Below are 126,480 nucleotides of genomic sequence, written 5' to 3' on the forward strand. Positions count from 1 at the left end.
TGATATTTACAGGCAGTGCTGCAAGCTATATGTGCAAGCAAACACCATTGCACGCACATTCAGCTGTTGTTCCACACCTGTTAAAGTGGCATTATTTAAAGCATACTGCACATCTGTGGTCATTCTATAAAAAGTCTAGCTTGCACAGGTTACAAGTGGCATACAATGATGCAACGAGAATCCTCCTCAAAACTCCCAGGGGAGGCAGTGCTAGTCAAACGTGTGTTTCTGTGAGCGTGTGCACATTTAAGGCACTTCTAAAAAATTTAATGTTCAAGTTTATGAGACGGCTGCAAGAGTCTTCCAATAGTATTATAGTCGCACTCTCAAATCCCACTGTGAGCTGATCTCGTTATATGTCTAGGCTGAGAATGCACTGGTTAAAATGTTTGGGTGGATTTATCTCAACTAGTTAGTTTTGTTGTCCCTTACCTCCACTGCAGTTATATCCTGTGATTTTATATAGGCTTTTATTGGTATTAATGTTAATTGGTATCCTTTCTTTTCTTGTGTTTTTCTTGTATATTTTTCTTTTATCTGTATGTTTCTTTTAAAATGGACTTTAAGTCTGGCAATAAACATATTATAAATCAGCTGCGTTCATGATTTAAAACATGCAGGAGATGTGATGGAAGCAGACTGCAGCTCCAGGTATGTCAGCTCAATATTTGTTTAAGTCCCAACAGAGCCAACTGCCAGTCTGGAGTTGAAAGTAGAACATTCTGGCCAAAGGGGTGCGATGTGTGCTGGGTGGCTGTTCATTAACCCTCTAAAACAGGAGTATTTGATTCCGGTCCTGGAGGGCCGGTATCCAGCAGGTTTTAGTGGTTTCTCTGCTCCAATATGCTTGATTCAGTGGTTTAATCACCTGTGCAGCAGTTCAGGCTCTGCAGAAGCTTAACCCCGTAAATTTCCAGCGCAATGGGGTTTTGTCCCTCGGGCGGGACGCTGGAATGCTAAGGAGTTAATCGCCTGCTGGTTGAAATCAGGTGTGTCGAAACGGAGTTAAAACTAAAACGTGCTTGATACCGGCCCTCCAGGCTGGGAACTTCATACCACTGCTGTTAACGGCCATTTTAGCACACACTGGCTCAAGAAAATTTTAAAATATAAAAATTTCATATCATGGCTTTAAAATGTGTGTAGGACTCCGACATAGGGTTCAGACGTTTTGCTGCAACTGTAAACACAATTTTCTGTAATTATTGAATTTGAAGTTGATTAAAGTACAGCTAATCACGACGTACTAGCGGCATGAGCTGCCCTGTCAGACATCTTTTTAGTGACGTATGACAAACAGCTCTTCACTGTTTAGAGGAATTTAGATTTTTATGATGATTTATGACAAAATTCCTTAAAATGAATAACTGAACCTAGTTTATCTTTATGTAGATGGTAAAGTGTAGTGAAACAGCGTTAGGCTCAGTCGGCATAAGCAGCAGGGCCCTGCAGGGAATCGAACCCCGTCTCATTACTGAGAGTTCCGTTACCAGAGCCTTTTGCTTTGGGCGACCGGAGACGGTAAAGCAAAACCTGCATCAACAAAGCATTTAATGTTGGAACATAAATTCTGTCTTGAAGCAGGAAAAAAGAAACCGTCAGACTAAAAAATTTTTTCTAATTAAATTCATTTTAGTATTTTATAAACGTTTTACAGATTTAGATCCTCCTTTGACTTTTATGCTTTTAGTTTACTTCTCGTTCTTTTACGATGTTTATCCGTTTTTTAGCCGCGGTCAAAAGCATCGTATTTTTGTTCTGCGGTGAATCTTAAAGTTATGTTGAATGTAAATAATCTGAGTCTTCATTGCTTTAATTCATTCACTGCCAATGACGACTAAAGTTGTCATTTGCATTTTTTTTTACTGTTTGAGCATCGGAACGAGTCCCCGCGCTGAGAGAACAAACATCTCAGCCCTGAAGTCGATCTTCATCTGCATATGTCACAGATCACATGATCAGGAAGCAACACATCCATGTGTTTGGAGATCGTTTTGGGCCGTTCCTGTAAAAAAAAGTGAGGCGCGAACCGGAAAAGCGTCTGCCGATCACAATTCGACAACGGATTATGAAAGAACGGATAACGCTCGAAACACGCAGCTTCTTCCTGATGTAAGAGGTGAGTCTCCTCTTTGTTTTGGTGTTTTTGGCGTCGACATCATGCTAGCGCGCAACGTTCTGTGACTCTTAAAAAAAACAGTAAAAACGGTGAGAAACGCTGGCAGCGAAGGCCGTTAGTGATCAGGAAACGGCTGGCAGTGAATGAGTTAATCATTTACATGTTTAGACTATATTTTATTAGCCTTTAATATTTTAGTATTTATTGTTTAACTTTTGTAAAAAGCTATTTTTAAACGCGTGCACATTTAAACACTAAAACCTTTGTTTGCTCCGTCTGTGTCAGAGCTCTGCTGTTCATCTCCTTCCTGGTTCCTGCAGGACCACAAAGCCCAGAGAAGCTCAGTCCAGCAGGACGTGAGGACACAAACAGACATGGAGAGCTCCTCCTAAACCTGGAATCAAACTTTTCTACAGATTATTTAGAACAGTTTCTTGTGACAGAACAGTTAGTGAAACAGAAAGGACCTGATGAAGATGATGTTATCGTCCTTGTCTTTCATACGGATCAAAGATCACCCCAGCTTATGCTCATGTCACCAAGTAGACGTCCCATTTCTCACTAAGACCTGCTCTATCTGCTCTACCAGATTATCAGGAGCATCACTGTAGTTGTAGTTTTGCCTCCATCTTCCTGCCCTCCTTGGTCTCTTGTTTATCTTCTACCACCTCTCACCATCCATCTCAGGTGGGATCTTGTTTGCTCCGATGGCCTCTTGTGTTCCAGGCTTACATCTTTTAGTGAACGTTAGAATATCATGTACTAATATATATGCATGTGTGTGTGTGTGTGTGTGTGTGTGTGTGTGTGTGTGTGTGTGTGTGTGTGTGTGTGTATGATGCTAAACCAGACTGCCTGCTCCATCAGATGAAAAGGAAATCCTCTCAGGACCCAAATAAAATAGAAGATTTAGCAACCAGACACAGAAGCCCAGGTGAAACCGTCCACATCAGCATCTCCAGTTCTACCAGCTCTAAAAACACACTTCTTAAATAATAAAACACTAAACTCAGCCAACGGATGAAGACGTCCTGGTGCCAGATGCTACCTAAGACATCACCAGTTCAGCTGACTTGATAAAACACTTGGTGACTAAAACAAACATCTGGTGACCTGGTAAAAAACAGTCCTGGTGCAACAAGCTACCTGAGACAAACCTTTCCAGTCGACCAGCTCAAGAAAGAAAGAAAGAAATAAATGATCTTCAGTGGTGCTGCACTGGAACAAAAAAATATCTCTAGTCCGAGTCGGAGTCGTCCCATCTTGGTCTCTTCGGTGGGATGTACGGGAAGCGCTCTCCAGTCCTCTTCTGGATGGATCCAAGGACCGAGGTAGAAGGAGTGGGTTCTTCTACATCCTGGACCTCTTCAGCGCTCCCGTGGGCAGGCCTGGGATCTTCTGGAAGCTCTTCCGGCGGGGCCGGAGGAGCTACCGCCAGCCAGAAGTCTTCTGGTGGTGGAAACTGCTGGTCTTCATCGCTATCCAGAACTGAGCTACCATAACCAGAGTCCACACTAGAAGCCATAAAATCTTCTAAAGCTGACCAATCTGAGCTACTGTCAGTCTCCTCCAACTCCTCATCTCTACGCAGACCCTCAAAAAAAGCAAACTCTACCTCCAACTCCTCATCACTACTCAGACCCTCAATAACAAACTCTACCACTTGTGAAGGAGCCTGTCTAAGATCCACAAACACCACATCATCATCAGGAATGTGAAGGGCTGGGTACCTACCTTCATCTTCATCGAGAATCCGGATGACGTCCTCAGGGACCCCTGCAGTCACGGGACGCTCCACGATGAAGATGCCTGTGAGGACAAAACAAGACACATTAAATCCACTTGTGTCGTAAAACAGTTATGAAAAAGCTACAATGACTTGTTTACAATACAAGAGATGTGTGTCTGCATCTGCATGTGTGCACAAGACACACTTTACTAATCTGGTTGTTTTTGGGGTTTAACAGGTTAAAACCGAGTTCTGCTTTTACTCAAAAAGTTTCCATTTTTAATTTATGTGATTGTTTATTATTTATGTTTCATGTTTATAGCTGATGTATTTCTAAAAGGATGTAATGTTTTACAGCTTGTAGACACAACACTGCTCAAATAAAGTTGTTTTAAAATGGGCTCTATAAAAATAAACAGAAGACTCATTAAACTGGTGAAAACTGTTTAAAATAGATTCAAACGGACAGAAATGCATTTATAAACCTGAGAACCAACTCAGAGAACACATCAAACTTTCTACTTGGATAAAACAGATGAAGTCCTTAAAGATCAAAGGTCTCTAGTTCACTCAGATTAATGGAAACAACTCATGTTCACCGAAGCTAACAGGCCGAAGCTAAAGCTAGCTGTACGTTCTAGCATGTTCTACGTCATGATGTTTCATACCTGGTTCATCGTTGCTATGGTCACGAAAAAAATTTTCAATGTAAAATTGAACTAAATGGATTTGCTGAAACCAAATTGGTAGTTTTCTTTTAACGGTCCTCTCTAGTATGATATAGTCATCCCACCGACCTGCTGGGACTCTCAAGATGCTGAGGCTGTGTGATGAGGTTGAGTCACAGGTCGGTGCTAATGTGAGAAACCTTTTGTCTCTATCCTGCTAAAAGAACCACATATTCAGCTTTTATTTTGCTTGCCCAGCTGACAAAAACCAACAAGCGCTCCTCGCGCTCACTCACCTCGCGGCTGTCCATCCTCTTTTATATCAATAATACAAAAGAAACCGACATGCCAGAACAAAACTAGTAAAAATATTTGATGTGTTCAAACTGTTCCAGGGGAATTTGAGCGTCACTTGTCCACAGAAAACATGTTTCACCTCCATAAAACACCAAATCTCGTCTCGTCTTCTTCCGCTATCGTGTCCAGGTCGCGGGGGCAGCATCCCAACTAGGGAGCTCCACACCGTCCACTCTCCGGCCACCTCCACCAGCTCCTCCGGCAGGACCCCAAGGCGTTCCTGGGCCAGTTCGGATATGTACTTTCTCCATCGTGTCCTGGGCCGTCCAGGGGGCCTCCTGCCAGCAGGACATGCCCAAAACACCTCACCAGGGAGGCGTTCAGGAGGCCTTCTAACAAGATGCCCAAACCACTTCAACTGACTCCTCGATATGGAGGAGCAGGCTCTATTCCGAGTCTCTACCGAATGTCCGAGCTCCGCACCCTATCCCTAAGGCTGACCCAGCCACCCCGCGGAGAAAACTCATTTCAGACGCTTGTATCCGCGATCGTGTCCTTTCGGTCATTACACAAAGCTCATGACCACAGGGGAGGACTGGGCGGTAGATTGACTGGTAAACCGAGAGCCTTGCTTTCCGGCTCAGCTCCTTCTTCCCCACAACTGACCGGTTCAGCGGCCGCATCACTGCAGACGCTGCCCCAATCCGCCTGTCGATCTCGCACCCTCATCTCTGCTTTATGCGGACGATGTGGTCCTCCCAGCTTCATCAGGCTCCGACCTACATCTCTTGCTGGGGAGGTTGCAGCCGAGTGTGAAGAGGCTGGGATGAGGATCAGCACCTCCAAGTCTGAGACCACGGTTCTCAATCGGAAAAGAGCGTTTGTCAACTCCAGGTCGGTGGAGAGGTCCTGCCTCAAGTGGAGGAGATCTCGGGGTCTTGTTCACGAGTAAAACACCAAATGTGATTTTAAAACACACATTCGGTCTCTCAAATACACAAATTTAACATTATAATAATGTTTCAGTAGTTTGTCCTTTAGGAAACATGAAATAAGTCAGATGGAGAATTTAACGGATGTTAGCTTACCGTGCTCCTCCCTGAAGACCAACATCGCTCTGGTAGGTTGGTTCTCGGGTCTTCTTCAGCTAGCCACAAACTTCTTCAGCGATTTCTGCTCTGCAGAGGTTCTCCAAGCTGTCCAAGGGCTACTTTTGAAGCAAATCTCAAGAGACTCTCTCGACCAAGTGCTGCCTGCTCTAGCGCAAGTTCGAAAGAAAGACTTTTAAAAATTCGATGAGCTTTTATAGTCGAGCAACGTTCTAATTCTATGACGTATACACGCACATGCTTGCAACAGATTCCTAACCCGTCTCTTTGCAGCAGGTGCACCCGAGAGGTCTCTCAGCCCTCTGGTGGACAGAAGCTATTACTGCAGCTGTTTTCGAACTGTCACTTAGCTAATTATGTAATAGCAGTGAGGACTTTTAGTGCCATTGTGCTTTTGTAATCTCCAGTTTGAATACATCAGATGTTTTGTATTCAAACAAAAACATGTTGTTTTCGTGACCATAGCAACGGACGAACCAGGTATGAAACATCATGACGTAGAACATGCTAGAACGTACAGCTAGCTTTAGCTTCAGCCTGTTAGCATCGGTGAACATGAGTTGTTTCCATTAATCTGAGTGAACTAGAGACCTTTGATCTTTAAGGACTTCATCTGTTTTATCCAAGTAGAAAGTTTGATGTGTTCTCTGAGTTGGTTCTCAGGTTTATAAATGCATTTCTGTCCGTTTGAATCTATTTTAAACAGTTTTCACCAGTTTAATGAGTCTTCTGTTTATTTTTATAGAGCCCATTTTAAAACAACTTTATTTGAGCAGTGTTGTGTCTACAAGCTGTAAAACATTACATCCTTTTAGAAATACATCAGCTATAAACATGAAACATAAATAATAAACAATCACATAAATTAAAAATGGAAACTTTTTGAGTAAAAGCAGAACTCGGTTTTAACCTGTTAAACCCCAAAAACAACCAGATTAGTAAAGTGTGTCTTGTGCACACATGCAGATGCAGACACACATCTCTTGTATTGTAAACACGTCATTGTAGCTTTTTCATAACTGTTTTATGACACAAGTGGATTTAATGTGTCTTGTTTTGTCCTCACAGGCATCTTCATCGTGGAGCATCCCGTGACTGCAGCGGCCCCTGAGGTCATCCGGATTCTCGATGAAGATGAAGGTAGGTACCCAGCCCTTCACATTCCTGATGATGATGTTGTGTTTGTGGGTCATGGTCAGGCTCCTCCAGTAGAGGCAGAGTTTGCTATTGAGGGTCTGAGTAGTGATGAGGAGTTGGAGGAGACTGACAGTAGCTCAGATTGGTCAGCTTTAGAAGGTTTTATGGCTTCTAGTGTGGACTCTGGTTATGGTAGCTCAGTTCTGGATAGCGATGAAGACCAGCAGCTTCCACCACCAGAAGACTTCTGGCTGGCGGTAGCTCCTCCGGCCCCACCGGAAGAGCTTCCAGAAGATCACAGGCCTGCCCACGGGAGCGCTGAAGAGGTCCAGGATGTAGAAGAACCCAGTCCTTCTACCTCAGTCCTTGGATCCAGCCAGAAGAGGACTGGAGAGCGCTTCCCGTACATCCCACCGAAGAGACCAAGATGGGACGACTCGGAGGACTCTGACTCGGACTAGACATATCTTTTTCTTCCAGTGCAGCACCACTGAAGATCATTTCTTTCTTTCTTGAACTGGTCGACTGGAAAGGTTTGTCTCAGGTAGCTTGTTGCACCAGGAATGTTTTTTACCAGGTCACCAGATGTTTGTTTTAGTCACCAAGTGTTTTATCAAGTCAGCTGAACTGGTGATGTCTTAGGTAGCATCTGGCACCAGGACGTCTTCATCCCTTGGCTGAGTTTAGTGTTTTATTATTTAAGAAGTGTGTTTTTAGAGCTGGTAGAACTGGAGATGCTGATGTGGACGGTTTCACCTGGGCTTCTGTGTCTGGTTGCTAAATCTTCTATTTTATTTGGGTCCTGAGAGGATTTCCTTTTCATCTGATGGAGCAGGCAGTCTGGTTTAGCATCATACACACACACACACACACACACACACACACACACACACACACACACACACACACACACACACACACACATGCATATATATATATTAGTACATGATATTCTAACGTTCACTAAAAGATGTAAGCCTGGAACACAAGAGGCCATCGGAGCAAACAAGATCCCACCTGAGATGGATGGTGAGAGGTGGTAGAAGATAAACAAGAGACCAAGGAGGGCAGGAAGATGGAGGCAAAACTACAACTACAGTGATGCTCCTGATAATCTGGTAGAGCAGATAGAGCAGGTCTTAGTGAGAAATGGGACGTTTACTTGGTGACATGAGCATAAGCTGGGGTGATCTTTGATCCGTATGAAAGACAAGGACGATAACATCATCTTCATCATGTCCTTTCTGTTTCACTAACTGTTCTGTCACAAGAAACTGTTCTAAATAATGTGTAGAAAAGTTTGATTCCAGGTTTAGGAGGAGCTCTCCGTGTCTGTTTGTGTCCTCACGTCCTGCTGGACTGAGCTTCTCTGGGCTTTGTGGTCCTGCAGGAACCAGGAAGGAGCTGAACATCAGAGCTCTGACACAGACGGAGCAAACAAAGGTTTTAGTGTTTAAATGTGCACGCGTTTAAAAATAGCTCTTTACAAAAGTTAAACAATAAATACTAAAATATTAAAGGCTAATAAAATATAGTCTAAACATGTAAATGATTAAAGCAATTAAGACTCAGATTATTTACATTCAACATAACTTTAAGATTCACCGCAGAACAAAAATACGATGCTTTTGACCGCGACTAAAGAACGGATAAACATCGTAAAAGAACGAGAAGTAAACGAAAAGCATAAAAGTCAAAGGAGGCTCTAAATCTGTAAAACGTTTATAAAATACTAAAATGAATTTAATTAGAAAAAATTTTTTAGTCTGACGGTTTCTTTTTTCCTGCTTCAAGACAGAATTTATGTTCCAACATTAAATGCTTTGTTGATGCAGGTTTTGCTTTACCGTCTCCGGTCGCCCAAAGCAAAAGGCTCTGGTAACGGAACTCTCAGTAATGAGACGGGGTTCGATTCCCTGCAGGGCCCTGCTGCTTATGCCGACTGAGACTAACGCTGTTTCACTACACTTTACCATCTACATAAAGATAAACTAGGTTCAGTTATTCATTTTAAGGAATTTTGTCATAAATCATCATAAAAATCTATATTCCTCTAAACAGTGAAGAGCTGTTTGTCATACGTCACTAAAAAGATGTCTTACAGGGCAGCTCATGCCGCTAGTACGTCGTGATTAGCTGTATTTTAATCAACTTCAAATTCAATAATTACAGAAAATTGTGTTTACAGTTGCAGCAAAATGTCTGAACCCTATGTCGGAGTCCTACACACATTTTAAAGCCATGATATGAAATTTTTATATTTTAAAATTTTCTTGAGCCAGTGTGTGCTAAAATGGCCGTTAACAGCAGTGGTATGAAGTTCCCAGCCTGGAGGGCCGGTATCAAGCACGTTTTAGTTTTAACTCCGTTTCGACACACCTGATTTCAACCAGCAGGCGATTAACTCCTTAGCATTCCAGCGTCCCGCCCGAGGGACAAAACCCCATTGCGCTGGAAATTTACGGGGTTAAGCTTCTGCAGAGCCTGAACTGCTGCACAGGTGATTAAACCACTGAATCAAGCATATTGGAGCAGAGAAACCACTAAAACCTGCTGGATACCGGCCCTCCAGGACCGGAATCGAATACTCCTGTTTTAGAGGGTTAATGAACAGCCACCCAGCACACATCGCACCCCTTTGGCCAGAATGTTCTACTTTCAACTCCAGACTGGCAGTTGGCTCTGTTGGGACTTAAACAAATATTGAGCTGACATACCTGGAGCTGCAGTCTGCTTCCAGCACATCTCCTGCATGTTTTAAATCATGAACGCAGCTGATTTATAATATGTTTATTGCCAGACTTAAAGTCCATTTTAAAAGAAACATACAGATAAAAGAAAAAGATACAAGAAAAACACAAGAAAAGAAAGCATACCAATTAACATTGATACCAATAAAAGCCTATATAAAATCACAGGATATAACTGCAGTGGAGGTAAGGGACAACAAAACTAACTAGTTGAGATAAATCCACCCAAACATTTTAACCAGTGCATTCTCAGCCTAGACATATAACGAGATCAGCTCACAGTGGGATTTGAGAGTGCAACTATATTGGAAGACTCTTCCAGCCGTCTCATAAACTTGAACATTAAATTTTTTAGAAGTGCCTTAAATGTGCACACGCTCACAGAAACAAACGTTTGACTAGCACTGCCTCCCCGAAGAGTTTTGAGGAGGATTCTCGTTGCATCATTGTATGCCACTTGTAACCTGTGCAAGCTAGACTTTTTATAGAATGACCACAGATGTGCAGTATAGAGTGGTGTGCAGTATGCTTTAAATAATGCCACTTTAACAGGTTTGGAACAACAGCTGAATGTCCGTGCAATGGTGTTTGCTTGCACATATAGCTTGCAGCACTGCCTGTAAATATCATCATCGTCGCTCATATTGGCTGTGATAAAGTGTCCAAGATATTTTATCTGTTCACAGACTGCAAGACTGTTGCTGGACAACTTAAACACAGGAAAATTAAGCCTTTTATCCTGGGTGGTTCTGTAGGTTAGAACAACACTTTTGCTCGAGTTATATTTTAAATCATATTCCATTCCATACCCAGTAGTAACATCTAGGAGCTGCTGCTGCTGATTTGTTCAATTTAGTGATGAATCACTCATGTAGACACTGAGGGTGGTTTCCCAGGAGCACTACTCAGCCTAAAACAGCTCTGTACAGCGTGGTTTGAGTCAGCCCATCTGAAAGCAGTTTTGTTCCCACGCCAGCTCCATGAAGCCCCTAGCCAATCAGCGGCCAGAATCACGATACCGGCCCAACTCAGCCTTGCCAGGTACCTCAATGGAGCAGGGACTAAAAATAGGGGAGAAAATACCAAAGCGTGCCCTTGGAAACCGTGGTCGGGCTGAACTGCATCGGTCCGAGTTGCCCTGAGTAGTGTTCCTGGAAAAGCACCTTAACCCCGGCTTTCCACAGGAGCCGTCAGCAGCACGTTACTGCAGCAGCACGTCATAGCTGCTGATAGGAGCCGCTGTGGTCAACAGAACCTTTTCCACTGGAGCCGTCAGCAGCCGTCAGCAGTGCGAGTCAGCCGCGTCTCAGGAGCAGCATGTCGCAGCCTTTACGCGCCGGTTCTATTTTCTACGTGCGACGCCTCTGAAACGGGTCAAGTTCAACATTTCTGGGGAAGGAAAGACAGGAAATCGGACGCGGAAATGGAGCGCAGCTCCCGAGATTTTCAGAATAAAGAAACGTACTGCCTTCCGGTTGCTTTACTTTTAAAAATAGTTACTAACTGTGCGGCCCCGTGAGAAGTTATCACCTAGCTAGCGGTCTCCTTTGTTTTTCAGGTCCGTATTGGCGATTATAAAACGGACAGAACATAAAACACAAACCTTTTGGAGCCATGTTGTAGGTTTCTCCTGCTTGTTGTTGTGTTTACTGACGAAGTCACTCGGGTGACTTCGCGCTCTGTCGGTGACAGCTGCTCCCCTGCTGCTTAGCGTCTCGTGGGAAGGGCCAGGCAGCAGTTTACGTGAGCAAGACGTGCTGCTGCAGTAACGTGCTGCTGATGGCTCCTGTGGAAACCCGGGGGTTAGGCTGCAGAACCAGGCATATCAGCTTTACTAACTCCAACAGACCTGACCGGCAATCTGAAGTTGCAAGTGTGGTATTCTGGCCACAGAGTGTTGAGGGTCTGAGTGACATCTCATTCACCATGTAAAGGGTCATTTTGGCACATGCTGGCTCAAGAAAATGAGTTCAAAATACGAAAAAGTTGTAAAGTATCACTTTAAGTTATCTTGGTGTCATGGTCTGGGGTGAGTCCTCCTCTCTCTGCTAAACCTTCTCTGAGCTTCTCCTGCAGGTGGGCGTGTCAAGGAGTGGACCAGCTGCAGCCCATCTGCTCATCAGTTGGCCAGGGACATATAAGCTGCTGGGAGACATCTTTATTCGCTGGATGATTAACTCAACTTTGGTATCTACGACTCCCGAGCCTGATTACTGAGTAATCCAAGTAGATATCGTCCAAGTCGTACTTCTAGCCAGATTGCTGGTTCCTGTGTGTTTTTCCAAGCTTGCCTGATTTTTGTAAGCTGCCTCTTCTCCAGATTTCCACCACCACCTTTCACACCGTCCTGCAACCTACCGGACCAGTCCCGCTGTCTCCCAGCCGCTCCCTGGCTGTCCGCTCCATACTGACCTTACCTTACCGGATCCTGCTCCCTATTCCGTGCTCAGCTCCTCCAGTCCTCCAGCAACCTGGAAACCCAGTCTCCTGTGATCCAGCAAGCGTGTATTCTTAAATGTACTGAAAATGTCAAAAAGAGCTGGTGAGATTGCTTAAAGGGGTTTTGTGCAAAAATCTTCATTTTCCTGTTTTGTATAGACCACAAAATTGTTCTAACTTTAAAAATATATTCGTAACACGTCCCCTTTAACATGTGCTTTTGTAGCAGGAAGCCCTTTACAGTTCTCCAATAAGCCCCAAGACAAAATGCACATTGCCGTACATGAAGCATTAAAAAGGCAAAGCGAGGTATAATTTATACATTTATTCTAATCACAACTGTACAGGAATGTATCGTCACAGCAGAAACGCAACCTAAACCTGACCGTGGAACAACAGCCGTCACAACACATCCAGAACTCCAACAGAAATGTACAGGCTCAGATCATTTCAACTCAACATTTAGATTCCTCTTGATTATCATCATAGTTATTATTATTCACATAGAACTATCTGTCTTTCAAATAGATCTTTGTTTTAAAGAGCATAAAAATACAAGTGGACTTTTCACTAGGATGAAAACTGGTGGCTGATCCACCGCCTTGGCTTATATGAAGGGAAAACACTGAAAACTGGGGGCGTCGGGAGGAGTGAAGCCAACTTATTACAGCTTACCAGATTTTTTTGTTATTTTATGTATTTATATTAGCTCATACAAGGCTTTGCAGTAGTTACAGAAGGTTGCAGACATTTGGGGGTTAACTTTTAGGGTTAAATCACTTGGACATCACTGACACAAAGGGGCGTTGTCAAAGAAATCATGAAGCTGTTAAACAAAAGGAATAGATAAATACGAAGGCACTGAGATTTGCAGAATAAACACCAAATTTAGAAATAATTGTGATAAAAGAGGAAGACGAGAAGGAGGTTAAGTTGATTAAAGGCAATTTTACTAACCAAACACTAGAGGGCGCTTTAGGAGCGCCTGTTTTAAACCTACCGTAAATCTTCTAATACAGGCCCGGGCCTGTATTTGACTCAAGCTCATCAAGCTCCAGGCCTTTATTGGAAGGAGGGCCAGTATTAGAGGCAGGCCTCAATTTCTATTTGAGTAAAATGAACTAATGGTTCGCTGGAGTTTTTGACAATTAAAATTGCGCCCACATTTTCAAAGTTAAACACATTTCTTTTAACAACAGTAGTTTCTGCTTCAGCCCTCTCCCCTCCCCCTGCGCAGTGGCCGCAAACTCACTGATGTGCCTGCAGCATCTCGGAGTTCCTGCTGCTCTAAACATTAAAATAATTATTTCATTTTCTGTTCCTCACATCTGATTACCTTCAATGGCGTCTGTTTGTTGCAACCACCAGGTACAAAAAATAACTTGTTTTTATTTGACTATTTTTCTGTCCTGTATCTGTTTATTATCTTCCTGCATCTCCTCTCAATCCTAAAGAAAAACTGCTACCTGGGTTCATATATATTCACCTTATGAGTTACCTTTGAACTGCAGTTCTAAAAGATCTACCGACCGCAAAAACAGCGGAGTGCTCGCCGGCCACATCAGTGAGGTGCGTCACCGAGGACAAAACAGGTGATTCGCCCTGATCCACAGCAGCGAAACGCATCAGGCACAAATAAAAGCATAAAAGACAGAAAACATAAAAGGAAATGAGCCGACATGAACGATCGCATGTTAAATTAGTTTTTGAGGTGGCGACACCTAATTTGATAATGTTACTGTGGCCGTGCTCAGGACGCAGATGTATGGAGCGCGTCAACAATCAGAGCTTTGCATGCACAAGCTGGTTAAGGTTAGGATGGGGGTGAGGGGAAGATTAAATTGCAAGAGGGTAAACGTCACAATTTGGTTAAATTACCGTTTTACGGCGGGTGTCAGTACCGACGCTCTGGCACAGCGCGTTGTCTCCAGACGTGCAGGAGCTCCTCACCTTCTGACAGCAGGCTGCTGTCTTTTCCGAGGACTGCATCTTGCCGGTCATTATCACATGACAGCGACTAGTTGATGACGGGCATAAAAAGTCACTATAGAGCGGTGAAGTCGACTAGTGACTAGTTCATACAACCCCTATTGCTCCCCAGAGTGTTCTGCAGCATAATCAGCACGTTCTCTTTGAACTTGATATCAAATTTTCGCCTCCTCTTTGTCTCCGCACCTGCCATGGTTAAAGTTACCCTCGCGGTCTATCACTGGCAAATCAAAAGTGAGACGGATGACACAACCGCCCCCCGTACTTGCTTGTTACCACATTCCACCTGGCCACAATAAAAAAAAACGGGCCATTATTCACCTCCGCCAACTCCGACACCGGCCAAACTGTGATACCTGGCAGTTAATTAAATACAGGCTATCATTAGAGGATTTACGGTATGTGTGAATGTTGATTGGATGGGCTATATAAAGCCTTGAAATGTAAAGAAATATATTTTTGAAATCACTGTTGTGCGCCTCACGTGTGCTTTTTGTCAGTGTTGGTCTCTTATTATCATCAAGCATAAAACCTTCATGTGTAGAGATGAACACCGGCGATCTGATTTATGTGCAAGTGTCTTAAGAATTCATAGCTGGTCTGATCCTTAGCGTAACTACGTACTGTACGAGCAGGAGGACACTGACATGAGCAAAAAGCAGGGACTACGCACACGCTCGAAACAACAACACCAACAATAACAGCAAGAGCACCAACAACAACGTGAGAAGAGACGACATGCGGGTCAGGAAGTCCAGCGAACCACTGGCCTCCACTCGTACAGAGGAGAAACGGAGGCTACGACGCATCTGGAAAAATGAATCCTTTTGATATTTTAGAGGAGAGACGGACTCAAAGAGAGCGGTCTGTGTTTCAGTGTGCTTTTAAAAATCCTCATCAGAGCGTGACGTGTTTGTTCATCTCTCCGTCTACTTGCCTTTGAGACAATTAGTGTGCTTAGTTTCTTCGTAAGACTGCACCCGAAAGTTTGTCTAAGCCAGCCTTTTTTGTGTAGAGATGAATTATTGTGCTTCTCGGTCCACGCAGCAGTCTGAGGCTGGGTGGAGGTAACGCGCTGGGCTGCAGAGGTCAGAGGTTGTGTGGGAGCAGCTTCCTCGCATCAGGAGAAGGAGCCAGAGCTACTGCACCAGATAAAGAGGACTCCCTCTTCAAGGCTACTCAGGAAGCACTTAACATGGGAGGGCCAGACGCTCAAACACGAGCTCCCCAAAGCGCCAGCATTTAGTCTTGGGAGCGCCGTCTTCTCACACACCTACATGTCATGAGGGATGGGTCAGGGGGAGGGGGGCTGGAGATCAGTCGAGCATTGCATCCAGTTGGTCTGCCAAGTCGTCAAACATGCTGCCGATGTCATCCAGGATAGATACGGTTCCTTTTTGGCTGGAAAATTTTGAAAAAGAAAAATGGAATAATTAGCTTTTATTGAGGCTTCGATAAACATGCTGACAGAATCAATGAGTCAAGTGTGGAGGTGAGTTCCTCCTCTGTTGGAAAGCAGCTTTAAGATTCAGTTTATGGGTGACATTCACTATATTCACACACACACACACACACACACACACACACACACACACACACACACACACACACACACACACACACACACACACACACACACACACACCTGACAAACTCAGAAACATACAATACAGTCGACTAATTGTAAAGATCAACAAAAAGTAATGATAAATCCCAAAATAATCATATAAATCATGATTTTTTAAATTGTTTATACTTAAAAAACTCATGTTTTACAATTGTTTTCATTTTATAGGAGAATGACGTTTTACAAAGACCAGTAAAGTACATGAGAAATCATGTTTTTATTAGGTGTCATGGCTGCCATGTAGCTTCATAAAGAAAGTAAAAATAGATTAGACCATCTGGACAATGACTGTTCTCTTCATTTGAGTTTTTTAGTTTTAGGTAATGGTAAAGGGGGAAACCTGGAAGTAAAGATGATTTACTATGGCTTTTGAATGACCAAAAAATGTCATGGATTTTATCAATATGTTTATCAATAACCCATTTCCTATAGTGAAGAGAGAAGGAGACAATGAGCAGACACGTCAAACAGTTATAACTGTGGCAAAATGCCCCAAACAACAGGTCACAGAGTTTATTTATACCAAGAGATAAAAGAGAGAGAGAGAGAGAGAGATTGTGTGTGTGTGTGTGTGTGTGTGTGTGTGTGTGTGTGTGTGTGTGTGTGTGTGTGTGTGTGTGTGTGTGTGTGTGTGTGTGTGTGTGTGATGCAAAGAGACATAGAACAATACATTTACATTCAGTTGATTGAGTCCATGATCAAGAATTAATTAACATAAAATTTCCCATAACACTTCCTCAAAAGAATGAAGCAGGACCAGCTGGCTGACCATCTGCAAACAGGTACAAAGATTAATCAAACAAGTTATTTGCAGAAGTATCAAGTTTCCCGTGTACTTACATAAAATACACCCTGACATACTTTATGTTGTGTTGCATTTAGTCAACGTAAACTTAAATCTGGCCTGAAGAAGAGGTTCCAGTGTGTGTTTGAGGGGATTGCTAAAGCAGGAAACCCAACACATCTGAATGAGATCTACACTGAGCTCTACATCACAGAGGGAGGGACTGGAGAGGTCAACAATGAACATGAGATCAGAGAGATTGAAGTGGCGTCCAGGAAACTAAAAAAACTAGAAACGACAATCAGACGAGACCTCTTCAAACTCCCACCTGGGAGAGACGAACTTGTTAGAACAGTGATCTCAAAGGGAGTGGCTAGTATTGGCAAAACGGTCTTAACTCAGAAGTTTACTCTGGACCGGGCTGAAGACAACGCCTACCAGAACATCCACTTCATGTTTCCGTTCTCCTTCAGAGAACTGAAAGTGCTAAAAGAAAAGAAGTTTAGTTTGGTGGAACTTGTTCATCACTTCTTCACTGAAACCAAAAATAACAGGAGCTTTGAAGAGTTCCAGGTCGTGTTCATCTCAGATGGTCTGGATGAGTGTCGACTTCCTCTGGACTTCCACCACAGTAAGATCCTGACTGATGTCACAGAGTCCTCCTCATTGGAAGTTCTACTAACAGACCTCATCAGGGGGAACCTGCTTCCTTCTGCTCGCCTCTGGATAACCACAAGACCCGCAGCAGCCAATCAGATCCCCTCTGAGTGTGGTGGCATTGTAACAGAGGTCAGAGGGTTCACTGACCCACAGAAGGAGGAGTACTTCAGGAAGAGATTCAGAGATGCGGAGCAGGCCATCAGGATTATCCTCCACATCAAGACATCACGAAGCCTTCACATCATGTGTCACATCCCAGTCTTCTGCTGGATCACTGCTACAGTTCTGGAGGAGGTGTTTAAAAACAAAGATGGGGGAAAGCTGCCCAAGACCCTGACTCAGATGTACATTCACTTCCTGGTTGTTCAGGCCAAAGTGAAGGTCAAGTATGATGGAGGAGCTGAGGCAGATCCACACTGGAGTCCAGAGAGCAGGAAGATGATTGAGTCTCTGGGAAAACTGGCTTTTGATCAGCTGCAGAAAGGAAACCTGATCTTCTATGAATCAGACCTGACAGTGTGGCATCGATATCAGAGCAGCCTCAGTGTACTCAGGAGTGTTCACACAGATCTTTGTAGAAGAGACAGGACTGTACCAGGTAAAGGTCTTCTGCTTCATCCACCTGAGTGTTCAGGAGTTTCTGGCTGCTCTGCATGTCGATATGACCTTCATCAGCTCTGGTGTCAATCTAATGGAAGACAAACAGCAACATTCTCTGTGGTCTAAACTTTTCAGCGGTCCAAATCTAAATGATCTCTATCAGAGTGCTGTGAACAAGGCCTTTGAGAGTCCAAATGGACACCTGGACGCTTTCTCCTTGGTCTGTCCCGGCCGGCCAATCAGACTCTCCTAAAAGACCTGCTGGGGAAGACAGGAAGCAGATCCAATCAGGAAACAGTTGATCACATCAACAAGAAGCTCAATGAGAGTCTGTCTGCGGAGACAAGCATCAACCTGCTCTACTGTCTGAATGAACTGAATCATCTTTGTCTGGTGGAGGAGATCCAACAGTCTCTGAGTTCAGGACGTCTCTCTACAGATACTGTCTCCTGCTCAGTGGTCAGCACTGGTCTTTATCCTACTGTCTTCAGAAAAAGATCTGGAGGTGTTTGACCTGAAGAAATGGTTGTGTCAGTTTTAGTGGGAGGACATAATTGAATCAGTTAATAAAAGTATAAAAACAATAATCTCAGATAAAAAAAACACAAATCTTCAGTCAAATCCAACTTATAAATGTATAACTAGATGTAATTTTTACCTGTAGAAGGTGGAGGGGCAACTGGGAGATTTGGAACTTTTAAAATCTTTATTTTCACCTCTTACATCCAAACTTTAAATGTTACTATTTTACATGTCAGACAATTGTTTGTATAAAACGCAAATAAACAGTTCACCACAATTGAATGTATCTAAGACTAATTGTTAAATCTGTGAAGATGGGGACATAAACACAGACATTTTTCCCTTATTTGTCAGATTTATTTGATTTGATGCTTTATAGATGTTACATTTCTAGTTATTAAGAATATTTAATGCTACAGTCGAAAGATGACAAGATTTTTAGGACAATAACATTTGATTTTTAACAATAAGATAAAAAATTAAATAACTTCATGAAGTTTTGCTTTTGCAAGTTGATTGAATAATTAGAAACGGACTGAGGGAAGTTATTCACTAGGTTATTAGAGATAGAAGTGTCATGTTCTGTGTCCCTTTGTTCCCCAGCTCCTCCAGTTCCCACTCCAGGTTCTCCTTTTGTGTTCTCTTAGCGCCCTCATGTGTCCTTTGTCTGCATCTCTGTTGTGTGTCTTAAGTTGTAGCCACAGCCTCTTGTATGTGTATGAGTTTGTGAGTGTCAGTATGTGTATGTGTTTGTGTGAGTCCTTCCCTTAGTCTTTAGGTTTAGTTTTGTGTTTTATATAGTGTTAGGTTTATCTGCCCTCCTCTGGTTCTCTTCCCCATCCAGATAATTGTTGTCACCTGCCTTCCTCCAGCCTCACTCCATACACCTGCTTCCTGTTTCCCTAATTGCTCCTCCCTGTCTAAATAAGCCCTCCTTGTCTCATTGTTCTTGTCGGTCCATTGTTGTTTTATGTCAGCGTTGTTTGTTGTCTCTCCCTCCTGGTCTCTGGTTCTCTGCTCATGAAGTGAGCTTTTGGATTTTTCCCTGCTTCATTTTGTTATTGGGTTTTTTGCCTCCTGCCCCTTTTGGATTTTTATTTTGTCATCCTAAATAAAGGATTCTTCTTTATTTAACATTCCTGCCTCGTGTCATCCTGGGTCTGCATCTTGGGTCCTAACCTCCTGCTCCTAAACGTGACAAGAAGTGTAGAAGAATTTCAAAGAATCATGAAGCGTTGTTATTAAGTAGCCTAATAACTCTAGGTTTGTGTTTTGAGTAGCTAAAAGTAACTCAGTGAAAATACATTTCAAGACCCTATATTGGTTTGAACTGAAGTCATAATTCAGATTCAATAAATAGGTAAATGTAATAATTTGTACAGACAGCAGACAAAGCTGTAGTGCTTGGTGTGGCGTGCTGATGTTAAAACAGTTCCTTTGGCTCTATTTTCTAATCGCTATGCTAATAATAATCTCACCTTGGGCCTAATGTCACTGAGGGCACAGGAAATGCACCTAATTATTTATCTGTAAGTAGCTGTATATATTTTATCATTTCAGGTGAATATTTCACACACGATAAACCGATAAACGATAAACGTTATTCCCGTGCTCACACGACTGCTGTTAGTACTGCTGAACTCTTGTTGATGCAAAAGTGAAATCAAATACAGCAGTTCTGAAGTTTCATAAACATTGCCACCACCATAAATGTGAGTGAAATATAGGAAAATCATAGTGACTCACTGACTGTTAAAGTGATGAAGGAAAGCAGCTGTTGGAAAGCATCAGGAGGGAAAGTCTGTACAGGCTGATTCCCATCAGGTCATGAGGAACAGATGCCCACTTAAATTCTCCCTGCAGGATCGTGGCGCCCCACGGGGGGTGGGGGGTGGGGGGGTGGGGGGGACGCTCTTGCGCACAAATGGCCAAGGTCTCTCCTTCATGCGTTCCCTCCAGAGGCCCCCATACCCCCCACTTTACCCAGGGTGAGGGAGCAGGGTCTGTCCATGATCCTAATAGCACCACGGTGGCCGGGGAAACATTGGTTGGTGAAGATCTCCCAACTCCTGTGAGGTTCCCCATGGCAACTGCTGCTCCTCAGGGACCTGTTGTCCCAGGCTCATGGGGAGATACACATCCCACTAACTTGGGTTGAGGCTGATGTTGGCTGAGCCGGCCATTTTGATGGAACATTTGTGGGGATGCATGCTGCTGTTTGAGTCAAATTACTAACTAACTAACTAACTAACTAACTAACTAACTAACTAACTAACTAACTAACTAACTAACTAACTAAATGATATACTAGCTAACTACATCTTGGGTTGAGGCTGATATTGTCTGAGTCAGTCATTTTGATGACATTTGTGGGGGTGCACTCAGCTTTTTGAGCCACATTACTAACTAACTAACTAACTAACTAACTAACTAACTAACTAACTAACTAACTAACTAACTAACTAACTAACTAACTGACTGACTGACTGACTGACTGACTGACTGACTGACTGACTGACTAACTAACTAACTAACTAACTAACTAACTAACTAACTAAGTAACTAACTAACTAACTAACTAACTAACTAACTGAGATACTAGCTAACTACATCTTGGGTTGAGGCTGATATTGTCTGAGTCAGTCATTTTGATGACATTTGTGGGGGTGCACTCAGCTTTTTGAGCCACATTACTAACTAACTAACTAACTAACTAACTAACTAACTAACTAACTAACTGAGATACTAGCTAACTACATCTTGGGTTGAGGCTGATATTGTCTGAGTCAGTCATTTTGATGACATTTGTGGGGGTGCACTCAGCTTTTTGAGCCACATTACTAACTAACTAACTAACTAACTAACTAACTAACTAACTAACTAACTAACTGACTGAGTGACTAACTGACTGACTAACTAACTAACTAACTAACTAACTAACTAACTAACTAACTAGCCATGCTAACTATCCCACGGTGGCCGGGGAAAATTTGATTGGTGGAAATCTCCCAACTCCTGTGAGGTTCCCCATGGCAACTGCCGCTTTGCAAGGACCTGTTGTCCCAGGCTCATGGGGAGACACACCACCCACATCCAGAAAGGCTGGCCCTGTGGGCGTGGCCCCTGAGAGGCAGACTCTTGCGTGAATGAGCTTTCAGCTGGTGTTAGAAAGAGCGGGTCATTTATCTTTTATCATCATTAACCTCTCAGGTTAACGAGTATTGCCTCTCCACTCTGGACAACATCTGTCCTTTCAGAACCAGATCAGTTCCTGCAGTATAAACTCCCAGGCTCAATTACAGCATTTGCAGCCTGTGTATGAAAACACGTCTCCCCGTCCACCTTCTGACATCCGTTAACTCTGTAGTCAGAGATGCGAGGGTTGTCTATTACTCCAACCTGGTGTCGCAGAGACAAAGTCAGTACGGTAAGATCTAGCATCTCTCTTTCAGCCTTATCTCTCCCAACCCCAACCCGACCCATGACCCTAGAAAGTTTAGCTCGTGTTTATTTGCCTGAGCTAGCATGCCCCTTCGACACTTTCCCCTCATCTGTGTTTAAAAATGACACCCCCACTGTGGGATTAACCCTCTTATTCCCGTAACCAACTCATTGGATCTCTAACTTTTTTCTTTACATCAGCCTCTTTTGGTTGAGAGATCGGTACCTCCCTGGGAAATAAATTCATTATTCTTCTCGTCTCTGGATTAAAAGATCTTAACACAAAAGCTTCTTCTCTTTCTTGTTTCAAATCATCTTCACTTTACTGCAGCCTTCTGATGTGCCTGAGTGCAGCCATTTTTTCATCTACCTTTAATAATTTCTCGTCTGTTTTCTTTAGTTCCCCTGTCATGTTTTCACAAAAACGCATCTTTTCTTGAATTAAAATATTATATCTAGCATTATCTTTTCCCAATGCAGCCGGTTTTACCTCATTACTTTGTGTTGAGGCGTCCTTCAAAGCTAGCTGACTCATTTTATGTAACTGGCTGATCTTCTTTTCTCTATTAGTCTCAGGTCTGTTCGGAGGTCGCTCAATCTTATTTGTGTCAAAATCGCGTTTTTCTTTTAATTTTCTGTAAACGCTCAGGTTGTCATTTTCCTTTCTGAGCGCTGCTATTCGACTGTCATTCTCTAAAACGAGTTTATTTAGAGTAGAAATCTTTTGATGGAGGATTTTCATTTCTGCATCATGTTTCAAGCCTCTCTGTTGCATATTTTCTGCATGTTTGGCTTCTCGTATTTTATACTCAAAAGCAGATTTTTCTCTAAATGCTGAAATTTCATCTTTCACTTTCTGAATTTCTCTCTCAGTTTGGCTTATTTTGTTTTTCAACTCCCAGTTGTATTCTTCTATATCGTATTGCATTTTAAAATCGCGTCGAGTGCTCTGACCAACAATGACTTGTAGTAAGAAATGATGTTCTCTGTATGACGTATCAAAGCTTATGATCACGTGCTTCTATGAAGCGTTCTGATCTGCCTTGCTGACGCTTGCTCAGAGGTTACTAGAGGTCGCAACGTTCTAATTTGCATATTCATGACGCAATTGCGTTGGTTACGTGACATTTGCGCCTGGTCACGTGAGTCGAGTATGAGGAAAATGAAAGTGTGATTATCGCACAAATCTTTCGGCAAACGTGTTCTGCTGGAAATACGCGGATTAATTGCTCGGGTTGCAGGCACGGATCCCCGTTTCTGTCAACTTTGATCTCAGCAGCTGGAGCGGGGATAAAGACGCGCTTCTTCAGATAAAAGTGGTAATTACGTCTAACTTTAATATTGTTAACAATAATTGCAGCAAAGCATCATTTACTGCAGTTAGTCACTAGTGAAGCATAACTTAACTTTCATGAGCAAAAAACCCACAAGAAGGATTCAATAAATCAGCAAAGCGGGAAGAAATGTTATTTTTGTTTTTACATTCTTACTTCATTTCAAACTATAGTGTTTTCCTATGGGGTGCCATTTGTAAAGTCAAACAGTCATAATCTAACAGCAATATTTTTGGTTATTTAGCATATCATAAGAGAAAAAATTGAGAGTTCACTTTTTCAAAGTCATATTTTCACCATGTTATTCATACATTTATAAATGTTAAAGTTTCCAAATAAATATTTAGTTAGCACGCTAAATATTTAATTTATAGTTAAATATTTATGTTGCAAACTAAATATTTAGGTCTGATCTAAATACTTAGTTTGTAAAATAAATATTTAATTCACTAACTAAATATTTAATTTACTAATTAAATATTTATTTTGGAAATAAATATTTAAAATTTAAATTAAATATTTAATTTGTAAATTAAATATTTTCCAAAGAAATATTTAGATCCCAGCTAAATATTTATTTTCCATGATGTTATTTAGCTCCACACTATAGTTTATATTTTTGGGTCAGACTTAAATATTTATTTCCCAAATACTGATTTTGCAAACTAAATGTTTAGCTCCAAAATAAATATTTAGCTGGGATCTAAATATTTATTTCGGAAAATAAATATTTAATTTACAAATTAAATATTTAGTTCCAAAATAAATATTTAATTAGTAAATTAAATATTTAGTTAGTGAATTAATGATATGTTAAATAACCAAAAATATTGCTGTTAGATTATGACTGTTTGACTTTACAAATGGCACCCCATATTTGTGATGTCCTTGTGTCAAACGAAAACAGCAGGCCAGTGGAAAGCACTAGTGACTTTGCCATTGAGGATGTTAATGATGAGCATTTGGATGACTTGGCTTTTCCTGAGGTAGACAGTGTTTGTGATACCAGGCAGTTAAGAGAGCAATTACACAAGAACTTGTCTTCATTGTTCCTGAAGATGGAAAGTATTCTTCATGTTTCTCAAATGGCATCTCAGGAAATAGTTGATACTCTGGCACAAATCATTTCATTGTCAAAGCCTCTCATTAAAAAGACTCTGCATGATGTATTACAAAGGCATCAGGTTACTCCTTCCAAGGCTATCCTTAATGATTTGCTGAATGCTGTAAATAATGCAAATATTTTTGCTTGTGCCACAGCTAAAGGGGAGGACTTTTGTTCAAATAAACATAGAAAAACGTTTATTGAAAAGAACTACCCTGTGGTAATGCCTGTTCAGTATGTATTGGAGCCTGGTTGTACAGCAATTCATGTCCCTATATTTGAGATGATCCAAAAAATGTTCCAACATACAGACATTCTTAAGAGAATTATGGAAACACATATCTCTTATGAGGGTCTTTACACAAGCCACAGAGATGGGTCATATTTCCAAGGAAATGAGTTGTTTTCTTCATCAGAGCTTTCACTGCCACTGATACTGTACATTGATGACCTTGAAATTGCCAATCCATTGGGCACTTCAAGGAAAATACACAAACTGTGTGCAGTATGCTGGATGTTTGCTGATTTGCCAAGTAAATATCGTTCAGGTCTGCATGTCATTCAGCTAGCAGCATTATGTAAGGTACCTGATCTCCACAGGTGTGGCTATGAAAAAGCATTTGGTCCTTTGCTACAAGATCTAAAAACTCTTGAGCAAGATGGTGTATTTATTGAGTGCCTCGGTAAATCTGTTAAAGGGACTATCATGTGCGTTGTAGCTGACAACCTGGCAGCCCACTCATTGGCTGGGTTTAGTCAGTGTTTCAGAACTGGATTTATTTGTAGGTTTTGCAATGCAACACGAGACCTAATTCAGTCTCATGATGTTGGAGATGGCAAGTTTAGCCTCAGAACAAAAGCCAGTTATGACCAAAATGTGCAGGAAGTTCTACATGGGGATGGTCATAGTCAGGCAGGTGTGCAACGGAACTGCATCCTGACTGAAAGTTTGCAGTATTTTCATACAACCACAGGCTTCCCTCCTGATGTCCTCCATGACCTTTTTGAGGGAATTGTACCAGTGGAGTTGGCCGTGTGTATTCAGGAGATGATCCGGCAGAAATACTTTACTCTGGAGCAGTTGAATAGAAAAATCTTGTCCTTTCCTTACCAACACTCCGATAAAGTTGACAAACCAAAGCCCATCTCAAAGAACTTCTCTACAAGGAGGACCATTGGTGGCAATGGTCATGAGAATATCACATTGCTGAGAGTACTGCCATTCATGAACGGTAATGTAGTCCCTGAGGAAGATGCTGCTTGGACAGTGTTAATGGATTTGAAAGAGGTTGTTGAGCTTATGCTGTGCCCAAGATTTGATGAAGAGTCCATACAGTATTTGCAATCAAAGATAGATGACCACAGAAAAGTGCTGCAGGACATGTTTCCTGAGTTAAGACTGCTTCCAAAACATCATTATATAGAGCACTACCCAGCTCTTATACGTGCTTTTGGGCCACTTGTTCACTTATGGACAATGAGGTTCGAGGGTAAGCATCGCTTTTTCAAGAGGGTAATACATGACACACAAAACTTTAAGAATGTGTTAAAAACATTAGCAACACGGCACCAACACATGGTGGCCTACTACCTCAGTGCACCTTCATTTTTTCAGCCGCATCAGCAGACGACACACGTTACTTCTGTCATGGTTTCAGATCTTCCTGAAGTTGCACAAGAATACATAAAGGATAAAACTGACAGCAGAATTATTTACAGCACATCAAAGATCATTGTTGATGTCACAACTTACAGCCCTGGAATGTTTGTGTCTGTGGGGGAGGATGGGGGACTGCCACAGTTTAGCGAGATCAAAAAAATCCTCCTTGTTAACAATGATGCTGCATTTCTTTGCAAAGAACACAGGTCAAACTACACTGAACATATGAGGTCATATGAACTCTACCCAAGTTGTATGGCTATCCACTGCATGTCAGAGTTTAATGACCGCTTACCCCTTTCTGCATACTACGTGGAAGGGAAACTTCTTTTGACACCAAAACGTTTTATACTTCTACACTGAAAGTGAATTTGCATTATGTGATTTACATATATTTTAAGATTTGTTCCACCCCAAAGTTTCAAAATGCAGATGCTATGTGTGTGTGCGTGGTGGTGGTGGTGGGGGGGTTAAGAGAGCAACATTAGACAGTAGTCTGTAAAAAGTAGTTTGCTACTAGAAGTTCTGTTTCCTTTTAGATGTATCTCACTGATTTAATATCACATGATGTGTTTTTCCAAATATTTCTCCTGCAGTTTGTCTCTGTTTTGTAAAATAATTGCTGTGTAAATTCTTATGTATTGTTTGTATGCCTGGTGAGAAAATGTAGATTATGATGTTGAAATAGGGTTAGTTTTTACCGTGACTAAATGAAATGATGGCCTGTGACCAAGGGCGTCAGTTTGTTTTCAGAATTGCTGGGGACAATAACCATACACTTGAGTGGGGTTTAAAAATTGCTGGGGACAATAAAGTAGACTAGCACAGGGGTCGGCAATCCGCGGATCTGGAGCCGCAAGCGGCTCCTCCATCCATCTGATGCGGCTCTCTGTACTTTTAAAATAATGAATGGATATTTAAATAAAATGCTTTATATTTTACTGCATTAATTTTACATCTGTATGCCAATTCTAAATGTAAAGATTGTCTGCGTAAACCTGAACAGGTCCAACCCGGTCTGACTGTGAGACCGGGTTGACGCATCACGCTTGTGCGTAATCATATGCGCTTCCTGAGCTGGAGGATGTCAGATTCTGGGCTTCTCCTCAGACGGCTCCTGGATGTGTCGCCACATTGGAGACAGGAACAAGCACTATTCAGCCAAAGTTTCATAATCAGGGAACATTTTCTAAGTGACAAGTCTCTGAGTGACCGGGTTTGGAAAACACTCGCTTCAGTGGGAGGAACTTTCCCGCATGCGCTCTGGTTCTGAGAGCCTGGATTTGTATTCTGAACAGTCTAAACATGTTTTAAAAAGAATCGCTTGACAAAAGTGGCACCTGCTCAGTAAAACCACCAACAGGGTGAAAAATATCTAAATATTGTAGGCAGAGACGGGCTACAACTTCTGGATCCACTTTATATAAATCGTTTTATTCATTATCGTCTTACGAAAGATAACTTTGACGTACACGAGCGACCAGGCGCGTTGCAAACTTTTCAAAAGTGTGGGGGATGTTGTCTGTGCCTAAAATAAGTTCATGCTATTCATCTTGTTATTTTAATTTCCATAATAGCGGAGCAGGTGCGAATTTTAGATGCGTCACGCATGTCTCCGCTTTAAACATGTTTAAACTGTTCAGAATACAAATCCAGGCTCTGTCTCGTTAGATTGGTGTAACTAAAGTTTGTACTGAATGAAACTTTACATTAAACCATGTTGAAAAGAAAAGGATCCCATTAAATCGTTTCCCCCTCATTTACAGTCATGACATACAGCGCAGTGCGCATGGCTCTGGGGTTAATCAAGTTTAGTTGTTTCTCTTTGCAACAATCTTCACAGGAAGGCAAAACAGTTAAATGACAGGTTACAGATATTTCCATTTGACTTTTATTTTGACGGATAAACTCAAGGATGTTCGTTGATTTCCTCCCACTGAAGAGGAAACCCGGTCTCTCTGAGGGATGTGTCACTTGGAAAATGTTATTTTTATGAAATTATGAAAGTTTGGCTGAACAGCGCTTGTTCCTGTCTCCAATATGGAGACGCATGACGCATCCAGTCGCCTCTTCAGCTCAGAAAGCTCCTGTAGAGACATTTGATCACGCACAAAGTTCATGTGGAGCAGAAGCGGTCGGGCCACGGCAGGTGAAACGTTCCTAGCCTACATGAAGTGAAACTGTTTAATTGTAACATTAATATGTTACTGGACACGCAGGTCTGGTTGGTTAGACCAGTGTTTGAAGTGGAACACACACACACACACACACACACCAATTAAAACAATGCTGATAGCATGGACTAGAAGACGGGTGATGGTTTACGTATTTAAATGATGATTAGGCTGCTGTAAAATGTAATCTCCATCCACATCCAGACACAATTATCCTCTATTCTTTCTCTATTTGCTCTGCTCTTGTCTGGGCTAGCGTAGCTGATGGTGCGCGCGGCACGCCTAACGGCTGATGCACATTTTACGCATTTGGAGAGATGGGCTGGATGCTTTGCGTTTACTGAAAGTTGGTCCACTTAACGCACGGGTGTAGACTAAATATTAATGACAAATGAATGAAAATTAAATTGGGAGTTTTTACTTCATATTTTATAAATAAAAAGGACGGGGGAACACATTTATGACGTCTTTTTAAACTAAATTTCCTAGCGCGACCTGCCTGCTTCACTAAGTCACTGCTTATTAAGGTCCAGAATTACCGTGGCCCACCCAAAAATGAAAACCTGGCACCGCGCCAGTTATAAACCTCTGCAAATTGTTGTTCTTCACTTTATCAAACTCAGACTTTGTACAGCTAATGTCAAGATGTAAAATTATTCAGTCGAGCTCTTCCGTCCCTCCCTCTCCTGCTCTCCTGGAAACCCGACATCGGCTGTCAGAAGCGGAGGTGAAGAAGGAGATGAGGCAAACAGAGTGAGTGTGACATAAAGAAACCAGACTGGTGTGGAGGTGAGCAAAACAGCTGGAAAAGTGTGGGTGTTGAATCCCCCACGGGTGCGACGCCCATGGTACCGGCTGCTGTCACCTGGTTGTGAGCAGCTCTCTGCTGTCTGAGGGTAGGCCCTGCCCACAACGATGCGACTGCTGCGGTGTTTTCTTTACTGTGGGAAATGGGTAATAATGGCTCTTTGATGGGAACAGGTTGCCGACCCCTGGTATAAGATCTGAGCTGGTAAAACAAAAATCCTCATCAGCAGGCTTTTTTGAAAGTGGGGGGGACACAGCTGCCAATTACAAATTTTGCCGGGGACATGTCCCCGGTGTCCCCGGTTAAACTGACGCCTATGCCTGTGACTATGTAACATGTAAAATACTTACCTTTGTTCTGGACTGTTGAAAGATTGGCCATAAAATGCTAGAATGCACCCAAAGTAACCAGCAAAAATAGTAAGTTTATTTTGTTATGAAATTTACAGTGTACTTTTTAAATTAAAATTGGAAAACAAGACTATAGTATATTTGACCCCCCATTTTTGACAGCTGTAATGATTGCTGAGTATACAATTATCAGACCTTGTAAAGGCTATGTGTATGCATTACCACAAGAGGTACTGCTCCACTTGTGACAGTAAATCTTTTGGGCTATTGCTTGGTACTCAGATGCCAATTCTGAGTACCACTCTGCCATAAAATGACTCATAAAAAAAGGTTAATGGTATGATGTTCATTGTTTTTATATGTGTTGAGACCATTGTAGTATTTTTTAATCATCTCCATTCCTTGCTTTATACACAGGATGATGGCAGCATCTCAGAAATTCCTGCTGAGAGTTTACAGCACTACAGATGTTGTTGTGAAGGTTTCTCTAACTAAGCGGCCTGAGTCAGTGGAAGAACTAATCACCATACTCCGGGAGAAGCTCAACCCAAGGCTGGACTTTGAGTTTACCTTACAATACGAAGACCCTGACTTTGATGGGCAACTTACCTGTCTACATGATATTCAAGAGCTACTAGAGAAGAGCACATTAAAAATAGTGCGATCCGAAAGTGATGCCAGTTCTTGTGCAAGTTCTGACACAGACATCCTTCCTCATGTGCCTTTAGCTCAGCGTCTGAAGTGTTGGCCTGACACTTTCCCAGTACCTACCTTTTCTTACGAAGTCGAACATGTCCTTGAGAAGGGAAATAAAGCCTACGAGATGTCTGGAAAGCAACTGAAATTGACACGAGCCCAAAAGCACAACATCTTGGAGACCATGGCTTCAGTGATGCACACCTTCAAAGCCTATCCGAGTGACAGAGATGTGTGTTTGGCAGCAAAAGCTCTTGTTACCACTCATCCATGTCTTAATGAGCCTGGAAGTTATGGTTGGAAGACCAGTTTAAAATTTAAGATGGGAAATTACCGCACCAAGCTAGCCAGAGCCGGATGCGCGGAGGTGTCCGTGAATGCTGGTAGAAGGAGTATCAACAACCCAGAAGGAGAGTATCCCCACTCCAACATAAAAAGAGCACGAAAAGCTGAGGTAAACTACCTCCCAAACTTTCCAAGAGGAGAAGATAAGGCCAGTCTGGAGGAATTGAGAGTCCAGATAAAAAATGAGGTTGAGAAGACCGAGCCCAACAAAGTAATGATTGAAAAACTGATGCAAACAACCTTTGCACTGCGTCGCCATGAGATCGTTCAAGAAAACCCAATGGTGAAGGACTTCTTAGAGAAATGGCCAGCTCTGCGATTTCACTCACAGGTTGGTGTTGCACTGATTTTTTTTTCTTATTCAATTTAACTTGAAACAATGCAAGTTCAGCAGATCTTCAGATTCAGATTTATTTATTTAACATGTTAAACAAAGTACTTCTTATAAACATTGTTCAAATAGGTAGAAAAAATATCTTAAAGCGCTACAACTAAGCACCCTATTAGTTGTGGTGCTTCAACATTAACTCATTCGCTGCCAGCCGTTTCCTGATCGGTAAATCCCTTTCGCTGCCAGTGTTTCTCACCAATTTTATAGTTTTTTTAAGAGTCACAGAACGTTGTGTGCTAGGATGTTGACGCCAAAACAACCAAAACAAAGTGGAGACTCACCTTAAATCATGAAGAATCTGCGCATTTCGAGCATTATCCGTTCTTTCATAATCCGTTGTTGAATTGTGATCGGCAGAAGCTTTTCCGGTTCGCACCTCACTGTTTTTTTACAGCAGCCACCCAAAACGATCTAACACATGGATTTTCTACTTCCTGATCACGTCATGTGTGATATATGCGGATGAAGATCGGCTTTAGAGGTGAGAGCTTCAGTCACGATGCGGGGGCTCATTCCAATGCCCACACAGTAAAAACATTCAAATGGCGACTTAAGTCTTCATTGGCAGTGAACGGTGGGATCTAAAATGACGACTTTAGTCATCAATGACAGTGAATGAGTTAAGCCGGGCGTACACTGTGCCACTTTTTCACTCGTAGCACTCAGCTTCAGCTCAAACTGTACGACTTCCTCGCAGGGCAGATCTCACGAGTCATGTGCTCACACTGCACGACCCAGTTCTTGGATGCGACCTGACTGCTCACACTGCACGCCTGGTAGCAACACGTCGGCCCTAAAATATGCTAAAAATAGCAGTTTTTACTCAACATGTGAGACTTTTTTGTCTTGTTTTGCCTGTTGTCCTTCGGGAGTGCTGCAGGACACACAGGGATTTATGGGGGCTGGATGAGTAAAATGAAATAAAGAAAGTAAATCTGTGTTTTGTGATCAGTTTAATTTGACATGAACACGACAAACACTCTTTCTTGACAGTCTTTGTGAGTAAAAAACGTGTAGAAATTAAAATGAACAAAGTGTGTTATTAGGGAAATAGCGGGCGAGCGGTGTTGATGCAGGATTGCGTATGCGTCGTGAGCGGTTCTGATACTTTTTGCGTCGCAGCTGCTCGCAGCGCCGCTTCAAAAGTGCGATACCCTCACGAGGGACGAGCAAAATATTAAACACGCCAGAAGTTTGTGCGAGCTCTCGATAGCTGGTCATGTGGTGTTAATTGCCTCTTGTAACCCCCTGTATACTACACGACACTCGGCGCAAAACTCACCCCGATCTTGTGGATTGTCGCACGAGTGGAAAATCAGCTCAAAAAAGTGAAAAAGTCGCACAGTGTACGCCCGGCTTTAAGTAGACAGGCAACCACAGATAAAACTTGCTGAGTCTATAATGTAGGAACTGATGTTCTCTTGAATTAAAGAGAAGTTTTCTTACATTCATTAGGCTCATGATGCCAAAAAATTTATTTCAGATTTGTGATACAGTTGTGTTGGAAAGGTTAAGTTCAAATTGAAAAACAAATGTTAAAATGACAGCATTAAGATAAAACTGGGCACAAATTTGGAAATCCCTCTTTAAATATAAGATTTCTCAATTTGGCCAGTAATTTTGCTTTATATTGGATGTTTTCATGTTCCTGTATTTTTAGGTTTGTGCGGAGTTCCACCGAGTCACAAACATCAACCTGCAGAAACAGTTCTATGCTGAACTTGACAGACACACACCACGACTTATGGCTCTATACAGACAGAAGGCCACATGCACTGGCAAGATATCGGAGGCTCTGCGAAACATTCTGAATCATTATGATCATCAGGTGAATATTGATAAAGATATAATTGCTACCACAAATGTAAAAAGTTTCTATGTTAATCACTCAATTTTGCTTGTTTTTAGACTGCCTATGGGCTACTGTTAATTGCTGGGAACATCTGTTTTCTATATACACCAAAGACAAATATAAATGCAACACTTTTGTTTTTGCTCCCATTATTCATGAGCTGAACTCAAACATCTGAAACTTTGTCCACATTCACAAAACACCCATGACTTTCAAATACTGTTCTGAAATCTGTCTACATGTGTGTTAGTGAGCACTTATCCTTTACCAAGATAAACCATCCCACCTCACAGGTGTGGTATATCAGGGGGCTGATTAGACAGCATGAATAATGTACAGGTGTGCCTTAGACTGCCCACAATAAAAGGCCACCCTAAAATGTGCAGTTTGATCAAACAGCACAATGCCACAGATGTTGCAACCTTTGAGGGAGCGTGCAATTGGCATGCTGACTGCAGGAATGTCTACCAGAGCTGTTGCCCATGAAAGGAATGTTCATCTCTCTACCATAAGCCGTCTTTAAAGGCGTTTCAGAGAACTTGGCAGTATATCCAACAGGCCTAAAAAATGGGAGCAAAAACAAAAGTGTTAGTCTAGATAACCCTGAAAAAAAATGTTTAGGATTTTTGTCAAATGAGTAAGAAACAAGCTCTTTGTCATGAGAGACAGGTTGTGTCTCAAAATAAATGTCTCCAAAATTATGCAGAGCCTAATGTGTCATAAACATGTATTATTCCCAGGCAATGACACCTGTAAACTTAGTGTTAAATTAACTCTTATTTTCTTTTCCCTTTATAGGAAGCACCTGATGTCGATGTGAAACGGACTGCAGTGCTACGTGCCCTTCCAGTATACCTGCGGGAGGAAGACCCAGAATTCTTTAAGACATGTGATGTAAGTGTCTCTTGCATTACTTAAATTCTACCAGTGAGATAACATACTGTAACCGGATTACAGGATACAATAAGATAATTAAAAGAAAAAATAAACAAATGGGCCAATAATTAGGTTCGGGGAGAATTGGAGGTTGTTTAAGAATGACTGGAGTCACGGGTATAGCATGAAACGGTTTATATACTAAATTTTAATAATAATGGGAAATATAACACATAAAGATAACACACAAAAACAGATGAAAACAATCGACAATAGTAAAATGCTCGGTATGAGATTTGATCATATGAGTCACAAGTCAGCCGGCGTCAAGTCAAATCCCCACGCTTGGGGTGAAAGTCAGAGTCCGGTGGTGCGATTTTTTCCTACCACACCGTTGAGATTGTTCACAGAAGAGAGCAGTCTGCTCTTCAGTTACTTGAGATGTCCTGGTTCGTTCAGTGGTTAAGGCTCGCCATCTCCCTCGTCAGGAAGAAATCCAGTTCTCGTTCCAAGTGAGTGATCATAGGAGTCGGGATCAAACCCAAGGAAAAAAAAAAAAACCCAGCCTGTAAACAACAGGACTGTTAGCGAGTTGGCATCGACCCTTCTCGTCACATCACAGCATAAAGTCTTACAGACTTAAACAAATGCTTCACTCTATTGGCATAGCCAATCATGTTTGGGTTCACAGTTCAACTAACATAACATCAATTTGATTGTCTATTAAAATAATTCTCAGTAGCTCTGGAAATATAATTACATATGACAACAATTGTTCAGCTCAATAGGCTCAGTTAGATTCTATTACTCTACACTATTCAACAAGAAATACATTCATGACAACAAGGATACATTTAGTTGTGTTTCTATACAGCATTGTGACACCTTGTATATCTGTAACACAATAAATAAATAAATAAATAAATAAAATGTTCTATAACAAAATTCAACAAAATATAAATTCTGGTCCTTTGGTCCACCTTTGTAAAATAATTCCTCCCTAATCAGTTAGCTTTTATTTATTTTTATTTATCTATTTTTTTTATTATTAAATGTTTGGTTAAGGGACGCATTGCTAATTCTATGGCGTTAGCTATAACGCCCCTGAGGACCTTGTACATCTAGGCCGTACCACCGTTAACTGGCGGTTTGAGCCGTTAACTCCTGGGAATCCCATATGCCGTACCGCCGTTAACTGGCGGTTTGAGCCGTTAACTCCTATATGCCCTACCACCGTTAACTGGTAGTTTGAGATGTTAACTCCTGGGATCTAACGTCTAGCAGCCCACTGCTGTCACCTCGGTTGCTGTAATTAGCTTTTTGAATTTAATAATTTACTGAATTTAATCTCATTCACTCACCAACGCGCTCCAACGGTTCCCTCCTACAGAGGATTGGTTCACTCTGTCGTCTCCACACAAATCTATAAGAATGGAATTAATTTGATAAGCTATTTAAGTTTCCCTTTTTTTTTTAAGTTGCATCGTTAGCTTTTTCTCTTCTTTTTTCTTTACTCACCGCGTTGGTTCCAAGTTCCTAGCTCTTATTAGAAGGAGTCAAGTCCGCCTCTCCCTCTATCTATGCGGCACCCAAATCAGGGTTCTTCACGGCCTCGACCGTTGTTTTTTTTTTCTCTCTCTCTCTCTCTAACCGCTCAGTCTTTGCTTTCTGTATCTGCGTGCTGCACAGCCGTTTGTCTCTCCTCTCGCTCAGCTGCGTCGCACGGTTTTATTTCGCGGAGGCGGGACTTATTTCTCTCAGCCAATGAAATTTCAGATTCCCACCTGGACCAATAGTATACAGCTTTCCTCTTCTGTTTCTGTTAGTGATGTTCAAGATTCTTGTTTTAACCGATGTTTAATATTAAACTCGTTATTTTAGTTATTCACCCTTCCAATAATTCATTATGAAATTATCTATTAGTTAATTAGATATCTATTAATTAGTATTGTTAATTTCCTTAATTTATATTTTATATTTTATCTAAATTGAGGATGGATCATATTAGTAAGCCAATTAGTTAATACCTCATTAAGGTTCTAGCTTCTGGGTTACATCCTCCCCCATTAAATATCATGCACGTCCCTGTGCATTGTTTCTACGGGGTACACAACTTCTTGAGTAAGAGAGAAAATAAAAGCTTTATTAAGTCCTTGGAAAAGGGACCTAACTACGGTCACTAGTGGATTGCCCAATTGAGAGTAAGTTAGTCTTTGAGGAGGCTGACTACTTCGTTCAGATCTCCTGACATACATCTCTGGTTGCACAGTATCATGCTCATCCGTTTCGGTTTGATTCTCAACTGAGACAGGACGAAGTGAGCTCTCTGTTTCCGACAGAGCTGATGAGCTATTCTCTAAGACTTTGGTCTTTTCAGATGTATGTGTCTGATCGTGTATGATGGGTTCAAAACTTACATCACGTTGCTGCGACTTTAGGACACCATCCAATTGAGGTAGGTTTGTGTTAGTTTCATCCCCCGTTTCTACGTCAGGTAAGTATACTTCGTTTTTTTTCGTTTTTTCAGGTAAGTATGTTGCTGCTTCTTTCACTCTTTCAGGTAAGAATGTCGCAGTTTCACTCATTCTGTCAGGTAAGAATGTTTCGGTGTTGATGCCTTTGTCAAGTAAGGACAATTCAGCATTTTCATTACCAGCTAAGGTTGGTTCCTTGCGATCCCCTGTGTGTAAGGATAGTGTGTTTTGTTGTTGAATATTATTTACCGGTCCTGAATCTGCTATGAGTTCCCTATTTGGCAAGGTGACCGCTATTTGATAGGATGGTCGGTTTAGCACTTGTGGAAGATCAGAGTAATAAAACTCATCTACCTCTTCGTCAAGTGGCTCATCTGGGTCAGGTTCTAAGGCTGAACTCTGTCTTGTATGAGGTCTGCTAGGTTTCGTAACGCGTTCTGTTTCATTTTCTAATGAAGAGAGAAAACCACAAGGCAGTAAAAGATCTCTGTGGAGTGTTCTGTTGGGTCCTTCTCCGTTCTCTGGTTTTACAGTGTATACTGGCAAGTTTTCCATCTGTTTGAGAACTATATACACTGTTTGCTCCCATTTGTCTGCTAATTTATGCTTTTCTCTTAAGCGAAGATTTCGGACTAAAACACGATCTCCCACACCTAGTGTGGACTCACGAATGTTTCTGTCGAACCGTTCTTTGTTCTTCCTCGCTGTTTTTTGAGAGTTTTTTATGACAATGTCATAACTCTGTTCCAGATGACTCTTCAGTTCTTTAACATACTGAGAATGAGTTATAGAGGGCTTGTTCAAATGCGGTAACCCAAAGGCAATATCTATAGGCAACCGAGGCTGCCTACCGAACATTAGCTCGTAGGGAGAGTATCCCGTCACGTCATTTTTTGTACAATTGTACGAGTGAGTAAGTGGTTTTACAAAATCGCGCCAGTGATGTTTCTCAGTGGCTTGTGAAGTTCCCAACATGCTGAGTAATGTACGATTGTACCGTTCAACGGGGTTGCCACGAGGGTGATAAGGGCTCGTTCTGACTTTACGGATACCAAGTAAAGAACAAAGTTCCTTGATTGTACGTGATTCGAAATCCCGTCCCTGATCACTATGAAGACGCTCAGGAAACCCGTAGTGGACTAAAAAATGTTCCCACAGGTTCTTCGCGACGGTGGTGGCTTTCTGATCTTTGGTTGGGATGGACACTGCATACTTTGTAAAATGGTCTGTAATCACTAAGACATCTTTAGTGTTCTTACTGTCTGGTTCTATGGAGAGAAAATCCATGCAAACTAACTCCATAGGTCTGGTGGTGGTAATACTCACCATTGGAGCAGCTTTGTCAGGGAGGGCCTTCCGACGGATACATCTTTCGCAAGTTTTAACTTTGATTTCGATATCACTAGCCATTCTTGGCCAGTAAAAACGGGACCGAATGAGATCTGTCGTACGTTCAACCCCAAGATGCCCCATATCATCATGTAGGCTTTGCATGACTGTTGAACGTAATGAATCAGGCAAGACTAACTGCAATGATGTCTCTGGTCCTAATTGGCGTCTCCGGTACAGTAAATCATTTTGAAACTCAAACCGTTTCCACTCTCTCAAAAGGTTAAGAACCACCGGGGGTTCTGCAATAGTATCAGTTGGCGGTTTATTGTCAGTCATAAGCAGCTGAATGACTCGGCCAATGGTTGGATCTTTCCTCTGCAAGGAGACAAGGTCAGCATGGTTATACTTGGGCACAGCAAAGAAACTGTCACTATTGTCTTCCAACTGGAATAGGTCTGGAATGGCCGCTGCAGACATGGCAAGTGACTGAACTAAACCACAAGGAGAATCAGTCTCATCCAAGACCATGTGCTTTTGGCATGTTGCCTTCACTGCTTCGGCTTGAAGTTGAAGCTCGACTTCTTTGACAGAGGATAAAAGATGAGATCGGAACTCATCTAGTCGTTGGCATTCCTCAGTGAATTTTGAGTTGTCTTCAGGTTTATCATGCAGCCTCCTAGACAGGCCATCCGCGTCAACGTTCTGTGTACCTGCACGGTATCTGATGTCAAAATTATAGGTGGACAACGCAGCTAGCCAACGATAGCTCGTTGCATCGAGTTTTGCCGTTGTTAAGAGGTAAGTTAACGGATTATTATCAGTAATGACAGTGAATGTGTTCCCATACAAATAGTCATGAAACTTATCTGTTATGGCCCACTTTAAGGCTAGAAACTCCAACTTGTGCGCAGGGTACCTAGTTTCACTAGAGCTTAAACCGCGACTTGCATAAGCGATTACCTGTGTGACACCGTTTTGCACTTGGTATAGCGCTGCACCGAGTCCGGTCGTACTAGCATCTGTGTGTACTAGATATGGGAGTTTTGCGTCAGCGTAGCCAAGAACTGGCGAAGTGGTAAGTTTTTCAATAATAGTTTGAAAGGACTTCTCACAGTCTTGGCTCCAACGATTCCCAAAGGGTTCTTTGGGGTTCAAGTACTTTGATCTACATGGTGGTGTTTTAAAGTTTTTCCGTTTGGGTGGATAACCAGCTGTGAGAGATGTTAGTGGCTTGACAATATTTGAGTAATCTTTAACGAAGCGTCGGTAATAACCGGTAAATCCTAAGAAAGATTGGAGTTCCTTCAAAGTCTGAGGCTTCGACCATGTTTTGAGTGCTTCCACCTTATCTGGATCGGTTTTTATGCCATCTCGAGATACTATATGTCCAAGATAACGCACAGATGTCTGGAAAAAACGACACTTATCTGGTGATAGCTTGAGTCCGTATTCTCTAAGCCGTTCAAGAACGTGAGAAAGTCTGGTTTCGTGTTCTTCCAAGGAGTTGGAAAAGACGATCAAGTCGTCTAGGAAAACTAACACTTCCTTCAGATTAATGTCCTTCATACACTTTTCCATAACCCGTTGGAAAGTGCTTGGAGCATTTGTTATTCCTTGTGGCATACGGTTAAATTCATAAAACCCAAACGGGCAAACAAAAGCAGTTTTAGGTTTATCCTTTTCACACATCTCTATTTGATAGTAACCTGACTTGAGGTCCATCACAGAAAACCACTGTGATCCAGCGAGAGCAGAAAAGGACTCCTCCAAGTTAGGCAGGGCATATGCGTCGCGAATGGTTTGCAGATTAAGCTTTCTATAGTCTATACATAGACGTACCTCACCATTCTTTTTCCGAACTACCACTATTGGTGAGGCAAATGGAGACTCCGACTCTCTTATTATACCGGTTTCCAAGAGGGCTTCCAAATGTTTTCTCACGGCTTCATAATCATGTGGATGGATCGGCCGAGATTTCTGTTTGAATGGGGTCTCGTCTTTTAAGTTGATGTGATGTCTTATCTGTTGTGTATGACCAAAATCAAGATCGTGGTGCGAAAACACATCGGAGTAAGTGTTAAGTTTGTTGGTGATCCTCCCTTTCCATTCTTCGGACAAGGGCGAAGTACCGAAGTCAAAACTGAGAGGAGGGTTTGAAGGTGAAGTCTGTTGCTGCGAACTACACGCCGCAAGTACTTTCTGATCACTTTTGTCAGGTTCTGGATATGGCATAACACGATCGGCTTTAACTAACTCAGCGATCACACAGTTAGTGGGTAATGTGATGTCATGGTTAGTTTCGTTTCTTAGTACAACAGGTACTTTGTATGGACCATGTGAAGGTAAGGAAATGAGGCAACAGTCTACAATTATACCCCCTGGTAGAGAACCATTGGTGGGTTGTTCAATGAGTGCATAAGGCTCATGCTTGTTTTGGCTGGGTTGCATAAACCCTTCTAGTAACAGTTTTTTATTTGCAGGGAGAACTTCTTGGGTTCTCCCTCGAAGCTTCACCACACCAACTCGTCCATCTTTGCTTTGTTTTTTTCTGACTGCTAAGGCTTTTAGCACGTGTTGGTACCCATAAGAGAGTGCCTTGGAATCAGGTAAGTTATTGGCAGACAATTGCTCATACAAAGGATCGAGTGTGTTTGTGCCAATGAGTAGTGGTGTATCAGAGTTTGAGCTTATATCCGGAACCACTAACGCAAGGGTAGGTAACTCAAGTCCAGACTGATCGAGCTCTTTTGGAAATGTGACACTTATCTCTATGTATCCTAAATAAGGAACTGCTTGACCGTTTGCGCCCTCGACTTCTAACAGATTACTGATGGGTTTAATTGAGAGGTCAGGTAAGTGTTCTTGGTAAAAAGAATTGGCAATGGTGGTTACCTGGGACCCTGAATCCAGTAAACAATTACATTCAACACTGTTAACTGAGACTGTAGCTGTGCATCGCCCACCCACTAATCTTTTGGGAAGTTTTGGCACTGAATGAGCATGAACTGGCTTGCAAAAAAGTCTCTCTGTCCTTTCCTTAGAGGGACTTGGTTCTACTTTAGCACCTATCTGTCCCACGATAGGAGCTTCTACCGGTTTAAAGGAGGAGACTGAGCAATTGGCTTTGACATCTCCCACTCGCGCTGCTTCTGTCTAAGAGCAAGTCTTTTAGTTGCAACTAGTGCTGGATTTGGCTCGTTGCTACAGCTAGAAGCTATGTGCCCATCTTCTCCGCACTTAAAACAGTATCCAGGCTTTGGTCTGGGCACCACTGCTGTTATCTGCTGAATCTGTTTGGGCTCATCTGGAATTTTAGTCCCCACACGGGGTTTTGACTCTTTTTGAGTTTTCTTTGCCTTTTTATCTGTGTTGTTAACCTTAAGCCGTGCAATTTGGCTCCTGAGCTCAGCGATTTGTTTGCGTAAGTCATCACAGTTATCATCTATTTCCAGTTCACAAGTGTTTTTACTCTGAGAGCATGTTGTTTGCACATTTGAATACACTCTAGTTCGTTGTGCCCCTAAGTGTTGTTTCATGCGTGCTGCTTTAGTAGCCTGTTTGTCTTCTTCAGTGCGCAGTTTGAGGAGAAGTGCTGTAAAATGAGGCGGGTTGTCTTTCTTTTGTTCGAGTTGCAGGTTTGAAATCAGCGAGCTGTCCCAACAGCCTCTGCAAAACTGCTTGAGCAGCTGCTGGTCGGCGTCACTGGAGGAAATTCCATTCCTCTGAATAACTAGGTTTAACAAGGTGTATAACCTCTGAAAGTAATCGGAAGGTTTTTCACCACTGTCCTGGTTTGTGTTTAAGAAGCGAGCAAAGAGCTCGTCGCCGTCTTCGACAGCTGCGTAAGCTGAATCGAGATGTTCAAGGTACGTTTCCGGGTCGGATTTTGGACTAAGAGCTTTAACGATGCTCGCTGCTGGGGCTGACAGACTCTCCACGATTCTTCGTACAATTTGGGACTTGGTGAGTGAAGGATCATTTATGCATAACACTACACTACTACGCCAAGTATCATAGTCAGTTTCAAAAGAAGGGTGTGGAACTCGCCCTGAGAACGGTTTTAGTCTGTATTGTGAAGTAGGCGGAGGGATAACCTCACTGCTTTTAACAATGTGTTCCACAATAACTCGCTGAACCTCAGGTGTGTTTAAAAGATTTGGTGGAATGCAAGGGTTTTGTTTTCCAGTCTCTGTAGGTGGACAATTGTCCTTTGAGTTGTTCATATAGTTAACTTCTGGTGTTAAAGGCAGGGAATATGTAACTTGGTCACTATGGAGCATTGGCTCTGGTTCAGTGACTGGTTCAGATGCATGGGTATCCCTTCCTAAAGATTCCCCAATTTTTGCCAGTTCCTCCATTAGAAGGTCTTTAAATGATTGATTGCTACGCGCAGCTATGTCCCTGAGCTCTGACAGATAGGCATCAGTGGCAGATGTGCTAGTTTCTAGACTGTACGCGCTGGCTAGGTCTTGAATATGGAAGAAAACATCTGGGTTCCTAGTACAAGGTTTGTCATAGGGTAAACATTGTTTCTTTAATTCCTTAACAGTGGCTTCATGTTGAAACTCCACAATAATCTGATCACAGTTTGGTAACTTAATGCGCCTGTTAACTGGTCCGAATCCTTCCATAAACCCAAAGACTTCGTTATCAAGGTCTGTATCAGTTAACCCACTGATTAAAACAGCATTTGAAACTTTGACCTTTTCTGTTTTCACAACCTCCATTTTAAAACACTCAAAAGTACCAATAATGCCAAAATGGCAAACCACTGTGATCTCCAGGCACTCTTATGATGTCAGTCAATGGTTAGCTAAGGTAACAACTCTACAATTCTCCTGGCTGGCTCGCCAAGTTTTATGTAACCGGATTACAGGATACAATAAGATAATTAAAAGAAAAAATAAACAAATGGGCCAATAATTAGGTTCGGGGAGAATTGGAGGTTGTTTAAGAATGACTGGAGTCACGGGTATAGCATGAAACGGTTTATATACTAAATTTTAATAATAATGGGAAATATAACACATAAAGATAACACACAAAAACAGATGAAAACAATCGACAATAGTAAAATGCTCGGTATGAGATTTGATCATATGAGTCACAAGTCAGCCGGCGTCAAGTCAAATCCCCACGCTTGGGGTGAAAGTCAGAGTCCGGTGGTGCGATTTTTTCCTACCACACCGTTGAGATTGTTCACAGAAGAGAGCAGTCTGCTCTTCAGTTACTTGAGATGTCCTGGTTCGTTCAGTGGTTAAGGCTCGCCATCTCCCTCGTCAGGAAGAAATCCAGTTCTCGTTCCAAGTGAGTGATCATAGGAGTCGGGATCAAACCCAAGGAAAAAAAAAAAAACCCAGCCTGTAAACAACAGGACTGTTAGCGAGTTGGCATCGACCCTTCTCGTCACATCACAGCATAAAGTCTTACAGACTTAAACAAATGCTTCACTCTATTGGCATAGCCAATCATGTTTGGGTTCACAGTTCAACTAACATAACATCAATTTGATTGTCTATTAAAATAATTCTCAGTAGCTCTGGAAATATAATTACATATGACAACAATTGTTCAGCTCAATAGGCTCAGTTAGATTCTATTACTCTACACTATTCAACAAGAAATACATTCATGACAACAAGGATACATTTAGTTGTGTTTCTATACAGCATTGTGACACCTTGTATATCTGTAACACAATAAATAAATAAATAAATAAATAAATAAATAAAATGTTCTATAACAAAATTCAACAAAATATAAATTCTGGTCCTTTGGTCCACCTTTGTAAAATAATTCCTCCCTAATCAGTTAGCTTTTATTTATTTTTATTTATCTATTTTTTTTATTATTAAATGTTTGGTTAAGGGACGCATTGCTAATTCTATGGCGTTAGCTATAACGCCCCTGAGGACCTTGTACATCTAGGCCGTACCACCGTTAACTGGCGGTTTGAGCCGTTAACTCCTATATGCCCTACCACCGTTAACTGGTAGTTTGAGATGTTAACTCCTGGGATCTAACGTCTAGCAGCCCACTGCTGTCACCTCGGTTGCTGTAATTAGCTTTTTGAATTTAATAATTTACTGAATTTAATCTCATTCACTCACCAACGCGCTCCAACGGTTCCCTCCTACAGAGGATTGGTTCACTCTGTCGTCTCCACACAAATCTATAAGAATGGAATTAATTTGATAAGCTATTTAAGTTTCCCTTTTTTTTTTAAGTTGCATCGTTAGCTTTTTCTCTTCTTTTTTCTTTACTCACCGCGTTGGTTCCAAGTTCCTAGCTCTTATTAGAAGGAGTCAAGTCCGCCTCTCCCTCTATCTATGCGGCACCCAAATCAGGGTTCTTCACGGCCTCGACCGTTGTTTTTTTTTTCTCTCTCTCTCTCTCTAACCGCTCAGTCTTTGCTTTCTGTATCTGCGTGCTGCACAGCCGTTTGTCTCTCCTCTCGCTCAGCTGCGTCGCACGGTTTTATTTCGCGGAGGCGGGACTTATTTCTCTCAGCCAATGAAATTTCAGATTCCCACCTGGACCAATAGTATACAGCTTTCCTCTTCTGTTTCTGTTAGTGATGTTCAAGATTCTTGTTTTAACCGATGTTTAATATTAAACTCGTTATTTTAGTTATTCACCCTTCCAATAATTCATTATGAAATTATCTATTAGTTAATTAGATATCTATTAATTAGTATTGTTAATTTCCTTAATTTATATTTTATATTTTATCTAAATTGAGGATGGATCATATTAGTAAGCCAATTAGTTAATACCTCATTAAGGTTCTAGCTTCTGGGTTACAATACCATGGATTATTTTATATGGTTTTATTACAAAGCAGCTTCACAATTGCTTTAACAAACATTGCATTAGACTTGTGTGTTGGGGGGGATCAAACCTGGGCTCAAATTAGGGTGTGTGTGTCACAAATGGGGGTGGGAGGAGGCAAACCCAAATAGATTGCGCACACACAGAAACCCTGATTTCGCTATTGACCCTTTGCACGAGACTGCCCCGTTCTCCATGATGGTCGGCAAAAAGACCGTTTACACGTCAAAATTCCAGTGAAGCTAGTCAAAACAAGCCCGTTGTAGCCCTTTATCGCTTTTATTTACTTGGTTTCACAGTAAAATGGTAACAACTTGCTACGTGGCCAGCTGCACTAACAGAAGGATGTAAAGTCAACTCATTTCTTTATTTTTTTTTCAAATAACGTTGATTGAGACTGAGGACGGAGATGAACTACAGCTATCAATCAAACGGACTAGCAACCCTCAGGTTTACAGCGAATGTGTTTTTACCTGGTAAAATTAACGTTTATTTAATTCAAGACGAGGACAGGGACAAATGTGATGCGTTCTTCTGATGGATATTTCACCATGGAAGACGCACGCATACCGCGGTACCGTCCACTGTAGTGAACATGCATATTACACCAGAATTCCGTCGCCCCGTTTTTTTAAGATGGCGACTGTACGTCTTATGTTTATAAATGTTCTTCTGTAGCTGACAAGCAGAGCTAAAACACGTTGTTTTACAGGTATTATTCTCATGTCATGATGTGTTTTCATATATTTATATTTTAAACACTTGTCCATGAAAAGTTCATCAACTCTGCATCAGCCAGGTACTTCCTTAAATTTGAAGCAAGAACGCGGTAGTCTAAACGCTACTCGTTAATTCTGGTCGGCGCTCATTTTCCTATTTCGCGGGGCAGGGGCACAAACTTTCTGCTTCCTGTTTTGTTGCTCTCCTGTGTCTTCGTTTTGTTTCTTTCTCACATTCTTTTTGATGTTCTCTTTTTCATGTGATGAGTTGGCATCCTGTTTCTCCGACTTATGTTTTACTGCAGTTTTGCGTTAACGCACCAACAAAACCATACCTGTTGGTAGATTTGTAGCAAAGCGTTGATGACGTCGACGGCTTGATTCTAAAAATTCGTTGACGTCAGATCCAGTAGTCGACGCACCATGCCCACTTGTTGCATCCCCAGGAGTTTGTAAATAGAGGAGGAATCTGCCTGTTTTTCCTCTAGTTCGCCCTCTTCTCCGCCTTCACTAACATCTCCGCCAATTACCGAAGACCCGGAACAATGTCCGTCCGCTACTAGATTCCTTTCCTGTTTTGCCCGCCTTCGTCTCCCGCTCGATACCCAACCCTAGTTGCTATAAACACACAAATCTAATTAATTAATTTACACATTTTCTAAAAGAATAGTAAATAGAGGACTCTTGATGTGTCACTAACGTGTTACCCACAAGACTGCAGAATATTTTGCTAGATTACAAATAATGCTTGTCACGGCCCTTCAAGTCAACCTTACTTATTGATACTGTGTTTATTCCAGGCGGGCACGCTGGATGAGACGAACCTGACTGACACTCCAGTTGCCCTTCTCACAGTGGTTGCTGACGGCTCTGCTGAGACCAGTCCAGTCCATTTCAGTCCTTCAAGCATGGCTGTTGTGGTGGAAGGCGACTTGGTGATCCGTGATATTGCCAGATTTGCTGATGCATATGCCTTATTGTTTGGCTTGATCTATGCTCTGCATTTGGACTACCCCAGGAAACTAGTTCACACATTCACCTTTGTCCAGAAAGTCTTCATGGGGCTTGATGATGGCAAACCACTGAAACCCAGCCTTCATGCTCTTAGAAATGATTTGTTACAGAGTGAGTAGTTATGAAAGATATGCAAGGCAACTGGTTGTTAGGACAGGCACACTGTTACTGAGCACCTTCTTTGAAGTATTTTATTTAAAGCACTTTTAAGTTTTCTACAGGCTTTGGGTGGATGTAATTCCCATCAGTTTACCTCATTTTTTTATACAAGGTTATTTGGGTGCCGAAAAACATTATTTGAACCTGTTAAAAAATATTTATTTTATTTAATTTTTGTTTATTTAAAAAATCTCTTTTGTGTTTGACCTTTTGTTTTTCATTTTTATATATTAGAAGAAAGATGACTTTTAGGACTGATGTTCTTTTATGATTTTATAAAAATGTTATTAAATGTTATTAGCAGCATTTTGTACGCTCACTTGTGCTCCAGTCCATGTCAGTGGTTCCATGTTGATGGTTTTATAAAAAAAACATTTATGTGATGTTTTTCACAAGTCCATAAAAATGTTAATAAACAAAATGTTAAGTGAATCGCCATATACTTTTTTTGAGTGGTCCACACACAATTAAAAAAGAAAGGTAATTTAATTAGTTAATAATCATATTACTTGAGTTTAGGTTGTAATATAATTACATTCTGTTGCATCAAATAATTTAACTACAAGTAACACAAAAATGTTAAAATTAAAATATATAAGTTTTAAGTTTATCTTAATTATTTAAATATAGAATATTATCTGAAAATTTTAAGTTAACAATAAATACAAATTTTGAGTACAACCATAAAATATATGGTTTGTCTACTTAAAACTTTTGTGGAAACTGATTACCTCAAAAATTTTAAGTTCAGTCAACTTATTCGGGTTTACAGTGATAAGGTGAAAAAGTAAGAATCCAGGCAGCAGTTTTTCTGGAGAGTTTAGAGGAGATGCAGGAAGATGAGAGACAGACAGGACAGGAAAATAGTTCAATAAAAACAAGAAAACAAAACAAAAAGTAAAATGTAGGTAGATTTATCTCCACTACACGTTTTTACCTGTATAAAGCAATAAGTTATACACATGTCACATTTATACATCTGATACAGCTCAGATCACCTTCAAAACTCAGTCACACACCCAGGGCTGTTTCAAGACATTTTGGGGGCCAAGGCAAAATGACCCCCCCCCCCCCCCCACCACCCCCCAATAAATGGGCTCCCCAGAAGCCTCTGTAATTCATACCCTCTCCAGGAGTATTAGTTATACAGTGTTTGTAAAAGCTCCTCAGACATCACTGACATGTTCTAATATCATCAGATGAAAAACGTTGGTTACGTATTGTAACCCCAGATTCTATGAGTCTAGTCGCAGCCCTTAAGCGAGCTGCTATTGGAAGGGTGATCTCAGCATCAGCCAATCATGAAGAGCTTAAATGTACGCCCACCACGTGGGCACCCCTTGTGGGTTATATAAGTGGAACGACCCCACTGTTTGCCTCCGATGGCTCTTAGTCCTAACAGAACCAGTGGGGCCAGTGGCTTAAGGGCTGCAACTAGACTCATAGAATCTGGGGTTACAATACGTAACCAATGTTCTATTTCGTCTAGTCTTAGCCCTTAAGCGAGCTGCTATTGGAATAATGCGCAGCTGGATGGGTTTACGCCACACTGGTTAGCTCAACCAATGGACACACCCAACAAGTCTCCTTTTAGTGAGGGTCGCTCAGCCTCAGCCCAGGGCTTAAAAGGCTGACGCAGCCAGAGATAAAAGTGAGGCCCCCACTAAAAAATATCATCCACAAGAGGATGAAATTCATTCAAGTAAGGCTGATGTGGTGCCATAATGCATTCACTCAGCCTGCTGAGGTCCAAGCACTGAACGAGTGATGGATCCTGAAGACACATCTCATAAATAATAACAAGTAAAGGAACAGGGTGAAGCCCATGAAGCAGCCTGACAAATGACTTCCATTGACACACCACTGTGGGGCGCCATAGAAGAGGAAATCCCTCTGGCTGAGTGAGCCCTGAGTGTCTCAGGGGGATCCCGCCCTGCTGATGTGTAAGCGTGAAATGGCGTCACATAGTCAGAGTCAAAGGCACTGGGCCAACAGCGCGTGCCCAAGGGAAGACTCCCTGTAGTGCACAAACATGCTTTGTGAGCGGCGAATCCCTGAAGTGCGTGACACATATCGTGCGAGCGCGTGCACCGGGCAGAGAAGATGGGAAGTCGCCTCCTCATCAGAATTATGGGGAGGAGGAAAAAGTTCAGCCAATGAAAATTGACCTGGATTTGAAGGAAGTATTAATGTTTTTGGGCACAAAGGCTGGGGCATAAAACAGCAGACCCTCCATCTTCCCGGATTCTGAGGCATGCGGGAGCCACTGAGAGGGCGAGTTAGGTCGCTCGCTCTCTTGACTGATGCCAGTGCCAGCAGCAAGGCAGTTGTGACAGGAACTTGAGTGAGACCTGGTCCAAGGGTTCAAATGGGGCTTCAAATAAGCCACGCAGAACCACCGTTAGATCCCACTGGGGAACTAGCGGGCGGGACACAGGCCTGTTCCTTCTGACACCTTTTAGAAAACGTTTTGTGAGGGGATGACTGAAAACAGACCCATCACCAAAATCCTGGTGACAGGATGAGATAGCTGCAGCATGTTTTAATAGTGCTGAATGCGAGGCCCCTGTCCATCAGTATCTGTAGAAACGATAGGACATCCGCCAGCTGGCAGGAGGGCGCTTGAAAATTCCGCTCTGTGCACCATTTCTGGAAAGCTGCCCATTTAGCAGCATAAGATGTGATGGTGCACCCGCGCACTCTGAATCGTGGTGACCACATCATGCGGCAGCCCAGAAACAAACCCCTAAGCGTGACCGCTCAGCGGCCAGACTTACAGCCGTTGGCCTATTTCTGGAGGATGTTTGATTATCCCATCCGCCTGGGGAGGGGCGTCCTCCCTTCACGGGAGTCTCCACGGGGAGCCGGACAGTAGCGCTTGCAGGTCCGGAAACCATGACGCAGACAGGCGTCTGGGAGCCACCAGAATTACCGAGAGCTGTTCTGACCAAACTCGGTCCAGGAGACGGGGAATCAGAGGAACTGGTGGAAACGCATACAGGAGCGTTCGAGGCCAGGGCTGGTGTGAGAAGGCGTTCGCCCCAAACGGGGGTTGGTCCCGGGGACTCAGGGAAAACCACAGGCGACACTGAGCGTTTTCGCGAGCCGTGAACAGCTCCACAGACAGTTCCCCGAACTTTATCCAGATGTGCGGAATGCAGACGCCAGTCGGAGTCGCGGGGACCCCTCTCGACAGGATGTCTGCCGCTACATTCAGGATCCCCAGAATGTAGGTGGCACAGCAGGTGGACATGTGCCCAACACAGTAAACCTGTGGCTACGCGCAATAGTGGGAGGGATCGAACTCCCCTTTGGCGATGTATGTAGGCTGTCGCCACCTGGCTGTCTGTGTGAACTTCGACATGACGGCCATCGAGAAGGGCAGCAAAGTGTCTGAGTGTATTCCTCACTGTCATAAGCTCCAACACATTTATGTGCTCGTGCGTGTGGGAGGGCCAGCGATCTGCCGCCGTATGGGACAAGCACGTGCCCCCCACCCCAGACAGTGACGCATCCGTAAACACAGATACGTGTGACGTAGGACTTCCGATGGGGACCCCGTGTGAGAGGATGCAGGGGTTCCCCCAGTGAGCGAGGCCCCCGCCCACTGAGGGGGGAACCCTCAACATACGTCTCTTCTGACGTATCGGGTGTACCCGGAGGCGGATAAGCTTTGCAGGCGCCTCGAGCGCAACAACCCTAGTAGCACCGCCGAGTGGGCTGCAGCCATCATGCCCAGAAGTCTCATGACTAACAGGGCTCTCACGATCTTGCGGGGTTGCACGCGGGAGATCACCGTGGTGAGATCTGCCGCTCTCACGGGCGACAAACGTGCTCTCATTAGGGAGGCGTTCAGCTCCACCCCGAGAAACACAATCGACTGGGATGGAAGGATGGAGTTCTTCCCCCAGTTTATAGAAAACCTCAGGGTTGACAGATGCTCTGTTAATTTCCTGGTTTGCTCTGACGCCTCGTCCTCGGACCAGGCGCATCGGAGCAGATCGTCCCGGTAAAATAAAACCCTCGTTCCCGCCGTGCGCAGTGGCTGCAGCGCGGTCTCCAGACATTTGGAGAAAGTGCGCTGGGCTAGCGAGTAGCCGAAAGGGAGGCATTCGTGCGCGCGTTTCGACAGCGGACGTGTGCTCGAGGTCACGTGAGGATTGGGTTCGCGCCCTTACCGCCGTCGCTTGTACCAGAGAACTGGGAGCGACCCATGGAGGGCTGTGCTCGAAAGGGCGAGTGTGAAACAGCTGGAAGAGGCTGATCCGCACCGCAGAGCGTGGAGTCCAAGGATGAAGGACGAGTGGGAGCCGGGCCCGTGCATGGGAACGACAAAGTGCCAGCGGATGGAGCCGCGCAACATGCGCGCTTTGCGCCTGGTCGCGACAGCACCATGACATCCCGTCCCACCCAACGCTGTGGGGGAAGCGGGATGAGTCGGGCCCGGCCGTAGGCTGGGGCCGTTGCGCAAATGGAGCGCACCCTTACAGCAAGCCGTGTAACATGACCGAGTCCGACTGTGTGAACATGCAGATGTGCTGCAGTGCTTGGTGCGGGGAACATCATGTGTGAGGATTCGGCAGAGGGTTCTGCAGAGGACTGTAGGACTGTGCTCTCGATGTGACGTTTTTTGGGTTTTATTTCAAAACCAAAATCATTCACAGAGTTAACATTAGTCATAAATACACACATTCCTCCAACGAGTCATTTTCGTGGTTGTTTTCGGCGAGATTCCTGTGACTGAGACTGCCAAGGCTGTGTCTGCTGGCTCATTCGGAACCATTGGCCGCCAACTCCCTGGTCCCGCCTCAGTGGGAGGCCGGCTCTGCGGGGCTGGCCATGCAGCTGGGCGCCTGGAGTTTCCTCGCCGTTCGTCCCATCCTCTGGGGGAACGGCCGGAGTGCGAGGCTGACCGAGAGTGGACCAGGTCTCGCACCGTGGCTGAAAGTTCAGCCGCCGTCTGAGCCCTCTCGATGGCGCTCGTAAGATGGGGACCAAACAGAACGTCAGAGGTGATGGGGCCTTCCAGCATCTCCCTGTGCAGGTGTTCAGGAATGGAGGGCAGGGCCTTGAGCCACAAGGCCCGCTGGATAAGGGTCTGCCAGGCAGCAATGCGAGCAGAACCGGTGAGTACAGCCACGCACAGATTGAGGATGGCATCAGCAGTTTTAGTAATGATGGTTTCTGACTCGACAGGAGCGTCAACCTCCTCCACCATTTTGGGAACGCCAAAGGCGAGAAGGCGATGTTATTTCCTGCAGCGCCGGTCTGGAAGGCGCACTGGTGTGTGCGATCGGCGAGCTGCCTCAGCAGCTGGTCATGCTTAGAAGAGGGAACTGCTCGCGGTCCAACAAGGTGGTTCTTGGCCTCGACGCCACACAGCGAAGCCAAGTCCGGCTCCAGTGAGGGAACGGATGGCCAGCCCAGGTCGGAGAAGCCCTCAACCTTGGTAATGGGCACATATGTGGAAATTGGCGCCTTGAACCCGGCAGGCTCGGAGAAGGCGGCGGACCAGCAGCTCATGGCAGCGGGGAAGCGTGGCCAGACGGGGTCTGGACAGCGCGTCTGCGTCGCCCCAAAAATTCCCGTCAATTCATCTGCCTCAGGCGGAGCCGGTTCTGGAACGGCTAGCCCCTTGCGGGCCGCAGCCGCGGAGATGATGGTGGGCAGCTCCTGGAGCAGTGCTCTAACTGCTGGCAGGGAGGAGCGAGAAGCCACTGGGGCAGAAGGACCCGCTGAGCGAGGCTTGTCGACCTCCGTGTTGTACAGGAGGGAAAAGGGGCTACGGCAGCCAAGCTCGTCGTGCTCCTCACGAGGCTCGTCGACCTCCTTGTTGTACAGGAGGGAATAATGGCTGCGGCAGCCAGCCTCGTCGTACTCCTCACGAGGCTCGTCGACCTCCGTGTTGTACAGGAAGGAAGAAGGGCTATGGCAGCCAGCCTCGTGGTCGACCTCCGTGTTGTACAGGAGGGAAGAAGGGCTATGGCAGCCAGCCTCGCGGTCGACCTCCGTGTTGTACAGGAGGGAAGAAGAGCTATGGCAGCCAGCCTTGCGGTCGACCTCCGTGTCGTACCAGAGGGAAAAAGGGCTATGGCAGCCAGCTTCGTCGTACTCCTTGCTGTCGATGACATCGTCCAGTCGGTAGGAGCCAGCCGGCTCCTGGCCAACGTTGAAGAACTGTAACGCTTTGTCCAGCGAGTACATGCCAGCCACCGGAATTTCCTCGTCGGTGGTGGGGGTGAAGTACTCGACCCGGCGGACCTTTTCAGCCACGGGCAGAGCGGTACAAAACGGGCACGAGGCCTGGGGGTCAAGGCCAGGCCAGCGTGGTGAGCCCCGAGACAGACCTTACACTTGGCGTGCAGGTCGCAGCTGGAGATGGAGCCCGTCTGGCAGGCCGGGCAGATCCTGGCGTCGCTGGACATGGTCGGTGAGTAGATTTTTCTTGTATAATTGCTCTTAAAGGAAGCTCTTAAGCTTGGCGTGAAGAGAAAACGGAGGCGAACAGTGGGGTCGTTCCACTTATATAACCCACAAGGGGTGCCCACGTGGTGGGCGTACATTTAAGCTCTTCATGATTGGCTGATGCTGAGATCACCCTTCCAATAGCAGCTCGCTTAAGGGCTAAGACTAGACGAAATAGAACTAAATTATCAGACATGATGTCTCATCTGCTGCTTTTCTAAACTTGCAAAAAGTAACAAAACCATTTGAAAGCCACTATTTGTGGATTCTCTGAAAGTTTCCATGGAGTGTGTGACAACTTATTTTTTCATTGATCCTATCGTCTAATCTCACAGCTGAAACAAGCATCCTTAATAATCTGTGCACAGGAAGCTTACCGATGCTGTAGTAAAACAAAAGGTATAATAATTTCTTATTAATAAAACCTTTTTGCAGCACTACAGCAGAAAATGACATTTTGTAATAAATATGCTAAATATTTACACATGAATTGTTTTAGAGCCCTTTTATTGGCAGAATCTGATATTAATTTAGTTCTTACAAAAAATGGGTCCCAACATGGTTTGTGTGGCGTTGCCATAGTGTGACGTCATAGGCACAGATCCCCTGTCCTCTTTTTTGGAAATGGAAATATGGTCACCCTATAATAAACAAACTGTCCACCCGAGCTTTTGCACTGCACAGAGACACTTCGCTGCCTACGACTTTGAACGTCAGTTGAGAGCGGTTGAGAGTCAATCTCATGCAGACTGACCAATGAAGAGAGGGCCTCAAGTTAAGAACCTCTCCTCATTGGTCAATCCACACGAGGTGGGTCAAAGGTTGGGCTGTATGGTGGCGCAGTTGTTAGCACTGTTGCCTTGCAGCACGGAGGTCGCAGGTTCGAAACTCGGCTGTGGCCTTTCTGCATGGAGTTGCGTGTTCTCCCCATGCATGCGTGGGTTTCCTCCGGGTACTCCGGTTTCTCCCACAGATCACAACATGCCCTATAGGTTATAAATTGTAAGTCGCTTTGGATAAAAGCATCTGCTAAGTAAATAAGCATAAACATAAACATACCCTGAGCGGGTTATGTGATGTCAGGCATTCAAGTATTGAGTATATTTACTGCATATTACAGTAAAATATTCTGTATGTGACCATATTATGGTGATCCTTGGGTCGTGATGATGGGGCCCTTTAATATTGTTGCCCAGGGTACAACAAAGTGTTAATCTGGCCCTACCTATAACCCAGTTGGTTTTGTTTTAATTCAATTCAAAATATTTTCTGCCATTTTCTCTGTCTAGAGCCAAAGCGCGTTCCTCCTCCAGTATCACCGAAGCCTCGCGGGCCTCCGACAGCTCCCAAACCCGGCAAAGCTGTAGCGTCTCCAGTTACCATGAGCCCGGCTGCAGCCAGTCCCACCTCGGCCCCTAAGCCTTCCTCTGTAGCCCCTCTTCCAGCTCTTGACACCCCCTCCGGCCCCTGTCTGTCTCCGGGACTCCCTCCTACTTCCCCGTCTCCAGCTCAGAGTCCCTCCACTCCGTCGCCTCACCCCGTCAAACCTCCTCGCTCCTCCATCGCTGGCCTCACTATTGACCTCCTGGCAGGAAGGGAGGTGGAGGAGGAAGAGGAGGAGGGGAGGAGAGAGAAGGAGGCAGAACCCGAGGAAGCCTTTAAGGAGGGATGGAGCGAAGGAGGAGATGGTGGGTCACGTGGAGGAAGGGGAGAAAGAGGGAGAGATTCAGAATCGTTTGGAGGAGACCAGCGCCTCCTTGGCTGCAGCTCTGCAGGCTGTAGAGCACAAAATAAAGGAGGAGGACAAGCCAAATGAGTGAGTATGAAGTCATGCTAGAGAGTAGAATCAAATAGAATCCTCTACATAGGATGTCCAGGTAAATAAAACACATCACATTATCTTTTTGTTTTCTGAAATAAACAAGTCTAATATGAAATTTCAGAAATTAGGTCTGGATGAGGGGCAAAAATCTAGAAAATCATCTTTACTTCCAGATTTCCCCCTTTACATTACCTAACACTAAAAAACTCAAATGAAGAAAACAGTCATTGTCCAGATAGTCTAATCGATTTTTACTTTCTTTATGAAGCTCCATGGCAGCCATGACACCTAATAAAAACATGATTTCTCATGTACTTTACTGGTCTTTGTAAAACGTCATTCTCCTATAAAATGAAAACAATTGTAAAACATGAGTTTTTTAAGTATAAACAATAAACAAAAATCATGATTTATATTATTATTTTGGGATTTATCATTACTTTTTGTTGATCTTTACAATTAGTCGACTCTATTGTATGTTTCTGAGTTTGTCAGGTGTGTGTGTGTGTGTGTGAAAATAGTGAATGTCACCCATAAACTGAATCTTAAAGATGCTTTCCATCAGTGGAGGAACTCACCTCCACACTTGACTCATTGATTCTGTCAGCATGTTTATCGAAGCCTCAATAAAAGCTAATTATTCCATTTTTCTTTTTCAAAATTTTCCAGCCAAAAAGGAACCGTCTCTATCCTGGATGACATCGGCAGCATGTTTGACGACTTGGCAGACAAACTGGATGCAATGCTCGACTGATCTCCAGCCCCCCTCCCCCTGACCCATCCCTCATGACATGTAGGTGTGTGAGAAGACGGCGCTCCCAAGACTAAATGCTGGCGCTTTGGGGAGCTCGTGTTTGAGTGTCTGGCCCTCCCATGTTAAGTGCTTCCTGAGTAGCCTTGAAGAGGGAGTCCTCTTTATCTGGTGCAGTAGCTCTGGCTCCTTCTCCTGATGCGAGGAAGCTGCTCCCACACAACCTCTGACCTCTGCAGCCCAGCGCGTTACCTCCACCCAGGCTCAGACTGCTGCGTGGACCGAGAAGCACAATAATTCATCTCAACACAAAAAAGGCTGGCTTAGACAAACTTTCGGGTGCAGTCTTAAGAAACTAAGCACACTAATTGTCTCAAAGGCAAGTAGACGGAGAGATGAACAAACACGACACGCTCTGATGAGGATTTTTAAAAGCACACTGAAACACAGACCGCTCTCTTTGCGTCCGTCTCTCCTCTAAAATATCAAAAGGATTCATTTTTCCAGATGCGTCGTAGCCTCCGTTTCTCCTCTGTACGAGTGGAGGCCAGTGGTTCGCTGGACTTCCTGACCCGCGTGTCGTCTCTTCTCACGTTGTTGTTGGTGCTCTTGCTGTTATTGTTGGTGTTGTTGTTTCGAGCGTGTGCGTAGTCCCTGCTTTTTGCTCATGTCAGTGTCCTCCTGCTCGTACAGTACGTAGTTACGCTAAGGATCAGACCAGCTATGAATTCTTAAGACACTTGCACATAAATCAGATCGCCGGTGTTCATCTCTACACATGAAGGTTTTATGCTTGATAATAATAATAAGAGACCAACACACGTGAGGTACAACCAGTGGCGGTTCTACATGGAATTACTCCCCGTGCGAGGCCCCCTTTGAACCCCCCCCCCCCTCTCCAATAGATCTTTATCATGATCCATTATATTTTAGAATTACCTCTGTAATTGTAATTTAAACTGACAAAAAAAACTGTAGACTACCAAAAATGCCAAACTTTTACAGAACAAATCATGTAAAAATAATCAGTGCGGCCATCTGCAATAAATAAACAGGATAGTTAGTGGTGACTGGGGAGTTTTCTTCTATTCAATTCAAGTTTATTTATATAGCGCCAAATCATGACAAGAGTCGTCTCAAGGCATTTCACATAATAAACATTCCAATTCAGGTCAGTTCATTGAGCCAATCAGAAAAAATGTTTCCTATATAAGGAACCCAGCAAATTGCATCAAGTCACTGACTAGTGTCAATGACTTTACAGCAATCCTCATACTAAGCAAGCATAAAGCGACAGTGGAGAGGAAAACTCCCTTTTAACAGGAAGAAACCTCCAGAGAATCCTGGCTCAGTATAAGCAGCCATCCTCCACGACTCACTGGGATCGAGAACACACACACACACACACACACACACACACACACACACACACACACACACACACACACACACACACACACACACACACACACACACACACACACACACACACACACACACACACACACACAAAGACAAAGTAATGTGTCTATAGTTATATTGTGATTTCTTAGTAAATATTCAATTTGGTGAGAGATAAACTTTATTATATTTATCCTAGTGGATCTATAATTAAACAGATAAACTAGTAGTAGCACATCCACTGTCAAGGAAAGCAAAAAGTTATTATCAGGAGAGGGAGAAAGTTTAAGTGGTTAGCAGCAGTGTGCTAGACAATAGCCCCCTCCATGAGGCCACCACAGCTCAGCAGAACATTGTTGTAGCTTCTTCTGGGGAGAAAAACAGAGAGAAAATAAAGTTAACAGCTGAAATTGCAGAAAATAATACAGTTAAAGAGCAGATTGTGGAAGAAAGCAGTAGAATGTGAAAAGTGGTCAGTGTATCTTCCAGCAGTCTAAAGCCTGGTTTATGCTTCTCCGTCAGCTCCGCAAGGGACAGATACGCACGGATTGACGGAAGCGTTTTGCTCTCGTGCTTCTCCGTCTCCTGGAGAGTGTTGCAAAGCAATTGCCGGGCAGGACAACAGAGGGTGCAGCGCTGTTCTGTGGTATCCTGTCATGTATCGGTCCAAGATCGTGTGTTTATATTGTGTTTTTGGGTATATAAGAGACTTTTAACACGGACATATTTGTCTCTCATTCTCCCACCTCTTCATGCGCTCCCCACCTCTAAACCCACGTTTCCTGTCATTTCCGTCCACAAATAAAACGCTTACTGCGCATCTTTTCACTCCTCCAGTCACGGGATTTAAACGTTCATATTTTTAGAGTTTTTTCGCGAGGTATTCTTCAAGCTTCTCCATGTCTGCCGCTAGTTAAACTCGGCTCTCTTTGCAATGGCGGCGCTGTAAACAACAGCTGCGTCCTGACCAATCACAAGCTTGCGTAATCCGTCTCGTTCGACGGATGTTTAAAAAAGTGGGCTCGACTCCGTACGTACTTGCGTGCCTGCCGAAGCCCTACGCAAGGACAGATAATGGCGTTGCGTGTCTCCGCACTGACGCAGACGGAGAAGCATAAATCAGGCTTAAGTCTATAGCAGCATAACTACAGAGATAACTCATGATAATCTATCCTATTTAGATGGAGGCATGTTGGAGTCAGGACAAGGGAGAGCCGTCTTTACCGACTGTACACTCCACCTCCCTCTACTCCCCCACTTGTCCAGATTTAGGCTAACATCAGATTTTAACCATAGGCCCTATCAAATAAAAATGTTTTAAGCCTATTCTTAAAAGTAGACAAAGTGTCTGCCTCATGGACTAAGGCTGGGAGCTGGTTCCACAGGAGAGGAGCCTGATAACTAAAAGATCTGCCTCCCATCCTAATTTTAGATATTCTGGGAACCACCAGTAGACCTGCAGTCTGAGAGCGAAATGCTCGGTTAGGAACGTATGGAACAATCAGATCACTGATGTATGATGGAGCTTGATTATTAAGAGCTTTTTATGTGAGAAGAAGGATCTTAAAATCTATTCTGAATTTAACAGGTAGCCAGTGTAGGGAAGCTAAGACAGGAGAGATATAATCTCTCTTTTTAATTCTCATCAGAACTCTAGCTGCAGCATTTTGGACAAGCTGAAGACTTTTAACTACATTCTGTGGACTTCCTGAGAGTAATGAATTACAGTAATCCAGTCTTGATGTAATAAATGCATGAACTAGTTTTTCAGCATCACTCCTGGAAAGGATGCTTCTAATCTTAGCAATATTCCGAAGGTGCATGGAAAAAGGAAATCCTACAAACCTGTTTAACCTGGGATTTGAATGTCATGGTCAAAGATAACACCAAGGTTCCTTACTTTGTTCTCGGAGATTAATGTAATGCCATTCAGGTCAGGTGATTGGCTAAGCAATTCCCTTTTCTGGATTTATGGTCCAAAGATGAGAACTTCCGTCTTGTCTTGATTTAAAAGCAAAAAGTTTAGAGTCATCCAATTTTTTATGTCCTCAAGACAAGCCTGTAATCTACCCAACCGATTAGGTTCATCAGGGTTAATGGATAAATATAACTGAGTATCGTCAGCATAACAGTGGACGTTTATCCCATGCTGTCTAATGATTTTACCAATTGGGAGCATATATATAGTAAAAAGAATTGGTCCAAGCACTGAACCCTGTGGTACTCCACAAGTAACCCTGGAGTATGAAGACGATTTGTCATGTACATTTACAAAATGAAATCTGTCAGACAGGTAGGATTTAAACCAGCCTAGCGCTGTTCCTTTGATCCCTACAACATGTTCAAGTCTTTCTAAAAGAACATTGTGATCAACTGTGTCAAAGGTAGCACTGAGATCTAACAAGACTAGAACAGATACAAGATTCTTATCCGAGGCCATGAGAATATCATTTGTAACTCTCACTAATGCAGTTTCAGTGCTGTGATACTCTCTAAAACCAGACTGAAATTCCTCAAACAGAGCATTAGTGTTTAAATGCTCACATACTTGGATGGCCACTATTTTGTCCAGGACTATGGATAAAAATGGAAGGTTAGATATTGATCTATAATTCATTGGGTCATCTGGATCCAGAGAAGGCTTCTTAAGTGAAGGTTTGATTACAGCAACCTTAAAATCTTGTGGTACATATCCATTTACTAAGGATAGATTTATTATATGTAGAATGGGGGCAGTAACCAAAGGAAATGCTTCTTTAAATAATTTGGTTGGGATTGGATCCAAAACGCAAGTTGAAGGTTTCTTAAAATAAGCTAAAAAATAGTTGAATTTAGTCTAAATGACCTTAAATTAAGTGAAATAATCTGCCAGTGCAGCAAGATAATTGCACTTGGTAAGACTTCTTGAAATAAGAAAAAATATCTACACTTTAGACAAGTGACAGATTTCTTAATACAAGTAGTGAAACACTAATTTCAAGTGCAAAATTAAATAAAATTAACTCAAAACTAGCCTGTTGGTGCTTTTTTCAGTTTTTTATCCCTCTCATGTTGAGATGAACAATCTTGGAACAAGCAACTGTACAAGATTAATCTTCTGCAATCAAGAATCATTAATAGGTTTTGTTTTAAATCAAGACAAAGAATTTATAATAAAAGAAATTAGGCACAGGGTGTAATAAACAACCTTTATTTGAAATTTCTTTTCAAATGTCAAAAATTTTTCCAAACATCGCACAGATCAACGACTTTCTTAACAAATCTTAATTTTAAGCGTATTGTTTTGTATTCCTCTAACACATGAAGAACCTCAACATTTCATATACTAAAACTTTGTTTTAAGATGAACATTTTAGACACAGATTTTTTTTTGGTAACGTATACAGTGTCAGGAAGAATCTAACAAAAAAAAAATTAAGAATGTAGTTGTAAATGTCTACATCACAACCTCTAAATGTTGGGTAAGAACTTTTCTGAACAAACATGACAGTCTAGCTTGGACAGTGCTACTTCTAACAAAAACTTTTCCACTCTGCCATGGCTTTTTTGTATGAGCCTGTGGTGTCTTGCTCATGGATATTGTCCTTTAAAACTTCAGTCTGAATGACAGACAGAAGGGTTGCCACACACTTTGGATAAGTGAGATGCAGGGTGTAGCAGTATGCCATTAGATACAGCAAACCTTGACCGAGGTCTTCTTTTGCAAATGTGGTGATGGGAGTGGTTTCCAGTGCCACAAGACAGGATGACCCATCAAACAGCAAAACCGGGCCCAAGAGGGATCTCTTCTGGAGGTACATGGCTGGATCTTCTGTTGGCTAAAGAAAAAGGACAAATTATTTCTTCATGGTAGAACAGAGAATCTGAAATGTTACTGGTGCAGTCCAACTACTTGAGACACAATTGCTGTCCCCACATGACTGACCATTTAATTTTAATTACTTAGAGACTCTGTCTAATACTAATTTTAATTACATTACATTATGAGAGAGAGAGAGAGAGAGAGAAAGATGAAAAGTCCCCAAGAGAGAGAGAGAGAGAGAGAAAGATGAAAAGTCCCCAAGAGAGAGAGAGAGAGAGAGAGATGAAAAATCCTCGAGAGAGAGAGAGAGAGAGAGAGAGAGAGAGAGAAAGATGAAAAGTCCTCGAGAGAGAGAGAGAGAGAGAGAGAGAGAGAGAGAGAGAGAGAGAGAGAGAGAGAGAGAGAGAGAGAGAGAGAGAGAGAGAGATGAAAAGTCCCCACCATCCTGTTTATTCTGCATCCTGCAGCACTACGGATCAGAACCGCTGCAGATACGAGTCACATTACTGCTACAAGTCTGCTCCACACACAGGAGCAGGAAGTACAGCAAGCCGTTGTAGTGAACAGTGGCGGTTCTACATGGAATTACTCCCTGGGCGAGGCCCCCTTTGAGCGCCCCCCCCCCCCCCCCCACCTGCACGCACACACGCATGTTTTCTACAAACAGGCATGTTTTGTTAGAACTACTATTGAACACTCATTTTTCTAAGTTGCACATATTTACATTAAAGAGCAAGTCACTCCAAATCAACATTTTTTTCCTGATAAACTATATAAATGAGTGTCTGATCGTGCTGCAGACATGTGTAGTCAATAATTCGGCACTTTAGTGCATCTTAAATGTTCTGCCTAAAACTGTCAGTGTTGCACCGTCGTCAGGTAAAAACTCAGCACTGCATTTGAATTTAAATCTGCCGTCGCTATTGGCTAAGAGGCACACTATGATGTTAGATGGTACATTATGATGTTACAATGTCGTGAGTGTGTGTATTTGTTAGTGGCTCCACCCTCTCGGTCTGCTATACAGCATTTGTTGCATTTTTCAAACAGGAAGTGGGAGTTGAGTAAGAATCTGGTAGGGGGTGACTTGCTATGAAGCTGTCAGAATGTAAAAAAAAAACAATAACTAAAAATTAAGAATATATGAACATAATATATAATAAATATTCTAAATAGCAAAAATATTTCACACATAACAAACTAAAGATAATCACTACAGCATTGCACTTAGAACAGAAAACACAAACTAAAATTAAAACCTAACCTTGATGCAACGTCATCAATAATGTCATCACATGAAATCTGCTCCCCTACTGAGTGATTGATACTAATCAGAGCCAGGTTAGTGAGCCGCCCCTGAAACATAGGTGACCTCAGGTATGACTTGATCAAGTTTTGAAAAGCTCCTCAGCTTGAGCCACAGTGACTAGGATAGATCTCCAATAGATCTTTATCATGATCCATAATATTTTAGAATTGCCTCTGAAATTGTAATTTAAACTGACATAAACCTGTAGACTACCAAAAATGCCAACTTTTACAGAACAAATCATGTAAAAAATAATCAGTGCAGCCATCTGCAATAAATAAACAGGAGAGTTAGTGGTGACTGGGGAGTTTTCTTCTGCTTGTAGAGTTGTTTTATTTATTATTATGTAAACATGATCAACATGTGTTTGTTGTTGTTCAGGCAGGCCACAGGCTGCAGCGAGCATTTAACAAATCCTAGTTTGAATCAGTAAAAAATTATTGAAGGAATTTTTTTGAACCATTTGAATATTCGTTTCAATATTTCAGCCCTATTAGCTCTGTTAGCAATTAGTTGACCGAATTTAACCGTTAAAATCCCAGTTAACTGGTTAAAAATGTAAAACATGCATCATGAGAGCGTACATACCTTTATCTTTCTCCTCTTTTTTCTTTATTATTCCTGAATGGGGCACCTGGTGGTTTTAGCCTTTTTATGTTCATCTCTTCTGTTTGGCTCCTGACTCAATAAGTTTCCTTTAGTCAGGACTAAACAATTAGACCTTGATGGGGGGGTGACCACAAAATCGTTTTGTTTTTCCTTTTTTTATTTGGTCATTTCAGACAATTCAGAAAAACCTGAAAGAATGATAGGCCTGTGTTTATGATATTATGACTGAAATGTGCGTTAACTGGAAGAACATCAAGATGTGATTGACTTTAGCCATGTTAACACAGTTGATTCAGCCCCTACCCACTCATTTGATTTGGACCCACCCAGAGGTGAATTCCCCCGCCGCACCCCTCCCCTTCCTCTTCTTCATACACACACACGGTGCACGTGAACGTTCTCAGTCAGCAGGAGCGCCTGCAGCAGCAGGGGGCGCCAACTTGCTGTTTCCCAGCCAGACACTGTGATATGACAGATGAGTAGAAAACCTCGGTGCGGCGCAGATTTCTTTCTTTTTTATTTTTTTACTCAGCGCTTGTGCGCCCCTTTTGTGTCATGAAAAAATGCCGCCCCGGGCAACTGCCCTGTCTGCCCGTGCCTAAAACCGCTACTGGTAGTGAACATAATTTAAACTGTATTATTGCCAACCCGTACATAATAGACATGCCATCATTGCATTGTTAGCAGCAGAAATTAAATGTTGTTACCATTTCCAATACAAATGCATGTTAATGAAATACATTATATTTTACTGCATATATTTATGTGTCATTTAGACTAAGATGAGTGTTATTAATACAAACCTAAAACGTTACTGAAATGTGGGTCAAATATATAAAAATATTTTAACTATAAATATCAGATGGTAAAAAGGAAATAAACACTAATCTAATGCATATTATTGAGCCTTTCATAATAAGAGTCTGTTATTTCAGCCTGATCATTTTGATGTTTTATTTCATATTTTTTAGCAGCAAACCAGTTTTGTTTCACTTGAAACGTTGTCAAATGAAATATTCAATTAATCCACAGAAGCTTAGATTCAAACACTTAACGATAACATATTTGGCTTTTAAAAAATTGAGGCAGTTGAATGCACAGAGTATGTGGTGGGGCATGGTCAGGATGGTACCACCTCTGCCTCAATTTGAGTCAGGAAAAACCCTGCATGTACAAAATAAAACCACTTGCAGACATTCAACAGATATGAGAAAACTAACCTGAAGGACATGAATTAATGCCTCACTGGCATGTCCCAGCTTCTTGGGGGGTACAGCTGGTGATGGGAAGAGCATGGGGAGTGCCCTGAACAGGGCTATGTTGTGTTTCACTGGAACACAGTAAATCAACTTTTAGTTCAACATTACTCTGCCTAAATCTGATTGACAGCTTCATCTTGAGTTCACAAATAATCCCGTGCCACCATTAACAGTCCTGTATTTTTCTAAATACCAGAAAGCATTATTTTGTACACTCATTTGACAAAAATTGTTCATCTTATATTATAGGTCTAGACATTCAAGAGTCAATCACAAGAGCATCGACTCCGCAGCTGACTGGATCTCAAGCCAGTCGGCACTTGCTTACTGCCTGAATTAAATAAAAGATTGTTTCTATGTTATTATTAAGGATTTGAGCATGCTCTCGTGTCCTTGAATGCACTGGCAGGAGATCCATCTGGAGCTATGCTGTGATTTGGGATCCATTGTGGAGCGACAGATGAACCGCACAAATCCGAATCCAGTCCATATTCTATTTTACAACTAGAACCCTCCAGAACCTCCTCTGCTCCCCAATCACACGCTTCAAGGTAACCAGACTGAATGACAGCTCAGAAGAGGCTGCACTCTCAGACATTTCCAAATAAAACAAACACCAGGCAGATCGACTTCTTAAATGTAAATAACAACTCGTTACTCTACGAGCTATTCAATTCTATTTTTAATTTATTCCCGACAGGAACCTCTCCTCTGTCCCGACTGTGTTCATAACCTCTGCAACTAGCTTGGTTCTTTTGCACTTTGGCAGCCAGTGTCTCGATCTCGCAAGTTTTCTTTTTTCTGGGTAGAACACAGGAATCCCTTAATGTGCTGAGGACGTAGCGTGACCAAATATGGTTAATTGAGGGTGTTTCTGTATATAAATGACTGAACAGACATGAGCACCTGGGTATGCATGTGTGATTTTTAATCAGACGAGTATAGAGGAACGTGCGTACGAGAGGCCACCGCATGTTTCATAAATCAGGATTTTGACTGTTTGTACGAACAATCTAAATTTCTTTCATAGGAACAAATTTAGGAATATTTCTACAAAGTTTTGGTGAATGAGGCCCCAGAATCCTAGCAGTCACAAAGAGCAATATAAATAAAATTATAAATAAATTTAAACACTGTAGACTATTTTTATGGTTTGTTGTGTTTAATTTTAAATGTAGTTGATGTAATGTACAGAAAGGTCAAGCTTCTTGTCCTTGTTGCCCCTCGAACTTATCAATGTTCAAGGACACACAGTGCACTGTCACATCCACTCTTGCCGGATCCACTCCCAGCAGAACCAACCGGACTCCACCTCCTATCAGGCCTCGTGCCTCCGGCACTCGCCAACGTTCCCTACGCCACTCATAAAAGCCGGAAGCATTCTTCCAGATGCCGTCAGTCATCGAGGGTTCTTCAAGCTCAAGACTAGAGCCTCTTTTACCTTAACAGACTCTAAACTCCTTGCTCCGATCCGGAGCCGAACCTCCTGCTCCTCTCTGGAGCACACTCCACACACACCTGGAGCAGCCAGCTTCTTCCTGCCTCCCGCTCCATCGACTCCAGCCGTGGGGTAAGTCACCATCCGTGACAGGGCTCAGTCATGCTGTCACAGACGGTGAATTACCCCACGGCTGGAGTTGGAGCGGGAGGCAGGAAAAAGCCAGCTGCTCCAGGTGTGTGCTTCCGAGAGGAGCGGGAAATTTGGCTTCTGACGGGAGCAGTAGGTTCGACTCCTGGCCTGATGGGAGGTGGAGTCCGGTTGGTTCCGGCAGGAGTGGATGTGACAGTGCACCCCAGCTATCATCTTTTTCTCTGAGAAAGTTTGGTCTCCTCAGCTTAAGAAATATTTAACTATATACTTTATTAAAGAGGGGTCATCTGACATTCTAACCAATATGGTACAATTATTCCAGTTTCATCAGTGTTAACAATATACATAACGATAATCATACTTATATCTGTAGCAACAGTTACATGGTGTGTGGATGACAGCACAATGACTAACCTTCATCCAGGTTCATGGGTGGCTTCAACACCTTCTTCCAAACACCGTAAAACTGAACCGTGGAGCAGAAGTCATCCCATCGCTTCTTTAATTCTGTCAGGAATGTGCAGTTGCCTTTATCCAGGATGCGCCTCAGCTCGTCCATCACCTATAGTGAAAGAAACAAAAAAATATATGCTTGCTTTATGGGGAAGAAACAATAAAAAATAAGCCACTTACATTGTGAAGCTCCTTGAAACATGGGTATGCCTCGAGAATCTTTCCGGCTCTTTCCTCTTCTTTCAGAACATCACTGTCAATGAAGGCTCGTCTTGATTGAAACTCAAGGTCAAGGATTTGCCGGACAGCGTCTTGGTTGGGCTTTGGCTTCTTATACATTGCCTGCAGAGTCTTGTAATGCCTGGCCTGCGTTACTCGACTATCCTTGTCAGCTAAAAAAACATAACAAACATTTAAAAAACATAGGAGAATCTCCAATCTCAGAATCTATGTGAATAAGGATTACAGAACATAGTTAAATTAAACAACTGTGAGCATAAACAATCCAGTTACTCAGCAGTTTACACAGATGAATATATTTTGAAACACAAGGTTGACATACCATTTAGAATCGATACTGTAAAATCATCCAATCCATCCATGATTTCCTTGTGTTCCTTTCAACTGTGCCTTTACCTGGAGGACAGAAACAACCATCATGCTGTGCCATGCAGATAAAAACGGAAACTGCTCTAGACTGGTTTTAAAAGTCTAGTGACCACCTGTCATGGATCCAAAGTTTAGCACCAAAAGCATCAAACATCTCTTATGTTTTTTATTGGGGTTGAACTGTATTTTGATCATGTGTTTCAAATAATATTAGTAATATCAATTTCACAAGAATGACTGAAAAAAACCTGTTGTTTTTATTCTTAAAAACAATTATGAACTGTTGATTTTCCAAATTCTTTCATTCATGATTTTTTTTTCACCAACTCAAAATAGTTCACTGAAAGCTCCATACACCTTACACTCGTGTGTAATCTTTCCGGCAGGATGAGTGACTTTCTTTATCCAGGGTTTCTGCAGAAATCAGCAAAACAAATTTAATGCTTTTTAATGCCATTTTAATGCCATTTTTAACCATTTTAATGCCATAAAGAAACACACATGAGAATCCACGGATATATATGTACATAAAAAATCCTCTGAGAATTCAATGTATTATAATGTACCCTGAGATAAACAACAAAAAAATGTATGCCTGGAACATAGCAAATACATAGTTGCATGGAAAGTTACATGTTATTGAACATGCTACAGCATTTTTTTCACACACAACAGGATTAATGCATGTGCCTTAGCTCACTAGTTTTTGATTCCAGCTCTGACTCAACATCTGTCAGTTCACTGCATTTGTCCCTGTATCTCTTCCTTAGAGTATTATTTTGTTATCATTTGAGCCATGAGCGTGCTCGGTTTATTTTCTGCCTGTTCAGCTAGTTGATCAGCATCTTTCTGAAGGCTGACACACACCACCCATAATATCTCTTTTTCAGCTGTTCTAGATGAATGGAGCGCTCCACATGCACTCTCAGACATGTTATGGCTCTGTTTCTATAACTTCACATGCAGACATTTGAGGTTTGCCAGAAAGGAAAGCTGGCCTGTACACTTTGCAGGGCACAATGTCATCAATGAAGAAACCCCTGTCTACCATGATGACCATCTCTAGTTGTAGCATTTTCAACACACCAGATTCCCAGGTTAGTCCTTTCCTTTCTGGCAAAACTCAAATGTCTGCATGTGAAGTTATAGAAACAGAAGCCATAACATGTCTGAGAGTGCATGTGGAGCACTCCATTCATCTGGTCCAAGAACACAAGCTTTTTGATTGTTATTCCCCTCCTTGCATTTGTAAACAATCAGCTATATGCTGTGGTTTTTCTCCTTACCAACTTTTAAAATAGCCCACTAGTGAAGGCCTGGGCAAAGACGCCTGATGTCTGAGAACCTCAACATATGTACGGCAACCACACTGTATATTTACACACTTTCATAAAGAAGCTGCATATCAAGCTTTCATTCAGATGACCTTCAACAGTGCTGCACCCTGCTGAGGGACATCCGAGTAAAACCTTGAGATGGCCATTTTCTGTTCACTAACTTGCTTTAGTAAATCCTTACTTTGGTTAAATAAATCAGTTGTTGAACCCCCCACTCCTCTGTTTGGTCTCCTTTCTTATTACAGCCCACCACTTCCAGTCTGGGTTGTAACCGCTGACGTCGTTAGGTCCGTTTTAGGGGGGCTTCAGCCCCCCTAAAATAATCACAAGCCCCCCCTATCATTTTGAGTTTTTTTAGGGCTGGGACTTTAACGCGTTAATTATGATTAATTATAAAAAAACGACACGTTAAAAAAAATCCACGCATTTAATCGCAGCTTGCATTTCGAGCACGGCGGAACCTTTGTCACTGCACGACTTCCTCGTAGACTGAATATCACTGACGCACACAACAATGCACAGTGCTAATGGCTACTAACGGAATAAAAACGGAAAGAAGTTGCCTTGCTTGGACTGATGCAGGATTTAGGAAACCCGTCCGCCTCTTTTCTTAACTTGAAAAAAAAAACTTCCAGACAACAACGGAGTCCGTGTCACGGACATTTTTCAGAAATCGTTACTGCTGCAGCTGTCCGGTGGCACAAGAAACTTTACAAAAGTTGCGGTAAGCTATATTTTTAACATTTACGTAACATCTGTGCAGCGCTGAAAGCACCAGACAGAATAATTCTGTGCCCTAACAGTAGTTTATGAAAGTAGTCAGACAAACGAGAGGCACCTGGCTGCCGCTGGGAGAACGCTCCGTGTTTTCACTGCTCTGTAAACAATCACAAACAACGTGTCTTAAAGTTGAAAACAGAAGTTTAAGTTAAAACAGAAACACTCTGAAACTTTTCTGATGATTTTCTAAACAATTCTGTCGGGGAGTCATACGTTTCTGAGACGAGTCTCTGTCTAAACATCACATGCATTACTATCATTAAGCAGCAGGTGTGTTGAAGCTGTCATCAGCTAAGGGGCGGATGCTTACGTGCATCAGGGGCAGCGAGGAACGAGGAAGTTGTGATCAGGCTGGAGATCACACCAGATTCGCTGCTGCAGGCGTGAATCTGCGGGTCTGCAGCATCCCTGAGACAGCAGGACTTCCCATGTAAGGAAGGTCCGCTCACCTGTTCGTCAGATCATTATTTCCTCGCCATGATCTTTTATCTTCCCATCATCCTCCAGTCATCCAACTGGAACCAGTTAGTGTTCCTGACCATTCTCAGAATATGCCATGCCTGCTCTGGTGTTAAAAGTTAGTACATTTAAGTCCTAGATCATATTTGTGCCTGTTCTACTGTCATTTTGAAGGATTATTATTTATATGTGTGTTTTTACTACATTATGAGCAGAAATGCTAATAAAAACTCCCAATTATACAAACAAGTGAAACTGGAAAAATTAGAATCTGGTGCAAAGTCAAATTTATTTCAGTCATTCAACTAGACAGACTATTTAAAGGCTCAGGAACCCTTTGCAGGCATTTTCTATTTGTAATAATAAATTTTAGTTGATTTGGGTCTTGTTTCAAATCACACAGTGACATTTGATTAATTAAAATGCATTTTTTTATTAAAATCTTTAGTTTTACAGTAATACAGTTGTGGTCAGAAGTTTACATACACTAGTAAAAAATATAATATAATGGCTCTACTGAGTGTCCCGTTATTTCTAAAACTCTGATTTTTCTCTGATAGAGTGATTGGAACAGATACTTCTTTGTCACAAAAAACATTCATGAAGTTTGGTTCTTTGTGCTTTATTATGGGTTAACAGAGAAAAGTGATCACATTTGCTGGGTCACAAATATACATACAGCAACATGAACTAGCAATTTTGGTGACTTAGAAACGTGTCAGTGAACTGAGCTTCATAGCATGGCCTCTTAACTTCTTGTGAGTGATTATGAGTGACTATGTTAACCCATAATAAAGACATTAAAGAACCAAACTTCATGAATGTTTTTTGTGACAAAGAAGTATCTGTTCCAATCACTCTATCAGAGAAAAATCAGAGTTTTAGAAATAACGGGACACTCAGTAGAGCCATTATATTATATTTTTTACAAGTGTATGTAAACTTCTGACCACAACTGTAACTATGTCTAATGTTTAATTCTCTGTCTCATAATTTTAATTAAGTTTTGCTTTGAGAGCACATTTTCCTGAACGATTACAATGCGATTAATTTAGATTAATAAATTACAAAGCCTCTAATTAATTAGATTAAAAATTTTAATCAAGTCCCAGCCCTAATTTATATATATATTGTTATTTTGTCTTGTAATTGTTAATTACATACTCCTTTATTCCATATCATATCAGTGTTATTCATATGTTAAAACTGTCAACTGCACACTCATTTGGCAGAATACAAGTTTGACAATTATTCATTTGTTCTTTGTCAAATTTCAGTAACATTTATAACTAAGCAAGTTGTAATTAAACAAATGACTGCAACATTTCCCCATGTTAAGTGCAGTAAACTGAAATGAATAGCTTTATTTGGAAATATAACATATCTAATTTTTAATGGACTTATATAAAATCTTTCTTCAACATAGACCCGACCAATGAACTGATTAAGCGTTATTATTTATAAAAAGAAGAGAGAAAATGCACAAAGGTAGGAAAGGAAAAGAAAGTGATGAAATAATAGGTTTTGTTAAATGTTCTTCAGATAATGAATTAATTGACAAAGTTTTTGCAGGGTGTGAAAAAAATGTTCAAGGTCAAGCTCCTGGGGCTAAGCCCCCCCTATTTCTCAATCCTAGTGACGTCCATGGTTGTAACAATCTGCAGACAGATTTCTGAGTATCTCCTCCTTTGGTATACAGATCCTCACTGAGCCAAGTACTGTGAACAAATAGTTTCTCCATGATATTATCCAGCAAGGTCCCGTTTTTGTCAAAACAAGGGTGAGGTAATGAAAAAATAGAAATATTTCATTAAATTAACATTTAAATTATTTATATGAATCATTAAAATAAATAAAAAAACATGTTTTGAAATATATAAAGTGCACCAAACTTGACTCAGTCCATTCAACAATTCTAAATGGACAATTATGTAACTCATCAATTAATTATTTGAAAGGATAATTTGTCAATTAAATGCTGAAAAAAATAAACAATACATTAATGAAGCAAGAACTTTTTAAACTTGAACATACCTACACCCACAAGTCTATTTTTACCTGGAGTCTCCTCTCAAGAGTGGCTGAAGTAATATTACTACTTTGACAGAATACAAATTCTCTCTCTTTCTCTCTGGAAGCCCCACTCTAAGGGCCTTTGCAGTGTATTAGTGAGTCATATATTATACAACCACAGTCATAAAGTTTTCAATCAGTAGTTTTATTTCAGTATGTATTTTTCCAGTATCACAAAAAATATTAATTTTATATGGTTAAAATCATCTAGCTTATGTGCACTTTTTAAAACACTGCCCAGCAAACATTCGGACGTTTAATGACAGTTGAACGGTCACAACTGTAAAATAATATCACAGGAATTAGGAAAAAATTACACAACATCTACTCTATTTGCCTTGCCCATACTCGAACCTGGATCCTCTGGGGGGAGAGTCACCAGCTCTACCAGCTGAGCTATGACAACAACTACTGAATATCAGATTTCTTTATATAGATAGGTAGAGGGTAAAGTGCGGGGTAAACTAACCAATCAGAGGACAGAGAAGATCTGCCACAGGCCACGCCTCCAGAGTGCCAAAACCCCTTACAGCCGAGCGAGCAGAGTCAGAAACCGAGCACGCAGAGAGGCTGCCGAGCGCGCAGAGAGGCTGCCGCGCGCGCACGTTTTCCTCTGCCGTGTGCTCGTTGGCAACGCGCGCACTCAGGTTTGTCACTTGTGCACATCCTTGTGCGCTCACAGACACAGTTTGCTCCCTCTCAGTGCACAAATGACCTCTCGCTATGTATATTTTCACTCACGAGTCCCGTTCACACGCGCGATGTGGACCCAATCCGCGTGCACGTGTTGTGGCACGCCTCTGACGCCATACCTGTCTGTTTTGTGTCCTGTGTGGAGTCATTGTTTCATTGTCAGCGTGCGTCCTAATAAACCTGTGAAGTTAATTCTACCTGTCTGCCTGCCTGCTTCCTCCCCGGTCTGGATCCTCGCCTTATCTCCGCTCCACTCCGCAGTACGTCGTGACAGAATGACTCCACCCGAACCCGTTGATGGATCCAGCCGGGAGATCCTGCCTTGGGAGAATCTGCTCCAGTGGCTTACCCCGACCCACCAGCCGGCTTCTCCGTCTCCAGGCCCAGCTCCGCCTCGCTGCCGCCGCCGGCATCGCCGACCTTCGGCCGCGGCGTTCCTCCCTGTCCTCCCGGAACCGGAGGCATGTTTGGACTGGGAGCCGCTGCCAGATCGCTCCAGCTATGGGGGCACGAGGCTGGCGATCTGTACCCCCGGAGTCGGTCCACGGCGTGGGGAGAGACGCCGGAAGCCACCGCAGCCCTGCGCTTCTGGACGGAGCTTCGAGCCCGCCGCTGGCCGTGCCCGGCGTGGCAGTTCGGACACGCCCCCGGCCAGACCACCAGTCCCGTCTCCTGCCGAACCGGAGCCTCCGTCGGTTGCAGAGGAAGGAGCAGCAATCGCAGCCCGGCTGATAGAACAACAGGCGGAGCTCGACCGGTTCCGCGAGCTCCTCAGCCGCCAGGAGTCTCACCTGGATGCTCTATCCTCCTCGTCTCTGGGCCAGAGGAGCGAGCGCGGGATTCACCCAGCAGATCTCGCTGGTCAGCGGACTGAGCTGGCCCAGCTCCATTGGGCGCTCAGCGTCAGGGAGCTAGAGTTGGACAAGCTGACCTCCCGCCTCTCCTCATCGCTCCAAGCTCTCCTAGCAGCGGCCCTGCTACCGACCCAAAAGCAGACGGTACCGGATCCGGACCAAAACTCGGCGGTTCAGAAGTCGAGGGACCAGAAGCTGACTCCTCCGGGCCCGAAGTAGACGGTTCCGGTTCCGGTCCAGAGGTCGACCGTCCGAAAACCGAAGGACCAGAAGTCGACGCCCCCGGACCCGAAGCCGACGCCCTCGGACAAGAAGTCAAGGGAAGTCGACGCCCGTTCCTGTTCTGAAGTCGACACCCGTTCCTGTTCTGAAGTCGACGTGTCCGAAGGCGCCTGTTCTGAAGTCGACGTGTCCGAAGGCGCCTCCTCTGAAGTCGACGTGTCCGAAGGCGTGTCCTCCGAAGTCGGCCTGTCTGATGACGTGGCCTCCTCCTCTGATGACGTGGCCTCCTCCTCTGATGACGTCGCCTCCTCCTCTGAAGTCGGCTCGTCTGATGACGTGGCCTCCTCCTCTGATGACGTCGCCTCCTCCTCTGAAGTCGGCTCCTCTGATGACGTCGCCTCCTCCTCTGAAGTCGGCTCGTCTGATGACGTTGCCTCCTCCTCTGAAGTCGGCTCGTCTGATGACGTCGCCTCTGAAGTCGGCTCGTCTGATGACGTCGCCTCTGAAGTCGGCTCGTCTGATGTGGCCTCCTCCTCCGAATTCGGCCCGTCTGATGACGTGGCCTCCTCCTCTGATGACATCGCCTCCTCTTCTGAAGTCGGCTCGTCTGATGACGTCGTCGCCTCTGAAGTCGGCTCGTCTGATGACGTCGCCGTCTCTGAAGTCGGCTCGTCTGATGACGTTGCCTCGTCTGAAGTCGGCTCGTCTGACGACGTCGCCTCGTCTGAAGTCGCCTTGTCTGACGATGTCGCCTCGTCTGAAGTCGCCTCATCTGGGGATGCTCTCTGCACTCAAGAGGTCGACACTCCGTCCAGCCGGGCGTCTCCACGGTTTCCGGTTCCGATGGTGGTTTTGAGGGCCGCTCCGGCCCAGCCTGCAGAGACTTTGTCACCGGCCCAGCCTGCAGAGACTTTGTCACCGGCCCAGCCTGCAGAGCTCCTCTATCGTGGACGCAGACCCTCAAGGGTCCGTCCTCGTCTCCTCCTCTGCCGCTGGCGCCGGCCTCCAAGGGCCCATCGCCTCCTCTTCTGCCGCAGGCGCCAGCCTCCAAGGGCCCGTCGCCTCCTCTTCTGCCGCAGGCGCCGGCCTCCAGGGGCCCGTCGCCTCCTCATCTGCCGCAGGCACCGGCCTCCATGGGCCCGTCGCCTCCTCTTCTGCCGCAGGCGCCGGCCTCCAAGCGCCCGTCGCCTCCTCATTTGCCGCAGGCCCCCGGACTCTGCTGTTCCCTGCCGCCTCTCCATCGGTCCCTCGGTTCCTCTGGGCCCTCCCTCCGGGTCCCCCTCCTCCCGCCCTGCTCCTTGTTCCTGTGGGTGTCTGGGATCCGCCCTTTGGGGGGGGGGGGGGGGGGGGGTACTGTCACACCCTGTCCTGTCTCCCTGTTTAGTTCAGCTCTGTCTCGTTAATTACCCCCACCTGCCTCTTGTTTCCCAATCACCTTAGCTCCCGGTCCTCCTGTATTTAAACCCTGTCTGTTTTGTGTCCTGTGTGGAGTCATTGTTTCATTGTCAGCGTGCGTCCTAATAAACCTGTGAAGTTTTTTTCTACCTGTCTGCCTGCTTCCTCCCCGGTCTGGATCCTCGCCTTATCTCCGCTCCACTCCGCAGCACGTCGTGACACCCTCCCAGAGACAGCACTGTCCTCAATGTTAACCACCAGTCTCATAAAAGTGTTCCTTCCTTTCCCCTCTAGAGAAGACGACTATTGATAAAATAGAACCGGAAAAAGGGTTTAATAAAAGAGCTGGAAAAGGTTTAATAAAAAGAACTGGAAAAACAGTAGCAGGCTAAGATCTGTGAACAAAACACGCATTGTTAGTCCTATTCTAACGAAGCACAAAAAATGCTATGAATGTTGTAAACCAGTACCTCATCGGCCGACCGCTTGCCAATGTAAATTCCCGGTTGTTCACCCCTCAGTCCTGCTCACATTTCATAAAGAGAAACCGATTAAGGAAAAAACCTTTAAACTAAAGCAAAGCCAGATCACTCACCACTTAGCTACACCCACGTCTGCACCCAAAGCGAGGCTTTCGACTTTTGCGGCTAGACCCCAGCTGCCCTAATTATAGCAGCCCTCTAACTACACACCTGGCCTCTCCTGTGTCAGCGGCATGACACGTACAACCAGAATTACTTCCGGGAACTAAGGTGACCCGGTTACACTGGGCAAACAACACTAAGATTAATAAACAAAGAGGTCATCCAACACGTGGGTAAATAACAATAAACAACTAAACACAAAGCGCCGGGACTAAACCGGGTAAAAGGAAGGAATTTGGAGGAACACCAAAAACTCCACCAAAAGGGTGAGCTGAACTCTTTTACGAGTATGCTAGTGAAACACAACCAAGCTTGATATTTCGAGGAAGGATAATCTAACCACATAGGTATCAAACGAGACTTTAACGTCAGGTTTTCTAGGAAGGAAAAAGAGGAACACTCGCTCTAACACCAGGCCTCTTCTAAGCTTCCCTCCTCGAATGTCAGAAGGAGCTGCCTTTTAACAGGGAGCGCACTGATTGAAATGAGCTGCACCTGGCTCCGTTAGAGCCAGGAGAGCAAGATGTAGCGATGAGGCCACCTTGTGGCCACCAAAATAGACAGCGTCTGTTACACCCCACTACAATGACCTTATCAGTATGTAGCACCAAATCAGATAAAAAATCAGAGATCTGATCCAAAAACTCAGAGTAAGGGCCTGGTGGACGATATAAAACTACAAACAAGAGTGGTTTTACAGTTTTGCAATCTGGATTAGGAAAACTAAGAATAAGATGTTCGAACGAACTGTAGCTATTAATTGGTAAGGGACTGATTAATAAGTCCGAATGAAAACTGGTTGCTACCCCTCCTCCTCGCCCTGTACTTCGAGCAATATGATGATTTAAATAATTTGAAGGAGTCAACTCGTTTAAGCTAACATAGTCCTCTTGCTGCAGCCAGGATTCTGTGAGAGAGAGCAAAGAGATCTGATTATCACAAATCAAGTCATTAACTAACAAAGTCTTAGAAAAAATGGATCTAATGTTCAACAACCCACATTTAATTTTTCTAGTTTTCTGCTCGGTTGAATTTGTTCTAATATTTATGAGATTTCCATGATTTGCTTTATTAAGCCTGATATTCAATCTGTGTGATTTTGGCCATGGGCAGGACACTGTCTCTATGGGGTAGTGGGTGGGTAACAGTACAGAAGCTGCAGAGGGGTGGGTTAAATTACGACTCTGCTTCCTGGTCTGGACCCTGGGTAGTCATGGAGGACTAATAAAACTGGCCATGTTCCTAGAAAGAAGAGCTGCTCCATCGAAAGAGGGATGGATGCCGTCTCCCCGCATCAGACCAGGTTTTCCCCAAAAAGTTTTCCAATTATCAATGTAGCCCACGTTGTTTTCAGGACACCACCTAGACAGCCAGCGGTTGAAGGACAGCGTGCGGCTAAACATGACGTCACTGGTCCGATCAGGCAGGGGGCCAGAGAAAATTACGAAGTCCGACATTGTTTTGGCAAACTTGCACACCGAAGCAACATTAATTTTACTGACCTCCGATTGGCGTAACCGGGTGTCGTTACCGCCAGCGTGGATAACAATCTTACTGTATTTACGCATATCCTTAGTCAGCAGTTTCAGATAAGATTTAATGTCGCCCGCTCTGGCCCCAGGTAAACATTTAACTATGGTTGCTGGAGTCTCTAATGCCACGTTTCTGACTATGGAGCTGCCAATGATCAGAGTCGGCTTGTCAGTGGGTGCGTCACTGAGCGGGGAAAATCTTTTAGAAACGTGGACGGGTTGGTGGTGGCCCACAGGCTGAGTTCTATGCTTCCTGCGTACCGTCACCCAGCCGGCCTGAGGTCCCGGCTGCTTGGGTTCTGCTGGAGGGTAGCTACGGGATGGTTCTGAGCTAGTTAGCCCCGCGCTAGCTAAGTAGCTACGGCTGTTTACGGGCTTTTCAACAGCGCAGAGCCGGGACTCCAATTCCGACACCCTCGCCTCCAAAGCTACAAAAATGCTACATTTATTACACGTACCATTATCGCTAAAGGAGGCAGAGGAGTAACTAAAAATCTGACACAGAGAGGAAGAGATAGGAGACGGAGAAGCAGAGACAGAAGTAGCTTTGTTTGCTTGTAGAGTTGTTTTATTTATTATTATGTGAACATGATCAACATGTGTTTGTTGTTGTTCAGGCAGGCCACAGGCCACAGCAAGCATTTAACAAATCCTAGTTTGAATCAGTAAAAAACGATTCAAGGAATTTTTTCAAACCATTTGAATATTCGTTTCAATATTTCAGCCCTATTAGCTCTGTTAGCAAATAGTTGACCGAATTTAACTGTTAAAACCCCAGTTAACTGGTTTAAAAAATTGAAAACATGCATCATGAGAGCGTACATACCTTTATCTTTATCACTTTATGTGACCACAAAATCATTGTTTTTCCTTTTTTATTTGGTCATTTCACACAATTCAGAAAAACCTGAAAGAATGATAGGCCTGTGTTTATGATATTATGAATGAAATGTGCGTTAAATAGAAGAACATCAAGATGTGATTGACTATAGCCATGTTACAGTTGATTCAGCCTCTACCTGCTCATTTCATTTGGGAAAGACCCAGAGGTGAATTCCCCCGCCGCACCCCTCCCCTTCCTCTTCTTCATACACGCACGGTACACGTGAACATTCTCAGTCAGCAGGAGCGCCTGCAGCTGCAGGGGGCGCCAACTTGCCGTTTCCAATCCAGACACTGTGATATGACAGATAATAGAACACCTCGGTGCGGCGCAGATTTCTTTTTTTATTTTTTACTCAGCGCTTGTGCGCCCCTTTTGTGTCATGAAAAAATGCCGCCCCGGGCAACTGTCCTGTCTGCCCGTGCCTAAAACCGCTACTGGGCACAACAGTGATTTCAAAAATATATTTCTTCACATTTCAAGGCTTTATATAGCCCATCCAATCAACATTAAAACAGGCGCTCCTAAAGCGCCCTCTAGTGTTTGGTTAGTAAAATTGCCTTTAATCAACTTAACCTCCTTCTCGTCTTCCTCTTTTATCACCATTATTTCTAAATTTGGTGTTTATTCTGCAAATCTCCGTGCCTTCGTATTTATCTATTCCTGTTGTTTAACAGCTTCATGATTTCTTTGTCAACACCCCTTTGTGTCAGTGATGTCCGAGTGATTTAACCCTAAAAGTTAACCCCCAAATGTCTGCAACCTTCTGTAACTACTGCAAAGCCTTGTATGAGCTAATATAAATACATAAAATAACAGAAAAATCTGATAAGCTGTAATAAGTTGGCTTCACTCCTCCCGACGCCCCCAGTTTTCAGTGTTTTCCCTTCATATAAGCCAAGACGGTGGATCAGCCACCGTCTTTGTTTTATGCTCTTTAAAACAAAGATATTTGAAAGACAGATAGTTCTATGTGAATAATAATAACTATGATGATAATCAAGAGGAATCTAAATGTTGAGTTGAAATGATCTGAGCCTGTACATTTCTGTTGGAGTTCTGGATGTGTTGTGACGGCTGTTGTTCCACGGTCAGGTTTAGGTTGCGTTTCTGCTGTGACGATACATTCCTGTACAGTTGTGATTAGAATAAATGTATAAATTAAACCTCGCTTTGCCTTTTTAATGCTTCATGTACGGCAATGTGCATTTTGTCTTGGGGCTGATTGGAGAACTGTAAAGGACTTCCTGCTACAAAAGCACATGTTAAAGGGGACGTGTTACGAATATATATTTAAAGTTAGAAAAATTTTGTGGTCTATACAAAACAGGAAAATGCAATCTCACCAGCTCTTTGACATTTTCAGTACCTTTCCGAATGAGTCGTTTCATTGGGGGCTCGTTAAAGTTGCTGCTAGACACGCCCACCCATCCCCTGATTGGCTCAGCTTTTATCGCAGTAAAAACTGAGAATTACTGATCACATTTCTGCTTTGTCTGCCAACAGCGTTATAGTTAAATCAGTGTATCACATCCAAATGATTCAAATCCAGAAAAGACTTTGGGTGTGTCCTATATGCACCCATATATTTATTCACTTACAGAATAAAGCTTGTTGAGATAAAACATCCTCCTACTAAAGCTAAGTAGTTGAGAGAATTGAGAACAAAATGAAAACAATGTATAAATATAAACAAAAACTTGTCCAACCAAGTGTCATGTTAGGGGGGAAGGTGTCTGACCCACCACATGCAGAATCATTCACAGAGTCTGAGTATGGTATAAAAAAGAAAGTTTATAAAACGTGAACTAAAAGCGCAACAGGAAAATCCAGCTGGGGCTCCGGGGGGTTATCTAGAGACGGGGGAAGAGTTAGTGGATGTTGAGGATCCGGACAAATGAGGTACAGGTCGAGACTTACAGTTTGTGATCCAGGGGAAACCAGAGAAGAGTTGTTCTGGGGGGGTAGTCCGTGAGGAGTGGGAGACAGAGACACACGCTGGATCACAGGAGACTGGGTTTCCAGGTTGCTGGAGGACTGGAGGAGCTGAGCACAGAATAGGGAGCAGGATCCGGTAAGGTAAGGTCAGTATGGAGCGGACAGCCAGGGAGCAGCTGGGAGACAGCGGGACTGGTCCGGTAGGTTGCAGGACGGTGTGAAAGGTGGTGGTGGAAATCTGGAGAAGAGGCAGCTTACAAAAATCAGGCAAGCTTGGAAAAACACACAGGAACCAGCAATCTGGCTAGAAGTACGACTTGGACGATATCTATTCGGATTACTCAGTAATCAGGCTCGGGAGTCATAGATACCGAAGTTGAGTTAATCATCCAGCGAATAAAGATGTCTCCCAGCAGCTTATATGTCCCTGGCCAACTGATGAGCAGATGGGCTGCAGCTGGTCCACTCCTTGACACGCCCACCTGCAGGAGAAGCTCAGAGAAGGTTTAGCAGAGAGAGGAGGACTCACCCCAGACCATGACACCAAGATAACTTAAAGTGATACTTTACAATTTTTTCGTATTTTGAACTCATTTTCTTGAGCCAGTATGTGCCAAAATGACCCTTTACATGGTGAATGAAATGTCACTCAGACCCTCACCGCTCTGTGGCCAGAATACCACACTTGCAACTTCAGATTGCCGGTCAGGTCTGTTGGAGTTAGTAGAGCTGATATGCCTGGTTCTGCAGCCTTAAGGTGCTTTTCCAGGAACACTACTCAGGGCAACTCGGACCGATGCAGTTCAGCCCGACCACGGTTTCCAAGGGCACGCTTTGGTATTTTCTCCCCTATTTTTAGTCCCTGCTCAATTGAGGTACCTGGCAAGGCTGAGTTGGGCCGGTATCGTGATTCTGGCCGCTGATTGGCTAGGGGCTTCATGGAGCTGGCGTGGGAACAAAACTGCTTTCAGATGGGCTGACTCAAACCACGCTGTACAGAGCTGTTTTAGGCTGAGTAGTGCTCCTGGGAAACCACCCTCAGTGTCTACATGAGTGATTCTAGAGCTGAAACGATTCCTCGAGTACCTCGAATAATTCGAGTACAAAAAATCCTCGAGTCAAATTCTCTGCCTCGAGGATTCGTTTAATTCATATTTAATTAATTCATGGCTTTGCAATCGCCCGGGGTCACGTTTCACCCGGACCGAAATAAGTGACGCACATGCCCACTGGACTGAATGCACACGCGAGTAGCGAATATAACTTAACTTTCTCTTAAGCCATGTCGGACAACGTAGACCCCGGTGGAGGGCGAAAAAGACAGAAAATGTCAAAGATATGGAACCATTTTTCACGTCGTAAGGTGGAAAACGTAGTCCAGTATAAATACAGTAAAATGGATTTAGCCTAGCACAACACCACATCCTCCATGCTGCAGCACCTGTAAATGTCACTTCTGCAAGCGGACTCGGAGCCTCTACAAGATAATGCTTTTTAGCCTGTTTTTCTATATATTCTGCGGACTCTGCGACTTTTTCGTTTGTAGCACTCAGTTTCAGCTCACACCTTACATCTGGTAGCAACACGTCGGACTTAAAATGTGCTAAAAATAGCAGTTTTTACACAACACGTCGGACTTTTTATTGTGTTATCGATGTCTGTTGTCCCTCGGGGTTTCTGCAGGAGGACACGGGTATTTATGAGTGGCGGAGGAAAACGAAAGAAAGTAAATAAATGTTTTGTGATAAGTATAATTTGACAAAACCACAGCAAACATGCTTTTGGCAATCCTTGTTAGTGTGAGAAAAAAAGTGTGTAAATTAAAACGGACGTGTGTTAATAGGGAAACAGCCGGCGAGCTGTTTGCGCCGTGAGCGGTTCTGGTTCTGTTTGGGCCGCAGCCGCTTGCAGCGTTATCCTCCTAGTTTTTGTCTGACTTGCAGGCTAGCAGATTCTCACACGAGGGGAAAATCGGCTCAGGTTGTTTACTTATTTTTTGCACAGGCATTTGTTTACTGTGAAGTAAAGTTGAAGTGCTGAAGTTTTGCAAACTAATTTTGAATAAAACTTGAAGAATAACTGGCAATTGCTTGCTCATTTTAAGAGGTCTTTCATAATTATAACATGCTATTTGATATCATCACTTTTATTGTCACGTCACATGTGCAGGTACACTGGTACAGTACATGCGAGTGAAATTCTTGTGTGCGAGCTTCACAGCAACAGAGTTGTGCAAAAATACAGTAATGTAAAAACAAGTAAAATATAAAAATGGCTAATCTAAGTATACAAATGAATAAAGTAAACAATAAGATAAGAGATATAAAATGTACAGAGGTTGGTATGTGCAAAACAGTGGCATTAATGTACAGTATGGAGTGTGTAATGTTGGAACTTGGTGGAGCTCGCGACGAGGCAGCCATACTCGACGCCATCTTGGCTCATCAATATATGATATAAAGGTTTACAAACACAAAAGGGTAATTTATTAGAGTACTCGATTAATCGAAAAAAAGATTCGATAGAGTACTCGATTACAAAAATATTCGATAGCTGCAGCCCTAAGTGATTCATCACTAAATTGAACAAATCAGCAGCAGCAGCTCCTAGATGTTACTACTGGGTATGGAATGGAATATGATTTAAAATATAACTCGAGCAAAAGTGTTGTTCTAACCTACAGAACCACCCAGGATAAAAGGCTTAATTTTCCTGTGTTTAAGTTGTCCAGCAACAGTCTTGCAGTCTGTGAACAGATAAAATATCTTGGACACTTTATCACAGCCAATATGAGCGACGATGATGATATCTACAGGCAGTGCTGCAAGCTATATGTGCAAGCAAACACCATTGCACGCACATTCAGCTGTTGTTCCACACCTGTTAAAGTGGCATTATTTAAAGCATACTGCACACCACTCTATACTGCACATCTGTGGTCATTCTATAAAAAGTCTAGCTTGCACAGGTTACAAGTGGCATACAATGATGCAACGAGAATCCTCCTCAAAATTCCCAGGGGAGGCAGTGCTAGTCAAACGTGTGTTTCTGTGAGCGTGTGCACATTTAAGGCACTTCTAAGAAATTTAATGTTCAAGTTTATGAGACGGCTGCAAGAGTCTTCCAATAGTATTATAGTCGCACTCTCAAATCCCACTGTGAGCTGCTCTCGTTATATGTCTAGGCTGAGAATGCACTGGTTAAAATGTTTGGGTGGATTTATCTCAACTAGTTAGTTTTGTTGTCCCTTACCTCCACTGCAGTTATATCCTGTGATTTTATATAGGCTTTTATTGGTATCAATGTTAATTGGTATCCTTTCTTTTCTTGTGTTTTTCTTGTATCTTTTTCTTTTATCTGTATGTTTCTTTTAAAATGGACTTTAAGTCTGGCAATAAACATATTATAAATCAGCTGCGTTCATGATTTAAAACATGCAGGAGATGTGCTGGAAGCAGACTGCAGCTCCAGGTATGTCAGCTCAATATTTGTTTAAGTCCCAACAGAGCCAACTGCCAGTCTGGAGTTGAAAGTAGAACATTCTGGCCAAAGGGGTGCGATGTGTGCTGGGTGGCTGTTCATTAACCCTCTAAAACAGGAGTATTTGATTCCGGTCCTGGAGGGCCGGTATCCAGCAGGTTTTAGTGGTTTCTCTGCTCATATATGCTTGATTCAGTGGTTTAATCACCTGTGCAGCAGTTCAGGCTCTGCAGAAGCTTAACCCCGTAAATTTCCAGCGCAATGGGGTTTTGTCCCTCGGGCGGGACGCTGGAATGCTAAGGAGTTAATCGCCTGCTGGTTGAAATCAGGTGTGTCGAAACGGAGTTAAAACTAAAACGTGCTTGATACCGGCCCTCCAGGCTGGGAACTTCATACCACTGCTGTTAACGGCCATTTTAGCACACACTGGTTCAAGAAAATTTTAAATATAAAAATTTCATATCATGGCTTTAAAATGTGTGTAGGACTCCGACATAGGGTTCAGACGTTTTGCTGCAACTGTAAACACAATTTTCTGTAATTATTGAATTTGAAGTTGATTAAAATACAGCTAATCACGACGTACTAGCGGCATGAGCTGCCCTGTAAGACATCTTTTTAGTGACGTATGACAAACAGCTCTTCACCATTTAGAGGAATTTAGATTTTTATGATGATTTATGACAAAATTCCTTAAAATGAATAACTGAACCTAGTTTATCTTTATGTAGATGGTAAAGTGTAGTGAAACAGCGTTAGTCTCAGTCGGCATAAGCAGCAGGGCCCTGCAGGGAATCGAACCCCGTCTCATTACTGAGAGTTCCGTTACCAGAGCCTTTTGCTTTGGGCGACCGGAGACGGTAAAGCAAAACCTGCATCAACAAAGCATTTAATGTTGGAACATAAATTCTGTCTTGAAGCAGGAAAAAAGAAACCGTCAGACTAAAAAATTTTTTCTAATTAAATTCATTTTAGTATTTTATAAACGTTTTACAGATTTAGAGCCTCCTTTGACTTTTATGCTTTTAGTTAACTTCTCGTTCTTTTACGATGTTTATCCGTTCTTTAGTCGCGGTCAAAAGCATCGTATTTTTGTTCTGCGGTGAATCTTAAAGTTATGTTGAATGTAAATAATCTGAGTCGTTATTGCTTTAATCATTTACATGTTTAGACTATATTTTATTAGCCTTTAATATTTTAGTATTTATTGTTTAACTTTTGTAAAGAGCTATTTTTAAACGCGTGCACATTTAAACACTAAAACCTTTGTTTGCTCCGTCTGTGTCAGAGCTCTGCTGTTCAGCTCCTTCCTGGTTCCTGCAGGACCACAAAGCCCAGAGAAGCTAAGTCCAGCAGGACGTGAGGACACAAACAGACACGGAGAGCTCCTCCTAAACCTGGAATCAAACTTTTCTACAGATTATTTAGAACAGTTTCTTGTGACAGAACAGTTAGTGAAACAGAAAGGACCTGATGAAGATGATGTTATCGTCCTTGTCTTTCATACGGATCAAAGATCACCCCAGCTTATGCTCATGTCACCAAGTAGACGTCCCATTTCTCACTAAGACCTGCTCTATCTGCTCTACCAGATTATCAGGAGCATCACTGTAGTTGTAGTTTTGCCTCCATCTTCCTGCCCTCCTTGGTCTCTTGTTTATCTTCTACCACATCTCACCATCCATCTCAGGTGGGATCTTGGTTGCTCCAATGGCCTCTTGTGTTCCAGGCTTACATCTTTTAGTGAACGTTAGAATATCATGTACTAATATATATGCATGTGTGTGTGTGTGTGTGTGTGTGTGTGTGTGTGTGTGTGTGTGTGTGTATGATGCTAAACCAGACTGCCTGCTCCATCAGATGAAAAGGAAATCCTCTCAGAACCCAAATAAAATAGAAGATTTAGCAACCAGACACAGAAGCCCAGGTGAAACCGTCCACATCAGCATCTCCAGTTCTACCAGCTCTAAAAACACACTTCTTAAATAATAAAACACTAAACTCAGCCAAGGGATGAAGACGTCCTGGTGCCAGATGCTACCTAAGACATCACCAGTTCAGCTGACTTGATAAAACACTTGGTGACTAAAACAAACATCTGGTGACCTGGTAAAAAACAGTCCTGGTGCAACAAGCTACCTGAGACAAACCTTTCCAGTCGACCAGTTCAAGAAAGAAAGAAATGATCTTCAGTGGCGCTGCACTGGAAGAAAAAGATATGTCTAGTCCGAGTCAGAGTCCTCCGAGTCGTCCCATCTTGGTCTCTTCGGTGGGATGTACGGGAAGCGCTCTCCAGTCCTCTTCTGGCTGGATCCAAGGACTGAGGTAGAAGGACTGGGTTCTTCTACATCCTGGACCTCTTCAGCGCTCCCGTGGGCAGGCCTGGGATCTTCTGGAAGCTCTTCCGGTGGGGCCGGAGGAGCTACCGCCAACCAGAAGTCTTCTGGTGGTGGAAACTGCTGGTCTTCATCGCTATCCAGAACTGAGCTACCATAACCAGAGTCCACACTAGAAGCCATAAAACCTTCTAAAGCTGACCAATCTGAGCTACTGTCAGTCTCCTCCAACTCCTCATCACTACTCAGACCCTCAATAGCAAACTCTGCCTCTACTGGAGGAGCTGAGCACGGAATAGGGAGCAGGATCCGGTAAGGTAAGGTCAATATGGAGCGGACAGCCAGGGAGCGGCTGGGAGACAGCGGGACTGGTCCGGTAGGTTGCAGGACGGTGTGAAAGGTGGTGGTGGAAATCTGGAGAAGAGGCAGCTTACAAAAATCAGGCAAGCTTGGAAAAACACACAGGAACCAGCAATCTGGCTAGAAGTACGACTTGGACGATATCTATTCGGATTACTCAGTAATCAGGCTCGGGAGTCATAGATACCGAAGTTGAGTTAATCATCCAGCGAATAAAGACGTCTCCCAGCAGCTTATATGTCCCTGGCCAACTGATGAGCAGATGGGCTGCAGCTGGTCCACTCCTTGACACGCCCACCTGGAGGAGAAGCTCAGAGAAGGTTTAGCAGAGAGAAGAGGACTCACCCCAGACCATGACACCAAGATAACTTAAAGTGATACTTTACAACTTTTTCGTATTTTGAACTCATTTTCTTGAGCCAGCATGTGCCAAAATGACCCTTTACATGGTGAATGAAATGTCACTCAGACCCTCAACACTCTGTGGCCAGAATACCACACTTGCAACTTCAGATTGCCGGTCAGGTCTGTTGGAGTTACTAAAGCTGATATGCCTGGTTCTGCAGCCTAACCCCCGGGTTTCCACAGGAGCCATCAGCAGCACGTTACTGCAGCAGCACGTCTTGCTCACGTAAACTGCTGCCTGGCCCTTCCCACGAGACGCTAAGCAGCAGGGGAGCAGCTGTCACCGACAGAGCGCGAAGTCACACGAGTGACTTCGTCAGTAAACACAACAACAAGCAGGAGAAAACTACAACATGGCTCCAAAAGGTTTGTGTTTTATGTTCTGTCCGTTTTATAATTGCCAATACGGACCTGAGAAACAAAGGAGACCGCTAGCTAGGTGATAACTTCTCACGGGGCCGCACAGTTAGTAACTATTTTTAAAAGTAAAGCAACCGGAAGGCAGTACGTTTCTTTATTCTGAAAATCTCGGGAGCTTCGCTCCATTTCCGCGTCCGATTTCCTGTCTTTCCTTCCCCAAAAATGTTGAACTTGACCCGTTTCAGAGGCGTCGCACGTAGAAAATAGAACCGGCGCGTAAAGGCTGCGACATGCTGCTCCTGAGACGCGGCTGACTCGCACTGCTGACGGCTGCTGACGGCTCCAGTGGAAAAGGTTCTGTTGACCACAGCGGCTCCTATCAGCAGCTATGACGTGCTGCTGCAGTAACGTGCTGCTGACGGCTCCTGTGGAAAGCCGGGGTTAAGGTGCTTTTCCAGGAACACTACTCAGGGCAACTCGGACCGATGCAGTTCAGCCCGACCACGGTTTCCAAGGGCACGCTTTGGTATTTTCTCCCCTATTTTTAGTCCCTGCTCCATTGAGGTACCTGGCAAGGCTGAGTTGGGCCGGTATCGTGATTCTGGCCGCTGATTGGCTAGGGGCTTCATGGAGCTGGCGTGGGAACAAAACTGCTTTCAGATGGGCTGACTCAAACCACGCTGTACAGAGCTGTTTTAGGCTGAGTAGTGCTCCTGGGAAACCACCCTCAGTGTCTACATGAGTGATTCATCACTAAATTGAACAAATCAGCAGCAGCAGCTCCTAGATGTTACTACTGGGTATGGAATGGAATATGATTTAAAATATAACTCGAGCAAAAGTGTTGTTCTAACCTACAGAACCACCCAGGATAAAAGGCTTAATTTTCCTGTGTTTAAGTTGTCCAGCAACAGTCTTGCAGTCTGTGAACAGATAAAATATCTTGGACACTTTATCACAGCCAATATGAGCGACGATGATGATATTTACAGGCAGTGCTGCAAGCTATATGTGCAAGCAAACACCATTGCACGCACATTCAGCTGTTGTTCCAAACCTGTTAAAGTGGCATTATTTAAAGCATACTGCACACCACTCTATACTGCACATCTGTGGTCATTCTATAAAAAGTCTAGCTTGCACAGGTTACAAGTGGCATACAATGATGCAACGTGAATCCTCCTCAAAACTCCCAGGGGAGGCAGTGCTAGTCAAACGTTTGTTTCTGTGAGCGTGTGCACATTTAAGGCACTTCTAAGAAATTTAATGTTCAAGTTTATGAGACGGCTGCAAGAGTCTTCCAATATAGTTGCACTCTCAAATCCCACTGTGAGCTGATCTCGTTATATGTCTAGGCTGAGAATGCACTGGTTAAAATGTTTGGGTGGATTTATCTCAACTAGTTAGTTTTGTTGTCCCTTACCTCCACTGCAGTTATATCCTGTGATTTTATATAGGCTTTTATTGGTATCAATGTTAATTGGTATCCTTTCTTTTCTTGTGTTTTTCTTGTATCTTTTTCTTTTATCTGTATGTTTCTTTTAAAATGGACTTTAAGTCTGGCAATAAACATATTATAAATCAGCTGCGTTCATGATTTAAAACATGCAGGAGATGTGCTGGAAGCAGACTGCAGCTCCAGGTATGTCAGCTCAATATTTGTTTAAGTCCCAACAGAGCCAAATGCCAGTCTGGAGTTGAAAGTAGAACATTCTGGCCAAAGGGGTGCGATGTGTGCTGGGTGGCTGTTCATTAACCCTCTAAAACAGGAGTATTTGATTCCGGTCCTGGAGGGCCGGTATCCAGCAGGTTTTAGTGGTTTCTCTGCTCCAATATGCTTGATTCAGTGGTTTAATCACCTGTGCAGCAGTTCAGGCTCTGCAGAAGCTTAACCCCGTAAATTTCCAGCGCAATGGGGTTTTGTCCCTCGGGCGGGACGCTGGAATGCTAAGGAGTTAATCGTCTGCTGGTTGAAATCAGGTGTGTCGAAACGGAGTTAAAACTAAAACGTGCTTGATACCGGCCCTCCAGGCTGGGAACTTCATACCACTGCTGTTAACGGCCATTTTAGCACACACTGGCTCAAGAAAATTTTTAAATATAAAAATTTCATATCATGGCTTTAAAATGTGTGTAGGACTCCGACATAGGGTTCAGACGTTTTGCTGCAACTGTAAACACAATTTTCTGTAATTATTGAATTTGAAGCTGATTAAAATACAGCTAATCACGACGTACTAGCGGCATGAGCTGCCCTGTAAGACATCTTTTTAGTGACGTATGACAAACAGCTCTTCACTGTTTAGAAGAATTTAGATTTTTATGATGATTTATGACAAAATTCCTTAAAATGAATAACTGAACCTAGTTTATCTTTATGTAGATGGTAAAGTGTAGTGAAACAGCGTTAGTCTCAGTCGGCATAAGCAGCAGGGCCCTGCAGGGAATCGAACCCCGTCTCATTACTGAGAGTTCCGTTACCAGAGCCTTTTGCTTTGGGCGACCGGAGACGGTAAAGCAAAACCTGCATCAACAAAGCATTTAATGTTGGAACATAAATTCTGTCTTGAAGCAGGAAAAAAGAAACCGTCAGACTAAAAAATTTTTTCTAATTAAATTCATTTTAGTATTTTATAAACGTTTTACAGATTTAGAGCCTCCTTTGACTTTTATGCTTTTAGTTAACTTCTCGTTCTTTTACGATGTTTATCCGTTCTTTAGTCGCGGTCAAACGCATCGTATTTTTGTTCTGCGGTGAATCTTAAAGAGCAAGTCACCCCCAAATCAACAATTTTTTTCTGATAAACTATATAAATGCGTGTCTAATCATGCTGCAGACACGTGTAGTCAATAGTTTAGCACTTTAGTGCATTTTAGTTAAAATTTAAATTTTCTGCCTGAAACTGGCAGTGTTGTGCCGTTGTCAGGTAAAAACTCTGCACTGCATTTGAATTTAAATCTGCCATCGCTATTGGCTAAGAGGTATGCTATGATGTAAACTGGTACATTATGATGTCACAATGTCGTGAGTGTGTGTATTTGTTAGTGGCTCCACCCTCTCGATCTGCTAGGCAACAGCATTTGTTGCATTTTTCAAACATGAAGTGGGAGTGAAGTCCGCTTCTTGTATTTTTTTTTTTTTTTTTTTTTTTTTTTTTTTTTTTTTTTTTTTTTTTTTTTTTTTTTTAACGTGTCCTGTCTGGCTGTGAAGCAAGCAGAATTGATGTCTGAATGCTGGTAACAAGCCTTACAGTTTTACTCTCAGGTGGAGCATCAGAGCATCTGCTTTTAATGTCTCAGGTGGAGCATCAAAGAGTCTGCTTTTAATGTCGCACCTGATATTTAAAACTTTATTGTTATTGTTTTTGAATGCTTTGTAATTTCGACCAGACACGGAGACAGAGGTGAAAGAGAAAGGAAAAGAGAAAAGGTGGGGAGAGAGGGGGTTAGGTGGGGGGGGGATTCAACAAAAATAAACAATAATGAACAAGAGTCTGCTTCTAGACCTGCAAAATGAGACGAGAAAAAAGCAAAACATAACAAAAAAATGGGACACAACACCAATATAACAAAATCAAGCTATCACTGCATCAACTTGATGAAGAAATATATAATCAATCATTGTTTAACTAAACAGTCACACGATAATATACCACAGTGCATTGAGTGCCCACCATAGTCTTAAGACATGTGTTGAACGTGCCCAAGCCCATACTTATGAGAGCACCATGTGAGCACCTGTGTGTGTACATGCGCTTGTTTATGTAAGGTTTATCTATAGGAGCGTCCAATAGAGAGTGTGAGGGACCACAGATCCGCCCCCCAAAGACGCGTAGGAGACGGGGGGGGGAGCTCCAAGTCCCAGAGATCCAGGCGCTGCCCCAGAACACAGGAACCCCAAGGAGCCCGCAACCAGAAAGGCCCCCGCCCCCCTCGAGAGGCACAGAGGATCGCCCCGGGAGGCCACAACCAGCAGCCGGCAGAGCCCCGGGAGATATCAGCGGCAAGTCCTCAGGCCTGCCCGCAGCCTCCCACCCCCTAGCCGGCCGAGTCCGGGACCCAGCGACCCGGGACCCAAGGGCGACCACCCCCGCCGGGGACCCAGCAGAGCCCAGGGACCCAGACCCCCCCAGGCCGCCACCGGGATTGATCAGGCAGATGCCAAAAATCTTAAACTCCCTGACCCGGGAGCCACGAACACTCAGGCAGACCAAGGCATCACACCCACACCAGGTGTGACAGGGGGGAGGGGAGACGAAGATCTATATCATCAAAGGAGGTCCCAGGAGAAGGGAGGAGTCAAAGGCCCCACCTGACATATACAGTCATACACAAACACAGTCACACACTCCCTCCCTCATGCTCACACATGCACATACAACCAAAGACTTACAAAAATACACGCCGGACACCCATTCATGCTCCCCATACACACCCTATTCACTCTGGTCCCGGTAATGCTGCACATGGGGTACAACCACCACCGGTTACCAGAGTTTGACCCTTTCTGCTGGGGTGCTGATGAGCAGGCTCCCCCGCCCACCGCCGAGCACAGCAACCCACCACCCCAGACCCCAACCAGACGGCCAGATCTCCCTCCTAGTCTCCAGCCCCAGGCAGCCAAGCAACAACAGAGGTGTGCTAAGACCCCCTGGTCTCCCTCCACCTGCTCCAACATAGTGTTGTGTGTTAATGAGGTGTATTCTATTGCTGTGGTGAGCGGGCAGTGCGGGCATTTTCTGGCCTATGCCAGCTGATGCCACTGCACCACCCTACTTGCACCCACAGCCCTTGGTGTCTAAATGCAGTTTAAAATTCGAAGTGGGCACCGGCACTCGGGAGGAGGCTGAGAACTCCCCCTGCCAAGTGCCGTTGAATGTGCTCACTCCCAAGGCCCTAAGTGTATGTTTGCGTGGAATGTCGTCGGTGGAAGTGCATAAGGTGCAAATAAAATTGGGGGGCAGGAAGCCACAGGAATGCGGAAATGGGGTCCATACCCGCACTCCTCGACTTGTCCACCCCCCAAGGTCCTATGTGCATGTTTGTGTGATGATGTGAGGGAGCAGGAGGAGAGAAATAAACGGGGATGGGGAGGAATGGCTGGTAGGGCTTAGCCCTCCAGGGAGCCAGCTCCCCCACTGACCCCAATAGGCACCTCCGTTGTCATACCGCCGCCCAGGGCATGGAGACCCCAGCCCATCCTGCCAGGGCCCAAAGCAGCAGCATCACAGAGCCCCACAGAGCCCGAGGGAGCCGACCCAGCCCCACCCCAGCAGAATATCTATGCCCATCCCTGCATTTGCACAACTTCCAGAATATATAAGACATAAGACATCCAGGTAAGGTTGGGTCCTCCCCCTCCTGGACCTCCCCCTCCCCTGTGATGGGACAACAGAGGAGCCAGGGCCTGCCCTACGCCCCTGAACCCGGGCCAGGTACTTCTGCGTATTCCTGCCTTCTTCCCGGCAGCGTACATGTAGGGACCCGACCCCCAAGGCCCAGCCCAGATCCCCACACGGGGCCGGCCACCCCAACACCCCGAGCCCCCAGGCCCCCACCCAGACCCACCCAGGGGCAATGCAGCCGCCAGGCAGTGACCCATGGCCGCCGCCAAGACCTCCAAGGGGCTCCACTCACAACCGCCAGCAGTACACCCCCCGAGGCAACCCAAGCACCTCCAGAGGGGGGGAACGGCCCCCCAGTGCCAGACATCCCCAGTGAACCCATCCCCAGGGAACATCCAGATACTCCAAACTCAGACCCTCCACCCCCCCACCCACATCATCCCGCAGGACATCATCAACGGCCCCCCATCACCGCCATGTGATGGAACCGATCAAAGGAGCCCAGAGAGATTTATTTGAAGTGGAAGCAGAGGCTAAATCAAGTGCAATATGATCTAACAAAAGATTTCTATACTGGTTAATGCAGAGATTTTCTCTATTTTTCCAATTCAAGAGGATAGTTTTCTTAGCGATGCATATGGCAGTCAGAACCACGTGAACCAAAGATTTTTCAATCGGGACATCATCCAGGTTTCCCAGTAAACAAAGAGAGGGGGTGATTGGGATATGACATTTCAGAGACTTTGACAGGTCTTCACATACTCTACCCCAAAATTCCTGGACAGGTGGACAGGACCACAGTGCATGAACGTAATTGTCAGGAATGTTGTTTGTGCAGTGTGTACAGATGTCAGACGACACAAACCCCATCCTGAACATCCGATGACCTGTATAGTGTACTCTGTGTAGAACTTTGTACTGAATTAATTGTAAATTGGGGTGTCTGATCATTTTAAAAGTTTTTAAACAAGTTTGGGACCAGAAGTTCTGGTCAAAGCTGACTGATAGATCCACCTCCCATTTTTCAATAGGGATTGCTATTCTATCGTCTATTTTGGACAGTGTCTTATATACTTTAGACAGTAGTTTAGGGGGTTTGAGATTGCAGAAGTCTAAAACCCTTGGCGGGGTTTGTAATTCTATTTTATTGAGCTTAAATTTTTGTTTGACTACAGATTTGATTTGGTGGTATTCTAAAAAGCTATTCTTTTCTATTCCAAATTGGGAGACTATTCTATTAAATGGGATGAAGTCCAATCCTTCATATATGTTTTCCAGGTATAGGATTCCTTTATTTTTCCAGTCCAGAAGGTTCATCATTTTATTATTTTGCAAAATATCAGGATTATTCCAGATAGGTGTGCGTCTGCATGGTACTAGTGAAGACTCTGTCATTTTAAGATACTCCCACCATGCTGTCAGAGAAGTGCTGATACTAATACTTTTGAAGCCTTCATGTTTTCTTACGCTTGAGCTAATAAATGGTAAGTCTGAAAGCTCTATCGTATTGCAAAGTGTCTGTTCTATATCTAACCAGGACTCGTCTAATGGGTTATCTTGCAACCATCTTGGTATATATTGCAGCCTGTTGGCTAAAAAATAATAATAAAAGTTGGGTAGATCCAGTCCTCCTCTGTCTTTGCTCTTCTGAAGCGTTTTTAAGCTAATTCGTGGAGGTTTATCCTGCCAGAGGAATTTGGTAATTGAGGAGTCCAGAGATCTAAACCAGTCAGCTGGTGGTTTGTTTGGGATCATTGAAAATAAGTAATTTATTCTGGGTAAGACCATCATTTTAATTGTAGCAACTCTTCCCATCAGTGATATTGGTAAGGATTTCCATCTAGCAAGATCATCCTCCACTTTCTTTAAAAGTGGGATGTAGTTTAATTTGGTTAGATCTGCTAACTTGGGAGAGACATTAATTCCCAGGTATGTGATATTACCTGACTCCAGTTGAGTATTAAGTAAATTGACAAAAGAGAAATTAATTGGTAGAACTGTTGATTTTAACCAGTTTATAGAGTAATCTGAAACTTTTGAAAAAGAGTTTATCAGTTCTATTGAATGAGACAGAGACGATTGAGAATTCTGGAGGAAGAGTAAAACATCATCTGCATAAAGACTGATCTTATGTTCTATTTTATTACACTTTATCCCTTTAATACCTGTTGTTTGCCTAATTGCTGCTGCTAGTGGTTCGATAAAGATAGCAAACAGTGAGGGGGAGAGTGGGCATCCCTGCCTGGTCCCCCTCTGAAGACAGAAGCTAGCTGATATTTGGTCGTTCGTCCTAACACGTGCAATTGGCGAACTGTATAATGTTTGTAGCCAGTTTATGAAGAAGTTCCCAAAACCAAATTTATGTAAAGTTGCAAATAAGAACTTCCAGTTAACTCTATCAAAAGCCTTTTCTGCATCTAGAGATAATATACTAGTTTCTATATTTCTACTGTAAGAGAAATCTATCAAATTAAGTAATCTACGCGAATTAGTGGACGACTGTCTACCCTTTATGAAACCAGTTTGGTCAGGGTGTATTAAGAAGGGGGTTACCTTCTCTAATCTTTTTGCCAGGGCTTTACAAATTATTTTGAGATCAACATTAATAAGAGAAATTGGGCGATAGCTGGTTGGAAATGCTGGGTCTTTGCCTGGTTTTAACAAGAGACTAATATTGGCTGAGTTCATGTTTGGCTGTAATCTGCCGCTCTCTTCGATTTCCCTCACCATTCTGAAAAATGTTGGAGCCAAAATGGTCCAGAATTCTTTGTAGAACTCTGCTGGGAACCCGTCTGGACCTGGAGCTTTCCCATTAGTCATGGATTTAAGGGCTTCTTGGAGCTCTGCTGATGTTAGTGGCGAGTCCAGGACTGCAACTTGGCTGTCTGTTAATTTAGGAAGTGTTAACCTATCAAGGAACTCATCGATCTCGTCATCTGATGGGTTTATCTGTGGTGAGTACAAAGTTTGGTAAAAGTCTCTGAAAGTGTTGTTTATTCTTTCAGGGTCATAAACTATATTCCCAGTTGAGTCTTTAACAGCAGATATGGTAGTTTTCTCTTTATTAATTTTTAATTGGCTGGCCAGAAATTTACCGGATTTATTACTATGTTCAAAGTTTTCTATTCGTAGTCTTTGTGCTAAAAATTGTGTTTTTTTGTCAATAATTCCATGAAGTTCTAATTTAGCTTTACGTAATTTGCTCAGTAACTCTTCTTCTGTGGATGTCTCTAAAGACTTAATGATTTCTTCTAACTCCTGGATACGTTTATTTTCTGTTTTTTTCTTATGTGATGAGAAAGAGATTATTTTACCTCTCATCACTGCCTTTCCTGCCTCCCAGAGAATAGATGCTGATGTTCCAGGCAGGTCATTATGTTCTAAATATAAAGCCCACTCCTTTTTAAAAAATTCTATAAAACCTTCATCTTTAAGCAGTGATGTATTAAACCTCCAGTTTTTGCTTGGTGGGATTGCTTTCTTGTTTACTAGAGTTAAAGAAACCGGAGCATGGTCGCTGACAACAATAGGGTGTATCTCAGTGTCTGAAATGTCAGCCAGCAATGAGCTGCTGACTAGAAAATAATCCAAACGTGAATGAGAGTGATGGACGTGTGAGAAAAAAGTATACTCTCTACGGTTAGGATGAAGAGATCGCCATGCATCACAAAGCCCATAATCACTCATGTACTGTTTAACTATATAAGTGGATTGCCAATTGCGCCGAGTCCCAGCTGTACTGAGCCTGTCTAAGGAATGCATCCAAAGATTAAAATCACCTCCAAGTATAAGTGGACAGTCCAAGTGTTCGGAGAGTACAGAGAAAAAATTATGAAAGAATGGAGGGTCATCAATATTTGGACAGTATATGCTCACAATACATAAGCGTTGGTTCTGTATAGTTATTTTTAACATTATAAATCTACCTTCTGGATCAGAAACTGTGTCCAGTACTGTGAAATTGATGTTTTTGTGTATTAAAATAGCTACCCCTCTTTGCCTAGAGTTATAGCAGGCAGAGAACATGCTGGGAAACTCAGGTGTTTTAAGTTCATCTGCCGATGTGGCAGATCTATGAGTCTCCTGTAATAATATTACGTCTGCTTGCATTCTTTTTAACTGATCAAAAATCTTTAATCTTTTATCTCTTGAGCCAGTTCCATGTACGTTCCATGAGACAAATCTTAGTGCACCCATAGATGTGTGTGTGAGTAGCTAAAATATGACGCCTTCATGTGAATAAGATGGAATAAGTATCTAAATGTATAAAATAGTATGTTAATAAATAACAGAAAAGTAAATAATAATAAGGATTCAACAGTGTTTGTGGTTGTATTATTTGACGCATAAATTATGATATTGTGTTGTGACTTAAATATATCCATGTGTGTGTGTGTGTGTGTGTGTGTGTATGTGTGTGTGTGTGTGTGTGTGTGTGTGTGTGTGTGTGTGTGCGTGTTCCTGTGTGTGTGTGTGTGTGGGTCTGTGTGTGCATGTGTGTGTCTGTGTGTGTGCGTGCGTGTGCGTGTGTGTGTGTGTGTGTGTGGAGTCTGACGCAGTGTTGGAAAGTTGTGTGGTTGTGCCATACAGGTGTAAAGAAGCAGATAAAAAGAGGAAAGGAAAATACAGAAACAGGTTAAAAAAGAAGAAAGAACTAAAAAGAAAAGGTGATGGGGTGTGAGGTGATGATGAACAGGTGAACTCATCATCTAAAACACGGATCTAGCAGCTGTTTATTACTGACGTGCTCAAACCCAGTGAATCTGATAAGAAAAATAAAGGTCTGACCTGATGTTGGGCTAATACAGCCAGTCTGTCACTCCTCGCTCCTTGTAAAGTTTATTATCCACATAAAGCTTATCCACTGAGATGACAGCTCTCTTCCCATCTTGGATAAACTTTTTACGCAGCGGAAAGAGAACTCTGCGCCGATCCAGGATTTCCTTAGGAAACTGGTCATTAACGCTGAAGTCTTTGCCTTTGAGCTCTCTTCCGTGACTTTTAACCAGATCCTTCTGCTTAAAATGTTCAAATTTAGCCACGATGGGACGAGGTCGTCTGCTGTCCCCTCTTTTAGCTCCAAGGCGATGTACTCGGTCGAAGGTGATGTTTTTTACCGTTTCTTCGGGTATCTTCATTTGGGTCTGGAGAAAGTGTTTAACAGTGCGTTCGCAGTCCTCGGCCCCTCCCACCTCCTCCGACAGACCTGCAAACACCAAATTATCCCTCATGCTACGGGCCTGAAGGTCCAAAACCGTCTCCTTCAGAGTTTTGTTGTCCTGGGTGATCCGCGTCATTCCCTCCTCCAGGGAAGAAACGGACTCCCGCAGAGACGTGTTCTCAGCAGCGAGCCGCTCCACCTGCTCCTGGCTGAATTCCAGGGACTGGCGGAGGTTCTGAAACTCCTGGTGCAGAACCTCAAGCAGATGAAGACGCCCCTCAAATCCCACAAGCCGTTTATCTATGGATTCTAATAATTCCAATATGTCCTTCCGGGGAGATGAGGCCTCAGGCGAGTCCTGAGGGCGGCTCCGCTTCGTCCCAGGTGTTTCAGGTTCACCCGCTGATTTCTTCGGACCCATAACAAATAACTCGAAAACTCCGTCAATAAAGTTCTGTAAACTTTCTAAATTTTCTTCACTTACCTCCAGATTGAGCGAGTTATACTTACCAGATTATTTTTTTGCGTTGTCAGTTTTTAAATTAGGCAAAAATGCATCTGAATTGTTTGTGAATGTTTGCTAACGAGCTGCCATCAGCTTCAAACGCTGCTGTGTCCGGTAATCGGCCGTCAGCGCATGCGCATCTCTCGTCCCTGATTTCACCGTCCTTTTCTGTCAGTCCACAGAGAAATAAAGCTGCCGTCAAGTCCGCTTCTTGTAAGGGGTGACTTGCTCTTTAAAGTTATGTTGAATGTAAATAATCTGAGTCTTTATTGCTTTAATCATTTACATGTTTAGACTATATTTTATTAGCCTTTAATATTTTAGTATTTATTGTTTAACTTTTGTAAAGAGCTATTTTTAAACGCGTGCACATTTAAACACTAAAACCTTTGTTTGCTCCGTCTGTGTCAGAGCTCTGCTGTTCAGCTCCTTCCTGGTTCCTGCAGGACCACAAAGCCCAGAGAAGCTAAGTCCAGCAGGACGTGAGGACACAAACAGACACGGAGAGCTCCTCCTAAACCTGGAATCAAACTTTTCTACAGATTATTTAGAACAGTTTCTTGTGACAGAACAGTTAGTGAAACAGAAAGGACCTGATGAAGATGATGTTATCGTCCTTGTCTTTCATACGGATCAAAGATCACCCCAGCTTATGCTCATGTCACCAAGTAAACGTCCCATTTCTCACTAAGACCTGCTCTATCTGCTCTACCAGATTATCAGGAGCATCACTGTAGTTGTAGTTTTGCCTCCATCTTCCTGCCCTCCTTGGTCTCTTGTTTATCTTCTACCACCTCTCACCATCCATCTCAGGTGGGATCTTGTTTGCTCCAATGGCCTCTTGTGTTCCAGGCTTACATCTTTTAGTGAACGTTAGAATATCATGTACTAATATATATGCATGTGTGTGTGTGTGTGTGTGTGTGTGTGTGTGTGTATGATGCTAAACCAGACTGCCTGCTCCATCAGATGAAAAGGAAATCCTCTCAGAACCCAAATAAAATAGAAGATTTAGCAACCAGACACAGAAGCCCAGGTGAAACCGTCCACATCAGCATCTCCAGTTCTACCAGCTCTAAAAACACACTTCTTAAATAATAAAACACTAAACTCAGCCAAGGGATGAAGACGTCCTGGTGCCAGATGCTACCTAAGACATCACCAGTTCAGCTGACTTGATAAAACACTTGGTGACTAAAACAAACATCTGGTGACCTGGTAAAAAACAGTCCTGGTGCAACAAGCTACCTGAGACAAACCTTTCCAGTCGACCAGTTCAAGAAAGAAAGAAATGATCTTCAGTGGCGCTGCACTGGAAGAAAAAGATATGTCTAGTCCGAGTCAGAGTCCTCCGAGTCGTCCCATCTTGGTCTCTTCGGTGGGATGTACGGGAAGCGCTCTCCAGTCCTCTTCTGGCTGGATCCAAGGACTGAGGTAGAAGGACTGGGTTCTTCTACATCCTGGACCTCTTCAGCGCTCCCGTGGGCAGGCCTGGGATCTTCTGGAAGCTCTTCCGGTGGGGCCGGAGGAGCTACCGCCAGCCAGAAGTCTTCTGGTGGTGGAAACTGCTGGTCTTCATCGCTATCCAGAACTGAGCTACCATAACCAGAGTCCACACTAGAAGCCATAAAACCTTCTAAAGCTGACCAATCTGAGCTACTGTCAGTCTCCTCCAACTCCTCATCACTACTCAGACCCTCAATAGCAAACTCTGCCTCTACTGGAGGAGCCTGACCATGACCCACAAACACAACATCATCATCAGGAATGTGAAGGGCTGGGTACCTACCTTCATCTTCATCGAGAATCCGGATGACCTCAGGGGCCGCTGCAGTCACGGGATGCTCCACGATGAAGATGCCTGTGAGGACAAAACAAGACACATTAAATCCACTTGTGTCATAAAACAGTTATGAAAAAGCTACAATGACGTGTTTACAATACAAGAGATGTGTGTCTGCATCTGCATGTGTGCACAAGACACACTTTACTAATCTGGTTGTTTTGGGGGTTTAACAGGTTAAAACCGAGTTCTGCTTTTACTCAAAAAGTTTCCATTTTTAATTTATGTGATTGTTTATTATTTATGTTTCATGTTTATAGCTGATGTATTTCTAAAAAGATGTAATGTTTTACAGCTTGTAGACACAACACTGCTCAAATAAAGTTGTTTTAAAATGGGCTCTATAAAAATAAACAGAAGACCGGTGAAAACTGTTTAAAATAGATTCAAACGGACAGAAATGCATTTATAAACCTGAGAACCAACTCAGAGAACACATCAAACTTTCTACTTGGATAAAACAGATGAAGTCCTTAAAGATCAAAGGTCTCTAGTTCACTCAGATTAATGGAAACAACTCATGTTCACCGATGCTAAAAGGCTGAAGCTAAAGCTAGCTGTACGTTCTAGCATGTTCTACGTCATGATGTTTCATACCTGGTTCATCCGTTGCTATGGTCACGAAAACAACATGTTTTTGTTTGAATACAAAACATCTGATTATTCAAACTGGAGATTACAAAAGCACAACGGCACTAAAAGTCCTCACTGCTATTACATAATTAGCTAAGTGACAGTTCGAAAACAGCTGCAGTAATAGATTCTGTCCACCAGAGGGCTGAGAGACCTCTCGGGTGCACCTGCTGCAAAGAGACGGGTTAGGAATCTGTTGCACGCATGTGCGTGTATACGTCATAGAATTAGAACGTTGCTCGGCTATAAAAGCTCATCGAATTTTTAAAAGTCTTTCTTTCGAACTTGCGCTAGAGCAGGCAGCACTTGGTCGAGAGAGTCTCTGGAGATTTGCTTCAAAAGTAGCCCTTGGACGAGCTTGGAGAACCTCTGCAGAGCAGAAATCGCTGAAGAAGTTTGTGGCTAGCTGAAGAAGACCCGAGAACCAACCTACCAGAGCGATGTTGGTCTTCAGGGAGGAGCACGGTAAGCTAACATCCGTTAAATTCTCCATCTGACTTATTTCATGTTTCCTAAAGGACAAACTACTGAAACATTATTATAATGTTAAATTTGTGTATTTGAGAGACCGAATGTGTGTTTTAAAATCACATTTGGTGTTTTACTCGTGAACAAGACCCCGAGATCTCCTCCACTTGAGGCAGGACCTCTCCACCGACCTGGAGTTGACAAACGCTCTTTTCCGATTGAGAACCGTGGTCTCAGACTTGGAGGTGCTGATCCTCATCCCAGCCTCTTCACACTCGGCTGCAACCTCCCCAGCAAGAGCTGTAGGTCGGAGCCTGATGAAGCTGGGAGGACCACATCGTCCGCATAAAGCAGAGATGAGGGTGCGAGATCGACAGGCGGATTGGGGCAGCGTCTGCAGTGATGCGGCCGCTGAACCGGTCAGTTGTGGGGAAGAAGGAGCTGAGCCGGAAAGCAAGGCTCTCGGTTTACCAGTCAATCTACCGCCCAGTCCTCCCCTGTGGTCATGAGCTTTGTGTAATGACCGAAAGGACACGATCGCGGATACAAGCGTCTGAAATGAGTTTTCTCCGCGGAGTGGCTGGGTCAGCCTTAGGGATAGGGTGCGGAGCTCGGACATTCGGTAGAGACTCGGAATAGAGCCGCTGCTCCTCCATATCGAGGAGTCAGTTGAGGTGGTTTGGGCATCTTGTTAGAAGGCCTCCTGAACGCCTCCCTGGTGAGGTGTTTTGGGCATGTCCTGCTGGCAGGAGGCCCCCTGGACGGCACAGGACACGATGGAGAAAGTACATATCCGAACTGGCCCAGGACGCCTTGGGGTCCAGCCGGAGGAGCTGGTGGAGGTGGCCGGAGAGAGGACGGTGTGGAGCTCCCTAGTTGGGATGCTGCCCTCGCGACCCGGACACGGATAGCGGAAGAAGACGAGAGGAGATTTGGTGTTTTATGGAGGTGAAACATGTTTTCTGTGGACAAGTGACGCTCAAATTCCCCTGGAACAGTTTGAACACATCAAATATTTTTACTAGTTTTGTTCTGGCATGTCGGTTTCTTTTGTATTATTGATATAAAAGAGGATGGACAGCCGCGAGGTGAGTGAGCGCGAGGAGCGCTTGTTGGTTTTTGTCAGCTGGGCAAGCAAAATAAAAGCTGAATATGTGGTTCTTTTAGCAGGATAGAGACAAAAGGTTTCTCACATTAGCACCGACCTGTGACTCAACCTCATCACACAGCCTCAGCATCTTGAGAGTCCCAGCAGGTCGGTGGGATGACTATATCATACTAGAGAGGACCGTTAAAAGAAAACTACCAATTTGGTTTCAGCAAATCCATTTAGTTCAATTTTACATTGAAAATTTTTTTCGTGACCATAGCAACGATGAACCAGGTATGAAACGTCATGACGTAGAACATGCTAGAACATACAGCTAGCTTTAGCTTCAGCCTGTTAGCTTCGGTGAACATGAGTTGTTTCCATTAATCTGAGTGAACTAGAGACCGTTGATCTTTAAGGACTTCATCTGTTTTATCCAAGTAGAAAGTTTGATGTGTTCTCTGAGTTGGTTCTCAGGTTTATAAATGCATTTCTGTCCGTTTGAATCTATTTTAAACAGTTTTCACCAGTTTAATGAGTCTTCTGTTTATTTTTATAGAGCCCATTTTAAAACAACTTTATTTGAGCAGTGTTGTGTCTACAAGCTGTAAAACATTACATCCTTTTAGAAATACATCAGCTATAAACATGAAACATAAATAATAAACAATCACATAAATTAAAAATGGAAACTTTTTGAGTAAAAGCAGAACTCGGTTTTAACCTGTTAAACCCCAAAAACAACCAGATTAGTAAAGTGTGTCTTGTGCACACATGCAGATGCAGACACACATCTCTTGTATTGTAAACAAGTCATTGTAGCTTTTTCATAACTGTTTTATGACACAAGTGGATTTAATGTGTCTTGTTATGTCCTCACAGGCATCTTCATCGTGGAGCGTCCCGTGACTGCAGGGGTCCCTGAGGACGTCATCCGGATTCTCGATGAAGATGAAGGTAGGTACCCAGCCCTTCACATTCCTGATGATGACGTGGTGTTTGTGGATCTTAGACAGGCTCCTTCACAAGTGGTAGAGTTTGTTATTGAGGGTCTGAGTAGTGATGAGGAGTTGGAGGTAGAGTTTGCTTTTTTTGAGGGTCTGCGTAGAGATGAGGAGTCGGAGGAGACTGACAGTAGCTCAGATTGGTCAGCTTTAGAAGATTTTATGGCTTCTAGTGTGGACTCTGGTTATGGTAGCTCAGTTCTGGATAGCGATGAAGACCAGCAGTTTCCACCACCAGAAGACTTCTGGCTGGCGGTAGCTCCTCCGGCCCCGCCGGAAGAGCTTCCAGAAGATCCCAGGCCTGCCCACGGGAGCGCTGAAGAGGTCCAGGATGTAGAAGAACCCACTCCTTCTACCTCGGTCCTTGGATCCATCCAGAAGAGGACTGGAGAGCGCTTCCCATACATCCCACCGAAGAGACCAAGATGGGACGACTCCGACTCGGACTAGAGATATTTTTTTGTTCCAGTGCAGCACCACTGAAGATCATTTATTTCTTTCTTTCTTTCTTGAGCTGGTCGACTGGAAAGGTTTGTCTCAGGTAGCTTGTTGCACCAGGACTGTTTTTTACCAGGTCACCAGATGTTTGTTTTAGTCACCAAGTGTTTTATCAAGTCAGCTGAACTGGTGATGTCTTAGGTAGCATCTGGCACCAGGACGTCTTCATCCGTTGGCTGAGTTTAGTGTTTTATTATTTAAGAAGTGTGTTTTTAGAGCTGGTAGAACTGGAGATGCTGATGTGGACGGTTTCACCTGGGCTTCTGTGTCTGGTTGCTAAATCTTCTATTTTATTTGGGTTCTGAGAGGATTTCCTTTTCATCTGATGGAGCAGGCAGTCTGGTTTAGCATCATACACACACACACACACACACACATGCATATATATTAGTACATGATATTCTAACGTTCACTAAAAGATGTAAGCCTGGAACACAAGAGGCCATTGGAGCAAACAAGATCCCACCTGAGATGGATGGTGAGAGGTGGTAGAAGATAAACAAGAGACCAAGGAGGGCAGGAAGATGGAGGCAAAACTACAACTACAGTGATGCTCCTGATAATCTGGTAGAGCAGATAGAGCAGGTCTTAGTGAGAAATGGGACGTCTACTTGGTGACATGAGCATAAGCTGGGGTGATCTTTGATCCGTATGAAAGACAAGGACGATAACATCATCTTCATCAGGTCCTTTCTGTTTCACTAACTGTTCTGTCACAAGAAACTGTTCTAAATAATCTGTAGAAAAGTTTGATTCCAGGTTTAGGAGGAGCTCTCCATGTCTGTTTGTGTCCTCACGTCCTGCTGGACTGAGCTTCTCTGGGCTTTGTGGTCCTGCAGGAACCAGGAAGGAGCTGAACAGCAGAGCTCTGACACAGACGGAGCAAACAAAGGTTTTAGTGTTTAAATGTGCACGCGTTTAAAAATAGCTCTTTACAAAAGTTAAACAATAAATACTAAAATATTAAAGGCTAATAAAATATAGTCTAAACATGTAAATGATTAACTCATTCACTGCCAGCCGTTTCCTGATCACTAACGGCCTTCGCTGCCAGCGTTTCTCACCGTTTTTACTGTTTTTTTTAAGAGTCACAGAACGTTGCGCGCTAGCATGATGTCGACGCCAAAAACACCAAAACAAAGAGGAGACTCACCTCTTACATCAGGAAGAAGCTGCGTGTTTCGAGCGTTATCCGTTCTTTCATAATCCGTTGTCGAATTGTGATCGACAGACGCTTTTCCGGTTCGCGCCTCACTTTTTTTTACAGGAACGGCCCAAAACGATCTCCAAACACATGGATGTGTTGCTTCCTGATCATGTGATCTGTGACATATGCGGATGAAGATCGACTTCAGGGCTGAGATGTTTGTTCTCTCAGCGCGGCGACTCGTTCCGATGCTCAAACAGTAAAAAAAAATGCAAATGACAACTTTAGTCGTCATTGGCAGTGAATGAATTAAAGCAATAAAGACTCAGATTATTAACATTCAACATAACTTTAAGATTCACCGCAGAACAAAAATACGATGCTTTTGACCGCGGCTAAAAAACGGATAAACATCGTAAAAGAACGAGAAGTAAACGAAAAGCATAAAAGTCAAAGGAGGCTCTAAATCTGTAAAACGTTTATAAAATACTAAAATGAATTTAATTAGAAATAATTTTTTAGTCTGACGGTTTCTTTTTTCCTGCTTCAAGACAGAATTTATGTTCCAACATTAAATGCTTTGTTGATGCAGGTTTTGCTTTACCGTCTCCGGTCGCCCAAAGCAAAAGGCTCTGGTAACGGAACTCTCAGTAATGAGACGGGGTTCGATTCCCTGCAGGGCCCTGCTGCTTATGCCGACTGAGACTAACGCTGTTTCACTACACTTTACCATCTACATAAAGATAAACTAGGTTCAGTTATTCATTTTAAGGAATTTTGTCATAAATCATCATAAAAATCTAAATTCTTCTAAACAGTGAAGAGCTGTTTGTCATACGTCACTAAAAAGATGTCTTACAGGGCAGCTCATGCCGCTAGTACGTCGTGATTAGCTGTATTTTAATCAACTTCATATTCAATAATTACAGAAAATTGTGTTTACAGTTGCAGCAAAACGTCTGAACCCTATGTCGGAGTCCTACACACATTTTAAAGCCATGATATGAAATTTTTATATTTTAAAATTTTCTTGAGCCAGTGTGTGCTAAAATGGCCGTTAACAGCAGTGGTATGAAGTTCCCAGCCTGGAGGGCCGGTATCAAGCACGTTTTAGTTTTAACTCCGTTTCGACACACCTGATTTCAACCAGCAGGCGATTAACTCCTTAGCATTCCAGCGTCCCGCCCGAGGGACAAAACTCCATTGCGCTGGAAATTTACGGGGTTAAGCTTCTGCAGAGCCTGAACTGCTGCACAGGTGATTAAACCACTGAATCAAGCATATTGGAGCAGAGAAACCACTAAAACCTGCTGGATAGCGGCCCTCCAGGACCGGAATCGAATACTCCTGTTTTAGAGGGTTAATGAACAGCCACCCAGCACACATCGCACCCCTTTGGCCAGAATGTTCTACTTTCAACTCCAGACTGGCATTTGGCTCTGTTGGGACTTAAGCAAATATTGAGCTGACATACCTGGAGCTGCAGTCTGCTTCCAGCACATCTCCTGCATGTTTTAAATCATGAACGCAGCTGATTTATAATATGTTTATTGCCAGACTTAAAGTCCATTTTAAAAGAAACATACAGATAAAAGAAAAAGATACAAGAAAAACACAAGAAAAGAAAGGATACCAATTAACATTGATACCAATAAAAGCCTATATAAAATCACAGGATATAACTGCAGTGGAGGTAAGGGACAACAAAACTAACTAGTTGAGATAAATCCACCCAAACATTTTAACCAGTGCATTCTCAGCCTAGACATATAACGAGATCAGCTCACAGTGGGATTTGAGAGTGCGACTATAATACTATTGGAAGACTCTTGCAGCCGTCTCATAAACTTGAACATTAAATTTCTTAGAAGTGCCTTAAATGTGCACACGCTCACAGAAACACACGTTTGACTAGCACTGCCTCCCCTGGGAATTTTGAGGAGGATTCTCGTTGCATCATTGTATGCCACTTGTAACCTGTGCAAGCTAGACTTTTTATAGAATGACCACAGATGTGCAGTATAGAGTGGTGTGCAGTATGCTTTAAATAATGCCACTTTAACAGGTTTGGAACAACAGCTGAATGTCCGTGCAATGGTGTTTGCTTGCACATATAGCTTGCAGCACTGCCTGTAAATATCATCATCATCGCTCATATTGGCTGTGATAAAGTGTCCAAGATATTTTATCTGTTCACAGACTGCAAGACTGTTGCTGGACAACTTAAACACAGGAAAATTAAACCTTTTATCCTGGGTGGTTCTGTAGGTTAGAACAACACTTTTGCTCGAGTTATATTTTAAATCATATTCCATTCCATACCCAGTAGTAACATCTAGGAGCTGCTGCTGCTGATTTGTTCAATTTAGTGATGAATCACTCATGTAGACACTGAGGGTGGTTTCCCAGGAGCACTACTCAGCCTAAAACAGCTCTGTACAGCGTGGTTTGAGTCAGCCCATCTGAAAGCAGTTTTGTTCCCACGCCAGCTCCATGAAGCCCCTAGCCAATCAGCGGCCAGAATCACGATACCGGCCCAACTCAGCCTTGCCAGGTACCTCAATGGAGCAGGGACTAAAAATAGGGGAGAAAATACCAAAGCGTGCCCTTGGAAATCGTGGTCGGGCTGAACTGCATCGGTCCGAGTTGCCCTGAGTAGTGTTCCTGGAAAAGCACCTTAAGGCTGCAGAACCAGGCATATCAGCTCTACTAACTCCAACAGACCTGACCGGCAATCTGAAGTTGCAAGTGTGGTATTCTGGCCACAGAGTGTTGAGGGTCTGAGTGACATTTCATTCACCATGTAAAGGGTCATTTTGGCACATACTGGCTCAAGAAAATGAGTTCAAAATACAAAAAAGTTGTAAAGTATCACTTTAAGTTATCTTGGTGTCATGGTCTGGGGTGAGTCCTCCTCTCTCTGCTAAACCTTCTCTGAGCTTCTCCTGCAGGTGGGCGTGTCAAGGAGTGGACCAGCTGCAGCCCATCTGCTCATCAGTTGGCCAGGGACATATAAGCTGCTGGGAGACATCTTTATTCGCTGGATGATTAACTCAACTTCGGTATCTATGACTCCCGAGCCTGATTACTGAGTAATCCGAATAGATATCGTCCAAGTCGTACTTCTAGCCAGATTGCTGGTTCCTGTGTGTTTTTCCAAGCTTGCCTGATTTTTGTAAGCTGCCTCTTCTCCAGATTTCCACCACCACCTTTCACACCGTCCTGCAACCTACCGGACCAGTCCCGCTGTCTCCCAGCCGCTCCCTGGCTGTCCGCTCCATACTGACCTTACCTTACCGGATCCTGCTCCCTATTCCGTGCTCAGCTCCTCCAGTCCTCCAGCAACCTGGAAACCCAGTCTCCTGTGATCCAGCGTGTGTCTCTGTCTCCCACTCCTCACGGACTACCCCCCCAGAACAACTCTTCTCTGGTTTCCCCTGGATCACAAACTGTAAGTCTCGACCTGTACCTCATTTGTCCGGATCCTCAACATCCACTAACTCTTCCCCCGTCTCTAGATAACCCCCCGGAGCCCCAGCTGGATTTTCCTGCTGCGCTTTTAGTTCACGTTTTATAAACTTTCTTTTTTATACCATACTCAGACTCTGTGACTGATTCTGCATGTGGTGGGTCAGACACCTTCCCCCCTAACATGACACTTGGTTGGACAAGTTTTTGTTTATATTTATACATTGTTTTCATTTTGTTCTCAATTCTCTCAACTACTTAGCTTTAGTAGGAGGATGTTTTATCTCAACAAGCTTTATTCTGTAAGTGAATAAATATATGGGTGCATATAGGACACACCCAAAGTCTTTTCTGGATTTGAATCATTTGGATGTGATACACTGATTTAACTATAACGCTGTTGGCAGACAAAGCAGAAATGTGATCAGTAATTCTCAGTTTTTACTGTGATAAAAGCTGAGCCAATCAGGGGATGGGTGGGCGTGTCTAGCAGCAACTTTAACGAGCCCCCAATGAAACGACTCATTCTGAAAGGTACTGAAAATGTCAAAGAGCTGGTGAGATTGCATTTTCCTGTTTTGTATAGACCACAAAATTGTTCTAACTTTAAAAATATAGTCGCAGCACGTCCCCTTTAACATGTGCTTTTGTAGCAGGAAGTCCTTTACATTTCTCCAATCAGCCCCAAGACAAAATGCACATTGCCGTACATGAAGCATTAAAAAGGCAAAGCGAGGTTTAATTTATACATTTATTCTAATCACAACTGTACAGGAATGTATCGTCACAGCAGAAACGCAACCTAAACCTGACCGTGGAACAACAGCCGTCACAACACATCCAGAACTCCAACAGAAATGTACAGGCTCAGATCATTTCAACTCAACATTTAGATTCCTCTTGATTATCATCATAGTTGTTATTATTCACATAGAACTATCTGTCTTTCAAATAGATCTTTGTTTTAAAGAGCATAAAAATACAAGTGGACTTTTCACTAGGATGAAAACTGGTGGCTGATCCACCGCCTTGGCTTATATGAAGGGAAAACACTGAAAACTGGGGGCGTCGGGAGGAGTGAAGCCAACTTATTACAGCTTATCAGATTTTTCTGTTATTTTATGTATTTATATTAGCTCATACAAGGCTTTGCAGTAGTTACAGAAGGTTGCAGACATTTGGGGGTTAACTTTTAGGGTTAAATCACTCGGACATCACTGACACAAAGGGGCGTTGACAAAGAAATCATGAAGCTGTTAAACAACAGGAATAGATAAATACGAAGGCACGGAGATTTGCAGAATAAGCACCAAATTTAGAAATAATGGTGATAAAAGAGGAAGACGAGAAGGAGGTTAAGTTGATTAAAGGCAATTTTACTAAGCAAACACTAGAGGGCGCTTTAGGAGCGCCTGTTTTAATGTTGATTGGATGGGCTATATAAAGCCTTGAAATGTGAAGAAATATATTTTTGAAATCACTGTTGTGCCCAGTAGAGGTTTTAGGCACGGGCAGACAGGGCAGTTGCCCGGGGCGGCATTTTTTCATGACACAAAAGGGGCGCACAAGCGCTGAGTAAAAAATAAAAAAAGAAATCTGCGCCGCACCGAGGTGTTCTATTATCTGTCATATCACAGTGTCTGGATTGGAAACGGCAAGTTGGCGCCCCCTGCAGCTGCAGGCGCTCCTGCTGACTGAGAATGTTCACGTGTACCGTGCGTGTATGAAGAAGAGGAAGGGGAGGGGTGCGGCGGGGGAATTCACCTCTGGGTCTTTCCCAAATGAAATGAGCAGGTAGAGGCTGAATCAACTGTAACATGGCTATAGTCAATCACATCTTGATGTTCTTCTATTTAACGCACATTTCATTCATAATATCATAAACACAGGCCTATCATTCTTTCAGGTTTTTCTGAATTGTGTGAAATGACCAAATAAAAAAGGAAAAACAATGATTTTGTGGTCACATAAAGTGATAAAGATAAAGGTATGTACGCTCTCATGATGCATGTTTTCAATTTTTTAAACCAGTTAACTGGGGTTTTAACAGTTAAATTCGGTCAACTATTTGCTAACAGAGCTAATAGGGCTGAAATATTGAAACGAATATTCAAATGGTTTGAAAAAATTCCTTGAATCGTTTTTTACTGATTCAAACTAGGATTTGTTAAATGCTTGCTGTGGCCTGTGGCCTGCCTGAACAACAACAAACACATGTTGATCATGTTCACATAATAATAAATAAAACAACTCTACAAGCAAACAAAGCTACTTCTGTCTCTGCTTCTCCGTCTCCTATCTCTTCCTCTCTGTGTCAGATTTTTAGTTACTCCTCTGCCTCCTTTAGCGATAATGGTACGTGTAATAAATGTAGCATTTTTGTAGCTTTGGAGGCGAGGGTGTCGGAATTGGAGTCCCGGCTCTGCGCTGTTGAAAAGCCCGTAAACAGCCGTAGCTACTTAGCTAGCGCGGGGCTAACTAGCTCAGAACCATCCCGTAGCGACCCTCCAGCAGAACCCAAGCAGCCGGGACCTCAGGCCGGCTGGGTGACGGTACGCAGGAAGCATAGAACTCAGCCTGTGGGCCACCACCAACCCGTCCACGTTTCTAATAGATTTTCCCCGCTCAGTGACGCACCCACTGACAAGCCGACTCTGATCATTGGCAGCTCCATAGTCAGAAACGTGGCATTAGAGACTCCAGCAACCATAGTTAAATGTTTACCTGGGGCCAGAGCGGGCGACATTAAATCTTATCTGAAACTGCTGACTAAGGATATGCGTAAATACAGTAAGATTGTTATCCACGCTGGCGGTAACGACACCCGGTTACGCCAATCGGAGGTCAGTAAAATTAATGTTGCTTCGGTGTGCAAGTTTGCCAAAACAATGTCGGACTTCGTAATTTTCTCTGGCCCCTTGCCTGATCGGACCAGTGACGTCATGTTTAGCCGCACGCTGTCCTTCAACTGCTGGCTGTCTAGGTGGTGTCCTGAAAACAACGTGGGCTACATTGATAATTGGAAAACTTTTTGGGGAAAACCTGGTCTGATGCGGGGAGACGGCATCCATCCCTCTTTCGATGGAGCAGCTCTTCTTTCTAGGAACATGGCCAGTTTTATTAGTCCTCCATGACTACCCAGGGTCCAGACCAGGAAGCAGAGTCGTAGTTTAACCCACCCCTCTGCAGCTTCTGTACTGTTACCCACCCACTACCCCATAGAGACAGTGTCCTGCCCACGGCCAAAATCACACAGATTGAATATCAGGCTTAATAAAGCAAATCATGGAAATCTCATAAATATTAGAACAAATTCAACCGAGCAGAAAACTAGAAAAATTAAATGTGGGTTGTTGAACATTAGATCCATTTTTTCTAAGACTTTGTTAGTTAATGACTTGATTTGTGATAATCAGATCTCTTTGCTCTCTCTCACAGAATCCTGGCTGCAGCAAGAGGACTATGTTAGCTTAAACGAGTTGACTCCTTCAAATTATTTAAATCATCATATTGCTCGAAGTACAGGGCGAGGAGGAGGGGTAGCAACCAGTTTTCATTCGGACTTATTAATCAGTCCCTTACCAATTAATAGCTACAGTTCGTTCGAACATCTTATTCTTAGTTTTCCTAATCCAGATTGCAAAACTGTAAAACCACTCTTGTTTGTAGTTTTATATCGTCCACCAGGCCCTTACTCTGAGTTTTTGGATCAGATCTCTGATTTTTTATCTGATTTGGTGCTACATACTGATAAGGTCATTGTAGTGGGGTGTAACAGACGCTGTCTATTTTGGTGGCCACAAGGTGGCCTCATCGCTACATCTTGCTCTCCTGGCTCTAACGGAGCCAGGTGCAGCTCATTTCAATCAGTGCGCTCCCTGTTAAAAGGCAGCTCCTTCTGACATTCGAGGAGGGAAGCTTAGAAGAGGCCTGGTGTTAGAGCGAGTGTTCCTCTTTTTCCTTCCTAGAAAACCTGACGTTAAAGTCTCGTTTGATACCTATGTGGTTAGATTATCCTTCCTCGAAATATCAAGCTTGGTTGTGTTTCACTAGCATACTCGTAAAAGAGTTCAGCTCACCCTTTTGGTGGAGTTTTTGGTGTTCCTCCAAATTCCTTCCTTTTACCCGGTTTAGTCCCGGCGCTTTGTGTTTAATTGTTTATTGTTATTTACCCACGTGTTGGATGATCTCTTTGTTTATTAATCTTAGTGTTGTTTGCCCAGTGTAACCGGGTCACCTTAGTTCCCGGAAGTAATTCTGGTTGTACGTGTCATGCCGCTGACACAGGAGAGGCCAGGTGTGTAGTTAGAGGGCTGCTATAATTAGGGCAGCTGGGGTCTAGCCGCAAAAGTCGAAAGCCTCGCTTTGGGTGCAGACGTGGGTGTAGCTAAGTGGTGAGTGATCTGGCTTTGCTTTAGTTTAAAGGGTTTTTTCCTTAATCGGTTTCTCTTTATGAAATGTGAGCAGGACTGAGGGGTGAACAACCGGGAATTTACATTGGCAAGCGGTCGGCCGATGAGGTACTGGTTTACAACATTCATAGCATTTTTTGTGCTTCGTTAGAATAGGACTAACAATGCGTGTTTTGTTCACAGATCTTAGCCTGCTACTGTTTTTCCAGTTCTTTTTATTAAACCTTTTCCAGCTCTTTTATTAAACCCTTTTTCCGGTTCTATTTTATCAATAGTCGTCTTCTCTAGAGGGGAAAGGAAGGAACACTTTTATGAGACTGGTGGTTAACATTGAGGACAGTGCTGTCTCTGGGAGGGTGTCACGACGTGCTGCGGAGTGGAGCGGAGATAAGGCGAGGATCCAGACCGGGGAGGAAGCAGGCAGACAGTTAGAAAAAAACTTCACAGGTTTATTAGGACGCACGCTGACAATGAAACAATGACTCCACACAGGACACAAAACAGACAGGGTTTAAATACAGGAGGACCGGGAGCTAAGGTGATTGGGAAACAAGAGGCAGGTGGGGGTAATTAACGAGACAGAGCTGAACTAAACAGGGAGACAGGACAGGGTGTGACAGTACCCCCCCCCCCCCCCCCCCCGCCTCTCAAAGGGCGGATCCCAGACACCCACAGGAACAAGGAGCAGGGCGGGAGGAGGGGGACCCGGAGGGAGGGCCCAGACGAACCGAGGGACCGATGGAGAGGCGGCAGGGAACAGCAGAGTCCGGGGGCCTGCGGCAAATGAGGAGGCGACGGGCGCTTGGAGGCCGGCGCCTGCGGCAGAAGAGGAGGCGACGGGCCCATGGAGGCCGGTGCCTGCGGCAGATGAGGAGGCGACGGGCCCCTGGAGGCCGGCGCCTGCGGCAGAAGAGGAGGCGATGGGCCCTTGGAGGCTGCCGCCTGCGGCAGAAGAGGAGGCGATGGGCCCTTGGAGGCCGGCGCCAGCGGCAGAGGAGGAGACGAGGACGGACCCTTGAGGGTCTGCGTCCATGATAGAGGAGCTCTGCAGGCTGGGCCGGTGACAAAGTCTCTGCAGGCTGGGCCGGTGACAAAGTCTCTGCAGGCTGGGCCGGAGCGGCCCTCAAAACCACCATCGGAACCGGAAACCGTGGAGACGCCCGGCTGGACGGAGTGTCGACCTCTTGAGTGCAGAGAGCATCCCCAGATGAGGCGACTTCAGACGAGGCGACATCGTCAGACAAGGCGACTTCAGACGAGGAGACGTCGTCAGACGAGCCGACTTCAGACGAGGCGACGTCATCAGACGAGCCGACTTCAGAGACGGCGACGTCATCAGACGAGCCGACTTCAGAGGCGACGACGTCATCAGACGAGCCGACTTCAGAAGAGGAGGCGATGTCATCAGAGGAGGAGGCCACGTCATCAGACGGGCCGACTTCTTCGGAGGAGGCCACATCAGACGAGCCGACTTCAGAGGCGACGTCATCAGACGAGCCGACTTCAGAGGCGACGTCATCAGACGAGCCGACTTCAGAGGAGGAGGCAACGTCATCAGACGAGCCGACTTCAGAGGAGGAGGCGACATCATCAGAGGAGCCGACTTCAGAGGAGGAGGCGACGTCATCAGAGGAGGAGGCCACGTCATCAGACGAGCCGACTTCAGAGGAGGAGGCGACGTCATCAGAGGAGGAGGCCACGTCATCAGACGAGCCGACTTCAGAGGCGACGTCATCAAACGAGCCGACTTCAGAGGAGGAGGCAACGTCATCAGACGAGCCGACTTCAGAGGAGGAGGCGACGTCATCAGACGAGCCGACTTCAGAGGAGGAGGCGACGTCATCAGAGGAGGAGGCCACGTCATCAGACGAGCCGACTTCAGAGGAGGAGGCGACGTCATCAGAGGAGGAGGCCACGTCATCAGAGGAGGAGGCCACGTCATCAGACAGGCCGACTTCGGAGGACACGCCTTCGGACACGTCGACTTCAGAGGAGGCGCCTTCGGACACGTCGACTTCAGAACAGGCGCCTTCGGACACGTCGACTTCAGAACAGGAACGGGCGTCGACTTCAGAACAGGAACGGGCGTCGACTTCCCTTGACTTCTTGTCCGAGGGCGTCGGCTTCGGGTCCGGGGGCGTCGACTTCTGGTCCTTCGGTTTTCGGACGGTCGACCTCTGGACCGGAACCGGAACCGTCTACTTCGGGCCCGGAGGAGTCAGCTTCTGGTCCCTCGACTTCTGAACCGCCGAGTTTTGGTCCGGATCCGGTACCGTCTGCTTTTGGGTCGGTAGCAGGGCCGCTGCTAGGAGAGCTTGGAGCGATGAGGAGAGGCGGGAGGTCAGCTTGTCCAACTCTAGCTCCCTGAGGCTGAGCGCCCAACGGAGCTGGGCCAGCTCAGTCCGCTGACCAGCGAGATCTGCTGGGTGAATCCCGCGCTCGCTCCTCTGGCCCAGAGACGAGGAGGATAGAGCATCCAGGTGAGACTCCTGGCGGCTGAGGAGCTCGCGGAACCGGTCGAGCTCCGCCCGTTGTTCTATCAGCCGGGCTGCGATTGCTGCTCCTTCCTCTGCAACCGACGGAGGCTCCGGTTCGGCAGGAGACGGGACTGGTGGTCTGGCCGGGGGCGTGTCCGAACTGCCACGCCGTGCACGGCCAGCGGCGGGCTCGAAGCTCCGTCCAGAAGCGCAGGGCTGCGGTGGCTTCCGGCGTCTCTCCCCACGCCGTGGACCGACTCCGGGGGTACAGATCGCCAGCCTTGTGCCCCCATAGCTGGAGCGATCTGGCAGCGGCTCCCAGTCCAAACATGCCTCCGGTTCCGGGAGGACAGGGAGGAACGCCGCGGCCGAAGGTCGGCGATGCCAGCGGCGGCAGCGAGGCGGAGCTGGGCCTGGAGACGGAGAAGCCGGCTGGTGGGTCGGGGTAAGCCACTGGAGCAGATTCTCCCAAGGCAGAATCTCCTGGCTGGATCCATCAACGGGTTCGGGTGGAGTCATTCTGTCACGACGTACTGCGGAGTGGAGCGGAGATAAGGCGAGGATCCAGACCGGGGAGGAAGCAGGCAGGCAGACAGGTAGAATTAACTTCACAGGTTTATTAGGACGCACGCTGACAATGAAACAATGACTCCACACAGGACACAAAACAGACAGGTATGGCGTCAGAGGCGTGCCACAACACGTGCACGCGGATTGGGTCCACATCGCGCGTGTGAACGGGACTCGCGAGTGAAAATATACATAGCGAGAGGTCATTTGTGCACTGAGAGGGAGCAAACTGTGTCTGTGAGCAAACAAGGATGTGCACAAGTGACAAACCTGCGTGCGCGCGTTGCCAACGAGCACACGGCAGAGGAAAACGTGCGCGCGCGGCAGCCTCTCTGCGCGCTCGGCAGCCTCTCTGCGTGCTCGGTTTCTGACTCTGCTCGCTCGGCTCTAAGGGGTTTTGGCACTCTGGAGGCATGGCCTGTGGCAGATCTTCTCTGTCCTCTGATTGGTTAGTTTACCCCGCACTTTACCCTCTACCTATCTATATAAAGAAATCTGATATTCAGTAGTTGTTGTCATAGCTCAGCTGGTAGAGCTGGTCACTCTCCCCCCAGAGGATCCAGGTTCGAGTATGGGCAAGGCAAATAGAGTAGATGTTGTGTAATTTTTTCCTAATTCCTGTGATATTATTTTACAGTTGTGACCGTTCAACTGTCATTAAACGTCCGAATGTTTGCTGGGCAGTGTTTTAAAAAGTGCACATAAGCTAGATGATTTTAACCATATAAAATTAATATTTTTTGTGATACTGGAAAAATACATACTGAAATAAAACTACTGATTGAAAACTTTATGACTGTGGTTGTATAATATATGACTCACTAATACACTGCAAAGGCCCTTAGAGTGGGGCTTCCAGAGAGAAAGAGAGAGAATTTGTATTCTGTCAAAGTAGTAATATTACTTCAGCCACTCTTGAGAGGAGACTCCAGGTAAAAATAGACTTGTGGGTGTAGGTATGTTCAAGTTTAAAAAGTTCTTGCCTCATTAATGTATTGTTTATTTTTTTCAGCATTTAATTGACAAATTATCCTTTCAAATAATTAATTGATGAGTTACATAATTGTCCATTTAGAATTGTTGAATGGACTGAGTCAAGTTTGGTGCACTTTATATATTTCAAAACATGTTTTTTTATTTATTTTAATGATTCATATAAATAATTTAAATGTTAATTTAATGAAATATTTCTATTTTTTCATTACCTCACCCTTGTTTTGACAAAAACGGGACCTTGCTGGATAATATCATGGAGAAACTATTCACAGTACTTGGCTCAGTGAGGATCTGTATACCAAAGGAGGAGATACTCAGAAATCTGTCTCCAGATTGTTACAACCCAGACTGGAAGTGGTGGGCTGTAATAAGAAAGGAGACCAAACAGAGGAGTGGGGGGTTCAACAACTGATTTATTTAACCAAAGTAAGGATTTACTAAAGCAAGTTAGTGAACAGAAAATGGCCATCTCAAGGTTTTACTCGGATGTCCCTCAGCAGGGTGCAGCACTGTTGAAGGTCATCTGAATGAAAGCTTGATATGCAGCTTCTTTATTAAAGTGTGTAAATATACAGTGTGGTTGCCGTACATATGTTGAGGTTCTCAGACATCAGGCGTCTTTGCCCAGGCCTTCACTAGTGGGCTATTTTAAAAGTTGGTAAGGAGAAAAACCACAGCATATAGCTGATTGTTTACAAATGCAAGGAGGGGAATAACAATCAAAAAGCTTGTGTTCTTGGACCAGATGAATGGAGTGCTCCACATGCACTCTCAGACATGTTATGGCTTCTGTTTCTATAACTTCACATGCAGACATTTGAGTTTTGCCAGAAAGGAAAGGACTAACCTGGGAATCTGGTGTGTTGAAAATGCTACAACTAGAGATGGTCATCATGGTAGACAGGGGTTTCTTCATTGATGACATTGTGCCCTGCAAAGTGTACAGGCCAGCTTTCCTTTCTGGCAAACCTCAAATGTCTGCATGTGAAGTTATAGAAACAGAAGCCATAACATGTCTGAGAGTGCATGTGGAGCGCTCCATTCATCTAGAACAGCTGAAAAAGAAAAAGAGATATTATGGGTGGTGTGTGTCAGCCTTCAGAAAGATGCTGATCAACTAGCTGAACAGGCAGAAAACAAACCGAGCACGCTCATGGCTCAAATGATAACAAAATCTAAAACTCTAAGGAAGAGATACAGGGACAAATGCAATGAACTGACAGATGTTGAGTCAGAGCTGGAATCAAAAACTAGTGAGCTAAGGCACATGCATTAATCCTGTTGTGTGTGAAAAAAATGCTGTAGCATGTTCAATAACATGTAACTTTCCATGCAACTATGTATTTGCTATGTTCCAGGCATACATTTTTTTGTTGTTTATCTCAGGGTACATTATAATACATTGAATTCTCAGAGGATTTTTTTATGTACATATATATCCGTGGATTCTCATGTGTGTTTGTTTATGGCATTAAAAAGGTTAAAAATGGCATTAAAATGGCATTAAAAAGCATTAAATTTGTTTTGCTGATTTCTGCAGAAACCCTGGATAAAGAAAGTCACTCATCCTGCCGGAAAGATTACACACGAGTGTAAGGTGTATGGAGCTTTCAGTGAACTATTTTCAGTTGGTGAAAAAAAAATCATGAATGAAAGAATTTGGAAAATCAACAGTTCATAATTGTTTTTAAGAATAAAAACAACAGTTTTTTTTTCAGTCATTCTTGTGAAATTGATATTACTAATATTATTTGAAACACATGATCAAAATACAGTTCAACCCCAATAAAAAACATAAGAGATGTTTGATGCTTTTGGTGCTAAACTTTGGATCCATGACAGGTGGTCACTAGACTTTTAAAACCAGTCTAGAGCAGTTTCCGTTTTTATCTGCATGGCACAGCATGATGGTTGTTTCTGTCCTCCAGGTAAAGGCTAAGTTGAAAGGAACACAAGGAAATCATGGATGGATTGGATGATTTTACAGTATCGATTCTAAATGGTATGTCAACCTTGTGTTTCAAAATATATTCATCTGTGTAAACTGCTGAGTAACTGGATTGTTTATGCTCACAGTTGTTTAATTTAACTATGTTCTGTAATCCTTATTCACATAGATTCTGAGATTGGAGATTCTCCTATGTTTTTTAAATGTTTGTTATGTTTTTTTAGCTGACAAGGATAGTCGAGTAACGCAGGCCAGGCATTACAAGACTCTGCAGGCAATGTATAAGAAGCCAAAGCCCAACCAAGACGCTGTCCGGCAAATCCTTGACCTTGAGTTTCAATCAAGACGAGCCTTCATTGACAGTGATGTTCTGAAAGAAGAGGAAAGAGCCGGAAAGATTCTCGAGGCATACCCATGTTTCAAGGAGCTTCACAATGTAAGTGGCTTATTTTTTATTGTTTCTTCCCCATAAAGCAAGCATATACTTTTTTGTTTCTTTCACTATAGGTGATGGACGAGCTGAGGCGCATCCTGGATAAAGGCAACTGCACATTCCTGACAGAATTAAAGAAGCGATGGGATGACTTCTGCTCCACGGTTCAGTTTTACGGTGTTTGGAAGAAGGTGTTGAAGCCACCCATGAACCTGGATGAAGGTTAGTCATTGTGCTGTCATCCACACACCATGTAACTGTTGCTACAGATATAAGTATGATTATCGTTATGTATATTGTTAACACTGATGAAACTGGAATAATTGTACCATATTGGTTAGAATGTCAGATGACCCCTCTTTAATAAAGTATATAGTTAAATATTTCTTAAGCTGAGGAGACCAAACTTTCTCAGAGAAAAAGATGATAGCTGGGGTGCAATGTCACATCCACTCCTGCCGGAACCAACCGGACTCCACCTCCCATCAGGCCAGGAGTCGAACCTACTGCTCCCGTCAGAAGCCAAATTTCCCGCTCCTCTCGGAAGCACACACCTGGAGCAGCTGGCTTTTTCCTGCCTCCCGCTCCAACTCCAGCCGTGGGGTAATTCACCGTCTGTGACAGCATGACTGAGCCCTGTCACGGATGGTGACTTACCCCACGGCTGGAGTCGATGGAGCGGGAGGCAGGAAGAAGCTGGCTGCTCCAGGTGTGGGTGGAGTGTGCTCCAGAGAGGAGCAGGAGATTCGGCTCCGGATCGGAGCAAGGAGTTTAGAGTCTGTTAAGGTAAAAGAGGCTCTAGTCTTGAGCTTGAAGAACCCTCGATGACTGACGGCGTCTGGAAGAATGCTTCCGGCTTTTATGAGTGGCGTAGGGAACGTTGGCGAGTGCCGGAGGCACGAGGCCTGATAGGAGGTGGAGTCCGGTTGGTTCTGCTGGGAGTGGATCCGGCAAGAGTGGATGTGACAGTGCACTGTGTGTCCTTGAACATTGATAAGTTCGAGGGGCAACAAGGACAAGAAGCTTGACCTTTCTGTACATTACATCAACTACATTTAAAATTAAACACAACAAACCATAAAAATAGTCTACAGTGTTTAAATTTATTTATAATTTTATTTATATTGCTCTTTGTGACTGCTAGGATTCTGGGGCCTCATTCACCAAAACTTTGTAGAAATATTCCTAAATTCGTTCCTATGAAAGAAATTTAGATTGTTCGTACAAACAGTCAAAATCCTGATTTATGAAACATGCGGTGGCCTCTCGTACGCACGTTCCTCTATACTCGTCTGATTAAAAATCACACATGCATACCCAGGTGCTCATGTCTGTTCAGTCATTTATATACAGAAACACCCTCAATTAACCATATTTGGTCACGCTACGTCCTCAGCACATTAAGGGATTCCTGTGTTCTACCCAGAAAAAAGAAAACTTGCGAGATCGAGACACTGGCTGCCAAAGTGCAAAAGAACCAAGCTAGTTGCAGAGGTTATAAACACAGTCGGGACAGATGAGAGGTTCCTGTCGGGAATAAATTAAAAATAGAATTGAATACATCGTAGAGTAACGAGTTGTTATTTACATTTAAGAAGTCGATCTGCCTGGTGTTTGTTTTATTTGGAAATGTCTGAGAGTGCAGCCTCTTCTGAGCTGTCATTCAGTCTGGTTACCTTGAAGCGTGTGATTGGGGAGCAGAGGAGGTTCTGGAGGGTTCTAGTTGTAAAATAGAATATGGACTGGATTCGGATTTGTGCGGTTCATCTGTCGCTCCACAATGGATCCCAAATCACAGCATAGCTCCAGATGGATCTCCTGCCAGTGCATTCAAGGACACGAGAGCATGCTCAAATCCTTAATAATAACATAGAAACAATCTTTTATTTAATTCAGGCAGTAAGCAAGTGCCGACTGGCTTGAGATCCAGTCAGCTGCGGAGTCGATGCTCTTGTGATTGACTCTTGAATGTCTAGACCTATAATATAAGATGAACAATTTTTGTCAAATGAGTGTACAAAATAATGCTTTCTGGTATTTAGAAAAATACAGGACTGTTAATGGTGGCACGGGATTATTTGTGAACTCAAGATGAAGCTGTCAATCAGATTTAGGCAGAGTAATGTTGAACTAAAAGTTGATTTACTGTGTTCCAGTGAAACACAACATAGCCCTGTTCAGGGCACTCCCCATGCTCTTCCCATCACCAGCTGTACCCCCCAAGAAGCTGGGACATGCCAGTGAGGCATTAATTCATGTCCTTCAGGTTAGTTTTCTCATTGAATGTCTGCAAGTGGTTTTATTTTGTACATGCAGGGTTTTTCCTGACTCAAATTGAGGCAGAGGTGGTACCATCCTGACCATGCCCCACCACATATTCTGTGCATTCAACTGCCTCAATTTTTCAAAAGCCAAATATGTTATCGTTAAGTGTTTGAATCTAAGCTTCTGTGGATTAATTGAATATTTCATTTGACAACGTTTCAAGTGAAACAAAACTGGTTTGCTGCTAAAAAATATGAAATAAAACATCAAAATGATCAGGCTGAAATAGACTCTTATTATGAAAGGCTCAATAATATGCATTAGATTAGTGTTTATTTCCTTTTTACCATCTGATATTTATAGTTAAAATATTTTTATATATTTGACCCACATTTCAGTAACGTTTTAGGTTTGTATTAATAACACTCATCTTAGTCTAAATGACACATAAATATATGCAGTAAAATATAATGTATTTCATTAACATGCATTTGTATTGGAAATGGTAACAACATTTAATTTCTGCTGCTAACAATGCAATGATGGCATGTCTATTATGTACGGGTTGGCAATAATACAGTTTAAATTATGTTCACTACAACGGCTTGCTGTACTTCCTGCTCCTGTGTGTGGAGCAGACTTGTAACAGTAATGTGACTCGTATCTGCAGCGGTTCTGATCCGTAGTGCTGCAGGATGCAGAATAAACAGGATGGTGGGGACTTTTCATCTCTCTCTCTCTCTCTCTCTCTCTCTCTCTCTCTCTCTCTCTCTCTCTCTCTCTCTCTCTCTCTCTCTCTCTCTCTCTCTCTCTCTCTCTCTCTCTCATAATGTAATGTAATTAAAATTAGTATTAGACAGAGTCTCAAAGTAATTAAAATTAAATGGTCAGTCATGTGGGGACAGCAATTGTGTCTCAAGTAGTTGGACTGCACCAGTAACATTTCAGATTCTCTGTTCTACCATGAAGAAATAATTTGTCCTTTTTCTTTAGCCAACAGAAGATCCAGCCATGTACCTCCAGAAGAGATCCCTCTTGGGCCCGGTTTTGCTGTTTGATGGGTCATCCTGTCTTGTGGCACTGGAAACCACTCCCATCACCACATTTGCAAAAGAAGACCTCGGTCAAGGTTTGCTGTATCTAATGGCATACTGCTACACCCTGCATCTCACTTATCCAAAGTGTGTGGCAACCCTTCTGTCTGTCATTCAGACTGAAGTTTTAAAGGACAATATCCATGAGCAAGACACCACAGGCTCATACAAAAAAGCCATGGCAGAGTGGAAAAGTTTTTGTTAGAAGTAGCACTGTCCAAGCTAGACTGTCATGTTTGTTCAGAAAAGTTCTTACCCAACATTTAGAGGTTGTGATGTAGACATTTACAACTACATTCTTAATTTTTTTTTTGTTAGATTCTTCCTGACACTGTATACGTAACCTAAAAAAAAATCTGTGTCTAAAATGTTCATCTTAAAACAAAGTTTTAGTATATGAAATGTTGAGGTTCTTCATGTGTTAGAGGAATACAAAACAATACGCTTAAAATTAAGATTTGTTAAGAAAGTCGTTGATCTGTGCGATGTTTGGAAAAATTTTTGACATTTGAAAAGAAATATCAAATAAAGGTGTTTTTTACACCCTGTGCCTAATTTTTTTTATTATAAATTCTTTGTCTTGATTTAAAACAAAACCTATTAATGATTCTTGATTGCAGAAGATTAATCTTGTACAGTTGCTTGTTCCAAGATTGTTCATCTCAACATGAGAGGGATAAAAAACTGAAAAAAGCACCAACAGGCTAGTTTTGAGTTAATTTTATTTAATTTTGCACTTGAAATTAGTGTTTCACTACTTGTATTAAGAAATCTGTCACTTGTCTAAAGTGTAGATATTTTTTCTTATTTCAAGAAGTCTTACCAAGTGCAATTATCTTGCTGCACTGGCAGATTATTTCACTTAATTTAAGGTCATTTAGACTAAATTCAACTATTTTTTAGCTTATTTTAAGATGGCTAATTTTTGCAGTGTAAACCTTCAACTTGCGTTTTGGATCCAATCCCAACCAAATTATTTAAAGAAGCATTTCCTTTGGTTACTGCCCCCATTCTACATATAATAAATCTATCCTTAGTAAATGGATATGTACCACAAGATTTTAAGGTTGCTGTAATCAAACCTTCACTTAAGAAGCCTTCTCTGGATCCAGATGACCCAATGAATTATAGATCAATATCTAACCTTCCATTTTTATCCATAGTCCTGGAAAAAATAGTGGCCATCCAAGTATGTGAGCATTTAAACACTAATGCTCTTTTTGAGGAATTTCAGTCTGGTTTTAGAGAGTATCACAGCACTGAAACTGCGTTAGTGAGAGTTACAAATGATATTCTCATGGCCTCGGATAAGAATCTTGTGTCTGTTCTAGTCTTGTTAGATCTCAGTGCTACCTTTGACACAGTTGATCACAATGTTCTTTTAGAAAGACTTGAACATGTTGTAGGGATCAAAGGAACAGCGCTAGGCTGGTTTAAATCCTACCTGTCTGACAGATTTCATTTTGTAAATGTACATGACAAACCGTCTTCATACTCCAGGGTTACTTGTGGAGTACCACAGGGTTCAGTGCTTGGACAAATTCTTTTTACTATATATATGCTCCCAATTGGTAAAATCATTAGACAGCATGGGATAAACGTCCACTGTTATGCTGACGATACTCAGTTATATTTATCCATTAACCCTGATGAACCTAATCGGTTGGGTAGATTACAGGCTTGTCTTGAGGACATAAAAAATTGGATGACTCTAAACTTTTTGCTTTTAAATCAAGACAAGACGGAAGTTCTCATCTTTGGACCATAAATCCAGAAAAGGAAATTGCTTAGCCAATCACCTGACCTGAATGGCATTACATTAATCTCCGAGAACAAAGTAAGGAACCTTGGTGTTATCTTTGACCATGACATTCAAATCCCAGGTTAAACAGGTTTGTAGGATTTCCTTTTTCCATGCACCTTCGGAATTTTGCTAAGATTAGAAGCATCCTTTCCAGGAGTGATGCTGAAAAACTAGTTCATGCATTTATTACATCAAGACTGGATTACTGTAATTCATTACTCTCAGGAAGTCCACAGAATGTAGTTAAAAGTCTTCAGCTTGTCCAAAATGCTGCAGCTAGAGTTCTGATGAGAATTAAAAAGAGAGATTATATCTCTCCTGTCTTAGCTTCCCTACATTGGCTACCTGTTAAATTCAGAATAGATTTTAAGATCATCCTTCTCACATAAAAAGCTCTTAATAATAAAGCTCCATCATACATCAGTGATCTGATTGTTCCATACGTTCCTAACCGAGCATTTCGCTCTCAGACTGCAGGTCTACTGGTGGTTCCCAGAATATCTAAAATTAGGATGGGAGGCAGATCTTTTAGTTATCAGGCTCCTCTCCTGTGGAACCAGCTCCCAGCCTTAGTCCATGAGGCAGACACTTTGTCTACTTTTAAGAATAGGCTTAAAACATTTTTATTTGATAGGGCCTATGGTTAAAATCTGATGTTAGCCTAAATCTGGACAAGTGGGGGAGTAGAGGGAGGTGGAGTGTACAGTCGGTAAAGACAGCTCTCCCTTGTCCTGACTCCAACATGCCTCCATCTAAATAGGATAGATTATTGTAAGGTTATGAAGTTCATTATTTTCAACTCCATACAGCTGCCCCCTGTGCACAATAACACCATGTAGAAAAACCAAGGTCGGGTGTTCCTCAGACTGTTTACATTCCAGGAGAAGAGCCCGAAGGAGAAGAAGAAACTTTACTTAATCAAAGTACTTTATTTGTGATTAAAATTATTAAGCAAAACAGTTGTTGATCAACAATAATCAAGTGAATTATCTGTGAAATAAATATGTCATGAATTATGTTTAATGAAACAGGACTACGGCACAGACATACTGATCCTCATCTCCATAGAAACGCATGACACATTGTTCCAACCAATCAGAGCTTTCGGCTGCCGCAGGAGAATCTGGTGTTGACTTAAAGTGTCCAATCCACTTTACTACAACTTATCAACAATTCAGAGATATAAAACAAGGCAACGCCATTTTTAAGTCAGTTCCATTTTGACTTCAGTTCTAGCCACCGTCATCCTAAAGAAAAGCACAGCCTGGCCAGATGTGTTTTCTTCTTTAAACTAAGAACTGTGAAGCGGGAGATTTTCGTCGTTTTAACAACCAGACGACGTCCTTTCAAAATAAGAGCACCTGCTGACGCCGCCGAACGGTACCGGGGTCGACCCTCCAGACGGGCTTTGAAACGTTGTGATCGCTGCACCGACAGCTCCAGCGTACATCCGAGGTCTCCAGACCTGGCATTTCCTGATCTACCTGAGAGACCCCCACTGGGTACGTACACGGCAAAATAGCGGCTCATGTCATCACTTTATAAGCCTCGTGATATCTAGTCATAACAAAGACGACCAGATTCATTGACGTCAGCCTAGAGAGTCTGAACCAGACACACCCACACACACACACATGCACCAACACAACATCCGAATCCATTTTCATCCATCACAGAGTTAGTCCTGGTAGATTGTTTAGAATTTATAATTCAGAAATTAAAGATTCTCAAACGATCCCATCTCTCTCTCTTTTCTTGTCTCAAAGTCAATACAGAGTGTTTAATTAAACTCCCTGATGATAAAAACAGCCTATTCTTCTGTTTATAAAAAGTGAACTACTTACAGTGTATTAAAATACAACTTTAGATAGTTACATCACTTCAATTCCGTTACATTATCATGAGTTATCTCTGTACTTATGCTGCTATAGGCTTAAGCCTGATTTATGCTTCTCCGTCTGCGTCAGTGCGGAGACACGCAACGCCATTATCTGTCCTTGCGTAGGGCTTCGGCAGGCACGCAAGTACGTACGGAGTCGAGCCCACTTTTTTAAACATCCGTCGAACGAGACGGATTACGCAAGCTTGTGATTGGTCAGGACGCAGCTGTTGTTTACAGCGCCGCCATTGCAAAGAGAGCCGAGTTTAACTAGCGGCAGACATGGAGAAGCTTGAAGAATACCTCGCGAAAAAACTAAAAATATGAACGTTTAAATCCCGTGACTGGAGGAGTGAAAAGATGCGCAGCAAGCTTTTTATTTGTGGACGGAAATGACAGGAAACGTGGGTTTAGAGGTGGGGAGCGCATGAAGAGGTGGGAGAATGAGAGACAAATATGTCCGTGTTAAAAGTCTCATATACCCCAAAACACAATATAAACACACGATCTTGGACCGATACATGACAGGATACCACAGAACAGCGCTGCACCCTCTGTTGTCCTGCCCGGCAATTGCTTTGCAACACTCTCCAGGAGACGGAGAAGCACGAGAGCAAAACGCTTCCGTCAATCCGTGCGTATCTGTCCCTTGCGGAGCTGACGGAGAAGCATAAACCAGGCTTTAGACTGCTGGAAGATACACTGACCACTTTTCACATTCTACTGCTTTCTTCCACAAACTGCTCTTTAACTGTATTATTTTCTGCAATTTCAGCTGTTAACTTTATTTTCTCTCTGTTTTTCTCCCCAGAAGAAGCTACAACAATGTTCTGCTGAGCTGTGGTGGCCTCATGGAGGGGGCTATTGTCTAGCACACTGCTGCTAACCACTTAAACTTTCTCCCTCTCCTGATAATAACTTTTTGCTTTCCTTGACAGTGTATGTGCTACTACTAGTTTATCTGTTTAATTATAGATCCACTAGGATAAATATAATAAAGTTTATCTCTCACCAAATAGAATATTTACTAAGAAATCACAATATAACTATAGACACATTACTGTGTGTGTGTGTGTGTGTGTGTGTGTGTGTGTGTGTGTGTGTGTGTGTGTGCGTGTGTGTGTGTGTGTGTGTGTGTGTGTGTGTGTGTGTGTGTGTTCGATCCCCAGTGAGTCGTGGAGGATGGCTGCTTATACTGAGCCACGATTCTCTGGAGGTTTCTTCCTGTTAAAAGGGAGTTTTCCTCTCCACTGTCGCTTTATGCTTGCTTAGTATGAGGATTGCTGTAAAGTCATTGACACTAGTCAGTGACTTGATGCAATTTGCTGGGTTCCTTATATAGGAAACATTTTTTCTGATTGGCTCAATGAACTGACCTGAATTGGAATGTTTATTATGTGAAATGCCTTGAGACGACTCTTGTCGTGATTTGGCGCTATATAAATAAACTTGAATTGAATAGAAGAAAACTCCCCAGTCACCACTAACTATCCTGTTTATTTATTGCAGATGGCTGCACTGGTTATTTTTACATGATTTGTTCTGTAAAAGTTGGCATTTTTGGTAGTCTACAGTTTTTTTTTTGTCAGTTTAAATTACAATTACAGAGGTAATTCTAAAATATTAT

The 126,480-nt window shown here is 43.5% G+C and overlaps 4 protein-coding genes and 1 pseudogene across 12 annotated transcripts; 4 read left to right on the forward strand and 1 right to left on the reverse strand.

Annotated features, from left to right (window-relative positions):
* The first annotated feature begins 16,609 nt into the window (after nucleotides 1-16,609).
* On the forward strand, nucleotides 16,610-20,220 carry LOC129159809 (protein NLRC3-like; annotated as a pseudogene).
* A 1,590-nt stretch (nucleotides 20,221-21,810) lies between these two features.
* Nucleotides 21,811-46,423, forward strand: LOC129159796 (uncharacterized). 2 transcript variants are annotated; one of them, XM_054736995.2, is made up of 5 exons: nucleotides 21,811-23,190; nucleotides 29,720-30,674; nucleotides 32,395-32,562; nucleotides 33,385-33,480; nucleotides 45,619-46,423. In XM_054736995.2, the coding sequence occupies exons 2-5, from the start codon at nucleotides 29,721-29,723 to the stop codon at nucleotides 45,949-45,951; spliced, it is 1,551 nt and encodes a 516-aa protein (XP_054592970.1). In that variant the 5' UTR covers nucleotides 21,811-23,190; nucleotide 29,720; the 3' UTR covers nucleotides 45,952-46,423. The 2 variants fall into 2 exon arrangements, with proteins under 2 accessions (XP_054592970.1, XP_070406197.1); XM_070550096.1 differs by lacking the exon at nucleotides 21,811-23,190 and having other exon boundaries at nucleotides 28,328-30,674.
* Nucleotides 46,424-52,057: 5,634 nt separating this feature from the next.
* Nucleotides 52,058-56,510, forward strand: LOC129162495 (uncharacterized). Its single transcript, XM_054738832.2, has 3 exons — nucleotides 52,058-52,421; nucleotides 53,746-54,272; nucleotides 54,948-56,510. Exons 1-2 carry the CDS (start codon nucleotides 52,370-52,372, stop codon nucleotides 54,270-54,272), a joined length of 579 nt encoding a protein of 192 aa, XP_054594807.1. The 5' UTR covers nucleotides 52,058-52,369; the 3' UTR covers nucleotides 54,948-56,510.
* Nucleotides 56,511-59,810: 3,300 nt separating this feature from the next.
* Nucleotides 59,811-79,336, reverse strand: LOC129162493 (uncharacterized). 6 transcript variants are annotated; one of them, XM_070550101.1, is made up of 9 exons: nucleotides 74,471-74,488; nucleotides 74,346-74,398; nucleotides 74,026-74,178; nucleotides 66,425-66,476; nucleotides 66,016-66,089; nucleotides 65,634-65,845; nucleotides 65,415-65,562; nucleotides 63,371-63,480; nucleotides 59,811-60,248 (listed from the first exon to the last, which is right to left on the reverse strand). In XM_070550101.1, the coding sequence occupies exons 5-9, from the start codon at nucleotides 66,053-66,055 to the stop codon at nucleotides 59,943-59,945; spliced, it is 816 nt and encodes a 271-aa protein (XP_070406202.1). In that variant the 5' UTR covers nucleotides 66,056-66,089; nucleotides 66,425-66,476; nucleotides 74,026-74,178; nucleotides 74,346-74,398; nucleotides 74,471-74,488; the 3' UTR covers nucleotides 59,811-59,942. The 6 variants fall into 6 exon arrangements, with proteins under 6 accessions (XP_070406202.1, XP_070406203.1, XP_070406204.1 ...); XM_070550102.1 differs by lacking the exons at nucleotides 74,026-74,178; nucleotides 74,346-74,398; nucleotides 74,471-74,488 and adding an exon at nucleotides 78,855-79,336; XM_070550103.1 differs by lacking the exons at nucleotides 74,026-74,178; nucleotides 74,346-74,398; nucleotides 74,471-74,488 and adding an exon at nucleotides 78,855-79,336 and having other exon boundaries at nucleotides 66,420-66,476.
* Nucleotides 79,337-106,463: 27,127 nt separating this feature from the next.
* On the forward strand, nucleotides 106,464-121,713 carry LOC129159794 (uncharacterized). Of its 3 annotated transcripts, XM_054736993.2 has the most exons (6): nucleotides 106,464-106,958; nucleotides 116,971-117,432; nucleotides 117,603-117,814; nucleotides 117,886-118,033; nucleotides 119,968-120,077; nucleotides 121,070-121,713. In XM_054736993.2, the coding sequence occupies exons 2-6, from the start codon at nucleotides 117,393-117,395 to the stop codon at nucleotides 121,373-121,375; spliced, it is 816 nt and encodes a 271-aa protein (XP_054592968.1). In that variant the 5' UTR covers nucleotides 106,464-106,958; nucleotides 116,971-117,392; the 3' UTR covers nucleotides 121,376-121,713. The 3 variants fall into 3 exon arrangements, 2 of the variants coding, with proteins under 2 accessions (XP_054592968.1, XP_054592969.1); XR_011520262.1 differs by lacking the exons at nucleotides 116,971-117,432; nucleotides 117,603-117,814; nucleotides 117,886-118,033; nucleotides 119,968-120,077; nucleotides 121,070-121,713 and adding exons at nucleotides 107,026-111,495; nucleotides 111,663-112,012; XM_054736994.2 differs by lacking the exons at nucleotides 116,971-117,432; nucleotides 117,603-117,814; nucleotides 117,886-118,033; nucleotides 119,968-120,077; nucleotides 121,070-121,713 and adding an exon at nucleotides 107,026-112,012.
* Nucleotides 121,714-126,480: the final 4,767 nt, after the last annotated feature.

This window comes from Nothobranchius furzeri, chromosome 4 (assembly GCF_043380555.1).
Source record: "Nothobranchius furzeri strain GRZ-AD chromosome 4, NfurGRZ-RIMD1, whole genome shotgun sequence".
Taxonomy (NCBI): domain Eukaryota; kingdom Metazoa; phylum Chordata; class Actinopteri; order Cyprinodontiformes; family Nothobranchiidae; genus Nothobranchius; species Nothobranchius furzeri.

Excerpts from the sequence above, each read along its gene's own strand:
- LOC129159796 (XM_054736995.2), top strand. The coding sequence starts at position 29,721 with ATGATGGCAGCATCTCAGAAATTCCTGCTGAGAGTTTACAGCACTACA. Across the intron at positions 30,675-32,394 it reads CTCTGCGATTTCACTCACAG|GTTTGTGCGGAGTTCCACCG; the intron begins GTTGGTGTTGCA and ends CTGTATTTTTAG. Across the intron at positions 32,563-33,384 it reads TGAATCATTATGATCATCAG|GAAGCACCTGATGTCGATGT; the intron begins GTGAATATTGAT and ends TTCCCTTTATAG.
- LOC129162495 (XM_054738832.2), top strand. The coding sequence starts at position 52,370 with ATGGAGCCCGTCTGGCAGGCCGGGCAGATCCTGGCGTCGCTGGACATG. Across the intron at positions 52,422-53,745 it reads GGCGTCGCTGGACATGGTCG|AGCCAAAGCGCGTTCCTCCT; the intron begins GTGAGTAGATTT and ends TTCTCTGTCTAG.
- LOC129162493 (XM_070550102.1), bottom strand. The coding sequence starts at position 66,055 with ATGGATGGATTGGATGATTTTACAGTATCGATTCTAAATG. Across the intron at positions 65,563-65,633 it reads GTTTCAAGGAGCTTCACAAT|GTGATGGACGAGCTGAGGCG; the intron begins GTAAGTGGCTTA and ends CTTTCACTATAG. Across the intron at positions 60,249-63,370 it reads CATTAATTCATGTCCTTCAG|CCAACAGAAGATCCAGCCAT; the intron begins GTTAGTTTTCTC and ends CTTTTTCTTTAG.
- LOC129159794 (XM_054736994.2), top strand. The coding sequence starts at position 109,147 with ATGCTTGCTGTGGCCTGTGGCCTGCCTGAACAACAACAAACACATGTT.